General features: G+C 43.0%; 2 protein-coding genes and 1 long non-coding RNA gene across 6 annotated transcripts; 1 reads left to right on the top strand and 2 right to left on the bottom strand.

Annotated features, from left to right (window-relative positions):
* Window positions 1-394: 394 nt before the first annotated feature.
* On the bottom strand, window positions 395-35,987 carry neurl1aa (neuralized E3 ubiquitin protein ligase 1Aa). Of its 2 annotated transcripts, XM_086119905.1 has the most exons (7): window positions 35,729-35,987; window positions 24,686-24,936; window positions 21,288-21,379; window positions 21,058-21,131; window positions 8,435-9,151; window positions 3,624-3,773; window positions 395-3,190 (listed from the first exon to the last, which is right to left on the bottom strand). In XM_086119905.1, the coding sequence occupies exons 1-7, from the start codon at window positions 35,760-35,762 to the stop codon at window positions 2,949-2,951; spliced, it is 1,560 nt and encodes a 519-aa protein (XP_085976031.1). In that variant the 5' UTR covers window positions 35,763-35,987; the 3' UTR covers window positions 395-2,948. The 2 variants fall into 2 exon arrangements, with proteins under 2 accessions (XP_085976031.1, XP_085976030.1); XM_086119904.1 differs by having other exon boundaries at window positions 21,058-21,379; window positions 35,729-35,986.
* A 2,154-nt stretch (window positions 35,988-38,141) lies between these two features.
* On the bottom strand, window positions 38,142-45,694 carry LOC147200754 (galectin-3-binding protein-like). The gene is made up of 5 exons (XM_086120440.1): window positions 45,594-45,694; window positions 45,442-45,519; window positions 44,979-45,305; window positions 44,691-44,899; window positions 38,142-38,402 (listed from the first exon to the last, which is right to left on the bottom strand). The coding sequence occupies exons 2-5, from the start codon at window positions 45,500-45,502 to the stop codon at window positions 38,364-38,366; spliced, it is 636 nt and encodes a 211-aa protein (XP_085976566.1). The 5' UTR covers window positions 45,503-45,519; window positions 45,594-45,694; the 3' UTR covers window positions 38,142-38,363.
* A 7,813-nt stretch (window positions 45,695-53,507) lies between these two features.
* LOC147200753 (uncharacterized) lies at window positions 53,508-60,541 on the top strand. 3 transcript variants are annotated; one of them, XR_015101879.1, is made up of 6 exons: window positions 53,526-53,622; window positions 54,166-54,264; window positions 54,342-54,464; window positions 58,976-59,026; window positions 59,217-59,573; window positions 59,826-60,541. It is a non-coding gene; the product is annotated as an uncharacterized LOC147200753 (long non-coding RNA). The 3 variants fall into 3 exon arrangements; XR_015101881.1 differs by having other exon boundaries at window positions 59,186-59,573; XR_015101880.1 differs by lacking the exon at window positions 54,166-54,264 and having other exon boundaries at window positions 53,508-53,622.
* The last annotated feature ends 61,355 nt before the right edge of the window (window positions 60,542-121,896 follow it).

Below are 121,896 nucleotides of genomic sequence, written 5' to 3'. Positions count from 1 at the left end.
TTCCCACTCATTTTTAAATGGCGCAGCGCACTAAAGGGTCCGACTAGAATGTTAAATCACGCGCTTTGGTTCCACCTTTCACGTCGGCGACTCGGCACGACTGGGTAATCTGCGCTCGGAGGGGGGGCCACAGGGGAGGCCAGAATCGGTGCTACAGGGGCACTGGCCCCCGTTGGCCCCCCCCCAGAACCGCCACTGATATAGAGACCAAAATCTCTTTTAATGTAACGATGGAAGCGCTTTAAAGGAGTGTAACAGACGGGGACTGAGGATGATTATTTTACGAATAAGGATGGAGGGACGATGATGGAAGGGTGCCCAGGTCGCAGGTGGGAGGAGGGACCGGCACAATAGGGTCAAGTGCCCATCTCTTTCTCTCACAAACACAAAAACATTTTGCGCAACCACATGGAAAGTTTATTAAACACAAATCATCTGACGCACCGAATCACTGCTTACAATGTTTGAAATAAAGTGAAAGAAAACCGAGGTTCACCAAATACTTCAGAACGCTGCTGTGCCACAATGGCAAAACTGAGACGGATAAAGAAGCAAACTCATGAGTGCTCGTCTACAGTTGGTCCTGAACTTTACATGAGGTAAACCGATCAGTCATACATGACACAAAATCGATTGTGTAAATCTAATTGCTGTGTCGTAACATAAAGCGAGCGCGACACACGCGCACACACACGCGCGCGGGCACACACACACAAGTCAAACAGTGGCAATGTAAAATATTGCAAACACACAAAACAGAATCAAGAAAAACAAATTCACGATTTAGTTCTCCCATCAGTGATGGATAATAACCACATTACAAGGTCAGTAACATTCAAGGAGCTGTTTGAATATTTTGAATGCAAAAGTAAGAGTTGATAACCATAATGACAGTCGGCTAAAACGGTAGCACAACATATGAGGATGTTTCAACGCATTGATTTTAAAAAAAAATAGAAAATGCAATGCAAATGGGTTAAGTATATATTTGGTCAGAGTGCACAATACAAAACATGCCAGGACTGCAACACGGGCCTGAATATTTCCAAATGTACAATCAATTGCTTAAGAGACATTTATCACCACCAAACGAGTGATACGTACACAGTGATGGTTTTCAAACAATATTATAAGAGCTTTATGTGGGATGGACTCAAATTTTAACAGGTTTTCCACAATATAGCCCCCGCAAAAAACAAAAAAAATCAGGGATTGTAATAAACTTAATACCGTAGTTTATATCCTGCAACTTTGTGTACTGCAATGTAAAACAAATCATTTGCACACTTACAAAACTAGAATACATTTCAATTTTCATGTTGAGCTCAAGAAAGCATAGGCTCAAAACTATTAATACAACCAAGGATAGGAGGGAAAAAAGCAATCCTACGAAAATAACAGACTATAATAACACAACACAATAATAAAAAAAACCCACAATAATTTATTCTAAAAGCATAAATTAACATTCAAATGTGATTCAACACTTCAAGCAGTAGCATAAAAAAAAGTGTGGAGGGATGTGTGGACCATGCTAACCACTGTCAGCATTTACCGGAAAAAGACAGCTGGCAAATGCAATAGCAGCAAAACTTTGAGCCCCATGTAGATGATTTGACGAGGAGAAATTGGAATGAAAGTGTGGGAGAGGCATCATTCAAATATTTGAAATGAGCGTTTTTTTATGACTGTCTTGTAACTTCATTTCTATAAAGGCTCTTTTGCTGCTGGTGAAAACCTGTCAAAGATTAGAAGACATGTTCATATAATATGGGAACTTCTGTCTATTTAGAAAAATAATTAACATTTTGTGTGCTTTTTTTCCCCCTTCTTCCACTGAGTGAAAAATGTGACCGCTTTATGTCACACGGCAGTATTTTTGGTAATTTTCCTTCTTGTAGGTACATCTGCTTGTAACAAATGCTGGTTAAGGCTGTTGTGTCGTAACCGTACTGCCTTCTGATACCACGGCAACAATCACCTGAATTCTTACGGAGTTATTTTTGAGGCAATGTGAATGTCAGGATTACTCCCAGTGCATCAGGCACGGTAGGACTATAGTTTGGGGAAAAAAAGAAAAAAAAGAGTCCTTCCATCTTAAAAATAAAACCATAAAAGTACTGGCCCTGAGAATGTGTCATGTTTTTTCTGAACTGTGAGCTGCTTGAGTCTTCCAATTGTTCAAACCCATGAATGTCCTTGAATGGTTTTGTTATTGGGGCATTTCCACGAGGATTCCGATTTCAGTGCAACATAGCACATTGTAGAGCAAGCAGCTAGCTAGCTAGCTAGCACAACAACATATCTACCACCATTTGAAGTAGAACTAGCATAAAGATACAGTAAATAAAACGAGTACAAGCGTAAACTCAGCACCGTTTCTAAAACATGTCACTACCGATTACCAGCACGATGTCAATGATTCATCTGTTCATTGATGCGTTGCTGGAGCCCGACTCGTTTATTTCCAGGTGGAACTCAGCAACGCATACACAAGGTGTGACATAGTGAGATGACTTACATGATGTGTGTGTATTTGTGCATGTGTGTGTGTGTGTGTGTGTGTGTGTGTGTGTGTGTGAGCATGCGTGTGCTTGTTTTCACCGGTCCAGTCAGACATGCTGTACACATCCGGTTGACTGAATTCCACGCCGTGTTGTGAAAGAAACATTCAGACCATCTGAGCGCAGTCCCTGCTTTGGGGCGGCAAGGCTCAACAAATAAAATCTTTGATCAAGTTGTTTTCGTGGTTCCCATCTAGAATTGTTGAGGTGGGAACACTTGTGGTGTGTATTGTGTTTGTTTCCCTTCAAGTGCTGCCTCTGTGTGAGAGCACATACGAGCAGTACTGTACCCCAATTGAGTTCGGATTCAGATTCGACCTACAAACAGTTCAAGATTAAACAATTCCCTCATCTCTGGGAGTTTGCGGTCCCAATCGTGTGCTCTTATGTACTTCGGTAGGTTTTGATGATGTCTTTAATCTGCCTTCTGCAGATGGGACAGCAGGCGTTGGACATTTTCTTGAGCTTCAGGCCACAGCTATAGCAGAGACACATGTGTCCACACGCATAGATGACCGTGTCCACTGTGTTCTCGTAACAGATGGAGCACTCATCAGAGCGAGGCCCGCGATCCGTTGGAAATGTGGGTGACTTGGGCAGGCTGACTGGAGAATTCAGAGTTGTTCCTGGACAAAGGCAGAAATATGATGTTAAGATGCACACAAAGCTCTATTCCTAGCATGCTCTAGTTGTAGACGTCATGCTCGCAAAATGCTGCCAAAGCAAAAAAACAAACAAAAAAAAAAACGCCAGAGCACCCTAGGCTCAATAATTTGATTTAAAATCACAGGCACCTATGTCCATTTTCAGGGGTTCAAATGTATGTATGATCTCACTGGAGGTTACCCACATGTAAGCTTTACAAGAAAGAAGAACACACACACAACATCCTGTTGCTTCAGGTTGCCGATGAAGCGACATAGTCTGCAAAGAGTGCAGGCCGTTGTTTCGAGACTACTACAGGATGTCACCCGCTGACAATTTCAGAATGGATTCTATCAGGTCTCCTGAGGGCCGACTGAGCCCCTGCTTCTGTTTCGGCCACACGAGTGGACCTACCCCCGGGTGAGCTGCAGTAAGCTGCCAAGCACATGCCTCGGTTGAGAACGGTATCCGAGCTGCTGCTGCCCAGGGCACTTGGAGTTTGTGGTGACGAGGAGGGCGAACTGGGGTTCGACCCTGCCTGTGTGTCGCCAACATGAGTGGAGCCTACAGAAGATAAAAAGAACAGGAAAAGATGGCATCACTGTCAGCAAAGTGTCCACTTCCTGGTAGAATGATTCAAGCAGATGTCATCTCGCTTCCGTTTGGGCCGAGGCTCTGACATATTGCCATTGGCAAAACGCATGATTCAATACAAAGGAGAGCCTGGGTGAGACTCAGGTAGGGGAAGTGATCTCCATCTCTTCTAATGTGTCAAAACTGTCCTTGAGTGCGACACTAAACCTTGAGTCAATCCCCTGACAGATCACTAATGTACTCCCACTGGTCTCAACGGATAAATGACAAGCAATATTGTGTGGTGACAAAGAGACCAGTGAAGGTCACAAAGCATGCCAACATTTTATTTTGCTAAACCCGGTTGAGCAAAAAGTTGGAAGTTGCCAATAGAAATCCACTGCCCAAAAAATAAGAAAAGTATGATTCGCTTAATAATTATGGAGCATTTAGAACAAGAGAGGACTGATATCTAATATTGGATTTTTTTTATAGGTGGTGGTCCCGGAGTGTTCTCTCTTTTCTGGTAGATATGGGAATAGGGAATATACCGTATTTTCTGTACTATAAAACACGTTGGATTATAAGGTACACCTTCAATGAATGGCCTATTTTAAAACAGTTTTCATACATAGGGCGCACCACATTATAAGGTGCATATAATAGAAGCTGCAACAGTGACTGCGGTTTCTCTATGCATCCACTAAGTGGTGGTTTGCTAAAGAGAATACAATACAATATAATACAATGCAGTTTTATATACCGTATTTTCACGACTATAAGGCGCCATTAAAAGGCTAGAATTTTCTCCAAAATGGACAGGACGCCTTATGATGCAATCTCCTGGGCTCACATCCACAAGGGGCTAAATATCCTTGTTTGTCTCCTTCTGTGTTGAGTCAGTAGTTAACTATGCTTTTGGTATCATCTTCGTTTCATAATGGCTGCGCAGAGCTCACAAAGTTGTTGTCTTAAGTTACAATTGTTTCCTTAATAACCACCACTAGATGGCAGAGGAACACTAACAGCGAAACACCTCAATGGGGAATGTAAAGGAAGTTACAGTCTCTTTATATTAGGCACATTCCATTATAGGGCGCACTGTAAGCTTTTGAGAAAATTGAATGCTTTTGGGTGCGCCTTATAGTGTGGAAAATACAGTATTTTCCTAATTTACCCAGTGAGACTTGACCAGGACAAACGTCGGCTGGAGTGATTCAGGAATGAGTGACTGTCTCTCATTCCTTCCCCGCAAGTATTCTTGAACAAGATCATGAAGATTGCTCCTGATGCTGCATGAGCAGTGGAAGGATCATGCAATCTGCAGTACTGGTTGAAAAGGCTCAAGTTGATAAGGTGGGACTAAAATTTGGTGTGGTAAATCACAAACTAGATGATCCAGATGAAAGAATCGGAAGCAACGGTATCAAGAAGGCGTGTTGTCGTGCAGCAGCACGCGGTGCGCTGTGAGGATCTGAGTAACAGCTGTGTAAAACCCTCTTATCTCCGTCACCACCTGAACATGAGGCATGACATATGTCATAAACGCTGACGGATACTGACACGTTGCTTCTTTAAGGGTGAGTTGTTGTTTTTTTTAAAATTCTATTTCTCAGAAGCCCAGCAGGTTACTATTGTCTGAAACCGACATCAAAACAGACAAAGTGGCTCTTTTTCCTTGACAATCAAAACGCGCATTACAGCAGCACGTATGCAAAAACACATTGTCAAACCACTTATTCCTCCAAGCCAGTGAAGTCATGTCAATATCATGAAAGAAAATGATATTATGCTTCAATACAATTGTCATATCTTACACTGTAGATCAAGGGAGCCCAGTAAGTCGATCGCGATCAACTAGTAGCTCATGAACTGGCCCCAAGTTGATGACGAGGTTGTGGAGATGGGAATAAATTAATAAATAAATCAACCCAAAAACATGTGTGTGTCTGTGTGCGTGTTCTTGTGTTAGTGCACACTACAACCTTAGCATTCTCTCAGTCTCACATTCACAAAAAGTTGTTAAAAAATCTAATTAAATTAAAAAAGCAGGTCACCCTTAACCTATGGTGGCGTGTGACCTGCATCATTGGAAGCTGTTAGCGGTCAGCAGTCTGCAATTGCAGCTTGCGATCAGAGCTGTTGAGCTGTATCTATCATAATTATTATTCTCATTCAGAGTTTGTGTCATGTACAATTCACCCAGGGCACTAGGAAAGAAACAAGATGCATCAGTGGAGACAGCATTTATCTGCTATACAGAACATGGTTTGACTTGACACATTTGTCACGAATGCTTAATCTGGCCCCTCCTGTGCAGTAGAATGTCTAGCAACATTCAATTTGGCTTCTATTCACCTTCATTGAAATCCAAATTGCTCTTCTGTCAACACAAGGCAATACATCAGCATCGAACGAGAGAAGTTACATATCGGAATGTCAAGAATGTGGAAAGATTACACTCGCGGATTCCACACTGAAAGCTGCTCAGAAGACACAGTGTTTCTGATTTGGTGTTGTGCCAAGTTTTTTTTTTTTTGTGGTTTGCTCCTTTGGTTAGTTGTCAAGCCAAAATGGAATTTAACGGTGAAGGGAGCATGTTGTCTGTGAGGGATTACTCCATTGACTAATATACATTGTGACATAGTGATTGCTTTGGTGTACAAAAATGAACAAGGAAAAAAAGCGAAGTACAATACAGTAGCTTCATGGATCGTGATTTTCCTAAATTCCATTTTCCGATCCGCTTACCCTCCCGAGGGTCGCGGGCGTGCTGGAGCCTATCCCAGCTGTCTTCGGGCAGCAGGCGGGGGAGACCCTGAACCGGTTGCCAGTCAATCGCAGGGCACATAAAGACGAACAACCATCCGCGCTCACACCTACGGACAATTTAGAGTGTTCCTTTAACCTACCACGCATGTTTTTTAGCTGGAGCTGGAATTGAACCTGGTGCCTTTGCACTGTGAGGTTGATGCGCTAACCACTGTGTGGAAGGAAACCGGAGTACCCGGAGAAAACCCACACAGGCCCGGGGAGAACATGCAAACTCCACACAGGGAGGTCGGAAATGGAATTGAATTGGTACCTCTGCGCTGTGAGGTCGACGCACTTAATCACTGGATCACCGGGCCGCCCAGAAGTCAAGTATGGTTTTTGTACATGCCACGACCAGGATTCGAACCAGGATTGCTGCGGCCACAACGCAGGGAGCTAACCACTAAATGATCACGGCCTTCGGAAATACGTATCGTATCAAAATGAGTTACCAACATTTAAGATAGTGATATGGAAATGAAGATCATGTGCCCCTGCCACGCTTGTGCTGCAAGTAAATCACAGGTCAACCAACCACATTGCTCCTTTGAAGTTTGGCGTTGATCGACAGTTAAAATCAGCCGACACTCACCTTGCTCTCAATCATTTTGTGGATGGCGAGAGGGATGGGGGGGACACGTGCAGGGCGAGCGAGGGAGTTACACGCACTGCTACTTAGACAGCACACACGCAAGAAATCCACTTCCATGTTCGCTGTCAAGCGTATACGGATGGTACACATATTTTGGGTTTTGGAACATTTCATATTAATAATTTCAAGATTACCGCTGGATAAAATAGCAGAGCTTGTTGTAAAAATATGCGAGCACGCGGGCGGCGTCCTATTTCGGTCAGTGCGTGCATTTTCATTGATTGCCACCATCTTTTTGTGGATTCATAAAAAGTGATCAAATGAAACATTGTATCGGGTCCCTCGAAATGCATTCCAGGCGTAGTTGATATCGCTGGGCGTTTACACATCACAACGCAATGCAATGCAGCAATGCAAACAACCGTCGTCACGTGCGGTTGAGTGATGAACTGTCCCCCCCCAAATTCACATTCATTTATCCACATTCTGAATCGTTTATCCTTACTGCAGTCGTTCATGGACAAATTGGTACATAACATCACACGCTGATGCAGTTAACACGCACACAACAAACACTTATGTTGAAGTACACTGTGAATTTAATTATTTAAAATGTGTTGCTGACTTTAATGTTGACGGCGGTCAGCAAGTTAAAAAAAAAACTTTCCACAATCTTTTGGATTGATTCTTTTTTTTCGCTTAAGTTTTCACTGAACCCACAGTAGTATCATTAATCATTAGATATCTGGCGAAAAAATTGCGATATTAAATTTTAGCCATATCACACAATCCTAGTGGCGACCAACACCATTCCAAAATCATATTCAAACGCTAATGTAGGACGCTAAGAGACCGCCAGTTAATTATGCCGAGTCAAAAGTGGGGTGCAAAAAATGCTGCATCTTTGGAGCTAGACGATGCGGCTGCGGATGGTGTCTCGCTCAAGGGCACCGCACCTTGACAGTAGCAAGCAAGCAGAATAGCATCTCTCCAACAATCAAGTTTCCAATGTGGCATTTTCAGTCAGCAGTGGGACTCAAATTGGCTTGAAAGAAAGCCCAAGTCCTCATAGCACTGCCATTATCTTAATGCCATGAACTGCCAGATTAACACAACTCCTGCTGAGTAGCTCTCCAAGGTTCACAGCGTTGTAATAATCCTTCTTATTTTAGCACGCTGAACAAACACTATAATCCCTGTCTACCTGTGTTTGTGTTAAATGTGATTGCATGACGCTCATGCTTACCCAGAATTCTCAACTGAGTGACAGCACCATGTAGGCCAAAGAACATCCAGAGTGGGCGCGAGTTGTCCACACAGACTTGCATGCCAACGTTGGTGCCGTTGTGGCTTAAAATGACCTCCCCTTCTTGGTTGACCAAGAAGCCAAGGATGTCACTGCTCTGTAGAGGGGTGGGCACACGACACACCGCCCAAAACTCCTTTCTATCCACGAGAGCCTCTGGATTATATGGCAGATCACTGGGGCGCAGCACAGCCGGGTCGCATGATGTCACACCATAGGACAAGGAACCTGAGCGGGCTGGACTGGATTTGGTGACTTTGATGTACACACACTCTCCAGTTTGTAGAGGGCGGTTGGTAAAGACGAGCGTGCGCTCCTCCCGTGAATGCTCGGATCTCGCCACAGTCTGTTCATCGAGCGTCTTAATATGGGCGCCGCGCAACTGGTGGAAGTGGAGATCGCTCTCTATGACAGACGGCAACAAAGATGATTGCTGCGAGTTGAGGGAGTTCTGGGGGATTGGACAGCTGGAGGAGGCTGAGGCCAGGTGGAGCGTGTGATGGTGTGCGTGGGAGTTGCCTCCTTCCTCTTGCTGAACGTTGAGGTCACACAGGCTAATAGAGAGACGGGAGTTGTCTGCCCCTCGGCAGAGAGAGGAGGAGCGCACCGTTGTGAAAGAGCGAGGGCGCAAACAGTCGAGAGGAACAATCTCACTGTCTGAAAAGAGAGGTGGAAAAAGCAATTTAGATAAAAAACATTGTCATAGTTATGTTCAGCAATTTAGTTTGTGGTTAGCGAAATCCAAGATAAAAAGAATGTCACAAGTAGTTTTGAACTTCATTTAAATTTGTAACTAAGTGCAATGCATTTGGCAGGCGACCAGTCCTAAGTATTCTCCCCCCCCCAAAGTCTGCTAGAATAGGCTCAAAACTCATGTAGTACATGGAAAAAAAAATCCAGGAGTAGATCGTAGGTGTCACCTTGTGGACACAGCCCGAAAGGTACCTCAAATAATTTCTTTCTGGCAATGAATTAAGCACAGTATTAGTATTAGTAGCATGGGACTTGATTAAACGGTATTGTGTTGGACTGACATACGACCAGTTCGTTGGAAACATCCGTTTTCGAAACTTTTGCATTTTAATGGTATAAAAGTCTCTGAATTACGTGTGTGCTGGCATGTCACGCAAACTACCATATTGGCCCGAATATAAGACGGTCCTGATTAAAAGACGACCCCTTCTTTTTCATGACTCAAGTTTGAAAAAAGACTTTTTGAACACCAAATAAATTTTTATACAAAAAATAATTCCAGGACATCTGAAACAAATGATTATAATAATATATTTGAGAGAAAAAGCATGTTATTTTGCCTCATTCAAATCTTAATATCTGAACATTAAATATGTAAACTACCTCCACATTTGGTCCGGCCCCCCTGAACAATACCAGAGAGTCTTTTGATTTATTTTTCATCTATGTATATTTGTATTTTATCATAAAATTCGGCTTTTGCAATAAAATATTCCTTAGTTATGAACTATTTTCATGATTAACTATTAGCTCGTAACAATTTCATAATCACATATAACGTGACATTTGTTCCATCCTTTTTTTGCGGTCTGTGCCGTTATCTGGCAACCCCAGAAAAAAAAAGCCTAAACCTGTCCCTCTCAAAGAGAACGTAATCATGGCGAAAAGGTGAGGTAAGAGAAAAGAATTATTCAGAATACAGGGAATTTAACCCAAAATGGAGAAACAATTTTTTTTTCAATGCAAAGAAAAGATTGTCTGTCTCATCTGTCGGTGGCGGTATTCAAAGAATACAATCTGCGGAGACACTACGAATCCCGTAACGACAACAAGTACGATTTTTTGCATGGGCAAATGAGAGCAGACAAACTGTCAATGCTAAAAAGAGGAACGTTAGCTCAGCAAAATACATTTGTACGCAAAGCTCAGCTGAACCAGCCATCTGTTCGGGCTAGCTTTCGGTTTGCTCAACTGATAGCAAGCAGCGGTAAGGAGAGTTTGTCAAGAAATGCATGAATGCTGTCGCGGAGGTGGTGTGTCCCGAGAAGACGCCTTTAATACCGCGAGTGTATCAAAAAAAGTTATTTGATTTTGTGTGTGTTTCTGGGAAACAATACATTTTTACGTCTAGGTACTCTTGCAGTCACACTTTTGCTGTTACAAACTGACCCCGGCCCCCCCATCAGAGAAGCGAAAAGTTATGTGGCCCTCACAGGAAAAAGTTTGGGGACCACTGATGTAAACTAAAGTGCAACCACATTCGTAAATGAATGGCTTCTGGTTTTTGAAATGTAAATTGCATCATAACTTCTCCTCAGCTGCCAGTTAACCTGGCCAATCTTCGACTCACTTTTCTCTAGATTGTCGCCACGTTTCTCCATTTTGTGTTATCTCTTCTATCATTTTCTTCTCTTTTCTTTCTTACCGCTATTTTTTATTTTTCTTCTTCATGCTACCGCTATTTTTTATTTTTATTCTTCATGACAGGGGTTCACTTTGGCCTGGGGAGTCAAGTTCAGCATTCGCTTCAATGATATCTGGCGCCACCTAGCGTCGTGAATGGGTATAATGTCTAGACCCCGAATATAAGACGACCCCCACTTTTTCAGTCTTATTTCAATGCAAAAAACACTGTCTTATATTTGGGCCAATACAGTACATTCACAAACGGCAGCACCTCGGTCAACTTGTTTGTTTTATGTTTGTATGACATATGTATGAAATGGACAATATTGTAAGCAGTGGAATCTGGTGATTGACTGTAAAGGGAATGAAAAACTTATATCGAAAATAGGACGAGATCAGTCAAATGACTTTGCCACGCTTGTGTTGCATGTAAAGCTCAGTCCAACCAACCGCATTCCTTATTTCAAGTTTGGTGTTGATCGGCAGCTAAACCGAGCCAATGACAATAATCATGCGGAGGGAGGGAGAGACACAAAGCTGCTGCTAGAGAGCACACACACCTATGCAAGAAATCCACTTCGGGGTTAGCGCCATTTGCAAGACACAACCATGTGCTGTTTAGTATATACGATACACATATTGTGTTTTCGAACAATACATGACCATATTTATAATTTCACGATTACCAGTGGATTAAAGCTTTTAAAAATGTACAAGCAGCCTGCGCCACGCCGGCCCATTCAATTGAATTAGAGTGAGCCTCGCCTTTCAATATACCCACACATTGCTCATGATTATCACCCACATTCTATTTCTGTTGCAAGGCACGTCTTCGTTGACTACCACTATCTTTTTCAGGATTCAAAAAAAGTTGTATGGGAAGCTTCAAAACGCGATTCAGGCTGCTATAGTTCGTATTGCGGAGAGTGCACACAGCACATTACCATCAGTGCAAACATACACTTCGTCCATGTGCTGGGGTGAGAGGTTAACTGACTTTTTTTTCCAAGCCACACAACACATCCATCAATTTTCTGGCCAAGAACACAGGGTCACACACTGGCACTACTCCAGCAGAGATAAAGTGGCTCATCTAAGAACGTGACATGATTGCTCAAAATAACAACTCTGCTTGCGCTCTCTTCAGTGTCCTGCTCAGTGGTGGTTAAAATTAGCCTGGTATACAGAGTAAGGAAACTAGCCAAGACTTCTTGACCCCCCCCCCCTTTGCCCCCCCCCCCCCATACACACACACACACACACACACACACTGCAGAAAGTAGATAGAATCAGGGATCCTTTTTGAGAGCAACTGGGGCAAAAAAAAAAAAGGGCAAGAGGCCTGTCTGTCTCTGAAGAGCCTCTCAGTACTGGTCGAGTCTGGGTGCCTCTATTAGATCCGGACGTAAGAGTCTGACTCCAGATAAAGCTCTTGGCTTCAATGACCAGGATTGTGGGTCAAGCCACTGGCCTGTAAACAGCTGTCAGGAGAGCACACACAAATAATGCCGCAGCCGAACAGGACATTGTTGTTTTAAAGGAGTTAAGCCCAATAATTTTCAAAACGATGCTAAAAAATGTGCTTTTAAAAAAAAATCATTGGGAATACACCAAGGGGAACAAGCCTAAATTGTGAGAATAAAAGAATCTGTATAATTCTCGAGGTTTTTAATTTGTCAAACAGGTCACTGTCAATAAATATCGAACTATTTATGTAATACTTTTCATCTATAAAAATGGAACTGAAAGGGCTGAAAACTGTTGAAATGATTCAGACACTTTTATAAGACAGGCAAAACCCACATTCTAAATGTACAACATGGTTGTTTACGAAAGTAGAAAATACTAAATTTAGTCCGATAAAGGTGGAACAGTGGCCAACTGGTGAGCATATTCACCTTGCGGCTGTTATCTGGGCTCCGGCTTTCCTGTGTGGCATCTGCATGTTCTTCCCACGCCTGTGTGAGTTTTGCAGGCTAATTAGGGCCTTTAAATGAGCATCTTCATGAGGAACAAATTTAAAATTGAATTCTTGTAGAAATAGGTTGAGAAATAATGAAGTTATACTGGTTTACTAATTTGAAGGTGTTTTTTTTTAAACACAAAACTGGTCCGTAAACACAAACAGTGTTGACACTGTATTGATACTTGTGTTGGTCAGTAAATAGGGACCTCTGCTGTACATCTAAAATCTTTGCAGGTAAACAAAATAAAAAATGCATGCTGGCAACGCAAAAATAGCCTGTGAAATAATATTTCAACTTTATTCAATTGCTAGTTTTATTCTTTAACTGAAAATATAATTAAATTTGCTCCGTTTGTTAACTGAGCTAAGTTTCTGAGAAGCGTTCAAAATTTGCTGCAAAATATAGCAAATTTGTCTGTAATATCTTTCATAGTTAAAATGTTTAATTTATGTATGGGATTATGTGTACCAAAGTTGTTTAATCATATGAAAGAAATGCAAATATTGATTTATTCATACATTTATTTTTTATTTAGGAACAAAAAGTTTTTAAGTGTCTTTGCTCCAATGAGATTTCTCCTCTTGGACACCAGTTCCCCTGCCTCAGAAAATATTCGTTCACAGGGAACAGATGAAGATGGTATGCATCGATACATTGATGAAGTGTTCTTATGGACATAAGACGGTTCTGTGGAGCGGAACCGAAACTTCAAAGACACAAAAATAAAAAGTTAATCTTACGAGAAAAAGCGTAGAAATATTTGATTTAAAAACTAACAGTTAACCATGCCCAAAGGAGGAAAAGATTTACCTCATTTGGCGTCAAGATCAAAAAAAAAATGTCAGACAAATTTTCTAGAACGATCCATATAGAAGCAAAGCAAAACTCCAACACCTGCCACAGGTACAGGTATAATCTCCATCCAGCAAACCCACAACATGTTGATCCAGTTTGTTTCCTTAAAAACGCAATTTGACGCGGCACATCTAAACGACACACTTCCTGTATTGGTCACATGATTTTTTGTTAAAGCAATGCGCGCACCAATAAGGGATTTCACACTTGTGCACTCTGCACAGTGCTGATGCACCAGTGTTGTTCATCTCATCACTAGTACAAATAGGTAGAGATGACATGCCCCTCGCGCTGTGTACCTAAAGTGAGATTAAAAAGGTAGCAAGGGCAAAGTGTAAGTGCATTCCACATTTGTGGACGGCATGAAAACCAAAATAACAGAGCGGCCTGAACATAGGGCTGTTTATGGTTGCACGCATGCAGTACAATCACAAGAGGGCAACTGGGAATAACCTTGCATGGGTAAGAATAGTTTTTAGCTCTGTTCTGTATTAATAGAACATCCTTAGCCTCTATAGACCTCATGAAAATCAGTTGAGGAATTAGCAATTTGATTTATTTTCAATGTACACATATTCCCTTTGACGGAAAGGTTGTCCGGACCTACGTTTCTGAGCCAGGCTGCGACAACATGCTGGCATATGTAGGCAGTGCAAGTTTATTTGGATAGCACAATTCAACAAGGTGACGGAAAGCACTTTACATGCATTGATAAAATTGATAAAACCTCTGCTGTCTGCAGCTAGGTCAACATTGCAAGTGAGAATCTGTTCTCATATGCCTTATGTGGATAAATAAAAGGTGAAACAATTTTTTTTTTCAAAACCACACACTATAACAACCCCACTTGCAGTATTTCATTTCGCTATCTCGCTATAGTAATTGCTAAGAGACTAGATAAGAAATTGTATAAATGAATTGTATCAATCATGGATTTGCGATAGCTACATTCATATGAATTCCCTCACCTCGTCCACAGTGGTACTCACAGACTCTGACCATCCGGTTCCAAAGCCAAAGTCTCTACACTTGAGCGATGCAGACTTCAGGCAGTAATTGACTGGAAAAGATATGCCAATGTCTGCGCTGAACGATATTACTGAGCCCCTGAAAAAACTACTCTGCTGGAAATGGTTGTAAATCCTGAATAATGGTGCAAGAAAGATGTAAAACTCATAACTCATGTGCAAGTATTAAAATATCACAAACCACTTGAAAATGTATGCACGTGTGCGTGTGTGTGAGTTTTGTTCTTTTGTGGCTTCACCAGCTGCTGCCCATCAATGATGGTGCACCTGCGTTTTTAGGGTACAATCCCTTTGTCCTATTGGCCCGTGGCCCCTTTTTAATCGCCCAATCTCACAGTGCCTATTGGTATTCATGCCACATTTGTGCAACTTGTCAGTACCAGGACAGTGTGTGCTCAGTTACACGTGAACCAAGGGAGGATGGATTCAGAGTGCAAAAGGTACAACAAGTAAACCCTTTCATTGAAATAAGAATTAAAACTCATTTGGCTTGCGATTCCCGCCCGCCCGCCCCCAGCAGAGCCATTTTGATTGGAAGAATAAACCACCTGGCAGGCTAATCCACTGTAAGCACGACACATAAGACACAGGGCCAGGGTTGATGGGAGGAGAAATACAGCATGTCTATTTTGGCCCTAACAGACTTTGGCTCACACAGTAAATGTTTTTGATTAGGGAATGGCAAGCTAATGCTGTACATGGGGAGATGGGGAGAGGGATGTTGGCTTAGTAGATCTTTTCGCCAGGGCAGATGAAACATGTCAGGAGTGTGAGCCAGTGTTGGAAGTGTGGGTGGGAGAGGGGATTTACTATGTCACGCACACACACATAGATGTGCACATGCGCAACGATGTTATCTTTGTCCGGAGTCTCGGGAGGGTATTGTCTGATGTCAGCAAATGTGAAGACAGAGGTGAAGAAAAAATGAAATGGAAGATATGAGATTTACAATAGGTAAGGTTATACAACAACAGAGAGCAAATACAAAGGAAATGGCCCAGATATCTTCAGCTAAGAAAGACGATGGGCAATATAGATCAAAATAGAAGTTTTTGGCTCTCAGTAGTAATTCATGGGAAGACAACATAAAATATAAGTTAAAAACAGCAACATTTCCTCCATTTCCCAGGCCAGGCAATTAGGTCATACATGTGTGAGGTGAAATAAAATGACAGTGGAGGAGGGGTAGTCATAGAAAGGGGATAAAGTCAGAGGGGAATTTGTTCTAGATGCTTGCGATGTTCTTTATTCTTGGCAAAGGCTAATAAGTTCACATTCCCTCATCAGGCCAGATGGCTTTGAACTGTCGGCTTTTGAGCGTCATTCTTCTGACACATGGCCATATCAAAGATCAAGGCAACATGCTCTGTCCCCTTTGTCGTCAGCAGAATTAAGCATGGTCATTCTTAATGATAATAACCTCCATCACAAGGTACTTAAATTTAAGCCCTTTGTTTTATTTTTGTATGCAGGCACGATAAGCAAACAAACCAGGGCCACAATTAGGGATGTAACAAAACCACTTTTGTAAACTCACTTAATTGTAGCACGGAACGAGACATTTAAGTTAGTGAATAGACTGAGACCCAGCCTATCAGTTTGAAAAAACACCCTTAAATGCTCAGAATAAGTAGAAGAATTGAGAGACAATGAAAAATGTTGGGACTCTGAAATATTCAGGTTTTGCCTAAGAACTTCCCTTTCCTTTCCTATGAAGCAATGGTTGTTGGTGGGTTACTCCTGACCAATCTTTACGAAAGGAAATATGTTCGTATTTCTGACCAGCAGATATCCCTAAGGTAGAGGTTGAACATTTCCTGTTATTCTCATGGGGCCCTCCATGAGCTTTCACCTGACCGTGATGGAGGGGTTTGTGTGTCCCAATGATCCTGTAGGAGATAAGTTGTCTGGGGCTTTATGCCCCAGGCAGAATCAGCCATGGCAAACAGATCCTAGGTTAGGGACCAGACAACGCACCACTCAGAGACCCCTTACGAAGAAGAAAAATATTGGATTCAGTTTTCCCTGTTGTTTGTCACCATGCACCAAACAGAATTCCAGAGTACCCACCCTTTTTGGAGTCCTTGGAGGGTGTGCTGGAGAGCGCTCCCTCTGGGGAGTCTACATTACCTTCAATCTTGGTTGACGGGAGTTGGGAGCGGATTTATCCAGGAGAAAAAAATGCAGCCTATTTTAATGTGGCTGACCCCAAATGAGAGTGGTACATGAGTGGATGTCATTCTCAACAGTAGCTGGATGGAAGTGGGAGTTGTTTTTACCGGGGGAGCTATGGGACGGGGACGGGACGGAATATTTCTGTGAGAGTGGGATGAGACACTCCCGTGTCACCCTCTGATCGAAAGCAACAGGCCACCAATGAAGTTTACCACAATTGGTGATATCAGTGCCTATTGCAGGAGCATCTTTTTTTCACTCCGAGTGGGAGTACAGATTTCCATCAACACAAATACTGACACTGGTATGGGTGCATCGCTGTCACCATCATGCATCGTGAGAAACGCTGTGCAAGGCATTAGCAACTGTTTACTGAGGATGTCAATTTGAAAAGGAAATGAACTTTCTGGAGTATCAAGCCAAATATACAAAATGTGTACTGAAGTGATTGACATGTCGAAACACATCAAATGTTACTTTTGAGTAACCCAATCCAAAACGGTCATACTTTAGCCAAGCGAAACATCAAAGATAGTCAAGTGTTTAAAATATCCATCATTGACTGAATGTTTCTCCCAGATTTCTCTCACGAGCTGAAGAACACAATAAAGACTTGCCAGATAACTGATTGCTACTCTAGCCATCGGATTTCTGCCAGAGCATAGTTCAAACACTCATGCACAGGCAATGACCAAAATTCCAAGACAAGATGTTATTTCAAGTTCAAGCACCATTTCAAGATTAAAAATCACATCATACCCAAAACAAGTTATTTTCTTTCTGTTGAATGCATCCGATTCTAAAATTAAAACGGTTGTGGACTTCCATTGTTTATATATATATATATATATATTAGAGCTGTCAGTTTAGCGTATTTTTATTGGCATTAATTTAAATGAATTTTAACGGGATTACATTTTTTTTTTGCGAGTTTAACGCGGCACACGTCACAGCGGATGTTACGTTGCTCTATAAATAAACCGGAATCAAAACAACAAGTGTGCTGCACACGTCCACGCACGTTTGTTTTGCCAGCCACGGCAGCGCGAGACACCGAAAACGAATACTCAAGTTTATGAATGGAAAGTTTACTTCGAAAAAGTTGCCAGATTGTTCCACTGACAAGACCAAAGTTACCTGTATGTTTTGCAGTCGTAAACTGAGCTATCATCATAGCACGTCGAGTCTGAAATACCACTTGATGGCCAAGCACACAGCTGACGTGAGTACCCCGCCCCCTCGTCTCAGACAGACAGCTATGGATCATTTCAAAGCGATGAAAATGGATGACACGACGAAGAACAAATTTGCTGAAGCCATAGCTAAATGTATGGCTACTGCATGCAAGCCTGCCAACATTGTCCACAGCTCGACTCAAGCTGAAATCATTCGCATTCCATCTAATGACTCCACTACGGATTGCCAGCGAGAGCCTCCATTACAAGCTGTGTACAGAGATTGTACGTAGTTTCGGGAGAGAAATAAGAGACTCGGTTGATGAGCCTCTGGTGAATAAAGAGCAGGTAGCCTGTCGAATACAATGTATGCCACTGACGCGATTGTTACTTTTGGAACTATTTTGTGTGGAAGGTTACAGTGTTCCGTGTCCATATAAATAAAGCGGGTGGCGCTTCTCTGTGTGCGTCTGACAGTGACGGTGAAGTTCAGCGGTGCAGTGGTAGCGACCTAGCGAAAATAAAACGTCTCCAGTGTTGTCATCGAACCAAGTGTAGTCATCCGAAATGATGTCTACACAAAACCGGAGAGAGACTTGCGCGCAAGAAGGACCAACAGAATCAACATAGCCTGACTGCTGTGTTCAAAGCAAACTTGAGAAAAACGAAATATGCAACCATGGCTTAAATCCACGATAGGCTGAGTACTAGCTTACCTTAGATGTGCACTTTGTTATATTGCTGTTTTGATTCCATAAAAAGAGCCGTTAAAGCAGCTGTTGTGTGACAAAATATTTTTTTCCCTGTTGTTGATGGACAGTAACACTGTGTGAGAGATTATGTGTGAATAACTGCTCCAAGTGAAAAATGTTCATGTAAATTTGAAAATTGAAATTGTTATTTCAGTAAATATATGCATTTTGCACATAGAAAACTGATTCATGATTTCATGTTGATGAGAGCATTAAAATGGGGAAAAATAGGACAAAAATATATAAAAGGAAATTCAGAAACGATAAAAAATGTGTGAGTAATCACGATTAATTTTTTGTGAATTTGAGTTCAGTTTTATGACAGTTGCATTTTTAATTTGATTAAATATTTTAATCGTTTGACAGCTCTGAAGACCCTGCCACATTTTGGCTTCAGCCACCAGCAAGTAGGAGAAGATGCGAAGACGCACCAAAGGGTACAGCCAAACTTTGGCAGGGTTTTTAACTTTCTGGACATGGATTTCACACCTCTGGTAGTATCACATTGGTGAAATTTGTGACATATTCTTGATGAATATATATTTTTCTGTTTTTGTGGTGAAATCAGTGCCAATAGCTTCTTGTAATGGTCTAAAATGGTCTTTTTTTTAACTGAACCTCGTAGTGGCTTTGAGATGAGTTTACTAAATTCCTTACAATTGTACGTTGAGGATCATCCTCCTTAAACTTTCTCACGCAGTTGTTCACAAAGAGGTGATGAACCTCTCCCCAACTTTGCATGTGAATGACTGAGCAATTTGGGTTGCTCAATTATGGCACCCACCTGTTCCCAGTTTGTCCGCTCACCTATGGCAGGGGTGTCAAACTCAGATCCTGGAGGGCCGCTGTCCTGCATGTTTTCCAAGTCTCCAAGTTGCAACACACCTGATCAGATCAAATAATCAGATCATCAGCAAGCTCTGCCAAAGCCTGACATTGAATCCGTTCATTTGAATCAGGTGTGTTGCAACAGGGAGACTTGGAAAACATGCAGGACAGTGGCCCTCCAGGACCTGAGTTTGACACCTATGACCTATGACCAGGCATTCCTCTGTCTTTTTTTGCCACCTGTCCCAGCATTTCTAGAATGTGTTATAGCCATAAATTCCTAAATGTATGATTATTTACTAAAAATAAAGTTGATTAGTTTTAACATTAAATATGTTTTCTGTGTCATGTATTTAATTAAATATAAGTTGAACATGACTTGCAAATCATTCTACAGTGACACATGGACTTACAAAATTAATATGTTCTGGAAGAAATTTCTTAACTCGAAAATCTTGTAAGTAGAGACGTGTTTTCCATCTAAATGCCCTTATCCATTCCAAGCCACCCAAAATTCAGACATACATGTTTTATAAAGCATAAAAATGCATCAAAGTATATAACAAATACATGCTAAATTAGATTATTGCACAATAAATTAGTATTTCATATAATGTAAAAAAAAAGAATAAAGAATAAAAATGGTCATTTAACTTTTAACTGCATCCTCTTCTTTTTTTGCCCTCTTTTGTTCATGTTCTCTGACTGAAGTGGTTTTTGTCTGGTGTTTTGTAAAGAACTGATCCAAGGACGGTTGCTTTTGTCTGCTTTTAACAATCCTTCGAAAATGACCAAGGCAAACATCAGCGTAGTGAGCGATCGTCCGACCAGTGAACACTTTTCCTGGGTGATTCACATCAAGGTCACGGTCACATTTACGTAAAACCATCGGAAAACGCCTCCATGGCCCGAGGGACAAATGACGAGGACGCTGCATAGACACATATCTATCCACACACATAGAGGTCCCTCTTAGCCAATGGGATGCCAGGATGATGCTTGGGAATAGCCAATGGCAGAGCAGCTATAAGTATGTTGCGTTCAGAAAACTCGGAGCTGCGAGTAGCAGCCCATACTGTAGTTTACCTTTCGTATATTGAAATTTCTTTCGTAACAGAGGCAATATTATCCTGTTGAGGCGTTTCGTAACTTGAAAATTCTGTATGAAGATATGTTCGTAAATAGAGGTACCGCTGTATTCTGTTGTTATTTATGTTCAACACACCATCCCAGCTTCATTGTAATTGGATTTGTAAGTGAAAATGTGAAATGTTTTTTTTTAGACGTGTCTAAAAAGGATGAGGAAAACATAGTGCACACTTTTGAATGTTTAAAAACAAGTAAAAATATCGCCTCTTGGCAGCGAGATTTTAGTTAGTTGCTAACCCAGATAAACCAGCTTACCTAGCAGCTGCACTCCACGGGTCAGACCATAAACATCAATTAGAGCCCAGAGGGGTTCGCTGGTTCGGACGCCGCTGAAAAATAGCAAGGGGCTGGACTCGTTTATGCGGTAGAACACACGGCCCTTCTTGTCAACCCAAAAGGCGATAACATTCCCCTCATTAGCAAACTCTTCAGGTAGAGCCTTCGCCCAGAAGCCGCTTTGGGACACCAAGTCTGGGCAGGCGTACTTTGGCAAGCTGTCTGGGCTGATCCTGCAGGGATCTTTGGAGGTGAACCCCAGACGCAGAGCTCCACTCCAACAACACTGCTTTTTAGTAATCTGACAGGGAGGAAAAAAAGTGTTTTATGAAGTCGGTGATTTGAGAGTGGACCAAAAAGTTAACCAAGCGATTCAGTCAGTACGAAGATAATCCAAGACAAATTGAACTTTAGCAGTTTGAGATGACTTTGCCCATGAAGAAAACTGATTTGCGACAGCATCATAAGGTGATGTTGGAATAGGGAGCCATCCAAAAAAAAAGAAATAAACACACACAAACATACACACACACACAGACACGTATATACATAAATGAAAGTCTGTTGAATTTTTGTTCTGCCAAAATTGTCTTTACCATTATGTGAAATTTTATGATCTGCAACATGAACATAAATCTGAATGTGCTAATTCCATTTTGGAAATAAGAGTCGACCCCCACGGTTCTATACATATTTCCACATTTGAAAAAAAATATTTTTTTTGGGGGGGGGGGGCGATTTTTTTCAATTTGCAGGCCGGCTATTCTCCACAAATCGTGCGGGGTAGCCTGAAAACTTCCATTATTACAGCTGAGCAAAGACCAAGAGTGTAATGTTAACATCAAATGAAGTTCAGATAAATTGTTTAAATTAGAGGTTGCAATGTAACAAAATGGTTCCAACACCAAGGCACTGTAATTGACTGATAAAGTTGCACTAATTGCACATTTTCTCTGCAGTCATTTTGATACTGGCCTGATCACTTCAGCTTTAATTTTATCTAGCTGAAGTGATCAGGATATCACGAAAGTTCATTTAAAGGCATAATCATCCAGCTCTTAGTGAAGTTTGAATGGTAAACTGATCTAACAACAAGGTCAGAGAAAAGACGCACCATATGTTCTTTTTCTGTAAAACAACAAACTCCGGCACCAGTTTCCCATGATTATCGATTGTAAATGTTTTTCTCTATTGTACCACAGACATTGGAACTGAATCAACAGTAGTGTCATACAAACCCAATTCCAATGAAATTGGAACATTGGGTTCAACAAATACAAAGAGTACAATGATTTGCAAATTATGTTAAACCTATATTTAAATGAATACAGTACAAAGACAAGATATTCCATGTTCAAATACACGTTATTGTTACTTAGAATTTTGTGGCTGCAACTGGTTCCCAAAAAAGCTGGGACAGGTGATTAAAAAAAAAAAAAAGACTCAGAAAGTTGAGGAATGCTCCCCTGTTTGGGACATCCCACGGGTGAACAGGCTAAATGCGAACAGGTATAAAAGAAGCTTCACTGAATTGTTCAGCCATTCACAAGCAAAGATGGGCCGCGACTCAACTCTTTGTGATGAACTAAATGAGAAAATAGTCGAACAACATTCCTCAATTTACAAGGAATTTCGGGATTTCATCATCAAAAGGTTCAGAGAAGTTGGAGAAATCACTGCATGCAATACGGCAAACAATATTGAATGCCCATGATCTTCGATCCCTCAGGCGACACTTCATCAATAACTGACATCGATGAGTAAACGATGTCGCATCGGCTCAGGAACACTTCAGAAAACCACTGTTCATATAAACCAGTGGTGCGCAATTATTTTAATATTTTATCTTTAATATTATATTTAATTTTATAATTACTGTCATGCCCCCCCCCCTAGGAAGAGGAAAACATCTTGTGCTCCCCCCTCCCCCGCATGACTATAAATAGTATCATTTGTCCCCTAAAATTGTAAAAGAACACCTTTGCATAATACTGTATCCTTATTAACGTATAAGAGAATAAAAAAGTAAGAAATACGGACCAACTTACAACAAAGAATAGCTTTAGTAACTGGAACAGAAAAGATTTAAAGTGCATCTGAAATTCAAAAATTACATTAAATCCTTAATTTAACTATAAATATTTTTGGACTGACCATGTCAAACCATACGAATACTGAAAAATAAAATGACATAAAATCAATAACTAATAATGCATTCAAACTTATCACCAACATTATCTCAGGAGCGCAATATTAAAAAAAAAACTTTAACCAGCAAAACAAAAATATTAAATTTTAATTTTTTTTTTTTTTTTTTTTAAAGATGATGTCTGGATTAATGGATACAATGAGCATGTTTTGCAATGCATAGCTTTTCGAAGCAAGGTTTGAAGCAGGACACAACAACTCTCGGCTCTTGCTCAATGTGTAGGGACCTGTATTTTAGTTTACTGAAGTAGCAGTCACAAAGCGGCATGATTGTTGGCAATATTCGGCACGTTTTCGCTGGAAAAAAACTCGAGCAGCTTATCAGTGTGATTGGAGTGTAATGTCTTTCAGTGGCGCTTTATTTTATTTAGCTTCATGCTGTCCGCAACCAACATTTTTAGACACAGTAAACTCACCGATCTTTCCTCGTCTGCCACCGCAGTCACAGCGAAGCCAAGTGCTACATACGCCTCGTCTTATTTCCTCCCTTAGAATGCTCCCTGCGCAAACTCTGCCAATGAGAGCGCCACTGCCCCCTAACGTAGTGGAGGTGCAACTGCACGTTATTTTAGGACTAAAAAAATAAAAAAGCATGTTCCCCGAGGTCAAATGCGCCCCCCTTGACGGAGCCTCGCGCCCCCCTGGGGGGGGGGCGCCCCACTATTTGAGAAACACTGATATAAACAGTTCAGCACTAGATCATAGCATCTGCGATGGTATGGGGCTGTGTGAGTACCAATTGCATGGGCAGTCATCTGTGTCATCTGGGAAGGCATCATTCATGCTGAAAAGTACATACAGGTTTTAGAGAAACATATGCTGCCATCCAAGCAACGTCTTTTTCAAGGAAGCCTTAATTTCAGCAAGACACTGTCAAACGACATTCTGCATGTGTTACAACAGCATGGCTTCGTAATCGAAGAGTGCAGGTACAAGACTGGTCTGCCTGCAGTCCAGACCTGTCTCCCATTGAAAATGTGTGAGGCGTAAAATACGACAACGTTGACGCCAGAATGTTGAACAGCTGAAGCTGTACATCAAGCAAGAATGGGAACGCGTCAAAGCTTCAAAGATTTGTGGAACTGAGGAATTTCACAAATGTTAATTCAATGCTGTTAAAATAAAACGTGATGTAACTCAGTGGTAAACATGATCGTGTCTCAGCTTTTTTGGAACGTGTTGCAGCCACAAAATTCTATGTTTGTGATTATTTGCTTAAAACAGTAAAGTTCATCACTTTTAATATTTAATATCTTGTCTTTGTAGTGAATTCAGTTACATAGCGGTTGAATCATGATTTGAAAGTTCCTGTCTTCTGTGTTTCCTTGTTGCACTTCATTCAAATAGTTTTTTTTTTTTCAAACAGATTTATCATCCAGCCAAATATTAAATTGATTACCTTGAGTCGGACTTGCTCGTACAGGGCTATGGGCCTGTTGCTGAAAGTGATGGCATTGCAGAAACTCCCCTGCCTCTTGACTATCTTCTGGGCAAGGTCCATGACAATTTGGGAACCCTTTGCATTCGGGTGAAAGAGAAGTGGGCTGGCTGGAAGGGGACCACAAACACTTCCACATTGGATAGGCAGACATCTCTTGTGTTTGTGATGACAGCGGTGGGATGTGGATGGGAAAGGGCCACCGAGGGAGTCTGGAGGAAAAGACAAGTCACTCAAATCAATGTGCATAACAAAATTTAATTATATGTAGTGCTGTCAAGCGATTAAAAAAAGAGTGTGATTAATTAATTAGGGTCTGTCATTAATTAATCTACATTTTAAGGTCATCTAAGAATTACAGAGAAAATACCTATTTTCATTTTAAATTTGTTACATTATTGAGGCAAATCAAAAGATCAAAGAAAAAGGTGGCATTATAAAGTATTTTATTGTTTTTCAACAGACTTGGACAGATGCAGTCCTAGCCATTTACTTTCTGCTGTATTTGAGACTAGTCGAAGTCCTACCTGCAACCTTTGGTTTCGACCAAGAGGGGGAATATCACTGTTTTGTTTGTTTTTGTAAATCTCCCAAAAATTACAAAATAAAAATAAAATCAGGCCCTTAAAAAGTGCTTTGGTTAACATATCAAAAACAGTGAGAACAATTTTCTGAGCAATACAAGTATTCAACACAACTTGCTTCAGATAATAAACAATAAATAAAACAGACCCTTAAATCGCAGTGCTGTAAGTTAGCACTTCAGAAATAACACTGTTTATCATGACAAACTAAAAGTGCTGAAATAAACATCAATCACTTCCAGTAGTCTACAGAGGACACATCAACGATACCTCATACGTGGGGTGTCCTCGAGTTTAGTTTGCCAATGAGCTTTGCTATGTATGGCTCGCTCGCTATGTTGCTAATGCTTTCGGTGCTCACGTTAGCGGTGGCTGCCCTCGCAACTGGGTGCTTTGCATTGATGTAGGAGGCTAAATTTGAGATGCTTCAGTGGTACGCAAACTCCTTACAAATTAGGCACAACACTCTACCTTTATCAATTGTGTCGTCAGGGCATTTTTGAAATGTAAATTGTCCATTCATTGTGCCGAGAACTCTCACATGCTGCTCCATTTTCACCTCTCCACTCCTCACCGTTGCTTACTAAGCCCGCCCAACTCCACTGGGAGCCTATCAGCTTTGGCTAAACAAGGCCCAACATAATGGGAGCCAATCAATGTCCGCTTCAGGCTGTGACTGACAGTTGTTTCCCCACCCTCAACAACTCGAACACAGGAAGCCAACAGTAAAAAGGGCTATTAGAAAAAGGCAATCCAGCTACAGAAACAATAAAGGCAGAGATTAAAATTTAGATGAACGCGATCCAAAAAAATTACACATCAAATGTACTGTAATTAATTAATCGCAATTAACGCGGTAATTTGACACCTCTTTATGGTGCATATTAGAAATATGCCACTTTTCTTATGGACACATCATAGTATATCTGAATGTGAGCAACACAGCAAATGCACAATAAAAATAGTATAAATATAAATAAGTGCATGGTGTTTAGTTTGACTGTCATGCTACGTTGTAACTGTACTATTTTAAGACAAGGCTTTGTTTGATAGTCTCCCTGGTATGTGCTGCTTAAGATCCACCCCACTCACTGCATTGGCACTCTTTTGTGTTCCATAAAGAAAAATGGGGCATCCATGCATTGGAGAAATTAGTGCAGTATTTTTGACTTGCATGATTTTTATGGACACTGCTGGCTACAAAAGCCTTATGTGTCACATTGGGCATTTATCAAAATAAAAGCCACAAAACTCAAAACAAATTGTGCAATTTGTTATGGTGATAGAAAAAAAAAGACACTGATGAAGAAAAAGGACACTAAATATTTATTGCTGCCTCCGTTGCTAATTGTTCTGGAACAGAATATGAAAATGAGAAAATTGGGGCATCGGTGTCGGTAAATCTCAAAACGCTTGGAAATTGACTGTTAAAATGAAAGGGTAAACATATTGAACAAAGTTACTGTTGGTGCTTCATAGGCAAAGATCATCATTGAACTTCAACAGATCCTACATAGATTTGTGTTGATTGAAAAACCGTTGAAATGGCAGTGACAGATATCAGAGATAGACCGATGACCGTCAGATTACGTGGCACTCTTTCTCCTTCTTTGATTCAGATTTTCTCCTGCCATTTGTATTTATTCAGGAAAGACCCTTGCACTATTTCATCCTGCACGGGTATCCACTAAAAGCATTGATATGGCCTTTTGTCTTGATACAGCCACAAGAGAGCAAATGAATTTGGGGCACATGGCGCAGGGCAAATTGAGCTGAATGCATTACCGAGTTCTAAAGAGGCACAGCTGCTATGTGTGAATTCATGTTCCTTAGCAACCCCTTGTATCTGTGCCGTTGTCTTGCGCCGCTTTCGACAGCAAATCCAGTCAAAACATGCTTTTGTTTATACAGGACACAAACAGGATCCAATTTCAACCTCTTCAAATGAGAAAAAAAAACATCTTTGTTTTAACGTTGCTATTTTTATTTTTAGCGAGTCAAAATTGATTTGTACATCACATTTCAGATATAAATAAATAATGAATTATAACTGGCATTTTTGAATATACAATAGATGAAAGCCGCATCATCTTAAATGGATTGGTCATGTCAATATTTCAGCAATCTTTCACAGTCTAAAACCACCCATTGACAGACTGCAAGAATGATAACGAAATTGTCCTTATCATCCTGTTTCTTCCCTATCAGGGAACTACCAGAGCTCTCCATTTCTTTCATGACCTGCTTTGTTAGCTCTAGACTGCTCCAAATCGCACTGCTCGTAGGTATATTTATCAGTGACGGGCGGTGAGTTTTGGACCAGGGCCTTCAGTGGGTATTGATCTAATCCACCTTTTAATAACACTATAACATCACAATATGTCCCCACCGCTCCCCCCCCCCAAAAAAAAACTACTTTGTGTAACTATGGTAACTTTCACACTTCACACAGTTTCCAAAATCTCCTTTGTAGATTCACAGATTGTCTGGATAGTCTCCCTTCCAAGCACTCTCACCCACACGCATCGATAAGAGGCCGATGTGTGGCATTTTTATATATATATACATATACATATATATATCCCAGCTGTAGGGATAGGCAGTAGGCGGGGCACACCCTAAACTGGTGGCCAGCCAATCGCACAGCACGCAGACGAACAAGCATTTGCGCTCTCAATCACATGCATATATAGATCTGTACATATGTGTGTGTATATACACATATGCTATCAATTATTTTAAAATAATTAGTTTTAGTTGTGTTTTTCACTGAAAACTGTTACATCCATATTGTTTGATGAAGTATCCAGCCAATTATCCATTATATACCGCTTATCCGAGATCGGGTCCTGGAGACAGCAGGTTCAGCAGGAAAATCCAGACTTCCCATACCTAGCCACTTCTTCCAAGACATTCCCAGCTTCAATTTTTCACTGAAAACTGTTCCATACATATTTTTGTTTAAAAGTATCCGGCCATTTATACATTATCTACCGCTTATCCGAGGTCGGGTAGTGGGGGCAGCAGCTTCAACAGGGAAGTCCCGACTTACCATACCTAGCCACTTCTTCCAAGTCTTCCGGAGGGATCCCAAGACATTCCCAGCCCAACCAAGAGACATAGTGGCTCCAGTGCGTCATGGGTCGTCCTCGGGGCCTTCTGCCAGTGGGACATACCCGGAAAATCTCACCAATGAGGCGTCCAGGAGGCATCCTAATCAGATGCCTGAGCCACCTCATCTGGCTCCTCTCAACATTGGGAGGAGCAGCAGCACGACTCTCGAGTCCCTCCCAGATGACCAAGCTTCGTATTCTATCTCTATCTACCGTAGGGTGTCCAGGCTCTCCTCCCTATGGAGGAAACTCATTTTCGCTCCTTATATCTGGGATCTTGTTCTTTCGGTCTCAACCCACAGCTCACGACCATAGGTGAGGGTAGGAGTGTAGATCAACCAGTAAATTGAGAGATTCACCTTTCGGCTCAGCTGCTTCTTCACCATGAGAGAACACTATTTTTGTCCTACACGTCATTCCAAATCTGTGAAAATTGACTTCACTCTTCGGCGGCCAACAGGCTCAATCGCTGGTACTTCAGGTCCGCTTTCCCGTGTTTAAAAATTATGATGTCTAATTTGCTTTTCGTTACATGTTGCCATTTGAGCCCTACTGTAAAAAATGAGCGGATCAAAGAAAAGGAAAGTGGTGACTTAGTGCCGGGTGTTCAATAGAGAGTGGATAACGAAATACTTTTTCACAAGTCAGATCAACAGCGGTATTCAAAGAATACAGTATGTTATCAGCCGTCAAACTATGATAGCAAGCAGTCAACACAAGAACAGTGTGTTGATGAAGTCTAGTGGGAAAGTAGTGGTATAGCTCTACTGCTGTTTCAGTACTCACATCATTACTTGGATTATACGAGAATAATAAATAATTAATACATTCTGAACTACACAATGGAACACAATGCTTCTTTTGCAGCAGAGAGGAGGTGTCATGATACTGTTTGTTGTGTGTATTGACTGAGTGCTAGTAATGTGGTGGCTGAAGGTAAATTATGTGTATGATGCCGTGAAGAGAAAACAAGTGTCTGTGCTATTTTGAACTGTCCATTGGTACATACTGTGTATCTGTCCTGTGAGGGATCCTCCTTTACACACTGATAAAGTTGACATGCTGCCCAATGAAATGCCGAAAGCCAAAAGTCACATTTGTATGACAGTGATCTCCGCGGTGCCATCTGACCTTCAGACATATGTTTCTGTCACACCCTAGCAACTGTTGCATTCTGTTTAAAGTTTTGCACTTCTTGCTCTTGCTCACATTTACAAGCAACGTAATGGATGACGAAAATACATTTGAGCGCTAACATTAACCCCGGGCACAACACATGACTTTGTTTTTACTGAGGTTATTGATCGAAATGTAATTATGATTTTGATTTTGGATACTCACAATCATAAAAAAAACATAATAGAGGAGAAATGAATCATGTGATGAACGTCACCGAGTTTGTACGCAAGTTACTACGTTGTGAAATGCACAGTGTTGCTTGAAGCAAGCGTGCAATATATCTTATTCTATCTTTCCCGAGCGTGCTTTAAGCTGTGTAAAGACATGCAATGGGAGTTTACTGTAAAACTAAACCCACAACAAAAATAACTACACACATTTTATATTTAATTGCAACACATACAAACATGGGCGGCCCGGTGATCCAGTGGTTAGCGCGTCGACCTCACAGTGCAGAGGTCATGGGTTCGATCCCGCCTCCGGCCTTCCTGTGTGGAGTTTGCATGTTCTCCCCGGGCCTGTGTGGGTTTTCTCCGGGTAGTCCGGTTTTCTCCCACATTCCAAAAACATGCATGGTAGGCGGATTGGAACTCTACATTGTCCCTAGGTGTGAGTGTTAGCGCGGATGGTTGTTCGTCTCTGTGTGTCCTGCGATTGGCTGGCAACCGGTTCAGGGTGTCCCCCGCCTACTGGCCGAAGACAGCTGGGATAGGTCCCAGCACGCCTTGCAACCCTTGTGAAGATAAAGCGGTTCAGAAAATGGATATACAAACATTGTCAGTGCTAATGCTAGCAGTGAATGTGAAATCCTATTAGCAGTCTAATAGAAAAATAACCAACATTCACAAATGGTGGAGTAAGAAATAATGATCGGTAACATAACAATAGTCACAGGCATTTAGTCTTCCTAATTTGTGAAAAAATTACATGGATAAACAATTTTCTTCTTTTATGCTTTGTTTTCTCTTGATGTCAACGTTCGGTGCTTTCTACTGTCTTTGTTACCGATTTGTTGCTTTACTGTTGTATATGTTAGTTGCTCCATGTACAGCACTTTGTATGCAGCGATGGCTGTCTAAAAGTGCTCTATAAATACAGTTGAGTGGCCCGAATATAAAATGGCCCTGATTATAAGACCACCCCCTCTTTTTCAAGACTCAAGTTTGAAAAAAGACTTTTTGAACACCAAATTAATTTTTATACAGAACATAATTCCAGTACATCTGAAACAAATGATTATAACAATATATTTGAGAGAAAAAGCATGTTATTTTGCCTCATTCAAATCATAATATCTGAACATTTAAATATTTAATCTAAAGTGCAATCACATTCGTAAATGAATGGCTTCTGGTTTTTGAAATTTAAATTACATCATAACTTCTCCTCAGCTGCCGGTTAACCTGGCCGATCTTCGACCCACTTTTCTCCAGATTGTCGCTACGTTTCTCCATTTTCTGTTATCTCTTTTATTATTTTCTTCTCACCGCTATTTTTATTTTTCTTCTTCGTGCTACCGCTATTTTTATGTTTATTCTTCGTGACAGGGGTTCACTTTGGCCTGGGGAGTCAAGTTCAGCATTCGCTTCAATGATATCTGGCGCCATCTAGCGTCGTGAATGGGTATAATGTTTAGACCCCGAATATAAGACGACCCCCACTTTTTCAGTCTTATTTCAATGCAAAAAAAATTGTCTTATATTCGGGCCAATCCGGTCTTACAAAATCTCAACGTTATTTATTACACATGACAATTTGACATTTGGGTACAGATTTTAGCAAGTTCACACACATGATTTGCTTTCGCGGGTCACATAAAACGACCTGGCGGGCCGGGATCTGGCCCCCCGGCCTTGAGTTTGACACCTGTGGTGTAAATGGTCATAGATACCAAAATTATCATATCATCAACTGGAGGGTATCCAGTTGGATGCAGTTTTGGATACAGCGCTTGTTTTTAATCTTATAGATCAACACTGAAGTGCAATGCTCAGTCAAGCGTTCATATTTAATATTGAATCGGATTTCATCCCAAAATCCGAATTGAGCATTCAGACCTGCAGTGTGAACCTAGTTAAATACTGGAGTCACATCATGGTCGAAAATAAGACGACCCCCACTTTTTCAGTCTTATTTCAATGCAAAAAACACTTCTTATATTTGGGCCAATACGGTATATCAGACTACTCCTACGAGGACAAGGTGGACACAGCAGGAACAAGAGGTAGGCATATTCATTTTTATTTTTTATTGCTATTATATTACATATTTTAACATAGTAGTATTATACTTTGTAGTCATTTATTTTGTGTTTGTTCTTTTAAGTGAGTTTTGAAGTCAATGAATAATTGTGTTTATTAGTCATCATTTCAATATCAAAATCGTTGATTGATGATTATTCTCCTGCTTCTTAATAGGTGTTTACAGTACATCCTGAATGTAGTTGATTTCAAATAGAATATTGACACTCTCAGTAGCCTCAGACGCTGGCCCACATTCAGGCAAAACGGCAGGAGAGAAGCACAGCTCCCACACACACTGGCAGACACAATTATGTAACCCACCCATCAAAGATTGGGTTCTGCTACCTTAAACCAGATACACCACGTGCAGTGGTGCAACTTTTGCAAATAAAAAAACAGTCCTACACACATCAACATTCGGCTGTATATATACTGTATGTTGCATATTGATACACTTCACACATCTAATTGAAAATACAACCTGTTAACACCAGAGACAAGCTAGAGACCAGCTCGCCTCAAGGCAGATCGGTAAATGTTGCAATGTGAATCTTCACAAAGAGCAGATGGGACGAAAATAATAATAAAATCAGTCACGGAATCTCCAAATCAAAGTAATTTGTGAAGAAATATCTGGTTTATTGTCTCTAATGCTGCGCCCAGACCGAAGGCGAAGTTGAGTGTTTCTCACGGCACAATTCCATATACAGTCAACACAGTGTCCGCAGGGTGTGAATCTGTCCCAGGCAGTGCGGATGGCGCGACATGAGTAAGGGTGAGCAATTGCAAATTCGCTGATTGGCCCATTCACTCCCATTTCAACACAAAGCAGCATCGCGTCAAGAATGTATCAAGTATGACACACACACACACACACACACGCACAGGCACACACACACACACACACACACATACACACAGCATGGTAAAATAAACAATGTAGGATACAATAATCATTGTGGCGCCGAGAGCTAGTCAACATGGCCCTTCCAATATCATCCAGGACCGTGCCAAAAAGACAAAAAGAAGCAGGCTTGGAAAATGGTGAACGAGGAATCCGGCATATCTGATGAGTGGATTAACTTTGACTTGGTGAACTGTATGAACCAAGCAAGACAGCATTTAGCATCAGGCAAATTTTGAGCAAAACCACCTGCCACCTGATTGATTCCAATGTTCAAATTTTACTTTTTTTTTTTAGGAGACAAAGAACCACCTCTTCTTTGAGTGGCGCAACTTTGCTGGATTTCCTCCACGAACAATCACATGCAAGCCACGCGGAAAGAACTCTTCATATTCTTTTTAAAAATATCAGCTCTTCTACATGTTGTCTGGCAGGAAGACACTCCTCTGCGTGCTCTCAATGAGCCTCATTCAGTAAATGCTGAGTTTGACTCGTGATTTTTATTTTTATTTTTTTACTGGATCATAAAAAAATAGCATTTCTTCAGGTACATGTTAAATATCGCAATAAATGTTGATATCGCTGTATTCTACTTCCATATTGCATGGTTTTGCAATATCATACAGTGTAAGATTGAATCACTATTATTAAAATCATTTCATTATTTCAACTACACACACACACACACACACACATTGATATACATATTAGGTGTGTAACAATACGTCCATTTCATCAACGTATCGATGTGCCTACCCCGCAATCCACCTACATCGATCGACACTAGCCACACATCGACACAACCTCATTTTTATGCTACTGATTGCGACACAACCTCATTTTTATGTTACTGATTGATTGATGGATATCATGAACAAAATCAAGCTATACTCAAAATTCCCAATGACCTTTCATGTTTTATTCAGGCTTGAATGTTATTTATAATAAACTTATACAGTCAAACCTCGGTTTTCGAACGCCTCTGTTCTCAACCAAATTGGTTTTCGGCCAGAAAATTCGAGATTTTTACGCCTCGGATTATGAGTAAGTTAGTGTACAAAAAGAGAAAAAGCTTGTTCTGACATCAATGTTGTTATTTTTTTACATTTTGGAATCAGTCAAGCTGATTTGGTTTTAAAAACACATCAAATGTACCTGCACTCAATTGTGTTTCTTTTTCGATTTCAATTTCAATTGTGTTTTGTTTTTACACACACGCACACACACAAACTAGTTTTGAAATGTAAAGGAATATTGAAATGTGTGTTCACTCACATGTAACTCTGACTATATTTAAATAGACAATTTTCAGTTTTGGGACATCTGTGCTGCAGCTGATTACAAGTCCCACGTAAGCAATTAAGAAGAAACTAACTTTCACTCATTTTTGAACAAAGGACTGAAGTTACATTCTGCTCTGAAACAAACTGAAAATTTGTTTACACCATAATCAAGTAATTCAGGACTGACATACTATGCTGACGTAAGGTTTCACTCAGATGCTTGACCTTGATGCATCCCAGTGAGAAGGAGCTAAATCTCCCTCTGTCTTAGTCTGTCCTTCTTTAACTAATTGGATTCATGCTGGGGCTTTAATTAGAATGATCAGGTGGTGTAAATGTATAAAAGCTGCAAGAGGCTTTATCAAGGCTCACTAAAATGGAGCCGTTGATTGTTCCAAGATTATTTCAGAATTTGAAGCATGGTTACCATCGTGTGTTGCCTTTGTGGATTAATATTGTTTCTTTTGATAGGTTTATGGTCAAGTAAAAAGGGGGAGGTGATGGATGGGAGGTTATTTTTTTCGTTTTGAACATATATAACCAAATACAGTAAATAATTTTCATCTAAATAAATACACTTGTGAAGGTCAAAATACACAACAAACATACAACTGAAACACACTGATATCACCACGAGAAAGTTGAGCAGTCAGGGCAGTCTTTAGGTAATGAATTAAGCTAGGGGTGTCAAAATCATTTTGGAAAGCCATATTGTAATTACTGCTTTCCCAAGTCCTGTGAAACCAAATAAATGTATAATCATCTCATTATATTATTACATACAGTCTCCACAACAAAATGATGGGTTTTGAAATCAAGTCAAGATAGTAGTTTGTTCAACTATTCATTTTCTGTAAAAAGCGCAACTAAAAATTATTGCAAAGTCCCAACTTTTATTTTCTTCTACACACAAGAATTTGAAATGTCTGATCATATTTTACAGGGATCATCGAAGTTGCCAAACATTATTTGCTTTTGCGAGCCACATAAAAGGGCTCGAGTTTTGACACCTGTAAATTGAACGCTTCCACATACATGTTCGAAAAAGGAATAGAAAGAAGTAGCAACCTATCAATTCCTCCCCTTTAATCACAACGTCTCCTATGTTTATTGCAATACGAAACAAATGTTCTTGCTTTACCAAACACATTGGTCGATAAGGGGCTAATGACGTTGATGACTTCTACAATGAAAGTGAAGTGTACTTTGGGGAAAGTGGTCCCTAAAAACGATACTGGGCCACACATAAGATTATGACATATTATCAAAAAAATAAATAAATTACGACTTCTGCTATTATGCCCACCAAGTGTTTTGCAATAGGCTCAGTTCATCAGTCATATGGTAAAGACGGATGTTCCCACCTCACTGTTAGCCCTGAATAGTGTACAACAAATTATTGACGTTTGTCTCAAAGCACAGTCGCCCTTTGTTTATTAATGAGGGGAAACCACCCCTCATTACAAGGCAATGGGAAACACCACAACTTGCCTCAGGACCTACTCGACAAACACTTTTACAGTTTAAACCACCTTCAATGTCACCATTAATAGTAGATGTGACTCTTCAGTTGCAGGAGCCCCATCTCTAGCATTATCGCCACTGTATCGGCGCGCTACCTGACAACACCCTTTGTAATACCGATTCATATGGTAACGCGTTTATCACGAAACCTGCATGAAACAGTTGATTCCTTACCGTACAAAGCATTTCGCGTGATCTGACCACCCATTTCTGTATGCCTCGCAGCCGCTTATCGCCGCCGTGTATTTACGCTGATGCTGTCGTCGCAAGGCCGGGGCGCTCGCGACATGATTCCATCCAAAGGGGATCGAACAGATGCAAATACAGTATAGGAGAGCGCGACCCACACCTCCTTCTTCCTCTTCTTGTGAGCGTGGCTACACGTCCATGACGACAACCCCCCGCCACCTACCGCCTCATTCAACGAGACCTCTCCCCGCCTTGAGCCGCATCTGCCACGCGTATTTACATAGAAGGTGGAGACTCCAGCTTTTAACGCTGTCGCTGCCGCAACAGTGACGTTTGACAAAGCGAACTCTCAGTGTACGGTCGTCAGTGCAGGAGGTTCGTTCTGTGCCCAATGCTTTTGTCCTAAGCGCCCCTTTACCTGAAATTGCGCGTCATGTCTTGTATCTTTTTTTTTCATTAATTTTAATGATACAAGGGTCGACTTCTGTACAGTTCTGTTCTACTATTATCAGGGGCGTCCTTTCACAAGTTCACAAGGAGGGAGACGAATTTCATTCTCATTCTCATCCTCCATTCAACTGTTCCTCTATGCCGTCGCAAAATAACCCAACTGCCAACTGACACAATAATAATAATGCATAAAAGCCAAATAATTCAACTGCCAAATGCATCAATGAAAACAAAAATTAAGTCGAACATAAATCATTCTATTTCATCAATTACATATTCGTTTTCTTATTTTTGTTTAAGCCAAGGTGGCCCGGTGGTCCTGTGGTTAGCGCGTTGAATTCTGTAGTCGCTGAAAAATTGTCTTTGCCCTTGCATGATCTTGGGCCTTTTCCAAGCTACGTTTGCATATTCGCGAGTCTTGTTTATTCCACCCAAGTACTTCCGTTTTCTCTCTCTCTCTCTCTCTCTCTCTCTCTCTCTCTCTCTCTCTCTCTCTCTGTCAATTCGATTCTTTTGCAAGTTCGTATCTGTCTCCTTGTTTGTTTGACTGTCAGTTTCCAAATGTGTAGTCATTGTTATTTGTTTTCTATAGTGTCTTTGGGGCGGCCCGGTAGTCCAGTGGTTAGCACGTCGACTTCACAGTGCAGAGGTACCGGGTTCAATTCCAGCTCCGGCCTCCCTGTGTGGAGTTTGCATGTTCTCCCCGGGTCTGCGTGGGTTTTCTCCGGGTGCTCCGGTTTCCTCCCGCATTCCAAAAACATGCATGGCAGGCTGATTGAACACTCTAAATTGTCCCTAGGTGTGAATGTGAGTGTGGATGGTTGTTCGTCTCTGTGTGCCCTGCGATTGGCTGGCAACCGATTCAGGGTGTCCCCCGCCCACTGCCCGAAGACAGCTGGGATGGGCTCCAGCACCCCCCGCGACCCTACTGAGGATCAAGCGGTTCGGAAAATGGATGGATGGATAGTGTCTTTGGTCCCAAGAACCACATGACTAGCATGCGGGCCTGTTCCAAAAAGGACAGTACACAATACAGCCAGGACTGGGAAAATATGGCTTTTTATTTACAGTACATGAGCATTCTGTGCAATGTACTGCATTTTTTGCACCGAAGAGCTTCTCTCTTGAAATACCCAAAGCTACCCTTACCCTTGAGAAAACCTCAGCTCAGTAAGATACATTTTTTTTGACAGCGCCCATACAATTTTGGGGGAAAAAATATCAACGTTTGTTTACTGCATGTCATTTAGCCTTTTGATGCATTATGGAGAAAAGGCCTGAAGTGAATTGTGCTTCCTGCTGTTGTCAGGCTCAATGTGTACACCATTAGTCACTTCAACGTCCTTCCTTTTTACAGTACCTTTTGCTTCCTGTTTTAGAACTGATTTTTTGGCCTTAACCTTTTAAGAGCTCTCTTTGTTTGTCTGAAGCCCCCCCCCCCCCGCCGCCCCGCAATAGAATGAGACTCATCCCTCAGGGAATTGTACATACAGTTGTGTTACATAACACAAAGTGCTTTGCAGCTCACAATTCATTGCACTTTAAATCAATGTATCAGGACTTTCAAACAGATTTGTTTGATTTTCACCATAAGGCATGAGTCAAGGAAGACTACACTATGTGTTGTGTGTGTTCAGGCTGCAGGCATATTTGTTTCCAATCAGATTCCTCCTCAAATTGGATTTTTAGGGCTAACTGTCCACATTGTTTTTTGTCGCAAGATCTGGCCCTGTTCAGACTGCGCCACGTTATTGAGCCATCTGACAGGGTGCTGACCTCATCCGAATGGAGGTGTCATCCAGCAGGTGTAGTGTTTGACGTCACTGCTCTACTTTGACCACCGCTGTACACAGTCCCACCCCTCCTCCAAAAAGCATCTATAAATACTGTTATGACCAGCCTGGTTCAAAAGCTAGCACAACAACAACAATGGGAGATCACGCAGATGGACCAATTCAAAATGCTTTTATTTTACCACTGGTAACTGAGGCCAAAAATATAGTATCAGCTTACATGTAACTTATATTATGTGTTTTGTTGTATGTGCTGTGTGTTGAAAAAAGGCAAGAAGACAACCATGGCAGGAAAAAAAATAGTGGTGGCTGCAGATGCTGGTCCAAAAAGGAAGAGGAAGACTGATCCAGAACTTTTTGAATGTGGTGGACACCCTTTAGCCAAATCTGCCACACGTGGTCTCAAGTACTGTATTCTGTGGGGGAAAATAGGCAGAGGATCAGTAGAGCAGGAGAGGGCCCCTACCCTCGGAAGATAGGAGTTTGTAACAGTACAGATTGAAATACATATTTCACACTTCTCAGGTATCAAGAATTTTTTCAATGCAGAAGACAGAAGCGAAATGAGATGAGTAAAATCAGGAAAAATAACTATGCTAAAGTAAGCTAAAATAAACTTTTGTATTGGTTTTTATTTTATTTTTATGCAACCTTTCGTTATCCAAAATGTTTTGCTTTGCTTCACTACCATGTCTCAATTAAAAGCATTACATTGATTAACAAAATCAAAATGTGGTTTGCCGCGGAAACTAGAATTGAACAAAAAAACCCTGAAAGACTGTAAGGATTTTTGTTGTTGTTGTTTGTTTTTTTATTTGTTTGTTTTTAGCACTGTAACATAATACAGTAATGACACATTTCATGTCCGGTGTAAATGCAACAGTGCTGAAAAGGCTTCCCAGTCCCCCTATTTAGGTTTCTTTACTTGGGCCTGTCCTTGACACATTCACCTAAATCATGTACACATTCAAACGATTAAGCTTTCTGATATCACGGTTTCTCACTGCGCTATTTGAGGTGGAGTGGAAACATTGTAAACAAGGTACGTTGAAAAGAGGTTCGACTGTAAATAATCAAATTAACTCACCATGTCTTCAATACAAACTTGGTCACTGTGGAACTACATTTATGTACATTTGACATAGAGAATCCTATCATCTGGTGATTTTACTTATCTTTTCCTTGAACATTTTTAACATTTTCTAAAAGCATTTTAAGTAATGCAGCACGATGTTAGCCATCCAAGATAGCATGAGATTTCGGCCAGTAACGTGCGGCCTTTTTTTAATCAGTTCCCACAACAACACATTCCATTCGATGCAGGGCCTAAGTAAGCCGTAGCTGGTGCAGTTGTCAGAGATGACAGGTAAACACTTGGAAGTTTCTCTCTCTCTCTCTCTCTCTCTCTCTCTCTCTCTCTCTCTCTATATATATATATATATATATATATATATATAAATTAACAGTATGTAACTAATAACCAGCTAGTTCATTCGTTAGCTTCATTATCACTGGCTGTCTAAGGACTAGTTAACTTGATTGTGACTATTTTGCAATTAACTAGTTATGTTGAGGTACCGGGTTCAATTCCAGCTCTGGCCTCCCTGTGTGGAGTTTGCATGTTCTCCCCGGGCCTGCGTGGGTTTTCTCCGGGTACTGCGGTTTCCTCCCACATTCCAAAAACATGCATGGCAGGCTGCTTGAACACTCAAAATTGTCCCTAGGTGTGAATGTGAGCGTGGATGGTTGTTCGTCTCTGTGTGCCCTGCGATTGGCTGACAACCGATTCAGGGTGTCCCCCGCCTACTGCCCGAAGACAGCTGTGATAGGCTCCAGCGCCATGGATGAAGCGGTTCGGAAGATGAATGAATGAATGAATGTTTGTTACAACTTCCTAGTAAATATTGGTGGGTTTTATTGCAGTTCACCTGCAATATATAAAAAAAAAATCCTCGTCTCACCCCCCCTCGGGTGGTGTCCGTCCCTCATTCAGCTCGGGTCCTCTACCAGAGGCCAGGAAGCTTGAGGGTTCTGCGCAGTATCCTTGCTGTTCCCAGCACTGCACATTTCTGGACTGAGATGTCCGATGTTGTTCCCGGGATCTGTTGCAACCACTCATCTAGTTTGGGGGTCACTGCCCCGAGTGCTCTGACCACCACAGGCACGACTGTCACCTTTACCTTCCAGGCTCTCTCCAGCTCCTCTCTGAGCCCTTGGTATTTCTCGAGTTTCTCGTGTTCCTTCTTTCTAATGTTTCCATCACTTGGGACCGCTACATCCACTACAACGGCTTTCCTCTGCACTTTATCTATGATCACGATATCTGGTTGGTTCGCCATTACCATCTTGTCAGTCTGGATCTGGAAATCCCACAGGATCTTTGCTCTGTCATTCTCCACCACCTTCGGAGGTGTTTCCCATTTTGACCTTGGGGTTTCCAGTCCATACTCCGCACAGATGTTTCGGTAGACTATGCCAGCCACCTGGTTATGGCGTTCCATGTAGGCTTTCCCTGCCAGCATCTTACACCCTGCAGTTATGTTTTGGATCGTCTCAGGTGCCTTTTTGCACAACCTACACCTTGGGTCTTGTCTGGTGTGGTATATCTGGGCCTCAATGGCTCTGGTGCTCAGGGCCTGCTCCTGAGCAGCCAGGATAAGTGCCTCTGTGCTGTCCTTCAGGCCAGCCCTCTCTAGCCAATGATAGGACTTCTTGAGATCGGCCACTTCAGTTATGGTCCGGTGGTACATCCCGTGTAGGGGCTTGTCCTCCCATGATGGTCCCTCTTCCAGCGCCTCATCTTCTGTTCCCCATTGTCTGAGGCATTCTCTGAGTACGTCATCCGTTGGAGCCTTCTCCTTGATGTATTCATGGAGCTTGGATGTTTCATCCTGGACAGTGGCTCTCACACTCACTAGTCCCCGGCCTCCTTCCTTTCGGCTTGCGTACAGTCTCAGGGTGCTGGATTTGGGATGGAACCCTCCTGGCATGGTTAGGAGCTTTCGGGTCTTAACGTCCGTGGTCTGAATCTCTTCCTTTGGCCACCTTATTATTCCTGCAGGGTATCTGATCACTGGCAGGGCATAGCTGTTTATTGCCCGGGTCTTATTCCTGCCATTGAGCTGGCTTCTTAGGACTTGCCTCACTCGCTGGAGGTATTTGGCCGTAGCCGCTTTCCTTGTTGCCAGTTCGAGGTTGCCATTGGCTTGTGGTATACCGAGGTACTTGTAGCTGTCCTCAATGTCTGCTATTGTTCCTTCAGGGAGTGAGACCCCTTCAGTGCGGATTACCTTTCCTCTCTTAGTCACCATCCGACTACATTTCTCAAGCCCGAATGACATCCCGATGTCGCTGCTGTAGATCCTGGTTGTGTGGATCAGGGAGTCTATGTCCCTTTCGCTCTTAGCATACAGCTTTATGTCATCCATGTAGAGGAGGTGACTGATCGTAGCTCCATTTATGAGGCGGTATCCATAGCCTGTCTTGGTGATTACTTGGTTTAGGGGGTTCAGTCCTATGCAGAACAGCAGTGGGGAGAGTATACCTTGGTATATGTCACATTTGATGGACACTTGGGTAAGTGGCTTGCCATTGGCTTTAAGTGTGGTTTTCCACATCCTCATCGAGTTTGAGTCCTGTTCACCTTATACAACTCCAAGCATTCAGTGATCCATGTATGTGGCATCGAGTCATAGGCTTTCTTGTAATCAATCCAGGCTGTGCACAGGTTGGTACGTCGGGACCTGCAGTCTTGTGCGACTGTTCTGTCAACCAGGAGCTGATGTTTGGCTCCTCTGGTATCTCTACCAATGCCCTTCTGTGCTTCGCTCATGTATTGATCCATGTGTCCACTTATCTTAGCCGCAATGATGCCTGACATGAGCTTCCATGTTGTGGAGAGACAGGTTATTGGCCGATAGTTGGATGGGACTGCACCCTTTGAGGGATCCTTCATGATCAGGATCGTTCGCCCTTCGGTTAGCCATCCTGGGTGAGTCCCATCCCTCAGCAGCTGGTTCATTTGTGCTGCTAGGCGCTCATGGAGTGCTGTGAGTTTCTTTAGCCAGTAGGTGTGGACCATGTTCGGGCCTGGTGCTGTCCAGTTCTTCATATCTGAGACTCTTTCCTGTATGTCTGCCACTGTTATGGTAACTAGGTTCTGTTCAGGGAGGTTGCTGTGCTCCTCTCTCAGGGTCACCAGCCATTGTGCACTGCTGTTATGTGCAACCTCCTTCTCCCATATGCCTTTCCAGTACCTTTCAGTTTCCAGTCTTGGTGGGTCAGCTCTGTTGTTAGGACCCTGCCACTGAGCGTACACTTTTGCAGGTTGTGTTGCGAACAGCCTGTTTATTCGTCTGGCCTCATTCTCTTTCGTGTACCGCTTTAGGCGGCTGGACAAGGCTTGGAGCCTTTGTTTGGCAGTTTCGAGTGCTTCAGGTATGGTCATCTGGATGTACCTCTCGGGTATCGGCCTTTTCATCACCCCTCTCTGGGCCTCCGTCAATTGACTCACATCTTTCCGAGCCGCCTTGATCTTAGCTTCCAACCGTCTTTTCCATGGTGGGTAACGTATCTCATGGCTTCCATGGTTGCTCTTATAGCCAAGCATCTCAAGGATCACTGATGCTGCTCAGCTCATTGGTTTCCGTGATCGTTACGGTAGGGATCGCCCTCAGTGCTGCATTCACACTTTCCATGAGACTTTCAGGTGGTACTTCACATAGCCGTTGTAATCGGTTTCTAGGTTGCCCAGCTTTCATTCTCGCCATGATCTTAGCTTTCAGGTCAGTTGCTGTCTCGCTCAGCATTTCATTCATTGGGGCTGGCCTCCCAATCTCATCATCTGCATTCATTGGGGCTTGCCTCCCAATCTCTGGTATGACCTCCTCCTCTAATCTAGCAGCCTGGGGCCCTTCACCATGGAACCTGCGTTGTACCTCATCAATCTTAAGTTGTGACAGCAGTTGCCGTTTGTGGATGTTGGAACACTGAGCTACTAGTTGTTTCGTGGTCAACCGTGACTGTGGGTTTCGAAGTAACCATTTAGCCCACATTCTCTGCATGTAACCCCTCTGACTAGGGTTGCTTGAGTAGTAGCATTCCAACAGAGCCATGTTATCGCATCTCGCCCATCTCCGCTTTGTTCCAGTAGCCCATTTTTCATCAAGGTGCTCTGGTTCCCCAGCACCTGACGCAGACCTTGTTTGGCCGGGTGACGTCTGAGCCGGCATGTCATTCATTTTACTGTCTCTCATCATTGTATGAGGTAGGCATTAGCGTGAAGGATCTTGCCCAAGGACCCACACTGGATGGTGTTATGTGCTCATTTTTTGCCCCAAGCGGGATTCGAACCACCGTCTCCCGTATATATATATGTACACATACACAATTACATTTTTAAAATTTGATCTCTTGTTGAAAAAAAAATCACCGTAGGGCTCTCCCTGTCGCTGCACACCTGTTGGTCGGCATGTAATTATTGCTTTAAAAGGACTCCCGGCACGACCACTCGGTGTCGGGTTATTGTTTGTTTGTCCTGTCATGGTTCTGTTCTAGTTTTTTGCTTCAGTCATGGTTTTGGTTTGATACTTTGGATTCTTTTTGTTTTTATGACTTTGTTTGTTTTAGATTTCGTTCTCTCTGTATTTCTTGAATACAATTTATCAAGTTCACCGTGCTCCTCCCTGCTGCCTGCTTTTTGGGGTCCTCCCACCACCACACAACGTGACACAACCATATTAACAAAAACACCAACAAAAGTGTTTCAAAACTTGCATCCACCACGTGTCCTCTGGCCACCTTTCCAAAGGTATGACGTCTCACACACACCGTCAAAGAAGTAATTCACAATATTGCGGCTGAAAACATTTTTTTTTTAAATGTACCGTACACCAAACCATACACCGTACAGTGTGTGAAAGGTGCAATAAAACGCAATATGCGTTAAAATATCAAACACACACACACACACAAACACATCAGCAACTTTTTATAGATTTGTGACAAAAATAGTGCTTATACGCAATATTAGTGCTTATTGAAAGTGACTGGGACAAGCGGAATACCAGGCAGCCAAGCGGCGACCCAATGACATGGAATTGGAAATGTGGGTCTTCAACCCGCCGGAGCATCAAGTTCTGCTTCGGCCTGGTCAAAGACTTTTCACATGTCTCCATCCTGCCGCTCACGCGGTCGACTCCAAGCTCAACGCAAGGCTCTGATCACGTATGAGACATATGTCGGATGCACTCGGCAATCATCCATCACAACACAAAGTCATAAGTGAAAAGACAGGCCCTCCGTTGCCATCTGATGAGCTTGCGGTGTCTTCCCTTGATCGTTTATGTGCATGATCGGCTGGCAACCGGTTCAGGGTGCCCCCCTGAAAACGGCTGGGATCGGGTCGGCTCCAGCACGCCCCGCGACCCTTGTGAGGAGAAGCGGACCGGAAGATAGATGGATGGGTGGATAACTGTATGTGTTCATTTCTTATGGTGTCATATTTATTGATTTGTTCACTAAATGATCTGCCCGAACCCCCGGCCTAATTGAGCTGGCAACAGGCGAATGATTTTTTTTCCCACTTTTGGCAGTGGCAATATTATCACATGCAAGAAATCATTCAGCATTTCTTTTAAGATTAAGATATCCTTTACTTGTCCCGCAATGGGGAAATTTACAGTTTTGTTTTGTTTTGTTTTTACCGTCAGTGTGTTTCCACAGGCCCTTGCCCGAGTGTCGGCCTCGTACCACACAATGCCACTCTGCTCCCTGACCGGGGAACACTTGGGGTTTTCCAGGTGTCCAGAACGTGGGTCGTAACCAGCGTTTGTTACCCAAAGCGAATTCAGGCCAAATTGGATTTTGTCAAGACCACAAAATGGGCGTGAGTGTCCGAGTGAAGCTTGGTCATCTAAACAACAAAAATAATGCATGAGTTCATTAATTTCGTGGTTTCAACGTAATTATGCCAAAACTCAATCCAAAGTTACCTTCGCAAACAACTCCGGCATCCTTGTCGTGACCACAGTTGTGTGTCCCAATCCCCCAGTGCCGGCACTCTCCCAGCTTTGCCTCACTTCCGGTGCATTGGACATCGTCCATCCAAATGGGATATTCGCCCCGTCCAAAGTGAGCCTCCCGCGGGGCCGCCAGAGCCCTGCCGCAGCCCATCTGTCTGCACACCACTTGTGCATTGTTCAGGTCCCAGTAGTTGTCACACACTGTCCCCCACCGTCCGCGTAGGAAGATTTCCACTCTGCCGGAGCAGGTGGAGCTTCCACCATTCACCAGACAGACGTCTCCCTCATCCGCTGGTTCTGTTGGTAAAGGATAAATTGGACTAGTGCAGTGCTTCTCAATTATTTTCTGTCATGCCCCCCCCCTCGGAATTACTTCCGTTCTTTTGGCGCTGAGTGTGAGAGGACATCAAAGCAAATCAGGTGAAAACTTCACCTGATCCTCTTATCATGAGCTGCAGAATCAGAAACGGCAACAGTGTTCTTGGCATCCCCATCCTGGCCGCGCGTCGACCTCGAGGCGAAAGAAAAACCATGAAATGGAAAAAACAGGCAATCGTGAAATCTTGAGCAAATTGCTTTTCTTACCTCGCGACTGTTTTTCTTCCTCCGCGTGCTTCGCACAGGCTGGAAACGATGAAGAGTTTCTTCGAAGGTTTGATTTGCAGAATATTGCGGGCCCGTGAGCTACTGAGAGTAGATCACAAGTGCCAAGACACGACTCGCCACATATTTATATCATCAGACGGACTTTCGTTTTTGTCGAAACTGTTCCAGTTTGTGCCAACTCACGGCGCGTTCCAATGTCCTGCGCGTCACCGCAAAGTCTCCGGGAAGCAGTGTAGCAAAATGAAGGACACATCTGGCTACAAAACAGACTTTCGCTGCAGACGTGAGAAAGTTATACAGGCGTGACTAAATATGGGCAGAAGACACACTTCATGAACTATCCATCCATCCACCTTCGGATGGATGGATGTTGTGGCTATACCATCCCAAGGTTGATTCTTTGTCATGCCTTTTCAGGCGTTTCTCATTCCCGAGCAAGTATCCAACGACTTGAATTTGTCAGCCATGTTTTGCTTTATCTCGCTGGGAGGATTTTCACCTCAACCCCTCGCTTCCCCTCCTCGAGGGAAATCAACTTGACTGAGCGACAAACTTACCATGAGACAGGTCTTGTCATCCAAGGCATAAAAATGCTCAATGTCAGGTGAGAACAGGAATGACAAAACAAGGGGTCGTTAGTTTTTTTCTTGGTTTTGTTTTTTGTTTTTTTTGTGTTACATAAGGATATGTGGGGAATGCAGAGCATTAGTCGGAGTCGTCTTAAATCCCTCGGCAGGCGGCTTTATGAGTGCTCCATCGAGAGGCTTACTTCACAAAATGTCAGACTTACTTTCCTCCAAAGTGCTGATGATCACGTTGCAGCTCAGCCGCCGAAGAAAAGGGAAAAAAAGAAAACGCGCAAGTGTGCTTTAAAAGCGGCAAATTCTCAACATTCATACAGAAAGTCTCACGACCGCACTCGAGTTGATGAAGCCAAACTACTTTCTCTTGCTCTTACTCCAATTTCTTAGATGAGCTAGCTAGCTAGTTCGCCTCAAGGTTGGCGGGTAGAGAATCGGGAATCCGCTAGGATGGTCATCAGTAAGTCTGTCATTCACAAGTTTAGTTAGTCAACCAGATAGTTTGTCAGTCAGTCAAGTAATTTGTCAGACAGCCACAAAAAATACTACTAATAATAATAAAAGTGAGTCAATCAGTTAGTCTCTCAGTCAAGTCAATTGTCGGTCATCCACAAGTAAGTCAGTCGGTCATTTAGCTAATTACTTGTTCGGTCAGCTCGCTCAAATCTTTGCCGCTTGGTTATTTATAGGGCTGAATAATAAATAGCGAATGTTACTGATCAATATGGGGTGGGGGGTGGGGGGGTGCATCCTTTAGGTCACCAATATTAAGCATAGTTCAGATTTCTGGGGAGATTTGCAGTGCGGCAGGACGTGGAACCGTGAGCGAATCCCGTCATTGTCATCACTCCACCGACGCACTTTTTATAGACGCTGTGTATATGCTAATCGAGGAAGAGTTATGGCGTAGTCCAAAAAATCTGCCGGGTAAACAAGCAACCCGGGTTTAAAAATAAATCAATAAATAAACACGGCGTGAGTCAACCTTAAGGAGAGGCGGCAGCGCAGTGCGGCCGACGGCAATGCCTGTGACATGAATTAACACCGCACCGCCAATCATGTCGCCCATCTGTTTTAATCACTCCTGCCTCCGGGATGAGACTCGCTTGCCACTTTCATGCGCGAGCATGCTGCACTTTCGACGATTTGCACCGGGCCACGTGTCTTTTTATAATCCTGTTTTTTTTTTGTTTTTTTTTTTTAAACAAAGATTTCCAGAATAAAAAGGATAGAGAGATAAAGAGATGTTTGTTAAAAGCAGCCCAAGTGCTCCAACTCTCCCTCAACTCCAAAGCACGTTTCAGATTGAAACCACGTAGCCCTGCAGCGCTTGACTCGATCGCAACTATTCGCCACGTAGGTCAATATTTTAAAGGCAACAGGCCGGTGTGTGCAATGGGCAGGAAAGTGACGGGCGTCGAGAAAAATCCTCCTCACATTGTAATTACCGGCGACCCTGGCGTGGGGGGGCCGAGGTTTGATTAGGCCCTCGGTGGCCCCCGCGTGCGCCCTCGAGGCGAGGTCCCGACAGGCCGCCGCAGACCAAGACGTGTTGGGAATATTCACCAGTGGCACCGGCGGCCTTCCATTGATTTGTCCGGGATAACGCGGGACGAATGGGCGTCTCAAACGACCGTGAGCCTGCCTGCAAAGTCATCGTTATCAATCCGCCCTTCGTTTAACACGCAAACGCCGAGTCCAAGGGGAAACGCATCCGAGTTTTTCAAGGACGAGTCAAAAGAAGGACCTCAAAAAAGAGGTCATAAAAAGCCAATTTAACCCCTCAGGCTGAGGGCAACTTTGCCAAAAATTCCCGGAAAAAAGGTGCACCCAAAGTAAATTTGTAGCTGTTCTTGAACCATTTGCAGTATCAGCATAGCTTTGGTCTCCTTTGAAATATTCAAAACTTTATCATGATAAATATTTCTCCCATACAGTACGAATCTGTGTAAGTGCTCCTGTCACTGAACTATGGATGTTTGAAAACAGAAAGAAAAGGTCAATCTTATGTTTGTCTAATTTCTTTTCACAAAATCTGCCTTGAAAATGAATTTAGAACGTTGATTAGAAACACGACAGGGTCGACGCTTGAGGTCTCCCCAAGTTCCGGTTCAAATTTGACAATTGGAAAATGCCGGGCACCATTCAAATCTCCAGAAACTCAGCTTTTAAAAGATGTATAACATGTTCACAAATGTACTCAGCTGACCACGTGCATCAGCGATTTGTTTTGACAGATCTCGGTGGGACGTCCCAACATCAAAGGGTTCATGCCATCGTGATGAGTCAGTCGCCGCCGTTGACGTTTGTATTCATCAAGCGCAATCCAGCAGCTACCACATTTAGCAACGGGTCAGTTTGGAAGAGGGTCTCGGCAAGTTCATTTTCCAAATGTTCGTGACGACATCACGGTTAAAAATGACAAACTGTCGGCAGTGGATGGTGGCGTTGCATCACGCTGGAGTTGCGATCATCACAGCTTTTGAGTTGAAGACAAAAGATTGGAGGATGAATCTTAGCCTGTCGCGTCCGTTGGAAGTCGGGCAAGTTCAGCCACCCAACACTCGAACGGAGAATGAAATCATTTTATTAGTCAAGGAGTGCACTCCGCGTTGTTCCAAATGCTTCAAGACACGATTAATCGACAAAGGGCAACATTTTGGACGGTCAATTCATTGATTGGTTTGGCCAACTTTTGAGCCTGAGCAGAGGTCTCTGCTCTCTCGCTCGTTTTCTCAATCTCTCCCTTTCCGTCCCAGTTGGGTGTTCTCGTATTGTTTCCCAACCACCTGGACTGGATTTCTGTTTGCCCCAATATGGCAAAACTGATGAGGAACAACAAGGAAAAATAATTGGCTCAGCTTTGGCATTTAATTAGCGTCTAATTATTTTCCCATTGTCCTTTGTGCCGAGTCAATTAGCAGGCGCACTTGGAATCCTCAAAAGCTGACGCCGCCAACCGTGTTGAATGTTAAACGTGGGCGGGGGGCCGGACCGGTTGTTCATTACGGTTCTGCCGAGCGCCACGCCGCTTCCTTTTTGGCATGATCGCGGGCGTTGGTTCGCCAGCGGTGATTCGTGAGCGGGCCAAAAAGTCGATTTTAAGATTTCAACATTACAGTAGGTGCATAGAATCTGGCTTCAAGCCACAGATGAGCATAGCTAGTCGTACGGCAATGAGGAAACATTCAAACACACACAGAGCAGCAAAATATTCCCCGGGTTGTTTTCCGAACCCACTCTGCGGGTAGCTGTGGATCTGCAGCACATTGGGTTACTCTTACCCAAGTTTGGGTTTATTATTTTGACCCAGCAAATTGGGTTGAAGAGCTGTAGCTGTTTGCCATTTTCAACAGTTGTGTCCGAAAGTTGGAGTCAATGACTCACCGTGGCCACCAAAGTCATCGTAATCATCGTTTCTTCTTAGAAATTGTTGATTATAAAACTCGCGCCGGTTGTTCTGAGAACCTGGTAACATATTTCTCCTTCACTGTATTTTCTACGCCTCGTTGGATCTTCACCCAACGCGCTAGCTCAAATCCTTGACCCAAGGTCGAAATAACTCAGCGTTTTATTTATTTGTAACATTGTGGCGGCTCACACGCACGTGCGAACTTAATCTGTGACACGCTGTGGGAGGCATGTCATTGGTTTTTCCACACAAAGGAGTTTTGTTGGCTCGTTCACAAATTTAAATGAGCACATGCGAGGTTTTCGAGATGATTTGGTTTTTGACTGTGAGGAAACCCGCAAAGTTGAATCTGGGTAATTCGTGAGTTATGAGGGTTCCAACTGGCGACGTGGACGACCGCGTCGCTTTCTGTGGAACCTGCGTTCATCTGGCTGATTTTCAGTTTTTGACTGATAGCTCTGAGCGCCAGGCGGTCGTCTGTGTCAATGCAGTGATGTCGGTTTTTATTACCAGATGATGATGATGATGACGATGATGATGAGCAGCAGTGTGTCAGTGTCACTGGGATTCAAGTGTCTGCATTATAAATGTAAAAAGCAGTTTAAAAATACACCAAAGCCTTTTTCAATTATTCACACCATTTCCCCTGGCAACCACCGAGGCTTTTTCGATGCCAGCTCGTCAACAAAATTAGGTTCCACCAAAATTTTAAAATCATTAAAAGCATTGTATTTTCACCGATAAAGGCAGCACTTCCTCACCAAACTGCCCTAATTACATTGGACAATTTGTGCATGTGGCACATGCAGTGGACACACCAAATGCCCTCCGCACTCCAAACTTTCCATGTCCTCGAGTGTGACAAATATTCCATTATCCACCAAGCATGTTGACAGACTGTATGTAGATTCTCTGGTGGACACAGCACTTCATCACCAAGATGCCTGAATAACACCTGTCAATTCGTGGAGCAGCTTTGTACATGTGGTGCATGCAGCAGACATATTAAACCCCCCCCCCCAACACACACACACACACTGTGTTGACATGTATTTTCACGAGTGAACTCATCACTTTATCTCAGAGCTTCCAAATTGCATTTTGTTGCAGATTTGGGTATGTGGTAGATGCAGTGGACACAAAGACAAAGAACCCCCCCCCTCTCCCCCCCACACACACGCACATACAAACACACACACATTTGCGGCTTGAACAAGTTTCAATGAGCAATCCGGTTTGTGCTTATCGTCTTATCAGAAGTGAACTCCAACAGCGCTGACAGCTAATCTGATTAGCCGATATGCGAATCGATGCTAACGCAGCAGCCAAGGCTTACTTTTCGGCTTTGTGCCATAGTGTTCGAGCGGAGTCACTGGAAAGGGTCGAGCCAATCAGTCACGTGACACGAGGGTCATAGGTGAGGTTGGGGCCTATCCCAGCTGGCAATAGGCGGGCTACACTCAAACTGGTCGCCAGCCAAGGCAGGGCACACAGAGACAAACAACCCTTCACAATCACACCGAGGGACAATATTGAGCGTTCTATTAAACCCTTAAGGTTAGGAGGGCCCTCCGTCATCTGTCAAAACAAATCGCTGATGCACGTCGTCAGCTGAGACAAACAAAAGATTGACCTTTTCTTTCTGTTTTCAAACATCCATAGTTCAGTGACAGGAGCACTTACACAGATTTGGACTGTATGGGAGAAATATTCATCATGATAAAGTTTTGAATATTTCAAAAGAGACCAAAATAATGCTGATACTCCAAATGGTTCAAGAACAGCTACAAATTTACTTTGGGTGCACCTTTCCACAGGTGTTTTTGGCAAAGTTGCCCTTGGGGTGGGGGCTCCAGAGACTAAAACGATGTGTACCCAAGGAATTCAAAAATAACTTTTTGTGACCTTTGGACCATGAGTGTGTCTTAATATGGGCAGTCTGTGTATCGAATTTTAAATGAGTTATTGTACTCCACCCAAAAAAACGAAGGAAAAACAAAGTAGTCTTCTTCATGCATTGCTCTGAAAAAGCCACCTTGGCAAATGCAATGGGTCAGCGTGTGTATGCTTGTATACTGCCACCTACTGACGTCATGCGCAACTACAAGCTGTTCAGGCGTCACTTGGATGCGTTCAAGTTAGATCGTGGTTAGCACGTCCGCCTCGCGGTCAAGAGGTTCTCGGTTTGATTCCCCACCCACCAAAAACATGCATCATGGTAGAAGACCGCAAGACTCTAGGTAATTATTTTTGTGAATGTGTGTTGTAAATGTGTGCTTCCTACGTGCACCTTGAGCTGGACGCCAATCAATTCCAGGGCACTGTCTGTATGTGCCCTGGAATTGATTGGCGTCCAGCTCAAGGTGCACGTAGGAAGCTTCTCTGGTCAAAGACAGCCCAAAATATGCTCCAGTTAGCTGCAATGCTATTGAGAAAAAAAATGCAAGAGAAAACGGCCGGTATGGTACCGCATCGGCATATCTTCTAAAAAATTGACTGGCAACCCGTCCATGATGTGCCCCCCTTCGCTCAACAAAAGTCAACTGGGGGAGGCTCCAGTTAGCTGTGGCCCTGTTGAGAAAAGCATTTTAAAAAATGGATGGATTGTATTATCTAGCATTGGTGTAACTGTAGCTACAGTATATACACCAGTCCAGGGTGTGCCTGACTTCTCTTGCTAAAAGTCAGCTGGGGTAAGCTTGAGCTCACCTGCTCATCCGAGATAAGCACGACAGAAAAGGGATGCATTGTATTGCATTGCATCAGGGTAATTTTATGTCCGATGTGTTCCCCACTTCTCTTACCAGAAGTCAGCTGGGCTCCAGTTGCCCGCGACCTTAATGTATGTCCTCTTAAAAAAGTATGTATGGCTTAGATATGGTATTGCACCGACGTACCTTTATATACACAGTTAACTAGTTTAATGTGCACTCCACTTCTCTTGCTAAGCGTTAGCATTGTCTTCTGTTACCTGCCACACCAATCAGAGCGAGCAGTTAAGGCAACAAATGCTTGGAAGGCATTTCACTGTACCGGACTTGCTCCACACTTGATTTATTCATGACCAGCCCGACAGTGTACCCCGCTTCTCTCGCCAAAGATCAAATGCGATAGACTCCAGCTCACCGGCAAGCCAAAAGATGAGCGCTTTCGAAAGCATGGATGGCATTGCAAGAAAGTAGCTTTATAGAACATGATTGACTGGTGCGGGATGTTTCCCGCTTCTCTCACCAAAATTCACCATGGAATAGGATCCAGCTCTGAAGAAAGACATTCATTAGCCCTCCTTATTAGTTGCTAACATTATTACACATTATTCATATCGTTATTAACCGGTCTCACCTCTGCTTCTACGTGAGAGCTTATTCCTTTAATGAGCGATGTAGGAATTTAATTCGTAAACACCCCCTGCGGGGACTAAAGCCGTTTTCATTGCTCTCTGCCACATCAAAAACTTTCTTGGTTTCACTTTTTCCCCCTCTTTTAAGTAAAGATGAGCTCTTTAATTCTAACATGATGAGAGTGGAGGTGCGTCTGAACGGGTTTCACGTCGGACCGGAGCGCCCCATTGCTCTGCTTCACGGAGCTTTGACTCTGCAGATGGATGTCACTGTGGAGGGCAGGTTGTTTGGAGAAAGAGGCTCAGAGGAGAGGATTTTACACTTGTGCCGCGTGGCTGCTGCATGCTCAAATCCTAAATTGACATTTGACGTACTTAAAAAAAAAAAGAAAACGAGAGTTGAATATACAGCATCCTTCAGCTAATAATAGCTAAATTAGGAAGCCACACGTAGGATAATACAGCAATGTTCAGATTGGGGCGTTAAACCAAGACTTCGACTCAAACCGCAAGATTTGTTTTTGCGAAAAAGTCGAAGTCGCAATGGAGCGTGCCTCTGCGGCCGCCGTAGTTGTTCTTCCAACTTCCGCTTCCCTGTCGTCGCCGTGCAAACATAATGGCGGAATATTCCAGCGTTAAATCGACCAAATTGGTTCTGAAGGGACAGAATAAAGGGTAAGGTGGGACATGTCTTGCGGAGGTGTACATTGTGGGGTGTTTTAAAGCTACGGTGTCATTTCAGTTGGAGCTTTAGCGATTCAAGATAAATGCTGACAGGCGAAAGTTGACGTGATTGAGATAATGAACGACAAGGCAGCCCACCGTTAAACTGAAATTTTCTATTTTTATATAATGTGTCTTATTTTGCGTTGGTGTCAATTGACGTCTCCTAAATATTAGTAAGCGCAACAAGAAGCGTGTTGCTGGCGATATCGTGCAACCGCGCGACGCTGATGGGGAGTTGAATTCGGTCAAGTGATCAACGAAATAAGGCATCAATTATTGATATCCGGGACAGCACAATTAACAGAATTCAAATCGACTTAGTCTTAATTCTGTTCTTTTTTTTTTCTTCACGACTCAACGTCTTTGAGTGGTAAATTTGGTTTCACACATTTGTATCCGTGAATAAACAAACAAAATAGTAATGGGTAAAAAGAAGAAGAAAATGTGAGAGTTGCCATTTCCAATTTTTCCACTCCATTCTCTTATTGACAGGAAAAAGAAGAAAGACAAAAACAAGAAGAGAAAGGCAGCAGATAACCAATCCAAATTGGATGTTGTGGCATGTGCCCCTCCTCCTTTTTAATAGTACCGGTAATCATCTCCCTGTCTTCATGTTTTGCAAAAAGTAGTGATTTAGTAAATGGAATTTCTTCTTCTTTCGTCTCCAGGCGGTTGGTGGGCCGTCCGACATTTTGGCGAGATCATGGGCACGGTCGCTATTGAGATGCACAACAATTCCTACATCCACGCCCTGGACACGGGGCTTTTCACAGTTGGTGCACCGCACCAAGGTGAGGCCGTGGGCATGTTTGATTTCCCAATTGGATAACTCACCACTCGACACACCATGAGAGGGACGTCCTCCATTTGAGGAAATAGGTGCTTATAAGTCAACAACACCTGTACAAATCTCACTTAAAATGTGCTGTTTTTCTGTGTTCTAACTTCTAAGAAGTTGTCCACAAAATTCAGCTTTGCGATGTCGAAACACAGACGTGAGATGGAGCGGCCGAAGAGGGGGTCGAGTCCAGGGCAAGGATGAGAGCGGGACGGGCGTCGTGAGGAGGAGTTTGCCGCAGGCCACACTGCGTGTTTTTTTTTTTTTTCCTCTCTCGCAGCTCCGCAGATTAATTCAGCACGCGTTTAATCACAGGCGCTGGAAAAGTGCAGAGAAACTGCTAACTCCCTCAATTCCCCAAGTGTCTCCTTCCTCACATCCTCCCCATTGCCAGGAGATCAAAAAGGACGCCAGCTGGAATTCACAAGGAGAAAAGAGGACGTTTCCAAAAACGATTACATAACTCCTGCACATAGACGGCACCCCGCGAACCAGGAAGGTGTTGACGTGACCGCCTGCTTTGTTCCACTGCTCCCCAACTGCCAGTGGAATTTTGGATTTCCAATGCGGTTCATTCCGAAATTTTTAAATGGACCGCATGTCTTTTGAGCGCAACTTAACATTTTGGAATGTCTTGAGTCAGCTGTGGAAAAGACTTTCAAGTTCTGCTTCTGAATCACTGAATCGTTAAGGTCCTTAGCGACGTGAAAGAAATGAACATATGTACCTAAAAGGTCTCGGAGGTCAGCAGACCCCGCCGGGGTCAGTTCGTGGAGCCCCAGTTCAAAGCAAACATGGTGACGTAGCATTTAGCCGTTATGCTGCGCACAAATGAAATAAGATGCTAACAGAAGTGTAAAAAAAATTGAAGGCAGCTTTTTGTAGGTGTCTTTGAGTATTGGGGTTTTTTCACTCAACTGTATTTTTAGGGCACTTTAAATCAACCATTGCTGTTTACTTACATGTAGCTTAGAGTCTTTGAGGTTTAAGACACTTGGCGTCTGAGTGTGTGAGTATTTCGGCATTAATTTTAGATTTTTTTGTTTCAAGACGCTCTCAGTGTGAGTGTTAAGTTTTAAGGAGGCCGTGAGCCTTTGGCTGAATTTGAGTTTTTAAGGCGACCGTGCCTTTGAGTGCCTTTAGCGTTGAGGCAAACTGCGATCGTTCTGGAAAAAAAGATTTACCGTAGTTTTTTTTTTTTTTTTGGACTACGAAATTTCCTTGCGTCCCAAAAACGCACATTATTTGGCACCGTGCGTCTGGCGGGAAAATTCTGCGTCTAGGGCGCGGGACGCAGAGGTAGCGAGATGGCTGTGACTCCATCTTTGATTTTTTTTTTTTTGTTGACATTTTTAGGTGAATAAGTATCTGAGTGTCTCGGGAATGTTTGTGGCTTAACGCGGCTAAGCATGTTTGAGTGTCTTCAGATGTTGAGTTGTCAAGGCAAAAAGGTGTGTTTGAGTGTGCGGCTAAACGTCTTGAGTATCCTTGACTTTTTCAATTGACTCGGCGTCTTTGGTCGTCGTTTTGCGTCTTTAAGGCGACCGAGCATCTTTGGGTGCTTGAGAGTTACGTTTTTAGGATTGAGTGTTTTCAAGACGACCAACGTATTTTTCAGAGTCTTTGAGATTAGAGCAGTTGAGTGTTTAAGGCGACGAAGCGTCTTTGAGTGTCATGTAAGCTTACGAGAGCTGACCTCGAGCACTGCAGTGATGGAGTGAAGTATGGCGCAGTCATGAATGGGGAGGACTTCTTCAGGACCTTAGGGTAGACTACCCGGTCCCAGGTCGATATTCACCGGGGTTATTCTGCCCGTATACCGTGAAACCAACCACTGTTGAATGGTGTCACCAATCGGGGGCAGCTGGTGGATATGCGTGCAATACTTAATCCAATAAAGACTGCATGATCATCTATCTATTAAAAACGTTCTTCTCTGCAGCATAATCAATTAATGATTGCAGGCATAAGTATTCTCATTGGAAGCAAAATCATGCATACGATATGCAAGTGTATGATAACGAAAAATAACCAACCTAACGCTTCCCTTGTTTATACCACATTTGCTCATGTTATCACATGTTATCACATAGATACACACATAAACGTCACAAAGGTCTTACCCACTACTTCTGACGACAAGGGCGTGGTCACGCCGGAATAGTCCGGGTCAGTGTGCGGGGCCTCGGCGTGGTTGAACAGCACTGTTCACCACAAATCGCACACGCTCCATTGGCCTCAGCCAAGAGCACATCCACCGCTGTGCGGTCCCAGAACGTCATCAGAGAGGTGACTGTCAATTGTTTCACTTCCAATAGCCAAAAAGGCTTCCTCAATATAATTTGCAAGCTTCTGGACACTGTAGTGGAGGTAGCTGATTCCGTCAGTAACCTGGTTAACCAATTTATACCTATCTGGTACGCCACAAGGAATTCCAATTGCACCAACGTAGGTGGAATCTCAAATATCCTCTGCTGTGGACGGAAACATAGTCATTGGTAAAAGCAGCTTAACTCTAACTCTTAACTATTACTATACCTCTATAACCATAACTCTCCCTCTTTATCTTTTTTATATTTAATAAAAACAAAAGGAAAACTCTGCCGCGATAATTGTCATATGCCTACAAAATTGTTAGAACTATACTTCTGTATTAAATTGAAACGTGATTACCATCGACTAACAAAAGAAAGAAACATAGCAACACTCACAGCGAAGAATGATTATATCAACATAGGTTTTTAGACCGTAACAGAAGAGAACCTAAACACAACAATACAACATCAAACGAAAATTAAGTAAACAATAAATATTCACGTATCATTAATTTTTTTAAAATCAAAACAATGCACCATTTCTCCATTCTGAAAACATGAAAACAGATTTAAACAACTCAACAAACGATAATTTATTCGCATTCAGTTCAGCAACATTAATTCAGGAACACAATACATAAAAATACTTTCACCGTCGTACCGGCCCAACGAAGGAGATGCAACCCCAAAGCGGCCCTTGACAAAAATGAGTTTGACACCCCTGGTCCAAATCAGTGAGCAAAGTGTAGATAATTATTCAAAAATACAACCCCTTTCACATGTGCCAACGGAGACACATATACCAGAAAAAGATCAGTGACAGGAAATGGGGTCACGCAATCATCGATATTCATGTCGACAGAAACGCACAGAAGACCTTTTTACAATGTACGGCAATCAGTGTGGTCAGCAACACCTCAGAGAGTTACAATGTTTCCTTTTCATGCTCTCCGGCAAATTAAAATTTTTCATAGTTTTTTTTTTGAGTCTCTAGCATATACAGTAATCAGCCAAATCAGTTCATTACACACATTTTATGAATCATACATGGAATTTCACAAATTATTAACCAACTTAGCTTAGTATCGTTTGACATAGTTTCCAGGGCCTGCGTGTTTCATCCATGCATTTCTTCAATTGACTTTTAACTGTGGAACTATACTCCTCACCAATCCTGCAGATTGTGTGTGGCAGGAGCTATGGGGTCTCAAATCAAAATGAAGCATGCATTCAATCTCATCAATCAGTCTGTTCACACAATATGTTCTCGATGTAGGTTAAACCGTAGGTTGTATCATGTTCCCGAACCAGAGACACCATTCCCCCCGCCAACGCGTGAGATAATTCATGACGCCATCTTTGAAGTCAAGATGGCGCCCGAGGAGGCAGCCGTCAGCAAGTGCTCTCATGAGCCTTGCTTGTTTTGTTGTTTTTGTGTTTGTTTTGTCACTTTGTGTTTTTTGTTACGTCGTGTGGACCTGATGTGGACTTTTTTCAGCATTTTCTGGCCACGACATTCATCAAGGAGGAGACTCTGTGCATGGTGGTTGCGCCTTCTCGGCAGCATGGGCATACCAGCACTGTTTTTGACTGGGAGGAATGTCGGCGCCATTTGACTGTCGTTGCTGGACAGTCCCGGGGCGCTTGTGTCTTGCGCCTGTAATTGGCAGCATTTTTCACAGCCCCGCTTTGTTCAGCGGAGAGATCAGTGCTGTTGAACGGTCTGCGGCTGGATGGATGTAAGTCTTGAGGAGCCGACGATGAGAAGAAAGGAGCGAAGAGAGGAATAATACAAGAGTATTCCAATTCTAGGAGATGATGGTTACAAGGACGCCAAGCTACGCTGTGGGCATGGGAGGTTATACAGCATGACTAAATATGAGCAGAATACAGACTTCAGCGTGCGCGTGCCGGTAAGGGTAGATCCCGGGAGGTTAGTTGATCGAAAAGTAGATCTTTGGTCCAAAAAGTTTGGGCACCCCTGCTTTACAAGCTAATCATCAATTTCTTCATTAGATGTGCAAGCTAAATGCGATCACAAACGACTTCTAGTATTTCCTTAACTGACAAAATAAGTTTATTGCATATGTGACGCATGCTGTCGTTATTTGATCCAGCATTTTTTGATCGGATGATTTGTCGCCTTCAGGTATATCCACAGAAAGAAAGATGGCTGCGAAACATCTCAGCGTCCTGTAAGGTGAGGCGCAACCCATGTAATATATTTAGCGATTACTCGACCTATGATTACTGTATATTTAAAAATGTACTTTGAAATGAGAGAACATATTTGTTTGCCAAAATTTGAAATCGATAGTGGGTTTTTAAAATGAATGAACATTGAAAAAAACCCACGCAGGCATGGAGTGAACATGCAAAACTCCACACAGGACGGCCGGAGCCGGAATCCAACGCTGCACCTCTGCACTGTGAGGCCGACACACTAACTCAGGGTGGGCAAACTACGGCCCGCGGGCCGAATCCGGCCCGTTGGTCTTTTTAATCCGGCCCGCCAAAGGTTGGTACACAATTATGGTTCGATGTGAATGACTGCATTCATTTCATTTGGACTTGTAAAGACAGGCATTTCAACGCCAGGTGGCGCATTGACATGAAGTTGCTGAGCACAGGGGTGCGGGGGGAGACGGAGGGAAAGAGATCTTATTTACCACCTTTGGACCTCTGTATCGCTCTACTTCTACTGGTCTGATCACAACCCATCTGCAGCAATGCACTGGCTAAAATAGGTGATCAACAACACTGTTCTCATTTAAAAAAGTATATTAATACAGTACTTTCATGCTTTTGTTCTGTTGATGTTTGATATGGACTGTCAACAAATGCATTTTTTAATGTACCATATCTCGTGCTGACCTGGCCCTTCTGTCAAATTTTAAAAGTCAATGCGGCCCCTGAGCCAAAAAGTTTGCCCACCCAACTAGTCGACTACCGGGCCGCCCATCACAGATACAAGCGTCCTAAATTAGTTTCCTTCGCAGGGTGAGAAGCTTACACATCCAGGAGGGGCTCAGAGTATAGCCGCTCTTCAACATCGTGACAAGCCATCTAGTTAGGGTGCCTCTTGGGGAGGCTTCCAGACACGTTCCACTGAAATGGAACACTGGAGAGACGAATCTGTATGTCTCCCAGTTTGCCTGGGAATGACTTGCGAAGCCCCGGGAAAAGCTGGAAGAATTGGCTGGGGAAAGGGACGTCTGCACTTGCGACCACACTCCAGATAAGCAGAAGAAGATGGATGGATATATGTTGTTGTTGTCTGCGGACCAGACATTATTAGAAGTACCAAGAACTAAACTGAGGCTCGGAGGGGATCGAGCCTTTTCTGTTGCTGGTCCCTCTCTCAGGAATGACCTCCCACTGAACATTCGGCAAGCCTCCTCGCTGCCCATCTTCAAAACCCTCCTCAAAACTCACTTGTATTCTTTGGCATTCGACTCAGCATGACTTACATTTGTTCTTGGTTTTACTGTTTGGTGCTTTCTACCGTATTTATTACCGATTTGTTTTACTGTTTAATAAACTAGTGTTTATTGTATATGTTAAATTGCTCCATGTACAGCACTTTGTATGCAGCGATGGCTGTTTGAAAGTGCTCTATAAATACAGTTGAGTTGAGTTGTAAATAGACTTCTCTGTTTTTGGCATGCATTTTTTAAATAAACAATTGCATATTTTACACCAATTGTCATGGAAAGGGGAATGTTGTTGTATTTTTTTTTAAAATAGAAAATGTTATTAGATTTTTTTTTTTTTTACCCTAAATATGTCTGTACTGTCTCGGCCAGATTTGGACAGTCAGCTAAACTCATCTTCTACACCACGACTCTGAAGACGTTATTCTTAGTCCACAGGTTTAATGACGGAGAAAAAGGTGAAACTGTAACATACAAGGTGAGGCGAAATTACCTTCAATTCACACCATGCACTGATGTTACAATCAAAAACAAACTGAATTCGCAGTGTATATAAAAACACTTTTCGTTCACAACCAATTAGCTAACATTGCCTCAACCGCAAAACTAGCAAGATGTCATCGTGCTAATGTAATTAGCGAGCGCTAGCTCAAATCCTAACATGTCTTTTTATGCATGTTGCAGAACAGGATTTTCTAACAGAAAGCATGACAGAACTGCTCATCGGTAAAGACACGAACTTGCACATACTAGTGATGTGCCCGACTGTGCCGAGGCTCTGATGCGTGTGCCGAGTAAACCGGAAGAAAATCTGTGAAGCGCGCATCGAGGCGTGTGTCAATTACGCTTGTGGCCACGCCCGATGCCTCGGAACGCGCGTTGCTCCGCCCGAAGCCTCGCGGGACGGGAATCCTACGTCACCGCCAACAAATTGTTTCGCGGGTGAATCGAAATAAATTCGGCGCACCGGGACGATAATGAGCTGACAGGTGACACTGACTAGAGGTAAGATCGGGCCGCCCGAGCCCGCGGGTCGGTCAGACTTCTCTCTCGCTGACTTTTTTTTTGTTTTTGTTCGTTATGAGGCCATGAATAGTTTTGGCCACGAGAGACCGTGGTTCGCAAAAAAACCCAGAAAACCCCCCAGAAGTGGCCTCATCACAACACGTACTATACTAAACTCTCGCAATGACAATTCAAAGAACTCCTTCATGTCTCTATGATCCAGCCGTCATTGTTCTTCTTTGTCTCGCTGCTTCTCTCTCATCAAGTGCCACGCTCGATTCTTAAGGATGTACTGCTGCTGTGGTGAATGGCCCAATTTTCAACCCGTCAAAATGACGAAATGCCTTAATTTTTTCCTACAACTCTTAAAAAAAATCCGTCAATGATGGAAAATTGTCGGTTAATGTACCCTCTGCTGAAACAGAAATACATGTTTAAAGGATGTAAATAATTATACAGACTTGTTTAACTTAGATTTTGTGGAAAAGACAGGCTTTAATTTGTTATTAGAAATCACCCCTCCTCCTCCCGAGTCATCACAAATGAAATAGGAAATGTCGGGTTTGCTTCGGGCTCGGGCCTGCAAATCAAGTTAATTGGTCGGGCTCGGGCCGGGTCGGGCTTAAATACCAGCGGGCCGGGTCGGGCTGGATTTTTTTGGTCCGATTTTACCTCTACATCAAATCCATGGTATCATTTTAATCACTGTCGTAACATTTATTTTCCACATGATGGCGCAGTAGTACAAATAAAGCCTCATGATGCTTCGTCCCAGGAACGAACCAGTTGGATGGAAAGCCTCATTGCTTCATGAGGCTTCATTTTCCCATCACTAGTACATACCCACGATGCTACCAAAGGTGTGAGATGTCTGTGGATTGTGCTGGATTAAACTTGACTACCATACGTTTCTCTCTTGGTGACGATCTTTATTTATTTTATTTTTATTTAACTTATAATTTTTTTTGGTGACGATCTATCGCTCTACTTTCTGCTTCTGCGTACGCGTCTTCCGCTTTCATGACGTCACGTCCGGTTGTGAACTCCGCTGCTTGCAATGAAATCACTAAAGTTACGTTGCATAAAGAAAATACTCTTAACTATGCATAGAAATATTCACGTTACTTCAGTGTAACTTAAATGAAACATTCAAACTTAGATTAACTGTAAATTGGGGACAGAACAATGTCCACTTTGACACCAAATGTTTCAATATCACTCTCACATTGGGTCTCTGAAGTGCAGTCGTGGAGAATTTTTTAAAATGTGCATATTTTAGATATAAAATATGATCTCACTTGTGTCTTAGGATATATTTATTTCGATGACTCCAAGGAACTTCCATGCCAAAGAGACCCTTTGCATCATGAACTGAAGTCAAAAGATGCTAAAAGTCTCTCATAGGCATAAACCACCTACTGTATGCACAGATACTTTTTTTAAAATCCGCTTGATTATTCATTCCAGAACCTTTAAAACCATATATGAATACAATTTTTTATGTGCGGCCCTCTAGTCCAGTGGTTACCACGTCGGCTTCACAGAGCAGAGGTACCGGGTTCGATTCCAGCTCCGGCCTCCCTGTGTGGAGTTTGCATGTTCTCCCCGGGCCTGCGTGGGTTTTCTCCGGGTACTCCGGTTTCCTCCCACATTCCAAAAACATGCATGGCAGGCTGATTGGACGCTCTAGAAATGTCCCTGGGTGGGAGTGTGGGCGTGGATGGTTGTTCGTCTCTGTGTCCCCCGCCTATTGCCCGAAGACGACTGGGATAGGCTCCAGCACCCCCCGCAACCCTAATGAGGATCAAGCGGTTTGGAAAATGGATGCATGGATGGATTTTTATATGTAACGTTATTACTAAATCTTATATCTTATCTTTCTTAGTTACATCAATCAAACTAAATTGCTAACAGCCCACAGACATGAATAATTCATTAAATTACATAAACTCCATCAAATGTTCAAAAGTTCCATAGCTGCCATTTCCACAAACAAAGCAGCTATCATATGGCTGCAGAACTGGTCAAGTTCAACTTCCAGGATGGTTCTGTCTTTTCTGACATCCAGGAACCAGACCTGAGCAAGCTCTCTTCCTCCCCTCATCCCGGAAACCCCACTGAAAAGTGTCCATTAATTCAATGAGACGAAATGGCTTGAAAAAGTGGCATGCAGTTAGAAAATTAAATAGGACAGACAGCAATTAAATGATAAAATAGCAAATTAAAATTTAAACTGTGTCCAAGTAAGCAAATCCACAAGGGCAACATGACATCCTTAATCGGGTCTGGTCATTTTTCTGATATAATTTTTGTTGAAGTGAAAGAAAGGGAATTTGGCAGCAGGTGCTGGATGGAAGCTACGAATACGATACGAAAACCTTTATTAGTCTCGCAATGGAGAAATTCCCAATTCACAGCAGCAAAGTTATGAAAGGAAGAAGTAGAACAACAAAATATAGGAGCTGCTGGAAAGGCAGCCACTCTCGCGGCGCCATTTTGAAGTCAAAATAACAAAAATAACACAACACAACACACAGGACACAGACAGTCGTGCAATCTTCACCACTTTTCTGCATACACTTTGTTGTCTGAAGCAGTTATAGGTTAGGAGTCGAGGTTTCCTGGGGTTGGTATTGTCCGACAAGTGCAGCCTGCCACGTGTGTGGAAAGAAAATCTATTCAATGCAGTCCCAAAAGCCCAATCACACATGGTAATCACACATGGTAAAGATTTTGCAAAATTGAAAAATGCAATAGTTTGCTCCCTGGCCGATGCCATTAAAGTTCATGGAACTAAATTGAGTACTTTTTCCCTATTCTGCCGATGTAAAAATCCAGGAAAAATCACCACCTGCCTCCTACGTTGAACTTGGCCAAGCAGGTGGGGGAACAAAGGAAAGGAGAATAAAAGAAAGATCATCACAAGTAGGGGGCATTTGCACAGCAAGCGTTGGAATAATTATGGTCTCTTCCTTTCATGAGTTGAAATCCCCTTCTGCCTATTCTCAGACATGCACTCAGCAGGTCTCCTAGATAATTACATATTCAGGTATTAGCAAAGGTGAAAGTTATTTTGAGGGCATAAGGTCCTCAGTGTAATGCATTACTTTTCAGAAGAGTTAGAGGAGGAAAAGTGGAAAGCTCCTAATTATGTCTTTCACCATGCGTTTATCCTTTGACCCGTTCAGCCGTGGGCTTGGTGTTTCAAAGAAATGCCTTATTGTCTCTGCGGGAACTTAAAATAGTATTTTCATGTCTGGTATACAGCTGAAAAAAAAAGCTTTTAGGGAGGAATAATTGCTGGGGTTTGGGTTCGGGGGTGAATTTGGGGGTCAGCTGAAAGTCATGTAAGCGGATCGGCATTGATATAATGTTGTTAAAGTACATTTTGTCATCACTATCAGTGAAAAAGAAATATTGTAAATTTCACTAACCATACTTGTGTAATAATTGAAATATTACTGAAAACATTGCCTTTACTTAAAGGTTAAGTGTGAAGTAAACTTGCCCAATCATCTTTTGAGTAATACTATCTTTTAGCATACTTTTGTTAGTTTTTGAAACGTAACCCACCCATGTTCATAGTCAAGCCCATAGAAATGTGCTTAAAAATAAAAATGCTTTTGTTCGGCAATCTCCCCCAACTCTTCAAACACCTGGATTCCCCTCGGATAAGTCTGAAAACTTGCTTTCTGAATCGATTTCTGACTGGCTTTGTACACTTTCCATATTGAGCTCTGCCATTGTTGAATGACATCACACTTACGGGGCTGTCGCTCGCCAGCTTTTTTTATGTAACACATTTCATACACGAGGGTAGTGATGGGTCCAGCGACACCGATGCGTTGACGCATGCGCCGGGCTCACAGAGCAAACCACGTGTCGGTGCATGTGCTGCTTCATTACGTCACGTGATTGACACGTGAACTGCACCGGCGCAGTTTAGACTGCATCGGCTGCGTCGACACAGTCCAGGCTGCTTGGCACAGTCCAGGCTGCGCCACTTAGTCCAGGGGGCGTCGACTCAGTGCAGGGGTCGTTGACGCAGCAAAAGCCCACACAGTGTATCTAACGAAGTGCGTCTGGCGACACGATGCCGACTGCCGAAACAAGCCAGACCTCACCCTCGCTCGAATAAAAATATATGTTTGGGCAATACGGAAAACACACTGATTATCAGAAAAAATGTGTCCGTCTGACTTCGAGCGTCACGTCGGCTGTCATATAATAGGCTATTATTATATGAGAAGTGCTTTATGAACGTTTGTACTGTACGTCATACTCCAGTTGATTGAGAGGTCCCGCCTTTAAGGGGGAGTTCCAGGAAGTGACTGCGAGTGAGCACACCGCATGTTTGATGACTCTGCTACGTTGTTATTAAAAGTCACATAAAACGTAAACCATGTCTGCTGACCATCATTACATCGGCTAGGCTAGCTTAGCTGTTGTCGTAGTTCAAAGCTTAATATGTGGCGTGGGTTGGGTCGGCGCCGCGAGTACGTGCTCGCGCTCACGCGCACACAGCTGAGAGCAGCAGACTATTGACTGCTGAGACGAGCTTCACTCGAGTGACGTTGCTACAGTATGTGCATATTATGGAGCAGCTTCCGGACAAACACAAATTGTCCGCCGTGTAGAGCCATTTTGATCTCCTTTTGGAGAATAAGGTATTTATTAAAATCTCCTTGTCTCACCAAGTGCTTCTCGGATTTTTGACATGTCTTATTCCATTGTGTGTGTGTGTTCTCCACAACAGGGGAAATAGCATGCATTAAACGCAACAGACTGAAATTTAAAACACTGGAGCATCTTATTTTTCTAAATCAAAATTTGTGAAGACAAAGCCCACAAGCATCCTCATTCACATGATTTTCACATTATTGAAACACATTGAATGATGCAATATGAATGTATGGATGTGAATGATATTGTCAAGGGTCAATGTCATCTTTATTGTCAAATATGCTTTATGTATGACATGCAGCATAGATGAAATTTCTTCCTCTCAATCCTCAGTGCATATATGCATGCAAACATGCTGTGCATTAAACACACAGAGCTAAGAAAGGATAGCAGCTATACTGTATAAAAAAGACATGTAATCTGAACAGTATAGACAATATAAACAGCATAAACTACAACATAAACAATGGCGCTTGTGGCTATTGTGGGTAGAGTGAAGTAGTGCATTGTATACACTTCATCATCAAATCAGTCTGTTAAGTGGGTTGGCTGCAGGGATTTTGAAGGTCCAGCAGTTGGCAGTGGTCAGCGACACAGTATTAGCACAGTGTCAACACAGTGTGTCATTGTGTCGACACGCCTCATGAGGCCTCATGGACCCATCACTACACGAGGGAACTCAATCCCTTACATGATTGAAGGGGAAGTAAAGCCCCAAAATGTTCTTTACAAAAATATGTTCTATGCAGCCCCACGATGAATGGCATTGTGATTAATATCATCTTTGTGGCATATGAGTTAAGCAGTAAAACCTACTCCTTTTTGTCCATCTCAGGAGGCGGCCATTTTTGCCACTTGCTGTCAAATGAAAATGACATCACAGTTGTTCAGGGCTCCAATCTTGACCCGGCTTTTAAAACAGGTGCACCGTGATTGGTCGTTAACTGGCCTTACCTTGGTTTCTGTTGCTTTGCGATTACAGCTGGCACCACATCTTTGGGGTGGGATTAGGGCGAGATCAAGTGAACTGTGCAAGCCTCCACTGCACACTCCCAATGTATGTATCACGGTTCTGTTTTTTGGTCTGGCCAGCAGGTGGCATGAGCGGACTTCTGGTGCACACCTGCTGCCAATCCATTCATTATGGGACTCTGTATTTAAGGACTCTTCTGCGGTTCACCTGTTGTCGGAGTATTGTTTATGCCTTGCTGTTTCCATGCTCATAGACCCTTTTGCTATAAACCTCGTCGTTTTTCGCTTTTGATACTCTTGGTACTAGTGATGGGTCCATGAGGCCTCATGAGGCGTGTCGACACAATGACACACTGTGTTGATACTGTACTGATACTGTGTCGCTGACCACTGCCACCTGCTGGACCTTCAAAATCTCTGCAGCCAACCCACTTGACAGACTGAACAAACTGATTTGATGATGACATGTATACAATGCACTACCTCACTCTACCCACAATAGCCACAAGCGCCTTTGTTTATGTTGTTGTTTATGCTTTTTATATTGTTTATATTGTCTACTACTACTGTTCAGATTACATGTCTTGTTTATACAGTGTAGCTGCTATTCTTTCTTAGCTGTGTGTGTTTAATGCACAGCATGTTTGCATGCATGTATGCACTGAGGATTGAGAGGAAGAAATTTCATCTATGCTGCATGTCATACATAAAGCATATTTGACAATAAAGATGACATTGACCCTTGACAATATCATTCACATCCATGCATTCATATTGTATCATTCAATGTGTTTCAATAATGTGAAAATCATGTGAATGAGGATGCTTGTGGGCTTTGTCTTCACAAATTTTGATTTAGAAAAATAAGATGCTCCAGTGTTTTAAATTTCAGTCTGTTGCGTTTAATGCATGCTATTTCCCCTGTTGTGGAGAACACACACACACAATGGGATAAGATATGTCAAAAATCCGAGAGGCACTTGGAGAGACAAGGAGATTTTAATAAATACCTTATTCTCCAAAAGGAGATCAAAATGGCTCTACACGGCTGACAATTTGTATTTGTCCGGAAGCTGCTCCATAATATGCACGTACTGTAGCAACGTCACTCGAGTGAAGCGCGTCTCAGCAGTCGATAGTCTGCTGCTCTCTGTTGTGAGCGCGAGAACGTACTCGCGGCGCCGACCCAACCCACGCCACATATTAAGCTTTGAACTACGACAACAGCTAAACTCGCCTAGCCGATGTAATGATGGTCAGCAGACAAGGTTTACGTTTTATGTGACTTTTAATAGCAACGTGGCAGAGTCATCAAACATGCGGTGTGCTCACTCGCAGTCACTTTCTGGAACTCCTCCTTATAGGCGGGACCTCTCAATCAACTGGAGTATGACGTACAGTACAAACGTTCATAAAGCACTTCTCATATAATAATAGCCTATTATATGACAGCCGACATGACGCTCGAAGTCAGACGGACACATTTTTTCTGATAATCAGTGTGTTTTCCATATTGCCCAAACATATATTTTTATTCGAGCGAGGGTGAGGTCTGGCTTGTTTCGGCAATCGGCATCGTGTCGCCAGACGCACTTCCTTAGGATACACTGTGCGGGCTTTTGCTGCGTCAACGCCCCCTGCACTGAGTCGACGCCCCCTGGACTAAGCGGCGCAGCTTGGACTGTGCCAAGCAGCCGATGCAGTCTAAACTGCACCGGTGCAGTTGACGTGTCAATTAGCAGCCTGGACTGTGTCAACGCAGCCGATGCAGTCTAAACTGCGCCGGTGCAGTTCACGTGTCAATCACGTGACGTAATGAAGCAGCACCTGCACCGACACGTGGTTTGCTCTGTGAGCCCGGCGCATGCGTCAAGGCATCGGTGTCACTGGACCCATCACTACTTGGTACTATTGATCTTGTAAGTATGGTTTTCATTTTGTGATTTGGCTTTTGCTTGCGTGTGCTTGGTCACATTGTTTTTCGTTTGCATTCTTGCCTTTTGGCAAGCGCTTTTTGTTAATCATTATTGTACGCCCTGGTCTGTTTGGACCAGCGTTTTTTGTTACTCTTTGTCGGTGCGATTTTTGTATTAAAACATTTTTGCTACGGAGACCTTGTTGACGTCTACACTTTTGGGATCCAAACTTAATTCGGCTTGTCCGAAACGCGACAGTATGGGGTTCTGCCACAGATTTCATGAGTGGCCATGTCTCGGCTACTGGTTTTGCTGTGACTCAAAATATGAATTGCAGTTGCTTGGTTGTGGTGATGTCATGTTGTGTTTTACAGCAATACCCGATAAGGCCTGAAATGTATACATTTTCTCTTTGCTAGTCAATTACTTAATTTGTGGAACAAATATCTGATTCTGAACAGCAATTCTTTTGGGGAAATTAATCAGATTAAACTGAGGTAAGGGTTTTATCAAACAATAAAAACAACGTCACAAAGATCTTGGTTTTCTTTTTTATATAATCAATTATTTTGTTATTAAATTCACATTGTTCAGAGCAGCAAACGATATTGTCATATCGAGAAAAAATTTTAGTGGGGCAATTTCAGGCACAAATATACCTTTCATCTTCAGCAAAGCTACATTGATTAAAAAATAAAAGGGAAGATCCCATGTCATTTTGAGAACATTTATTGTGCAGGCCTCTCCAGTCAAAATTAAAATACAGGACTCTTGTAAAAACAAAAAATAAGATTACTGATATAATAAATATTTTATGCAATCCTGATATACTTTTAATCTTGTAGGCCACTCCTCCAGGTTGACAAAGGCCATAATGGAGCTGGATTAATTTCCTGTTTGATTTTATCTCACCTTGCGTTTGGCTGGCAAACGGTTCAGGGTGTCCCCCTCTGACTGCCCGAAGACAGCTGGGATAGGTTCCAGCACCCCCTGTGCCTCAAGTGAGGATAAAGCGGTTTGGAAAATGAATTAATTTATGAATGATTTTATCTCCAGATTTATTAATTTGCCTGCTGTTTTGCTGTTCAAAGTCATATGCACTGCTGTAACGCACTTCCAGCCAGACTGTGAAAATTATACACAATCACCAAGCACAGAATTACAGTCATAAATGATTATTTGTCAGTTTTAGGTGAACTTATCAATGAGCATGACTTCTCTATCTTTCCTTGTAGTCCCATCATGAGAACGATTTTTGTGTTTCTTATTTTCCTCCATGGAGATGATGATTGACGACTTGATAGCAAGTCCGCAACGTGTTTAGCCACACTCGGTCGCCAACCCAAAGGTCATTGCGAGCTACTTGGTACGGCGTAAATAGCATTGCACTTGCCTCAACCTGCAAATTTCGACTAGTGAACTGAGATGCTTATTTCGAGCCTTGCTTAAGCAGATTTACAATGTCATATGTACATAAGTGAAGCTTATGTCAAATATTTTCAACGACAAGCACACAGTTTGTGGAAAAAAAACATTCTACAAATTTCACTTATTTCATCTACAAATGAAATTGTAAATATGGTTGTGTATTGCTATTAAACTGAATAAATGTGGACTGTGTATTCTGTTTTTATGACTTACTGGTTTCTCTTGCTTGCTTAAAATCAGGAAATAGGCATGTGAAGTCGAGTTCCTTGCTGCATTGCTTTAAAAAACTCCCACTTCATCCTGCATTCTAGAACGTAGGTGGAATAGATTCTGAGAAACTGTGCCATTGTAACCGCACGTCCTCAAAGTGTATTGGGAAAGTGACACTAAAAGGCAGAATCAAGCTGTTTAAGGGAAGAACGAGTTTGATGGCAAAGGGGCAGATGTCTCCCGGAGTGTCTGTGATCACCTCGGGAAGAGTTGGACAAAGTCGCTGCGTATTCTGGCCTTCCATGCTTTAGTTGCTGCCCCTACAACCCACCAAAAATAAGAAGAATGGATTGTTGGATCACATACACTGTATTTTTAATCAGCCTTTAGCCACTATTTACATCTGTTCCACAATTTATGATTGTCAATGCAAAACAAAATTGGAAGAGCTCGAATCTGCAGACTCTGCTATCCAGTTCTCTTTGTCAGACTATGACTGGCAGTTTGACAGACAAATGAAAAGCATTGTTTTCCTTCTCTCTCAAATGTGGTTTTAATTTCTCCCAGGCCACTGCAACTGTTATACTGCAATGATTATAATCATGATGGGATGTTTATTTTTCAATTTGCTTGATTTATATGAGGCATCTGCTGCATGGGTAGAGCCAATGACTTAAGATTTTTGAATCTCTGTTGTATCTGTCTTGACAGCATGTGTCAAGCAAGGCACTCGGACACATTAATAGAGCTCACTTTATTCAGTCATACGGGTTTCAATCCATTTTTCTCTAATGTATCACATTACAACACCAGAAGTCTTCTCCCTCGGTTCCACTGCATTTAGATCAAATGAAGAGTTATTGAAAGTGTTATCCCATGGAGCTGGCAGAAAGAAAAAAATGTCCTCCTTTTTAAGTAAAAATCTCTTTGATTAGACACAGGAGCTGCCACCAAAGATATTGCCCAAGGCTGATCTGCTTCTCTTCCCATGTGGGATCTTAACACAAATGAACAGAATGATTTAATGCAGGGATGGCCAACCCGCGGCTCACGAGTCACATTTGGCTGGTTTAATGTCGCTCTGGGCTTTCACATGACAAGCGTCAAAAACGCCTTGGCGGTGGCGCTGCAATTCAAACAACGGTGCTAGTACATCAGAACTTACGATGTCAGTCTATCATCAATCCTGCTACTTGATTGACATAAAGGGGAACCAGTCAGATGACAACTGAATTTTGACCTTTAGGTCACCGCTTACGCGCAAACAACGGCACTAAGCGCTAAGCTAGTCAGCGAGTTACTTCTGATTTTAAGGCAGGGGTGCACAATACGTCAATCGCGATCGACCACGATCCAACGAACTGGTCCCAAGTCGACCGCAAGTGGTGGGAGGAGGAAATGGGGGGGGGGGGGGGTAGAGGGGTAATTTCAGAGTCGTTATATATGAGTGGACAAGTTAGACAGGTAGGAGCTTCTACATTAGCATCTCTGGTGAGTACATCCATCCATCCATTTTCTGATCCGCTTTATCCTCACAAGGGTCGTGGGCTGTGCTGAAGCTTTTCCCAGTTGTCTTTGGGCAGTAGGCGGGGGAGCCACCCCGTTGAGTACAATAATAATGCATTTTATTTAAAAGTGCCTTTCATGCCACCCAAGGACACTGTACAGACAATAAGAAAATACAATGTAAAAATTAGTAAACGAGATATTATATAAAAACAGGACATAAAATCATAAAAACATAAGAAATGGAAGAGCTATGTGTTGTAGGCAATCCTGAACAGGTGTGTTTTTAGACGGGACTTGAAAGTGGAAAGAGGTGTGCAGTTTTGGAGGTCTGGAGGTAGGTTGTTCCAGAGCTTTGGAGCAGCGTGACTGAAGGCTCTGGCTCCCATGGTGCTCAGTCGGGCAGGGGGCACTGACAGGCGGAGGGAGGACGAGGATCTGAGGGAGCGAGAGGGGATATGCACCTGGAGAAGGTCGGATAGGTAAGGAGGGGCCAGGTTGTGAATGGCCATATATGTATATAGAAGCAGTTTGTAATTGATGCGATGTTGAACAGGGAGCCAGTGGAGCTGTTGGAGAACGGGGGTGATGTGCTGCTGGGAAGATGTTTTTGTGATGATGCGAGCAGAGGCGTTTTGAACCAGCTGGACTTTATGAAGGGACTTTTGAGGTAGGCCGAAGAGAGCGTTGCAGTAATCAAGGCGGGATGTGACAAGACTGTGGACAAGAATAGCAGTGGTGCGGGGGGTGAGGGAAGGGCGAAGTCTGGTAATATTGCGGAGGTGGAAATAAGCAGTGCGGGTGACGGTGTCGATATGTGAGTGGAAGGTGAGCATGCTATCCAGGATGACACCCAGACTCTTAACCTGGGGGGAGGGGGGACACTAGGGAGCTGTCAATGTTGAAGGAAAAACTGTTTACTTTGGATAAAGTGGATTTGGTGCCAAGAAGGAGGACTTCAGTTTTATTAGTATTTAATTTAAGAAAGTTTGTTGTGAACCATGTTTTGAGTTCGGAGAGGCAAGAGGTGAGGGAGGGGGCTGGGAGTATGGAGTTTGGCTTGCAGGAGAGGTAGAGCTGGGTGTCATCAGCAAAGCAGTGAAAGTGGATATTAAATTTGCGGAGGATATGGCCAAGAGGCAGGAGGTAGATGATGAAGAGAAGGGGACCTAGGACAGATCCCTGTGGTACACCTGTGGTGACTGGGGAGGGCTTTGAGGTGAAGGATTTGAGCTGGACAAACTGAGTGCGGCCAGTGAGGTAGGAGTGGAACCAACTGAGGGGAGTGTGGGAGAGACCAATGGAGGAGAGTCTATTGAGGAGGATAGGGTGAGAGATTGTGTCAAAGGCAGCGCTCAAGTCTAAGAGGATGAGGATGGAGACTAAACCGGAATCAGATGCTATGAGGAGATCATTTACAATACGGATTAGGGCAGTCTCTGTGCTGTGGCGGGGGCGGAAACCGGACTGAAAGGGTTCATAGAGAGAGTGAAGGGACAGGTGGGAGTGGAGTTGAGCAGCAACAGTTTTTTCAAGGATTTTCGAGATAAATGGAAGGTTGGAGATGGGGCGGAGGTTATCAAAGTTGTTGGGGTCAGAGCCATGTTTTTTCAGTGTGGGGGTGATAGCAGCAGTTTTGAGGAGTGATGGGACAATACCAGAAGAGAGTGAGGAGTGGATAATAGCAGATATGAGAGGAAGCACAGAAGGAAGGCAGGATTTAACAAGGGATGAAGGGAGGGGATCAAGCTGGTAAGTGGTGGGCTTGGATTTGAGTATGAGGTTGGATAATTCAGCAGTTGTTGGTGGAACAAAACTGGAGAAGAAATGACAAGGAGAAGAAGGTTCAGATGGGGGGTGAGCAGGCAGGTTTTGATGGAGTTGGTGATGGATCTTAAGGATTTTGTGATTGAAGTGTTCCATTATGGAGTTGCAGGTTGCTGTGGAGTACAGGTGGAGGGGGAGAGAGTTTGGTGGCCGGAGGATTTTGTTCATGACGGAGAAGAGAGTTCTTGAATTTCCTTCGTTGGAGAGGATGAGGCCGGAGTAGTAGCTGGATTTGGTTTGTGCAATTTGGTCCTTGTATTTAGTGATATGGGTAGTGTACATGTCCTTATGGATGGTGAGACTGGTTTTCTTATAGAGTCGCTCAAGTTGGCAGTTTTTTGATTTCAATGATCTAAGAGCGGGTGTAAACCAGGGGGCAGATGTAGAGAATGAAGCAGTCCTGGTCTTCAGGGGGGCGAGAGAATTTAGAATATTTGTGAGGCAGGCATTGTAGTGAGCGGTGAGGTCATCCGGGTTTGAAAGGGCGTCTGGGGGCGGGGAACGGTCGATAATGGAGCAGAAGGTGTCAATGTTGATATTTTTGGTATTACGAAAAGAAATGAGGCGGGAGGTTTTGATTGTAGAGAGACGGAGTACGATGTTAAAAGTGAGGAGGAAATGATCGGTTTCAGGAAAAACATCAGCAGTGGGCTTGGAGGGGGAGAAGCCAGAGCAGCAAACCAAGTCCAATGTGTGGCCTTTGATGTGGGTGGGGAAGTCAGTAAGACAGTGTATCGCGAGGCTCTCCAGGTAGGATGTGAAGTCTCTTGTGAGTGGCAGGTCGGGGTTGTCCATGTGAATATTAAAATCTCCCAGCAAAATTAAATTTGGCGAGAGAGTGGATAAGTGTGTGATTAAACTGGAAAATTCATTGATGAAATCGCTATGTGGCTTCGGGGGGGCGATAAACTGTGGCAATGATGGTTGGCGTGGGGAGTTTAAACACCATGCATTCAAAAGAGCTTGATGCAGGAACGGAGACTGGTAAGACTTTCCACTTCTCGCGGTGGATCACCGCGAGGCCTCCTCCACGGCCGTTGCCACGGGGACGGCAGATGTAAACAAAGCCGGGAGGAGTGGAGTCATTCAGAGCAGCGAAGTCGTTTGTTTGTTGCCAGGTTTCTGTTAAAACGAGGAAGTCAAGTTTGCGTTCGGCGAGGACGTCTTGAATGAGGTGTCCCTTGTTCGTAAGTGAGCGGATGTTCAGCAGTCCAAAGTTGACAGCGGAGGTGTCATGTTTGATGGCGGCAGTGCTGTTAGCCGACCTAGCCAGGCGGGCTACTGCATAGTAGTTGGTGTTGCGGCCGCGGTTTCTGGGAGGACGTCGAGAAGTGGACCAGGTCGAGTTGATTGAGCCAGGATTTTTGTAGTCAACATGTCTACGCGACCCGCGGTGAATGTAGCGACGTCGAGGCAGGCGAGCGATGTCAGGATGATGGTGCAGTTCCGGCGGTGGAGGCTCCGGTGCAATCCTCCGGATCCGGAGAAGATCCGCGACAGAATAGTGGAGTAGTCCTGTCACTGGATGATGGCAGAACGTCAGAAGTATCAGAAATAACCCAAAGGCGGCGAAGTTGTGCCGCCCCATGACGAGGGAGAAAGGCCGGTGCGGTGACAGCCGGTAAGTTTAAGCTACCGGCGTTAGCCCGTGGACTAAGTTACGATTTGGGGTTTGATTGATCGGGTGAAGCTATGATTTGTTACATCAATCACAGTCCAAACAGTCCAAAAACAGAAGGGCAAAAGAAAAATCAGAAGAAATATCTGAAAAGTTTTGGAAAAGTTTGGAGTGAGAAGCAGCGACATACACGCCAGCGTCCTCTCACCCCGGAAGTCCAACTTCCAATGTTATTTATTAATTTAAAGTTTTTATATTGATAAAGGTACCAAGTTTTATTTCTTTTTGCAATATCCTCAAATACATGAAATGCTTTTTAAAGTCACACATTGGCCTCTTCCCTATCGGTGCATGCGGGTGAGAGATCTTGGAAAGGAGACTATCCAGAAAATTGTCTGTGAATCTGAAAAGGTGTTTTTCAGAACAGTTGAGTAACACATGTAGGAGAAGGTTTATGTTATTCACTTGATTTTCTGTTTTGTTGCATTATTTTCGCTTTTCTGAGTGTCAGTGAAGTAATCATTTAATTTACGGGTTTTCAGAGGCGGCCCTTAAACGTCTCTTGAGTTGGACGGCAGTTGAGAAGGCGCGTAGTCCAACAGATACATCTGTATTTGCTTCATTGTAAAACAAATTAAGAAAGTGCATATTTTAAAAACCAACACGACAGCTTTGTTTGCTTCGGAGCTGCAACACACACTCTGCACTTTTAATGTAGCCAGATGTATATAGTGTTTTGTTTTTGTTTGGGAGGAGCTGGGGGGTACATATTGTGATGTTATGGTGTTATTAAGAGATGAATAAGGCCACTAAATACCCACTGAAGGCCCAGGTCCAAAACTCACAGCCCGCCACTGGCATATACACTTGGCAGCAGACGAACATGCATGCCTGCGTGCACGAGAATGTTGTTCTGAGCATGCGCGAAATAAAACGGTCAGTGGGTTCACCAAACAAAATGGTAGATAAATGTCTGTTACTTGCTTCCCGTAAATTATAGCAACTTAGACATATTAGCGAACCACTTTGGCGACTGTGACGAGAGCCTGCTGCAGAAATGTGTCGCGCTACAACCAACAAAACCTAAAAGCGGAGATGCATTATGAAACAAATCATAGTTAGCTACCTCAAGCATACTACTGACTAAACAAAGGAGTGAAACAAGAATTGTTAGGATAGGATATTTAGCCCCTTGTAGTTGTGAGCCTTTTTTGTTGAATCAATTGTCTTCATAACTTTTGTCTTTCATTTATTGTTTTGTCATGCCATTTGTATCATGCCATTTGTATTTATATGTTTCATGTCCGTGTTCGTGTCCAGTTCTCATTGTTACAGTTGCAGCGGTTGTGAAGGCTCCATATCAGGGCCCTCAAACTCGCGGCCAAATGCGGCCAAAGTAGCAAAATCACCGAAAATAAAAATTACACTAAGCATCACATCATTACTATTTCACACAGGGCAATGCCAGTTTGGAACTTTTAATGAAAAAAATGCATTTTGTGTTTATTTTTCTGTTCTTTGACTTCTATTTAAATGTGTTTAATGATGCGGAAACATTTAAGTGTGACAAACTTAAAAAAAAATCATGAAGCCTTTAAAGTGATGAATCTGTTATTTTTTAAAATCAAAACGATTTTATTTCATTTAAAATGGATTTGCTTTAGACTTTCTTTCATTTCAATTTCAATTTTTGTTCGACTTTCATTGATGTGTACTCACTGTCCCTTGTGTTTAACCAGTCAGCTCCCTCAACCCTTCGTGTCTTGTCCAGGTGTTTCTTGTTGTCTTGTCACTTTGCCTGAATTTAGTTCCCTGAGTTCTGTCAGTCTTGGTTGGGTCATTGTGAGTTGTGAGCATACGTGTGCTCCTGTCATGGTTTGTAGTGATGGCCAAATGAAGCCCCATGAAGCAATGAAGCTTTGCAGCCAATTGGTTTGCACATGTAGCAAAGCTTCATGGTGCATTATACTCTATGGCGCCATCAAGTGGTCCAGAAGCCCAACAGGTCAACAGTGTTAAAAATTCAATGGCTATTTGCCGTAGACAAGTCAAGTACAACTTTATTGTCAAATGTGCTGTATCCAGCACAGATGACAAAGATATGAATGTGCTTGTGTTCGTAATTTAGTATGTGAACAAAATACATCAAGTGCAAAGGATCATTTGTTATTCATTTTTATATCGAAATCATAGCTTTCCCACAGTGGCTGGCTTTAAACGGTTTCTTTTTTTGGACAATATTTCACCAGCTTGAGAAAATATTGTTTCACAAGGCACAGATGAAGCTGGGGTGCAGAGAAATGCAAGTGCCAGTTTATATAAATTTGGGAAGGCATGGCCCAGTTTCTTTGGCTCTCTTTGCGCTCATGCAAGGCTCTATAATGCCTCAACATAGAGGAGGTGTTATTATTGTACATAAGTTCCCTTGCACACGACAGACACTTCATCTGTGAAATAACAATAGTTAGACAAAAGAACAAGCGAAAAGCTGCATTGACACATTTACATTAATGTAGTTACCTTATTGGAAGCAATCAAATCAAAATGTTCCCATAGAGGGGAGTATCACCTTTTTCACGCAGGTTCCATCGCAAGCAACAGACACGGCTCGAAAAAAGATTGCACTGTTGCGCACAGGTGTAACAAGTGCAGGAGCCCGAAATCCACAAAATGTGAGATAACCGGCGATCACCATTGCGTTTTGCAACCTATTTATACCATAGCCTGTACTGTGTTTGCAATGCGTCGGACTACTCACAAAGCGTTCACGCGAATCAGCCAGTCGGCGGGGCTTCACACATCATCATTTCCGGGTTTTGCCGAAATGAAGCGTGCCTCGATACAAGCTTCGTGGAAACGCCCCTTCCATTACTCGACACAAGCTTCGGAGCCTCGACCCATTTCGTCCCATCACGAATGGTTTGTTTACTGTCACAGTTTTGTTTGTTACCTTGGTTCCTTGCGATTTCCAAGGAATGTGTTTAAGTACTTGGAGTTAGTGGTTTTCCACTTTTCCAGTGTACTACTCCTGTGTGTATTTTTGTTAAATACATTTTGGTCAATCCACCCTGCTCCTCCTTGCCTCTGTGATTTTTGGGGTCCTCCAACTACCACCACGCAAAACTTGACAGAATGACCCCACAAGACTGGACCCCGCAGGACCAGAGCCCTGGTCCCACTGCCATTTGTTCCTGTTCACGGTGAGGCAAGTGTTGCCGTCGCCCTCCGTTCCTATCTCTGGTGAGGCACATGTTGCCATTGCCCTCCGTTCCATTCCCCCTCGATGAGGCACGTGTTGCCGTCACCCCTTGTTGTGTTGCATCCCACCCTCCCGCCCTGTTTCCAACGGGCCAAGCCATTGGGTGACTTTGGGACGTCTGGGATCCGTCCCTTGAGGGAAGGGTACTGTTACGTTTGGTTTTGTGCCCTTTTTGTCGCCACCTGTTCTTGTCATCACTGTCCCTTGTGTTTAACCAGTCAGCTCCCTCAACCCTGCGTGTCTTGTCCAGGTGTTTCTCGTTGTCTCGTCACTTTGCTTGAACAGTATTTAGTTCCCTGAGTTCTGTCAGTCTCGGTTGGGTCACTGTGAGGTGTGAGTATGTGAGTCTACGTGTGCTCCTGTCATGTGTTGTTTCCTGTCATAGTTTTGTTTGTTACTTTGGTTCCTTGTGATTTCCAGGAATTTGTTTGAGTACTTCGAGTTAGTGGTTTTCCAGTGTACTCCTGTGTATTTTTGTTAAATACATTTTGGTCAATCCACCCTGCGTCTCCCCGCTTTCTGGGGTTCAACTACCCAACCACCATTACGCAAAGCCTGAGAAATACTTTGGTTCATTTCAGTATGGGTTTTGTGCATAAAAAAGCTTTATTCTGCTTCTTTATTTTACTTGTAAGCAAAATGTGTATCTTGTAGTGGACTGAATAATATACAGTACAATACACCTGGCCCTTCACTGAGGCTAATGGTTGCGATAGCCCGATCAGAAATCATTCTTACCCCCCCGTGCCCAATTTATGTAATTATTTCAATTTAAAAGCATTCAAAAGTTCACAAGTAACCTTCCTGTTCCAGTACAAATCCTGTTCCTGTGTTTGTGCTCCCTTGTGTATTTTTGAGGGCAGGGTGACTCTTTCAGTTACTTGTGTGTTCGGTTCAAGTTAGTACACGTTCAAAAATGTATTTGCAAACATGTTCAAATGTATTTGCATAGTATGTTCAGACGTGTTGATAAAGACCAAGGACTCAAGGCTGTCTGGAATTGTTGGCGGCCGTCTCTCCAAAACAAACAACGCTATCTGGCCTTTCCCCTGGATGGAAATACGCACGGAGTCTAGGGCCCCCACCACCACCCCCCTCCTTCTCGGCCATGGACTAATAAGCCGGGACTGTCTTCATGATGAGCAGACCTCGACGATGCAGCTATGACCTGTATACGCATACACATACACAACTGGACAACCACACGCGCATACACATCCTTGTTATCACTGTCTTCATCGCTCCGATTCTTTTTCCCCCGTGACGTGGTTCGATAATGCGGAGCGCAACGGTTGACCGTGCGGCTTGTCATTACGGCTGCGTCGCGGTTACCCCCCCTCCCCCCCCCCCCCCCTCCCTCCCCCTTCCCATTCATCCTCCCCCTTATTACATGTTATGTCTTGTGACTTGTTGTAACTGTCATATGCTTATTTTATGTGCTAGGGTCTTTTTTTATCCTGGACTTCAATTATCCTCGGAAGAGGATTGTGCGAGCGTGTTTTTTTTCCCCTCTCCCTACCCAGCGTTTTTCCTTTCTGAATTCTGATTGTAATTTCCCCATTGCGGGACAAATAAAGGATATCTTAATCTTAATCTTAAAATAAACTAAATGCTGAAATCATAGTATTTTTCCCCCCCATAATGCCATGGTGTCGTCACCCATTGCATTACAGGAGAAAAGGGTGAACGGAAATATTGACATAACTGTAAAAATAACTAATTTTTACATACTCAATTTTCGAATGTATTGCTTTCATGTAGGCCAAATGCTGAGAACATTTCTTAATACTTTAGTCAATACCTATCAGGCACTTATTGTTTTGCTGGTGTTACCTTTTTGAATTGCTCAACTGTCATGTGTCCAGCAAGTGTTACATCAGGACTGAGTACACAGGAGAAACTTGATCATTCTGCTTGCAATGCAAAGTCTATTGTCAATCTGAAAAACTGTAGTCCAGGCATTTTGCATTGCGCAGAGTGCACCGAATGATACTCAGCTTTACAGAGTACCGTACCTTCGCATCCCCAGTATGTATTGTTTGCAAATAAAATTTGCAAACAATACAAATAAAATTTGCAAACAATGACCCACATTTGGCGGCCCGGTAGTCCAGTGGTTAGCACGTCGGCTTCACAGTGCAGAGGTTCCGGGTTCGATTCCAGCTCCGGCCTCCCTGTGTGGAGTTTGCATGTTCTCCCCGGGCCTGCGTGGGTTTTCTCCGGGTGCTCCGGTTTCCTCCCACATTCCAAAAACATGCATGTCAGGCTGATTGGACGCTCTAAATTGTCCCTAGGTGTGAGTGTGGGCGTGGATGGTTGTTCGTCTCTGTGTGCCCTGCGATTGGCTGGCAACTGATTCAGGGTGTCCCCCGCCTACTGCCCGGAGATGGCTGGGATAGGCTCCAGCACCCCCCGCGACCCTAGTGAGGATCAAGCGGTTCGGAAAATGGATGGATGGATGGATGACCCACATTTGTGGGTGTATTTTGTATTACAGTATGTCATATAAAACAATGATTCTGTCGAATAATTTGTCATTGATCGGGCCACAGAGTTTTAACAGAGGCCGTGGACAGAATAGTAACCCTTTCATGCACCCAGTAACCCGATAACATAAGCTGTCCACTGCAGTAACCGCTGCCCCTGAAAGGGTTAATTTCATGATACTTGACAATATGACATTGTAATTTTAAACTGGAGACTGTATTGTTGGAAAATATATCCCAGATAGTGCTTTGTATGGTTTTAAGATATCGCGCTAGTTTGATGATGGAAACAGTTCCAGAAAAGAAAATGGGACAAAGGGAACATCCCCTTTTCTCTGTTATGGACTCACACTAGTTCCACAGTTCGCTCTCAACAGGCACTTAAGTAAAGCTCTTGTAAATGTCCTATGACCACACTACAGGCGGCAGATGGTTAAGGCAGGATGAAAATGCCCCCAAATAAATATGTAACCCCCCTCCCTCCTCACATGGCCTGCACATTCATCAGCAACATTATTGCAGCTGTGCACAGTAGTGTGAAAGAGAGACCAGTCTTTTTCTTTATGCCTGTAAAATTATTGGAATGTATTCCAAGGGAGTGTTTATGTATGAGCACCACAGGACAAAAAAGGCAGATGATGTCAGTTTTCCCATTTGATGACGTCGCGATTTGCCATGAATAGAATGCTTGACCCCATGCCAAAATACCCAAGTCTTCGCACCAGACTTTCGCATCAAGAGTGTAAGTGCTAAGCAATTCTCTTCGCTTAATTCAATTTGGAGAATAAGTTTCAAGATCTATTTGAACACAGGGGGTAATATTAAGATTTATACTACCTTACTGTTATGAACGGCAAGCCGTGAATGTCAGTTAGATTTACAACACTGGTTTATTTTCGACAAATGGCGCGACAATTGTGCATCATAAAAAAACAAAAAACGCTTGCAAAACACAATGACAGAGAAGGTCAACAGAAACAAACATAAGGCGACATGACAACGCGGTCGGTAATTCTAATTATAGGGGTAAACAATAAACTAAGGGAGGTGGGCTAAGCCACTCAAAAATACGCCAAAGATCAGTGTAAAAATGTAACCACAAAAAACAATGACTCAATGGGGAAACAGATTGACTTCGAGGAAAAGGAGATTGCTCAACTTGACTCAGAAACACAAAATACATCCTGAGAGCAGAGACAAGACAGATACCATATTTTCACGACCATTCGGCGCACCATATTATTGGGCGCAGCCAGGCATGGTAAAACATACGGCAGCTTAAACATACGGCATGCATGCACGCACGCTAAAAACACGTTTTTAAAAAGGCAACGGAAGCAAAACTGAGTTCGGTTGTACTTTATTTCGCCATTTTACAATGTACTCACGCAACTGGTACCTGCTAGGGGCGTGCCTTTAGCGTCCTCTTACACGCCCACCCTTCACTCATTGGCGACTGGTACCTGCTAGGGGCGTGCCTTTAGCGTCCTCTTACACGCCCACCCTTCACTCATTGGCGACTGGTACCTGCTAGGGGCGTGCCTTTAGCGTCCTCTTACACGCCCACCCTTCACTCATTGGCGGACTTCCGCATGCCTGTCGTCACTCACGCCCGCCTTTTCTCTGTATAAACAGCGTGTCGGCCAGAGGTGCTCTCAGTCAGGCTTTGGAACTCTGCGCATACACTAGACGCTCCGCATTATAAGGCGTCCTGTCCATTTCGGAGAAAATTCTAGCCTTTTAATGGCGCCTTATAGTCGTGAAAATACGGTACATTCTATCCATGTTTTATATTATCGTATTTTCCGCACTAAAAGACGCACTGGATTATGAGGCGCACCTTCAATGAATGGCTATTTTGGAATTTTTTTTATACATTAGACGCTTTGCATTAAAAGGCGCAATCTACAATGCCTCCCCACTAGATGGTGCTACGCTTCTTCCATTCAACTCGAGAGGCGTCCGTTCAACTTGAGAGGCGTGCATGACCGCCTCTGAAAAATGAAAATTAACTATTACTGTACTTAAATGAAACTACGAAAATTTTAAATAATGCGTCAAGACAGAAAATCAAGCGAGGAAATCACAAAACAAATTCGATATTCCTCCTACAGAATTTATTTTGTGATTTCCTCGCTTGATTTTCTTCGTGGTTTCATTGAAGTAAGAATTAATTTACGTTTTTCGGAGGCGGCCATGAACGCCTCTCGAGTGGAATGGAAGACGGCACGGAGACGGACATAGACATACAGTACCTGTATTTCCTGAGACTGTGAAAACCATTAATAAAATCACAACCACAGCTCTCCTTTTTTCAACAAATACAGGTGCGTCTTTGTCCGTCTCCTTCCCTTCTATTCCTCCGGTCAACTCGAGAGGCATACATGACCGCCTCCGAAAAACGCATTGGCATTTCCTTTATTGTAGCTCCAACAGTACGATCAGATAAGATAAGAAAACCTTTAAGAGTCTGACAATGGAGAAATTCCCACTTCACAGCAGCAAAGTTATGAGAGGAAGAAGTAGAAGAACAAAATAAATAGGAGCTTCTGGAAAGGCAGCCACTCTCCCGGCGCCATCTTGAAGTCAAAATAACAACAAAATGTCAGTCATAGTTATTTATTCCTTTGTTATGTATTCACAAATGATGAAATCACAATATAAATTCTGTAGGGGGGGTATAGAATTTATTTTGTGATATCCACGCTTGCTTTTCAGTTTTGATGTATTATTTTCAATTTTTGTAGTTTCATTGAAGTCATCATTAGTTTACGTTTTTGGAGGCGGTCTTGAACGCCTCTCGAGTCGAACGGAAGAAGGCACGGAGACAAAGACGTACCTGTATTTGTTGAGACTGTTTTAAAAAATTAACACCACAGCTCTCCTTTTTTCTGAGCTGCAACACAAACCTATTGAATAAAGCAGCGACAGAGTTCACTGAACCAACAGCAAGTTATAACATTGGAAGCATGTCTCCAGGAAGGAGCCATCTTGGAGTCGATTTATTACCATAATGACCATACAAACGACGCACCGGATTTTAAGGCGCTCGGTGAGCTTTTATATATATACAGTAATCTCTCGTTTATTGCGGTTAATAGGGACCAAAACCACCCGCGATAAACGAAAATCCGCAAAGTAGCGACCAATTAACATATACATAAAAAATAAAATTGCCCCGCGTGAGCCTTTGCGCTTGAGCAGAGCACACTAACACACACACACACACACACACACACACACACACACAGGCCAGCGATCTCACGGTTTTGCAGTTTGTTTATCATTAGTCAATTAAGGATGATTAGTCAATTACGGATGGAAGAGACCTGCTTTTGTTCTTATAAGCCTCCTCTCTCTCTGTCTCTCTCTCTCTCTCAGCCACACACACACACACACACGCACGCACGCACGCACACACTAGCAGCATCGTAAACAACATTTAGAAACTGATTAAAGATCAAAGAGTAACCCACGCGATATATATATTTTTATGAATGTTTGAAAAATCCACGATGCACCGAAGCCGCGATAAACGAACCGCGAAATAGCGAGGAATCACTGTATATATATATATATATATATATATATATATACACAGTATATAAATCAGTCATACCTCGGTTTTCGACCATAATCCGTTCCAGAAGGCTGTTCGAAAACCGATTTGTTCGAAAACCGAAACCACGCTCTTTTAAAAAAATATCTTGATTGAACACATCTGCTCACAATGGAACGCTACACGAGGAAGCGTCACTTCTTCGTCTACCCGAGGAAGCATCACTTCTTCGTGTAAGCAAGGCGAGAGGAGTCATGTGGCGCATTCAAATGCACTCAGTTTGGTAGAGAACCGATTTTCAGTCGTAATCCGAGGCATAAATTTTTTTTGAAATTTTTGGTCGAAAACCGATTTGGTCGAGAACAGAGACATTCGAAAACCAAGGTTTGCCTGTATATATACAGTATATATATATATATATATATATATGCATTTTGACGAAAATATCCTCCCCCGTCGTAATCCCTTTGAGACTTTGGAGAGCTGCCACTTACTCGCACATCTCAAAGTTTGAGTCCACAAATAAAAAGTAACAGCTATGCTGTGTCCTGCACGTGTTCGCAAAAGATCTGCGATCCCTAGGCTCAAAGGTGCGGATCAAACCGTCGCCAATTCCTAGTGGATCGCAGTGAAGTCCGTAAGGGAGCCTCCACGCCGAATTGACGGGACTTTCCATCACTGGAGAGTTGGTGCGAAGTGGTAATGACCTTCGGGTCAGCAAAATCCCGCGGGACCGCGTCCGGTGGTATACAAATCCACCGCAGTCCTGGCGTTAAGCGCCTAGCAAGGTGTCGGACCGGATCCCCAAGCCGACCATCCCCATGGGTTATGAAGGAAGCCCACCCTTCAAAATAAAACACCGGGCCCGGCGCACCCACGGTCCAACCTCGGGTGCTGCAGACCCCCTGGACCACCACCGTCAGCCACCGCGCTGCCGTGGACCCTGGCCACGGGGTCGAAGTGCGGGGGCGGGGTTGCGACCCGTCCCCCTCCCTCACGCTACATAGCCCCCAGGATGGCGATTCTCCCCCCCCCCCCCTCCTGCCCCCTCAACCCGTTTCCCCCCTCTCCTGATCCCCTCAACCTCAAGAAGTCCGGCGGCGATGGCGCGGGGCGTCGGGGACAGGCTCAGATGAGGGCCCACGTCCCTAGCTCCACAACCACATGGTTGCTCCCCTTGCGAACTGGTGATGGTGCAGGGGAGAGGCAGCGACCACGGTGGCGGAGCAGGACTCTCTCGTCGCAGCGCTGCTCCCCTCAATCCGAGGAAGGGCCAATAAAAGGCGGCCTAAACACGCCCATCACCGCCACCGATCGGCTGGAGACCCGCCTCCAGCAGATTCATCCTTTATGCGGGCGAAACAAATACAAATACAATAACCGGACTGCTTTCCTGGAAATCGGCGTCCTGCACGTCCATGCTCTCATCCAGTGCTAATGAAAAAAATTCTAATTCTTTCATCTTCAGCAGCTGGGCATATACATTATACATGATTTCTTCAATACATCTGGTGATTGTACTTGCTGGTCGACTTGCAGTGTTCAAGACATCTTTCTTCTCAAGACACACTTCCTCCGCAACAGCATTCACGCATTTCTTGACAAACTCTCCATCAGTAAAAGGTTTACCACTGCTTGCTAGCTAGTTGAGCAACCCGAAAGCTAGCTTAGCATACAAATGTATTTTGCCGAGCTAACATCCCACTTTTTAGCTTTGACAGTTTGTCTGCTCGCATTTGGTCTTGCAAGCGATCGTACTTGTCTTTGTGATTGGGATTCATAGTGTCTCCGCAGATTGTATTCTTAGAATGCCGACCGCCACCTCCCCTTGACAGATGAGACAGACAGCTTCTTTGCATTGGAAAAAAAAAAAATCGTTTGTCCACTTTAGGTTAAATACCCTGTCTCCTGAATCAAATTTTCTCTTTTCGCCATGATTCCGTCCTCTGTGAGAGGGGCGGGTTTAGGATTTTTTTTTTCTGGGGTTGCCAGATAAGTGCTCAGACCGCAGAAGGATGGAACAAATGTCACGTTATATGTGTTTATGAAATAGTTACTAATAATTTATAATGAAAATAGTTCAGAACTAAGGAACATTTTATTTTAAAACCCCAACTTTGTGGTTAAATATAAGTACACATAGATGAAAAATAAAATACTCTGGTATTGTTCAGGGGGGCCGGACCAAATGTGGAGGCGGGCCGGATGCGGCCCACGGGCCGTAGTTTGGGGACCTCTGGTCGAGTATGTTGTGGAAGACAGGCGCACATTCTCACTCGTTGATAAAATAGCAGGATTCAAAAGTAAATTCTGATACAATAACATATATTCACTTATTTGCCTGAAATTGTCTGAATATTCTTTGTCCACTTGCACAGTGATACATCTCTCTTAGATCTTCATGGTGCAGATGAGTTGCATTGTACTGTGCCAACTCCCCTGAGTAAGCATTAGTGGATATGTCTCTGTTTTTAAACATTAGATGCCCAGTTATGCTTTAATTATGTTTGGTCCTTTGAAGTCAGAGATAATTAGATGTGAGGTTGAAGCTAAATAGCTATTTCCATTGTTTGCTAGCATAATCATTTCATCAGCATTTTTCACACAACTGGGGCAGCATTTTACAAAAAGGGGATTGTGTATACATACTGTATATGTATAACACAACACATATGTAAACAACAAATATGGGAGCTGTTTAATTAGGGCATGAGAAAAAAACTGTAGCAAGTATATGGATTGTTTTCATGGACAGGTGATTCAGCAGTGTAAGGGAAGTCAGCGCAGAGAATAAATGTGCTCTGATGATGTGGGTGCTGCAGACGTGATCAGATTTGATCTGTAAAGAGGTCACTGGAGATATTCGGAATCTATTACCATGGGAACTGTTGGACTGTGCAGGGTGGTCGTCAGGGAAACCTGGCAGAATTCTGGCCCTTTTCTCTTTTCGTCTGAGTCACTTGTTCTGCACCGTTCTCCTTCAATTTGAAAATAGCCGAGCTTTTTCAGTGTAGCTACAGAAGGAGGAAAGAGCAAACTATACATTCAAATGGGCAGAAAAGTGAAATTAGAGCAGAAGCTTTAATTTTAACTGGCATTGTGAATATTATTTGCCCTCCATTTTCGATATCATGTCCTCATTTAGGTCCCAGGTGAGTTGGAGACTATCTGAACCAGTCGCGTGTGAAGCAGTGGATGCCTGGACCAAATACTGTACATGGTTATGACCCGTTAAACATTTGTTTTACTACGGGTAGGAGGTAGATATTTGTGGTTTACATGCATTTGGAGTATAGCCCGGCCGAGGACATTTTGCTGCCCCATCGGGCCCTGACTCTTTGGACACCACTGATCCCAGCTGAGTTCCCGCAAGAGGTAGTGGACACCCTTAACTGGTCGGCAGTCAATTACAACACAACAATAAAATAAAAACAACCTTTATACTTACACCGGGGATAATTTAGTCCTAAACTAAAGCAATTTATTAAACATGCATGTTTTTGAAATCTGTTGGGAAAATCCATCCATTTTCCGAACCGCTTGATCCTCACTAGGGTCGCGGGGGGTGCTGGAGCCTATCCCAGCTGTCTTCGGGCAGTGGGCGGGGGACACCCTGAATCAGTTGCCAGCCAATCGCAGGGCATACAGAGACGAACAACCATCCACGCCCACACTCACACCTAGGGACAATTTAGAGCGTCCAATCAGCCTGCCATGCATGTTTTTGGAATGTGGGAGGAAACCGGAGCACCCGGAGAAAACCCACGCAGGCCCGGGGAGAACATGCAAACTCCACACAGGGAGGCCGGAGCTGGAATCGAACCCGGTACCTCTGCACTGTGAAGCCGACGCGCTAACCACTGGACTACCGGGCCGCCCTGTTGGGAAAATGAATGTACAAATTCCACTCACAAGGGCTAAACCCGAAGTTAAAGCCCAGGACATCTTGACAGTGTTGCAAATGTGCAAACCACGCATGCACAGTGTTGCACCATGATCATTTGTATAATGTCATTTTGGTGACTATTCTCTTTCAGCAGTGATGATTTCTTGGGGGTGCAATGAGTAACAAATGCCCCCTTTTTTCGCATTTTATTGCTTGTGTTGTTACACATACTTGTATTTTGTTAACATACTTGCATAAACGACATGTACCATAGTCGTTTCCCACATAAGGAAATTCTGTTATATGATTGGACGACGCAAATTCCTTACTATAGAATACTTACTTGAATATGTGTGCGTGTATGTGTTTGTGTGTGTTTTCCATGAAATACATTCACACTTTAACAAGCTGTTAAAGGACTTGTTCTTCAGCACCGCCGGACTTGTCTGTAGAACAGGGATAGGCAAGTCTAGTCCTGGAGGGCCTCCTGGATGTTTTATATGTCTTCCTGCTCCAACACATCATATTCAAATGATCAGCTCAGCAGCAAGCTCTGCAGAAGCTGTATAATGATCCTGATCATTTGAATCAGGTGTGTTGGAACAGAGAGACATACTGTATAAAACATCTGGGATACCGGCCCTCAAGGACCGGAGTTGTCCTCCTCTGCTGTAGAGTAACAGAATCAGCAGAAAGACAGCACATGGCTGTATAGCCCAAACAAATTTAGATAATTTGCCTATCTAAATTCTCTCTAATAGTATCCCAGCTCAGTAATCTACTGGGACTGCCCGTAGCAAACAAATTTGTAATTATGTATTGTAAGGACTGTTATTTGTTTCACTATTGATATTCCAGATACATTGCTGCCTCTGACAAGATGCTTGTAGAGAAAATACAAGATGATTGCATGAATGATTTGTTGTTCAACACTCTTGCCTATGCCCCAATGAGGTTGTATCCTCAGAAACAAACACTCTGAAATTAGATAACAGACACTTAACCCCTTTGTTGTGTGAACAAAACATGGGCACGATGCAGAAAAGAGAACAGACTTCTCACACTCAGGAAAGAACTTAAATAATACTGTGTCAGGATCAGTTCCTGAACTTCACCTGAAGCTTTTCAACAAGACAATTGCTGCATCTTCATGTGTAAAAATGTTGTATGTACTGGACATTAAAAAAAAAAAAAAAAAAAAAAATCCTTGTCTCACCCCTTGGGTGGTGTCCGTCCCTCATTCAGCTCGGGTCCTCTACCAGAGGCCAGGAAGATTGAGGGTTCTGCGCAGTATCCTTGCTGTTCCCAGCACTGCACATTTCTGGACTGAGATGTCCGATGTTGATCCCGGGATCTGTTGCAACCACTCATCTAGTTTGGGGGTCACTGCCCCGAGTGCTCCGACCACCTCAGGCACGACTGTCACCTTTACCTTCCAGGCTCTCTCCAGCTCCTCTCTGAGCCCTTGGTATTTCTCGAGTTTCTCGTGTTCCTTCTTTCTGGTGTTTCCATCACTTGGGACCGCTACATCCACTACATCTACATATACTGTATATATATACTGTACGTAGTTAATGGGGACCGAAACCACCTGCGATAGACGAAAATCCGCGAAGTAGCGAACCCCCCCCCCCCCCCTATACATATAGGTATATGTACATGTGTACGAGTAAATATATAAATAATATTTATAAGGCCAAAATGGTATACATGCATGTTTGTAGTAATTAACATTACTTAATGCTATATACTAATATATTTAAACATGTATAAGTTAGGTTAGTGTATGAAAAACAAAATACAGTAAACACATGTATGTAGTACTGTATATGTTGCTCTTTGTGACTTGCTGTTGCTTTGCTGACTTTCACTGCCTCTCGCGGACCTTTTGCGGCATTTTCGCTTTTTCAAAGTTTTTTATGAATATGTTTTAAAAAAATCCACGATGCACCGAGGCTGCGATAAACGAAACGTGAAATAGCGAAGGATCACTGTATATACTGTTAGGGGAAGAGTGGCCTCCTCTTCCCCGCGTGTTCGTTGAATTTCGGACGAGGAGAATGTTGGTAAACCAAATAAAGGCTGGAGGCGATGAACAGTTCCTTCGAAGGGTTTACTTTATTTTTCTGCAGTTTACGAATCGATTCGGGCTCCTGAGGGGTCCAGATTTGAATCAGGAAGCGTAAAAGAAACACATTCATGAGATTATATAGAGACAATATGATAATGAGAGACGCCTCTCATGCAAATCCCAGAAACAAAGAAAGTAACATGTCATCTGACCCGGTGTGGCTGGAAGAAGTTGGGAGCGGTGAGGTGAGACCAGACCACCACTACCCACCATTTGGTGTGATGGCAGGAACACAGATACTTGAGATAACAGTTCCTCTTTTGATGTTAAACATGTCCTGTGGAGGGGGGCCCTAAAGTGGTGGGGGTCAAGGGGCACTAAAGGTGATTGTAAAAACAGTGAGCAGGAAATACCTTCAACAGCATTCTACATTGTTTCTTTCAAGTGTCTGAACGAACACAACTAACAGAGAGGAATAACACCTTAACCATCAAACCTAACTAAGAAGAGAGGAATAATACAAGAGTATTCCAATTCTAGGAGATGATTGTTACAAGGACGCCAAGCTACGCTGTGGGCATGGGAAGGTTATACAGCATGACTAAATATGAGCAGAATACAGACTTCAATACATACACTCACACACACAGTTGAACCTCGTTTCAACGTACCCCATTTACAACACGTTGACTGCTATAACGGTCACATTTCAAAGTCCCGATTTCACGTCATTCATTTTCAATTTGACAATTTTACTCACACCTTTGTGAACACATTTTCAATGTAAACTTCATTATAACTGTTTCACTCTGTTCCGTTCTCACTGACCATACAGAGTGGACAGTTGAAGCATCTGGCTTACTTAACCTTTATTGGCATAACTCGAGCAGTACAAGTACGTTACTCATCACAGTTTTGTAACATCGAATACACGTCACTTCCTGTTTCCTCACCCTCTGAATCTGAATCTGAATCAAAGCTGTCCTCCTAGCAACATCAACTCAATCTAACAATACTATTACAATAACGGCCAGAATTTTTCCCACAAAATAGTAGAAAAGGTTTTTCGTTTCAAGAAACCGTGGGAAGCTAACTGCCGCCGCGACGTTGCTTATGAAAAAAAATGTACAGCGCGGGATTCCCCTCCGTTGCTGAGCACGCTTCTGAGCACATGCTCTGAAAACATATTTGGTAAACATGTGAAGACATACTTTAAAGGACCAAAACAAAAACAAACAAAACTGTCACTCACTCTCCCTCTTAGCTACGCTTCACATAACCGTGTCCATTGGCATAGTCCAACAAGAATTATGCAAATGACGGGATTCCCAACACAATGCAGTATGATTTCTTATTTTTTGAAGGACAACGTTTTTGTTAGCACACAATTGTTGTCTGCATGTCACGAAACATAATAATTTGCTCATGAGGCCTAATTTTGTGCGGCTCCCCTTGATTTCTGCCACTAATATAAATGTTTTGAAACTGGTTGCGATCGGGATGAGCCTGAAGTCATTTCAAGCTCACTTTGGACTCGTCTGCTAGCTTCCACAGCGACGCACTTACGTCACCGGAGCCACCGGCAGGAGTTGCATGTTGTCAAAATAGATCCGCATTTTTACACGTTTTCAACCTGTATTGACAATGTGGCGCACATTTGTTTTTATAGCCACACTTTTCGACGGTAATGATGTGTATGTACATCCACCGTTTAAGATTATATATGCTGTAATAATAGATTTTATTTAGAAGAGCCTTTCAAAACACCCAAGGACACTCTACAACCAAGAACAATACAATAAAACCACAGATAAAACTAAACAGTAAAAAAGCAAAGATACCATTTAAACAGAGTATGCAATCTGAAATACCGTATTGGCTCGAATATAAGACAGTGTTTTTTGCATTGAAATAAGACTGAAAAAGTGGGGGTCGTCTTATCGTCGGGGTCTATACATTATACCCTTTCACGACGCTAGATGGCGCCGGATATCAATGAAGCGAATGCTGAACTTGACTCCCCAGGCCAAAGCGAACCCCTGTCATGAAGAATAAAAATAAAAATAAGAAAATAGCAGTAAGAAAGAAAAGAGAAGAAAATAATAGAAGAGATAACAGAAAATGGAGAAACGTTGTGGCAATCTGGAGAAAAGTGGGTCGAAGATCGGCCAGGTTAACCGGCAGCTGAGGAGAAGTTAAGATGTAATTTACAATTCAAAAACCAGAAGCCATTCATTTACGAATTTCATTGCACTTTGGTTTACATATTTAAATGTTCAGATATTAAGAATTGAATGAGGCAAAATAATATACCTTTTTCTCTCAAATATATTGTTATAATCATTTGTTTCTGATGTACTGTAATTATTTAATGTATAAAAAATAATTTAGTGTTCAAAAAGTGTTTTTTCAAACTTGAGTTTTGAAAAAGAGGGGGTTGTCTTATAATCAGGGCCGTCTTATATTCGGGCCAATACGGTAGGTGGGTTTTAAGACGGGATTTAAATATAGAAAGATAGTCAATATTACGGATGTCGGGTGGAAGTGAGTTCCACCCAGAGTGTCAATGAACATATATCCAAAGGTTGATGCATAAGACCTTTGACATCTTTTCTTGTAACTTTAATGTGTTGTGTGAAGGTGAAAATTTTGTGCCGAATCGCTCAAGCTTCTGGCAGTTGGGTAAGGGTGAGAGGGTGAACAAGTTACTGGACAAGTGACAGAGTCAGTGGAAGTGGGTTACATCAGCAATGGGCTGTTCTGATGGAATGACCTAAAGCATCGGTGTCAAGCTCAGGTCCTGGAGGGCCGCTGTCCTGCATGTTTTCCAAGTCTCCCTGTTGCAACACACCTGATTCAAATGAACAGGTTCAATGTCAGGCTTCCGCAGAGCATGGTGATGATCTGATCATTTGAATCAGGTGTGTTACAACAGGGAGACTTGGAAAACATGCAGGACAGCGGCCCTCCAGGACCTGAGTTTGACACCTATGACCTAAAGGTAAACTCTCCATCACCCGCACAGCTAGAGAAAAAGAACACCTTAGGCCAGTCATGACCAGCTCTGGGCCTGGAGGGCCACTGTCCTGCCTGTTTTCCAGCTCCCCCTCCTGCAACACACCTGATTCAGATGATCAGCTCATCAGCCAGCTTAGAAGCAGCATTAGAACGATCCTGATGATTTAAATCAGGTGTGTTGCTCCTTGGAGAGCTGGAAAACAGGCAGGACAGCGGCCCTTGAGGACCGACTTTGGACACCCCTGCCTTACCATAGGTGTCAAACTCAGGTCCTGGAGGGCCGCTGTCATGCATGTTTTCCAAGTCTCCCTGTTGCAACACACCTGATTCAAATGATCAGATCATCAGCAAGCTCTGCGGAAGCCTGACATTGAATCTGTTCATTTGAATCAGGTGTGTTGCAACAGGGAGACTTGGAAAACATGCAGGACAGCGGCCCTCCAGGAAATGAGTTTGACACCTATGCCTTTGGCCCACCCTGGCATCTGATATTCCCCGTGTGCAAGTGCATCCATGTACTGACTGTACTGTTTTCTATGCAGTACCGCATGCCTACAATGTGTGCACATACTTGCACCAGGGAGAGGCAGATGAGTAGGAATAACAGATCTGACACTTGGTTCACATCATAGATAAAAAAAATGTACTTTTCTGTCATCTCACAAGTGTGTGTAGCTGAGAAAGGAACCCCCCGCCCCCCTGTAAAAAAAAAAAAAATCTCAGTGAGCCCATTGCAGATTTAGGTGCTGCCGCTTCTTCAGCCCCCAGCTAGACAGGAAATGAATGATATTTGACCTTTCCAGAAAAGTGAAGAGCCTTCTACTGTTATTCTTCTTCGGAAAAAACACACTTCGATCAAAAGACTGCCTTTGGCTGATGGCAACACTGCATGCAAAGTATCAAGAGTACATGTGAGATGATTCTGATGCTTTTTCTTTTCCCACATCTGTTATTGCAGCTGTAAATCATGTATGGTCATAAAATAGCTCCGTATTTATGAAATGATTGATGATTTGTTGGATTTGGACTGTCCTCTACAATGCCTGGATGTCTTTCTTATTGCACCATAATATCCTGCTTCATCTGTCCTTTGTTGCGTCTGTCTCCATTTGATCACACTCACTTTGGATTAATAGACTCCCGAGTCCCATTTTAACACAAGACGTAATACATTCAATTGAAATAACACTATTTTCTCCCTTTTGTTGAAAGGCTAAAATAAATCATTTGTCACACGCAGGCAAAGTACAACCACAGGAGGGCACTCTTTGGACACAGTTCAAGACATTTTTTGAGCCACACCAGCTGAGACCATTTACAATACCACCAAGAGATTAGCCAGTTGGGATTGGGTATGCCTTTATGCATGAGAATTATCTTAGTTTCATTTATCATATCAAAAAGATGCATCCGTGATTGGAAGGTTTAATGAGCAAATAACAATTAGAGCCCCTTATGAAACCCAGCTCATTAGATTTGGTGGTGTAAAGACAGATGTTTTGATTTTCTTGAATGCAGACTGACATCATGCTGTTATGGAATTGTTCCCATTTCCTGAGATGTGAATGTGAATAATTTCTTTCAAGGGAAATGGGAGGGGGCAGCGGGGGGAGTGGGACAAAGATACACACATACAATATCAATGACCACCGTTAAATTACCAACATGACCAAAAGCTAAAAAGAACTGTTGATGTGATATTGCCAATAAGAGTTCATCTTTATCATCTCCATCTTTACAACAATTTGACAGAGACAGAAAAAGACTGCAACAATTGGAAATAGTTTTTCTTCTCCACATGTTCTCAAACTTAAACCATACCACGAAAACTAGTTTCATCAATGTTCATCTCACAATTTTGAATGTACTGGAAAACTGTACATCATCATCAAACTCATGTCGAAGCTCATAATTGGATTCTTAAAGGTCGAAAGCAGTGGTAAGATGTTGGATCTCTTTTCATTCGGGGGCTGAGAGGTGTGTGTGTTTGGCTGTTTTTCCATACAGAGAATAAAATGACTGCAATGGTCAGCAGTGTTCACAGATAACGTGCAAAAATAATTTCATTAAAATGAGTGAAATCAGTGTTTAGTCACTGAAAATGGAAGACCAGATTTATCAAAATGTACAGTTGGCTGAAAATGTATCCTTTGGAATATCTTCGATAAAAATCGGTCATATAACATGGTTTGAAGTCTGCTTACACTAATACCACAAAGAATTATTTTTTCCTATTTTTATTGAAATTAATACAAACATTCACATGACATTTAACTAATCACTGAAAAAATGTAATAACCTTCCTTTGGCCATAATAACTTAAACCAAATGTTTCTCGTAGTTGCAAAACAGACTTGCAAAGTCATCAGCATGAATTTTGGACCATCCTCTCTGCAATTCAGCAAAACTTCCTGGGATGTCTGGTCTGAAGAACTCTCTTGCGGCCATTCCACAGCATCTCCATCGGGCGGAGGTCTTTGGATGTAAACTTTTATACAAATGGGAAGGTTTACATGACAATTTCAAAAAGTCTTGATGTTCATCATGTCATGTTTTGCGAGGTGATAGTTGGAGGACCCCAAAAGGCAGGGAGGAGCAGGGTGGCTGACCAAAATTTATTTAACAAAAATACAAACAGGAATACACATGAGGAACTAACTCAAAAACTCACTCAAATTAAGTCCAGCAAAATCACAAGAAATCAAAGTAGGAAAAAAACTAATACAGAAAACAAAACATGACACGTACACAGCGACAATGACCCGACACCGAGTGGTTGTGCCGGGAGTCCATTTAAATAAACAAACTAATGAAACAATTACCAACAGGTGTGCAGCTGCAGGCGGAGCCCTACAGTGCCACCTGTTGGTCACAAACAGAACCATGAGAGTACCTCTCCCTCAAGGGATGGATCCCAGACGTCCCAAAGTCACCCACAATCTTGCTTGGCCAGGGAACGGGAACATAAGCGATGGCAACCCTTGCCTCACCGGGGAACGGGAACAAAAGCGACGGCAACCCTTGCCTCGCCGGAGACAGGTGTCAAGTTTCGGTTTGTGACACTGTTGGCACAGGTGGCACTGTGGGGCTTTTCGCTGCAGCTGCACACCTGTTGATCGTTACATGATTAGTACCAGTTGTATAAAAGGACTCCCGCCTGAACACTCATTGTCGGGTCATTGTTGCTGTTCGCTCTTGGCTACTGTCATGTTTGTTTGCTGCAATCAGGTTTGTTTCAGTCATGTTTTGGTTGCTGTTATGTTTTATCTTCAGTCATGATTTTTGTTTGATACTTTGGACTTCGTTGGTTTTGGATTTAGTTTTCTCTATATTTAATACAATTCGTCAAGTACACCCTGCTCCTCCCTCCTGCCTGCTCTTTGCGGTCCACCACCACCATGCAACGTGACAACAGGAAGGGGTGGCAGTGGGACCAGGCCTCTGGTCCTGCGGGATCCAGTTAGGTCGGGTCATTCTGTCATGTTTTGCTAGGTGGTAGTTAGAGGACCCCAAAGACAGGGAGGAGCAGGGTTAAACTTATTTAACAAAAATACAAACAGGAATACACAGGAGGAACGAACTCTAAAACTCACTCATAAAGTCCAGCAAAATCACAAGAAATCAAAATAGTAGTGATGGGACGAAATGGGTCGAGGCTCCGAAGCTTGTGTCGAGTAATGGGAGGGGCGTTTCCACGAAGCTTGTATCGAGGCGTGCTTCATTTCGGCAAAACCCGGAAATGATGACGTGTGATGCCTTGCCGGCCGGCTGGACCCCGTGAACGCTTTGTGAGTGGTCCGATGCATTGCAAACACATACAGACTACGGTATAAATAGGTTGCAAAACGCAATGGCAATCTCCTGTTATCTCACATTTTGTGGATTTCGGGCTGCTGTACTTGTTACACCTGTGCGCAACAGTGCAACTAGTGCTATCTTTTTTCGAGCCTTGTCCATTGCTTGCGATGGAACCCGTGTGAAAAAGGCGATTCCCCTCCCGTATGGGAACATTTTGATTTGATTGCTTCCAATAATGTAAGGGAGAAAACTACATGAATATAAATGTGACAATGCAGCTTTTCAATTGTTCTTTTGTCTAACTATTGTTATTTCACAGGTGAAGTGTCTGTTGTGTGCAAGGGAACTTGTATACAACAATAACACCTTATCTATCTGTATGTTGAGGCATTATAGAGCCTTGCATGAGAGCAAGGAGAGCCATGAAACTGGGCCATACCTACCCAAATTTATATAAACTGGCACTCGCATTTCTCTGCACCCCAGCTTCATCTGTGCCTTGTGAAACAATATTTTCTAAAGCTGGTGAAATATTGTCCAAAAAAAGAAACCGTTTAAAGCAAGCCACTGTGGGAAAGCTATTATTTCGAAATAAATATGAATAACAAATTATCCTTAGCACTTTTTGTATTTTGTTCACATACTAAATTACCAACACAAGCACATTTGTATCTTTGTCTTCGGCAAATAGCCATTGAATTCTTAACACTGTTGACCTGTTGGGCTTCTGGACCACTTGATGCGCCATAGAGTATAATGCACAATGAAGCTTTGCTACATGTGCAAACCAATTGGCTGCAAAGCTTCATTGCTTCATTTGGCCATCACTACAAAGTAGCAAAAACCTAAGACAGAAAACAAAACATGACATGTGCACACAGCAACAATGACTCAACACCGAGTGGTTGTGCCGGGAGTCCATTTAAACAAACAAACGAATGACACAATAACCAAAAGGTGTGCAGCTGCAGGTGGAGCCCTACAGTGCCACCTGTTGGTCACAAACAGAACCATGACACTTCATTCCACAGTTGGACACAGTAGAGCGAGAAAGTTCAGCATTGTTGCTTCTCTTCCAAGCAATGGTGCAGAATGCTGTTGCTGTCTAAAAATCTAAATATATTGCTTCACGTTCCACGGGTCTCGTGGCAACATATTCTGTGGAAAAAAACCAAATTTGAAATGTTTGGGCGCAACACACACCACCACGTGTGGAGGAAAAATGGCACAGCATAAGTCCTATCCGAACTGTGAAGCATGGTGGAAGGATCATCATGGTATGTACATGCTTTGCCTCCTCAGAGCCTGGATAGCTTTCTATCATCAATAAATTAATTCACACATTTACCAAGAATGGTCGCTGATGATGTAGTGGTACACACGTCGGACTTGTGTGCAGGCAGCGTGGGATTGGTTCCCACTGTAGGTGTGAATGGTCATTTGGCTCTATATTTGCCCTGCAACTGACTGGCGACCAGTTCAGGGTGTAATCTGCCTTCCGCTCAAAGTCAGCTGGGATAGGCTACACTGCAGCCCTACAGCAACTCCCGGCAACGCTGTTCAGGATAAGCGGTGTTGAAAATGAATGGATGGACATTTAACAAGATGGTTTGCATAGGAATTCGAAACCATGTGTCCAAAGGTTGAATCTCAAAAGAGGACGGCTGTTGCAATATGACAATAATCCAAATAATAGAGGCAAACAACAATAGGATGGCTTCAGAAGACCCAAAGTCTTGACTTCAGCCCAGTTGAGTTGCTTACTTGTTATGTTCAGTTCCTTAATGTACACATTCACAGGATGCATGTTTCTGGAGTAAACCATCCCCCAATAATGAGTAAAAAAATGTGTACATCTTCTCGAGAAAAGCAGTCTCTCCCTGTTCTTGTCCTCCTCAAGAAGTGAAATGAAGTAAATAGCAAATCATATCGTTAATAGTATGAAAATGTCCTGTCGAAATGAAGTGATGAAGTATAGATGATTACTTGCTAAAAACAATAAACTGTCAGTTTGAACATTAAATATCTTGTCTTTGTAGTGTATTCCATTGAATATAGGTTTAACATTATTTGCCAATCATTATATTCTCTTTTTATTTATGTTTCACACAATGTCTCAACATCATAGGAGTTGGGTTCTTAAAATTCACACATATCCAGAACATCCATATTTATAATACAAAGACAGTAAAAGCCAAGGTTTTCATGAGCTTAATTTACTCAACAATGCGAAGGCTTAGCTTCTATCTCATGCAGTGATTTGCATTTGTTAGTCAAGAGCCAATCACAGTCATTGTCACCAAAACCATTTTGTATACTGTGATTGGTGGCCCATTCATTCAGATCATATAAAAAAAGCACGATGACACCAAACTCTCTTAATCCTTCACAATTCCAAAGACTGCTTTTTACTTCAGGTTGGTTTGTGCTTGTATTATGATTGTGTCGTGCAAGGTTCTGGATTTGTATGCATTTTATTTCATGAAACCATGACTGTGGTATGAAAAATGATCACTAATCGATATATCTGATTCCTTATTAGGCTGCGAAGGCAGTTTGATTTACATAGACTTCAAAAATCAAATATTTTTTTCTCCAAAGACATTTTATTTTGTAAAATGCTTCATGGTCTGCTCCCACCAATTTGTGGGCAAGGCTCTTGAGGAAAAAAAGCATTGGAAAACCTATTGTTAAATTAAAGAATTACAAAAATATATATTAAAAATGGGCGGCCCGGTAGTCGAGTGGTTAGCACGTAGACTTCACAGTGCAGAGGTACTGGGTTCGATTCCAGCTCCGGCCTCCCTGTGTGGAGTTTGCATGTTCTCCCCGTGCTTGCGTGGGTTTTCTCCGGGTCCTCCGGTTTCCTCCCACATTCCAAAAACATGCATGGCAGGCTGATTGAACACTCCAAATTGTCCCTAGGTGTGGGTCTGAGTGTGAGTGGTTGTTCGTTTCTGTGTGCCCTGCAATTGGCTGGCAACCGGTTCAGGGTGTCCCCCGCCTACTGCCCGAAGACGGCTGGGATAGGCTCCAGCACGCCCCGCGACCCTAGTGAGGATAAAAGCGGTTCGGAAAATGTATGTATGTATGTATGTATATATTAAAAATGAATTGCATCACACCACCAGCAGTAAGGGATGCCGTCAAGCTGAAGAAGGAGTCCAATCGGGCCTTTATGGCCTGTGGGACCCCAGAGGCAGCTGACGGGTATCGACTGGCTAAGCGGAACGCAGCTTCGGTGGTCACCGAGGCAAAAACCCGGGCATGGGAAGAGTTGGGTGAGGCCATGGAAGCCGACTTCCAGAGGGCTTCGAGGAAATTCTGGTCCACCATCCCATGTCTCAGGAGGGGGAAGCAGTGCACCACTAACCCTGTGTACAGTGGGGATGGGGCGCTGCTGACTTCGACTCGGGACGTTGTGAACCGGCGGGCAGAGTACTTTGAAGACCTCCTCAACTCCACCAACACGCCTTCCTTGGAGGAAGCAGAGTCTGGGGACCCTGAGGTGGGCTCTCCTATCTCTGTGGCCGAAGTCACCGATTTGGTTAAAAAGCTCCTCGGTGGCAGGGCCCCAGGGGTGGATGAGATCCGCCCGGAGTTCCTCAAGGCTCTGGATGCTGTGGGGCTGTCCTGGTTGACACGCCTCTGCAGCATCGCGTGGTCATCGGAGAGAGTGCCTCTGGATTGGCAGACCGGGGTGGTAGTCCCTCTTTTTAAAAAGGGGGACCGGAGGGTGTGTTCCAACTACAGAGGGATCACATTCCTCAGCCTCCCTGGTAAGGTCTATTCAGGGGTGCTGGAGAGGAGGGTCCGTCAGGAAGTCGAGCCTCAGATTGAGGAGGAGCAGTGTGGTTTTCATCCCGGCCGTGGAACTGTGGACCAACTCTACACCCTCAGCAGGGTCCTCGAGGGTACGTGGGAACTCGCCCAACCAGTCTACATGTGTTTTGTGGACTTGGAGAAGGCGTTTGACCGTGTCACTAGGGGAGATCTGTGGGGGGTGCTTCGGGAGTATGGGGTACCGAGCCCCCTGATATTCGGTCCCTATACTGCCGATGTCAGAGTTTGGTTCGCATTGCCGGCAATAAGTCGGAATCGTTTCCAGTGAGGGTTGGACTCCGCCAAGGCTGCCCTTTGTCGCAGATTCTGTTCATCACCTTTATGGACAGAATTTCTAGGCGCAGCCGAAGCGTTGAGGGGGTCCGTTTTGGTGGCCTCAGTATTACATCACTGCTTTTTGCAGATGATGTGGTACTGTTGGCTCCTTCAAGCAGGGCTCTCCAACTCTCACTGGAGCGTTTCGCAGCTGAGTGTGAAGCGGTTGGGATGAAGATCAGAACCTCCAAATCTGAAACCATGGTCCTCAGTCGGAAAAGGGTAGAGTGCCCTCTCTGGGTTGGGGAGGAGATCTTGCCCCAAGTGGAGGAGTTTAAGTATCTTGGGGTCTTGTTCACGAATGAGGGCAGGAGGGAGCGAGAGATCGACAGGCGGATCGGTGCAGCGTCTGCTGTGATTCAGACGTTGTATCGTGGTGAAGAAGGAGCTGAGCCAAAGGGCGAAGCTCTCAATTTACCGGTCGATCTACGTCCCAACCCTCATCTATGGTCATGAGCTATGGGCCGTGACCGAAAGAACGAGATCCCGGATACAAGCGGCCAAAATGAGTTTTCTCCGCAGGGTGTCCGGGCTCTCCCTTAGAGATAAGGTGAGAAGCTCGGTCATCTGGGAAGGGCTCAGAGTAGAGCCGCTTTTCCTCCACAACAAGAGGAGCCAGATGAGGTGGCTCAGGCATCTAACTAGGATGCCTCCTGGACGCCTCCTTGGTGAGGTGTTCCGGGCATGTCCCACTGGCAGGAGACCCCAGGGACGACCCAGGACACGCTGGAGAGACTATGTCACCCAGCTGGCCTGGGAACGCCTCGGAATCCGCCAGGAAGAGCTCGAAGAAGTGGCTGGGGAGAGGGAAGTCTGGGCTTCCCTCCTAAAGCTGCTGCCCCCGCGACCCGACCCCGGATAAGCCGTGGAAAATGGATGGATGGATGGATGGGTGCCCTTGAAATTGCCAGCCCACCAGGCATTTACCCACGACACTTAACGGCCTGTCCAGCTCCTTTTACGACCAAAAATCGTCATGTGAGTGGGGAAAGCCAACGACTCTAAAGTCATTTGACTCTGTGGACTGTAACATGAACGGAATGTAACCAATCAAAGTGGTGTGCTGACTGATGAACATGGAAGCATAAGCAAATAAAATAAATATAACCAACCCAATGTCTTGTTTTTTTTCCTAATGGATTCCCCAGAGGGCAGTTCGTATTGTGTAATGCAAGTCTTTTTTTTCTGACAACACTCTCGCCTTTGTTCCACATTGGAAACACTCGGGTCACATTGGAGCCTAATTGTCTGTTCTTAAGCGCTATTCTTATTTGGAGCGATCACGTCTGATCACACAAGTTCCCTGCCTCAGAGGACTTTGTTTCAAGCTCAACAGTGGGACAGATTCTCAAAGTGTGTTGAGATTATCAGAGTAAACCACACACAATAAACCAAAACTGTTCAACGCCTGCTCTTTGTGACTGCCGTCTGTCACAGATAATTATCATAAAAAAAAAAAGAAATGGTAGATTTGAAAAAGCCTTACTTTTAAACCACGCAAAGGGGACACCCCATCAGGGTGCGAAACACAGGATGCGCCCCTTTTCTCATGCATCGTCCATTTATATTTTATTGGTCACTTTTTTTGAAAATCCTGTAGGGTTTGCTTTTCTCCAAATGCCTCTGATAAGCTAAAATGGCCTCATAGTTTTTGAGTGGTTCCCCAAACATATAAAAAGATTTTTTCAAATCTTTAAAGATTTTTTTTAAATCTGTGACAGACCCCATACATAAACAAAACAAAAATCAGGCATTTAACTGTTTGTTTTGGTCAGATTGTGTGGTCTGCTCTGATAATCTAAAAATTCTGTAAAACCACTGAAAAAGAGATCTTTGGGATATGAATTGGGAATTTCTCCATTGCGAGACTAATAAAGGATTTCTTATCTTATCTCATGTGATCACAAATGATCCCACATGAACAAAAACAAGCAGCCACTTCCGAGTATGCACTGATGGTTGACAATCAGATTGTCAGGCGTTTGACATCCTTGGTTGGGAAGGGGCAAAAGCAGGATAAAGATAGCCCGATGGTCTTGATGTGTGTACCTGTCCAAAGCGGACTGATGCAGCTCGCGCAGGCTTGCCCCTCGGTCACTACCCTCACAACCACCCTGTGATTGACTGATGATTGTGCTTTTTATGAGCTGGGAAATCTTTGTCAAATTTGCATAAAATTACCACTCAATACTCTTTTAATCTCCTTATTACAAATCACCCTGACACGTACCGTTTTATTAGATGGCGGTCTGACTATATTTTCTGCTGTGTGGGGTAGCTCATGTGATGGATGAGCTCACAATACCTTGTCATGTTAGTATGTCTCCATGGGCTGATGGATGGGAGGCTTGGATTCAACTGGGCGGTCAGTGGCCACAATCTCCTGCAGAGTGAGGAAAGGGACACGAAATAGCCATTTCTATATGTCAACTTGGATGCTCATGCTTTTTGATGCTCTGAGTCATTTCTAATATCTTAGGTGTCGTTGTTGTTGTTGTTTTTTTGTCTTTAGTTTTCTTTCTTCTGTCTGCCCTTTCTTTTGGAGTTTTAAATGTTATCTATGCTCGTACACTTAGACTTTTCCCCAAGTTTTATTTATTTATTTTTTTTAATATGGATTGCAATTTTTATCTGTAATGTGTGGGTCTCTTCTGTACTAAGAACACTAAGAATTAGCTTCCTGTCACAGGTGTCATGCACAACAACATTAAATAGTAAAAGCTGTCCAAGAAAGAAAAGGTCAACCGTAAAGGCCAACTGTTAAGTAATTTCAGAAAATCAAAATAATTATTTGTAGTAGAGTAATTAAACAAAATTAATTCAATAAAGCATGAAAAAAAATCCAAAAAAAAAGTAATCGTTTTCCCAAATCCTGATGAGCGTCAAACCTGGAAGTGTGATGTGTATGGACAGTATACAAAGCAACCCAGAAATTGATTCAGAAAGCAATGTTTTAAACCCTTAAAGTTAGGAGGGCCCACCGAAGGGCCCTCCGTCATCCATCAAAACAAATCGCTGATGCACATCGTCAGCTGAATACATGTGTGAACATGTTATACATCTTTTAAAAGCTGAGTTTCGGGAGATTTGAATGGAACCCTACATGTTACAATTGTCGAATTTGAACCGGAACTTGGGGAGACCTCAAGCTTTGATCCTGTCGTGTTTTCAAGTCCTAATCAACGTTCTAAATCCATTTTCAAGGCAGATTTTGTGAAAAGAAATGAGACGAACATAAGATTCACCTTTTTTTTCTGTTTTCGAACATCCATAGTTCAGTGACAGGAGCACGTACACAGATTCTTACTGTATGGGAGAAATATTCAAAATGATAACATTTTGAATCTTTCAAAAAGAGACCAAAACTATGCTGACACTCCAATGGTTCAAGAACAGCTACAAATTTACTTTGGGTGCACCTTTCCATAGGCCTTTTTTGCAAAGTTGCCCTCAGTTTAAACTTATGTGAGGTGATCCAGGTGTTTGAAGAGTTGGAGGAAGAGGAGGTTGTTGGCAAGATTTATATTGGACCATACCACTTTTTACCTTGTGTCCAATTTTGTCCTGAGTGAACTTACAAAATAAGGCAACCCAGAGGAATTGTACCGAGACAATTGTGCATTAAATTGCCATAGCCAGTTATATTTGCATCAAATATGTCATCAATATATATATCTGACCAGGGCGGCCCAATGGTCGAGTGGTTTGCGTGTCAACCTCACAGTGCAGAGGTACCGGGTTCAATTGCAGCTCCGGCCTTCCTGTGTGGAGTTTGCATGTTCTCCTACGTGCCTGTGTGGGTTTTCACCGAGTACTCCAGTTTACTCCCGCTTTCCAAAAACATGCGCGGCAGGCTGATTGAACGCTCCAAATTGTCCCGAGGTGTGAGTGTGAGCGTGAATGGTTGTTCGTCTGTGTGTGCGCTGGGATTGGCTGGTGTTGGATTGATTATTTTTAGTCATCATACATTCGCTTATGCCTGACATGATAAATTGATTATGCTTGCAAAGAAGAACGCTTATGCTTGCAATCATTAATTGACTATGCCTGCAATGAAGAACGCTTCTGCTTTTAATAAAGATACATTCTTTATTATGTACTCACATTTTATCCATTATATACTCACTTTTATAATCAAGAATGCTTAGTGCACTGTGTGGAAGTTTAGGGACGCAGCCACCTTTCCGAGGACGTGGTTGGGAAGAGATAAGTGTTAAGACTAAACAGTGAGCAAGGGTGAACAGTGAATGGAGCCATCAACACCAGCTGCGGCGTGATGTTTTTGTGACAATTGCACAAATGTACGTAATTTGCACTCACATACACACACATAGTCAAACAAGTTCAGTGTGTGTTCAACAGCCCCCACTCTTTAGGTTGGACACACCTATGTAGTAGCTTTCCCAATAAATGAGGAGGTGAAGGGGGAGATCGTTGGGGTTACGTGCCGAGAACTGAAACCGAGCGCTTCTCCTCGTTCCCTCCTGGTACCAGAATCGAGTCTCCTGTCTCCTCCTTTTGTTTATTCCTGAGTGTCAAATTGGACAAACCTGACAGCTGGCAACCGGTCCAAGGTGTCCCCCGCCTACTGCCCGAAGACAGCTGGGATAAGCTCCATCATGCCCCGCGACCCTTGTGAGGACATAGCGGTTCAGAAAATGGATGGATGGATGGATGGACATATCTGACCAATTTTAGAAGGCAGCAGATGGATGGAGAAGAGAAATGTTGTTACCATTTTAATTGTAAATAGCTTCTTTACATCTTTGTGTATCAGAGCTCAATACAATACCATCTAACTTGTCACTGTTTGTTTTTTTTTTTTAAACATTGCGGCCCCTGTCAAGTGTTATTTTCAGTCTCAATGTGGGCTGCATATGGTCCCTGGGCTATAGTTTGAACACCCCTGATTTAAAACCTACACGAGGCTCCTGTATTCTTCCTCAACTCAACTCAACTGTATTTATAGAGCACTTTCAAACAGCCATCGCTGCATACAAAGTGCTGTACATGGAGCAATTTAACATATACAATAAACAGTAAAACAAATTGGTAATAAAGACGGTAGAAAGCACCAAACAGTAAAACCAAGAACAAATCTAAGTCATGCTGAGTCGAATGCCAAAGAATACAAGTGAGTTTTGAGGAGGGTTTTGAAGATGGGCAGCGAGGAGGCTTGGCGAATGTTCAGTGGGAGGTCATTCCTGAGAGAGGGACCAGCAACAGAAAAGGCTCGATCCCCTCTGAGCTTCAGTTTAGTTCTTGGTACTTCCAATAATGTCTGGTCCGCAGACCTGAGGCGCCGGGCAGGTGAGTAGGGGCGGATGAGCTCAGAGAGGTAAGGTGGCGCGAGATCATTTTGAGATTTGAAAACAAATAAGAGGATCTTGAAAATAACTCTAAAATGTATGGGGAGCCAGTGAAGGGATGCCAGAGTCGGAGTTATGTGCTCCCTCTTACGAGTACCAGTCAAGAGGCGAGCAGCGGCATTCTGGACCAGCTGAAGGCGCTTAATGGAGGACTGGCTGACTCCAAAGTAAAGGGCATTGCAGTAATCGAGCCGGGATGTGACAAAGGCATGGATTACTGTCTCAAAGTGTTCATGAGAGAGGAGAGGTTTTATTTTGGCCAGCTGTCTAAGGTGAAAGAAGCTGGATTTAACAACGGCACCAATTTGCCGATCAAGTTTGAAATCACTGTCCAGTTTAAGGCCCAAGTTTGAGACTCTCGACTTAAGATAAGGAGACAGGGGGCCCAAGTCTACAGAATGGGATGTACAAGGGCCACTGGGACCAAACAGTATCACCTCTGTCTTCTTTTCATTGAATTTCAAGAAATTTTGTGCCATCCAGGTTTTGATTTCTTCCAGGCAGGGGAGAAGTGGCCTGAATGAGAAGGCGTCTTTTTTGCTCAGTGGGACATAGATCTGGCAGTCATCTGCATAGAAGTGGAAGGGAATACCATGTTTCCTTAAGATGGAACCCAATGGGAGCAGATACAGCGAGAACAGCAGAGGCCTCAGAATTTCCTCCTCTTTACTCTCTGTGCATCCAAAATAAATATCATTATAATCGATACAATTCTGTAATTTATTAAGGTTTTCTGAATTTAAAAACATTATAAATAAATACTAGAGCTGTCAGTTTAGCGCGTTTTTATTGGCATTAATTAAAATGAATTTTAACGGGATTAAATTTTTTATCACGAGATTAAAGCGGCACACGTCACAAGCGGATGTTACGTTGCTCTACAAATACACCAGAAACAAAACAACAAGCCCGCTGCAGAAGTCCACGCCCATGTCTGTTTTGCCAGCCACGGCAGCGCGAGACACCGAAAACGGATACTTAAAGAGTTTATGAATGGAAAATTTACTTTTAAAAAGTTGCCAGATTGCTCCACTGACAAGACCAAAGTTACCTGTATCATACAGGTATACGATGTATGCCACTGACGCAATTGTTACTTGTTTGGAACTATTTTATGTGGAAGGTTACAGTGTTCCGTGGCCATATAAATAGAGCGGGTGGAGCTTCTCTGTGTTCGTCTGACAGTGACGGTGAAGTTCAGCGGTGCAGTGGTAGCGACCTAGCGAAAATAAAACGTCTTAAGTGTTGTCATCGAACCAAGTGTAGTCATCCGAAATGATGTCGACACAGTGGCGTTCCGTCAGGGCCAGCAAGGCCTTCTCTGCTGGCCTAAACATTCTCAGAAAAGTTAATTTAATAAATTTACTTTTCAGAGAATAACATAAATTTAATTTATTTTATTTTCATAAATATGTAAACAAAATTATTCTCTGTATTCTTTATGTCGTATTATTTCCACTTAGTCGAGTGGCTTTCAATGTTATTTTAAATAACATTGAAAGCCACTCGATAAATAACTTATTTATTATGGTAGAGTTTTTAACCAATCATATTTCAGCTAGCTTGTGTTGCCAGGTAAATTAAACTTGCTCGTGGCCTTCAGATTAAACAGAGCAGGCCCCTGTGCGCTGTAAGTGAACGGGCACAGTCAGGTTGCAATAGCCAATCAGATCACGAGTCTGCGCACCAGGGCCAGCGAGAAGGCCTTACGTCGAGACTGGCCGTGCGCGTTCGGTGATTGGATTTGCGCCTTTTCTGTTTCCTGTGAATTGTATCCTGACTTGTTCAATAAAGATTCTTTAAAAAAAAAAAAAAGATTGGATGAGCACCTGCACGAGCTATCACTCCATTTGAACCCAAAATGGCCGAAGGAGAAGACGTTGATCTGGTTGCAGAACTACTTTCCACACAATTTTCAAGACGGGTCTTCCACAAAAAGATGGATATTGTGCGAAGAGATCACCCAACTCCTGCAATAGCTAGCCTGTCCCAGCAAGGAAAAGGGTTTGTCCGTCATTTTCAGACGAGCAATTATGAACGGCACCTGTGGCTCACAGCCTCTGAGAAACGCTGCAAATTGTACTGCTGGGAATGCCTATTGCTTGAAACGGACCGATTTGGTGTTTGGAGCCACACTGGATTTAATTGTTTTTACCAAGGCAGCAAGGAAACATCAGAGCACGGCTGGGCACTTAACAAGCTTCGGTGCGTTTAAAAACGTTTGGGGACACTCGCGTAGATCTGCAGCTCAGTGAACAGGCACTACATTGGTGAGTAAATGAATTTTATTTTACATTTCTTTTTGTCATTTTATTTCGTTAGTATTAAATTAATGGTAACGAAATAATATGACAAAGATACAAAAATGTATCAAATAAATCTGCTCACCTGCAATTTATAATGGTGCATTGTAGTCACCTTCGTGCACGAAAGTTCGTTCAATCTCAGCTGCTCAACATTTTCAGTTATTTGCTGTTGTATCGCCGATTTTCAAAATGCAAATGATCTGTTTACTTTATTTTCAAAGAATAGTTTGTTTTGTTATTGTTTGGTGTCTGATATGAAACTGCGACATTGCACAATTTATTGGACAGACTTGTTTAAGATCACACAGCGTAATTTGGGTGACATTTTATTTAGTATTTTTAAATCATCTTTTTATTTTTGACAATATCTGTAAATTTAGTTTCTGGCTCTTAATTGTGAATGCATACTTGATGGTTTTAAATGTCCTGAAATGAAGTGCTGCTTGACGAGCCGATACAGTGTTGTGTATGTATGTGACGTCACTGAAGGCCTAAGGTTGAAATGCACGGCTCGCCACTGTGTCGACACAAAACCGTAGAGAGACTTCTACGCAAGAAGGACCAACAGAATCAACATAGCCTGACTGCTGTGTTCAAAGCAAACTTGAGAAAAACGAAGTATGCAACCATGGCTTAAATCCACTACAGGCTGAGTCCTAGTTTACCTTAGATGTGCACTTTATAATTTCATATTGCTCCGTTTTGATTCCATAAAAATAGCTGTTAAAGCAGCTGTTGTGTGACAAAATCTTTTTTTCACTGTTGTTGATGGACAGTAATATTGTGTGAGAGATTATGTGTGAATAACTGCTCCAAGTGAAAAATGTTCATGTAAAATTGAAAATCGAAATTGTTATTTCAGTAAATATTTGCATTTTGCACATAGAAAACTGATTCATGATTCCATGTTGATGAGAGCATTAAAATGGGGAAAAATAGGACAAAAAAATATAAAAGGAAATTCAGAAACGATAAAAAATGCGTGAGTAATCACGACTAATTTTTAGTGAATTTGAGTTCATTATGACAGTTGCATTTTTAATTAGATTAAATATTTTGATTGTTTGACAGCTCTAATAAATACCCATTAACTCTATTGCTGAAGTGCCATAAAATGTGATGCGATGATGAGTTCTGTGATGAAAGTAAGCACTCTGAATGATAAAAAAAAAAGGACATAACGTACTGTATGCAATAATCAAGTCTGTAGTAGAAAATTACATCATGTGATTGTTTGTAACCGAACCCAATTTGCATAAACCTTTGACAGATAAAATGCATGTAATTCATTATGGTGTTTCTTTTTTGTAGTACTTTGAGCACATGATCGAAGTTGCCACTTGCATATTTGGCAGGGATTATTGTCTCTCAATGGCTTCTCAAGGCGATCCAGGCTTTGATGTGGAGAGGTGTGCCACGTGCACTGTTTAAGTACCAATCACGTCTCCTCTTGAGAAAGAGGGCCAGGATTGCGCATCACCACTCTGAAATGAGATGCAACATAAAAGATTGCGCTCACAGATGATCATGTGCTTGAATGGCTGCCTACAAGTAGCACATGAGTGCCTTTTTCATTCTCAGGTGGCTTGGATAGCAGTGTAGCACACTATTTCAGGGAAAGGGAATCACAAATTTGAAGTCAAATGACTAACACACTAATCGGATAAATTCCATTTAAAGTACGAATTTAATACCAGTAATGCAGTGCAACCTACGGTGATCAGAAATTTAGGTAACAATACCATATTTTGCTTCTCCAAATGATACGATTTGGTGCTCAAAAAACAATTCCATCCATCCATTTGATAGATGAATACAATTGTAACCTATACAACTTGCAAAGGATAGTGGAGCATTACATCTTGACAGAAGCGTTCTCCCAACCTATGTTTTTAATGTAGATCAGCAAGCTCATGAACAACTTTTTATTTTTTTCTGAAGAAATCAGATGCTACGAGCACATTCATGAGAAGAGAAAAAAACATGAGGCAATGTACATTATAAACATTCAGTTTGCCATGACAATGTCAGGCCAAAACACACAAGCATATTAGGTGAAAGACTTTTTAGAAGTTTTTTTTTTAAATAAAAAAACAAGTAGCCTTTTTACGGAAGAGGCCTCTTCCGTACCTTTTTACGTTCAGTGAAATCCCCGAAAATGCAAAAAGTGATCCATATGTTTTAGGTTTGTTTGTCCATCTATTCATCCATTTTCTGATCCGCTTTATCCTCACAAGGGTTGCACGGAGTGCTGGAGCCAATCCCAGCTGCCCTTGGGCAGTAGGCGAGGCACACCCTGAACCGGTTGCCAGCCAATCGCAGGGCACACACAGACGAACAACCATCCGCGCTCACACTCAGACCTCGGGACAATTTAGAGTGTTCCATTAACCTGTCATACATGTTTTTGAAATGTGGGAGGAAACCGGAGTACCCGGAGAAAACCCACGCCGCCATGGGGAGAACATGCAAACTCCACACAGCAAGGCCGGAGCCGGAATCAAACCCTGCACCTCTGCAGTGTGAGGCCGACCAGATGACCACTGGCCCGCGTGTTTGTTTGTTTATTTATTTCGTGTATTTTATTATTTATTTATTATATACATGTATATATTTTATATATATATACTGTATATATATATATATGTAAATAATACATATATTTTATATAATCATATATTTTATTATTAATTTATTGTCTGTTGACTGTCAACATTAAAAAATGTGCGATGTACCTTCAAATTTGTGTTATCTGACACAAACTCAAAATCGTGACTATATTTCCAGCTTGAAAAGTTAACGCAAATCTCACATCTTCCTCTATTGTTGCTTTTCATGTGGTTGAAACATCACTCCCCGCAGATGGAAGTGCAAATTGTGAAAACTCTGAGGGCTTCTTTTCAAGCTGATAACACTGCAGTTCCCCATTCTTATGTGTTCGAGAATGTGCAGTTGTTTACTCTGTGTCTTTATTTCGGAAATGGTGTCACCACCTGTATTTTCTTATTTGTTCATTTTCAGTTTTGCTCCACGCACACACATGAGAGAAAACTGATTGAAAAAATGTGATTCCTATTCAAGTGCTGTTGAAAGTCAAGTCAAGTCAAGTCAACAGTATTTATAGAGCACTTTCAAACAGCCATCGCCGCATACAAAGTGCTGTACATGGAGCAATTTAACATGCACAATAAACAGTAAGACAAATCGTCACTCACTCACTGCTGTGGTAAGTTTCAGCACGACCACTTGGAAATGAATTGTAAGTGGCAGTTCGCATTCTGTGTGTTGATTGTTATCATTGTTGACTACAATACAGCCATGAAAAGTGACTTTGCAAAATAACTGCAGTCAGATAACGAAAGTGAAATGCAACGATTCTGTCATGACTGAAAATAAACGGATATATTAGGGTCACACATTCATTTCTAATGCATTACCAGCATTACTGTCCAGTAGTTCTCCTTTGTCCACCACTTCAACCTCACAATTGTAACATACAGTACTTGCACTGTGGGTATATTACATGCGCATACACCCACTGAAGTTACTGAGTCAAGCTCCATCTACAAAATCAAATTAGTAATAACTAGAGCTGTCAGTTAAGTGCATTATTATCAGCATTAATTTAAATCAATTTCAACGTGATTAAATTTTTTATCACGAGATTAACGCAGCAACACGTCACAGCGGATGTTACGTTGCTCTTTAAATAAACCGGAAACAAAACAACAAGCGCGCTGCACAGGTCCACGCCCATGTCTGTTTTGCCAGCCACGGCAGCGCGAGACACAGAAAACGGACACTTAAAGAATTTATGAATGGAAAGTTCACTTTTAAAAAGTTGCCAGATGGTTCCACTGACAAGACCAAAGTTACCTGTATGTTTTGCAGTAGTAAACTGAGCTATCATCATAGCACGTCGAGTCTGAAATACCACTTAATGGCCAAGCACACAGTTGATGTGCGTACTCCGTGTTGATCCTACTTGCGCGGAACATGGTATCCTTCCACATAAAGTAGTTCCACAACAAGAAACAATAGTGTCAGTGGCATACATCGCACTCAACACTCCGCCCCCTCGTCTAAGACAGACAGCTATGGATCATTTCAAAGCAAAGAAAATAGATAACAGGACGAAGAACACATTTGCTGAAGCCAGAGCTAAATGTATGGCTACTGCATGCAAGCCTGTCAACATTGTCCACAGCTCGACTCAAGCTGAAATCATTTGCATTGCATCTAATGACTCCACTACGGATTGCCAGTGAGAGCCTCCATTACTAGCTATGTACAGAAATTGTACATAGCGGAGAAGGCTAAGGTACACCAAGCGGGAGAAGACACTGTTTCGGGAGAGAAATAAGAGACTGTTGATGAGCCTCTGGTGAATAAAGAGCAGGTAGCCTGTCGAATACGATGTATGCCACTGACACGATTGTTACTTGTTTGGAACTATTTTGTGTGGAAGGTTACCGTGTTCTGTGTCCATATAAATAAAAGGCTCTGACAGTGACAGTGTGCTGAGGCACGTCGAGATTTCAGCGGTGCAGTGGTAGCTGTCGTAATGTGGGTAAATAAGATGCAGTCGGTTTCAAGCAAGCAATAATTTATTATCGACCTAGCTCGGGCAGGATTTGCACACACGTCTGCCTAGGCCTCATAAGCTAACGACATTTGGGCCAGCATACATACTGTTAGGTGCTTTCTAAGTAAAAGCACAACAGCTATGACCACATCTCCCCTTCTAGAACACTGAACAGACATATCTGTGGAGGCAAATATTGTTAACAACAGAGTTCTGGATATTCAACAATCCTTCTTTTTCACAACTTTGGATATTCTACAATCCTTCTTTTTCACAACTTACCTTTTTTTTCACAATCATTTTTTTTCTCTCCCCACCCCACAGTTCACAAGTCCAGTCTGTGAGGTTTTCTCACCACTCTGCCACCCCTAGTGGTATGATCCTGTGTGTGTGCATGGACGGGTGTGTGACAGATGGTTGTGTGTCCCTCGGGAGCCGGCGTTGGACGTGATATGGGGCGTTCTGGAGAACCCACTGTAGGCTCACTTGGTTGTGGTGCAGTGCTGGGTGTCGGTGTGTGAAGTGTGTGTCGGACAGTCTCTGGAAAAGGGACAAGGTGGTGTCTATTCCTCCTGAGGGTGCCTGAAGGGCTCTCCGCGACGTATGAACGTGGGGCTGAGTGGGAGGAAACCACTGTGCCTTGAGACTTTGCATCAGTGATCCACACGAGTTGTCTTGGAGTGAGTTAACTCAGATCTCTCACACGGTGTCTGTTGTTGAAACTTGCAGTGTCTTTACCTCTCTTCTCCCTTTCTTTTGCTGCAACGACAGTGCCGTCTGGAAGCTCTGGGTCGAGAAGAGAAGGATGCTGGGGCATTGGGGTGCAAAGTCATCTGCGCATGAGGAGTTGTGCAGGACTTTAGCCGTTTGCGATCGGTGTAGCTCTATACGCCAACAGAGCCAGATACTGATCCTTAGCCTTCTTTAGCAGCTTTTTCACAGTCTGCACATGACGCTCCGCTTCACCGTTACCAGTGATGTGTTCCTCGAGCCGGTCCTTGGCCTTGAGGACCGGCTCAAGGACCGAAGGTCGGTCCTTGGTCCTTGGCCTTGGCCTCGGAGTCAAGTCCTTGGCCTTGGCCTCGGGTTGCCGGTCCTCGGACACAACGAAGGATTTGAGCCTCTAATCCTTCGTCCACAGATATAAAGTGGGCCAGAGGACTGCAAAAATCATGAAGAAATCAAACAAAATCCATCCAGGGAAACCCATGTTGATGACTTTATCTGGCGCTTAAAGAGGGGCGGGGCTGCCACTGACAGGGGACAGTCAGTGCAACGTGTAAAGAGTGGCATCACAGTTGGTTTCAATCACGGTTCGTTCCGTTCGCGATCGGCAGGTTAAATAGCGTGTAAAGCCTTTCTGTTACAGTGGTGTCTTTTATTTAGTTATTTTTGCACAGTCGTCACGTTTGTGCGGTCGCACTAGAATGTTTGTTTGAACCAAGTAATTTGCGTTACAGCTGGAGTCAATAATGCCGTCACTTCACTTCCGGGTTTGGCCGTTGGGATTTGGAGTCCTTTTGCTCGATTCCAGTTATGTTTGCTGAATGCTTTCTCATGTTTGGAATAATGAATATTGATAATATTAATTTAAAATCATGGTTGATTTAATTATTTATTATTATTGTGACGTTGAAGGTATTAAATGAATTAATGTAGTATTAGTGGTAGTGGTAATAATAGTAGTACTCAGAGAATGTTTAGAGATCAGCCATCTCGTTACCTCTGCGTCCCGCGGCCCAGACGCATAATTAATCCACGGGACGCACAGTTCCAAATAATGTGCGTTTTTGGGACGCAAGGAAATTTCTCTCCCATCGTTACCGGTACCATGTCGTTTCCGTGGCGTCATTTTCATGGTACCGAAAAATAGTTTAACTATAAAAGTCACCACACACGAGTTGACTGTGTGATCAACGCGATTTCACTGCGCCTCTATGTGTGTTTGTGATGTGGTGTGGTGTGTGAGTGTGTTTCTTCTAATTTACTTTCGTTTTGTTTTCAGTGTTGGGGGGTACGCAACAGATGACGTTATGTGCGCATGCGGGTTGCTATTTTAGTCCGCAAACTGAGTAATCACGCGGATGAAAGTTTGAGTTGGCGGCGAAAAAAACTCACCAAGGTCTACTAATTACGATATTTAAGAAATGGGAATGCTTGTCTGATTTTTCGTATGAATCGTCCAAAGGGCAAGTATCACTAAACTCACCTGTGACGTATGCACAGAACGCAAGAGCGAAATACGACGCGAGGCACGATTACGAGGCAAATTGGTCATTAGATTTGTAGGATAATCGCTGTGAAAAATATTATGAAACAGTATTGGTTATTCTATAATTTACTGGTTGTAGCATGTCAACTTTATGAGTAAAACATTCGTCACAAGGTGTAGTAATGCTAATGTTAACTGTTGGTAGAACTCATGATGACGTGTGTTAAATTCTTTCGTCAAATTGATCGTAGATTACACATGCATCGTCTTGGGAAGAGGATGTCAAGCCACATCTATACTTACCTGTATTAATGATTACCAGTCAATTAATCTTTGCAGTGTGAGATTGGAAAAAATACTCTGATGATGCCACATGAGTACACCAGTTTTTGATCCATTTATTTTTTGGAATAAACCTGGAGTACACAGCTGCTGATGTAATGTTCATTGTTAATGCATAGTTTTCAAACATTGACCCTTGAAACATTATACTTTTGAGTTTCGGACTTCTTGATTATCAGTCAAAATAGAAAAATGGGTTCCCATGATGAACGTTTACGGAACCCAACATTTGTTATCGTGGTTTCCCATTGGGTAATTCGACGGAACCGAAAAACGGTTACCATGAATTTCCGAAATCCTCAGGCCTGCTCCTGAATTATTTAAATTTTTGCAGCATTTGTTTATCATTGTATGTATGTGTTGTTGTTTGTGTTATTATCATATGCAATTGAATAAGTAGACCATTTCAGAATTCGAAATTTGGGACTCTCTCAATGCATAATGGGACTCATACTTTTCTGATCAGCGAGTCCCTGGGACTCGCTGCCGGTAAACTGTAAAATTATCACTGAGAGATTACCGCTTCTTCTGCAGTCAGTGATTGACTTCTATGCAAAGTCATTTCTCAACTTGTGTTCCGTGCCATGTCATGCCTGTTGAGTGTTGATTTACTTCATATTAAGAAAGTACTGCACTAAAACATTAATTCATAAATGTATATCATAGGATTTTATTTTTTTTCCCTCAGTATAAATAACACGTACCCTGACTGTTCTACTCTTTGAATAAAAACACTTCAAGCGTTAGGGAGTGCAAAGGGTTATGATGGAGGGGTGTTGCAAATCATGAGGACCTGCCAAGTGGTATGATAGCATTGTTTTATACATGTCCTTGGCTAGGCCTCAGTTTCAAAATCAGTCCTTGGTCCTTGGCCTTGGCCTCGGAGGCAAGTCCTTGGCCTTGGCCTTGCCTCGGAAAATTTTCCAAGTCCTTGGCCTTGGCCTTGGCCTCGGGTTGCCGGTCCTTGGACACAACACTGCCCGTTACTCTGAGCAAACCCAGGGCTGCTAGTAGTGTGAGTGAACCCGTAGGCTGCAGCAAAGTCCTTGAACTCTCGACTGGAGTATTGAGGGGCATTGTCGGAAACAAAAATTTCAGGCACTCTGTGCCTAGCAAACATCGATTTGAGATGCACAACAGTATCCTGAGATCGAGTGGGAGTTAGTTTGGCAATCTCTACAAACTTAGAATAATAGCCCACTACTAGTAGGTAGGTCTCGTGGTTGAGTGAGAATAGATCAGAACCTACTTTTTGCCAAGGTCTCTGTGGGAGTTCACCAGCTATCAATGGCTCCACAGGGTTGGCACGCTCTTTGATGCATGTTTTGCAATTTCTCACCAGCTCGTTTAGTTGGCTGCTCAATCCTGGCCAGGATACAGCCTCTCTGGCCCACTCCCGGCACTTGGTCACCCCCTGATGTCCCTCATGTATTGCATCGAGGACAGAGTTGCGCATTGCTGTGGGAATAACTAGTCTGGAGCCTCTGAGCAGTAGTCCATCGTGTACTGTAAGCAAGGCTCGATCAGGCCAGTAAGCCTTAATTAACTGAAGCTGTTAGCTTGCCGCTGTCAGGCCATTTATTTTGACAGTATGACATGACCTCTGAGCAAACGCTGTCTTCCTGCAGATGTTCTCTCAGTTGTGCCACGTACGTTGAGCTGGCTGGCATGCTACAGATGATTTCATCCGCGTAGATGTTTGTCTCTTCCATTAAGTCTTTGTCTGCCGGTTTCAGGCTTGAGTTTTTGCAGACAGGTGAGCGTGAGAGTGTGTCGGCTGTAAACAGTTCTTTGCCAGGGGTGTGTGAGATAGTGTAACTGTACCTCATGAGTCTTAGTCGGAATTGCTGGATTCTGGGAGGAAGCTCGGGAAGTGCCTGGTGACCTAGCAGGCTGACAAGTGGCTTGTGGTCAGTCTCTTTGGCAAAATGTCTCCCAATAAGGAAATCCCGGAAACGCTCGCACCCCCAAGTCACTCCTAGCACTTCTTTCTCCACCTGGGCGTACCTCTGTTCTGTCTGTCATTGCACGTGATGCGTACACGACTGGTTTCCACTGCTCTTCCTCCTTCTGTAGGAGGACTGTTCCTAGTCCGTATGACGAGGCATCCATCGACAGTTTCAGCTCTTTGTTGGGGTCGTAAAGTGTCAGTACTGGAGGTGATGTGAGATAATTTTTCAGCTGATCAAACGCTCTCTGTTGTGCACATTCCCAGACCCACTGATTCTTCTTTGAGAGAAGGTCTCTCAACGACTTGTCTTTTTCCACCAGGCCTGGAATGTACTTTCCCAGCTGATTTAGCATTCCCAGGAAGCTACGAACCTCTCCTGTGTTGGACGGCTCTCTCATGGACATGACAGCCTTTACCTTGTCTGGGTCTGGCTGCACTCCGTCTGCGGACAGAATATGACCCAGAAACTTCACTTTTTCCCAGCTCACACTTCTCCATGTTAAGTGTGACACCGGCTTCCTGGAGCTTGTTGAGAACTGTGTGTAGTCTGATGTCATGGTCTTGTTGATCTCTTCCCCATATGAGGATATCATCCATGTGGCATACGACTCCCTGCAGCCCGTCGATGATCATTGACATGCGCCGCTGAAAATGTTCTGGGGCTGACACAATGCCAAAGGGCAATCTGTTAAGGCGGAAGCGGCCAAAGGGAGTTATGAATGTGGTGTATAGTGACGACTCAGGGGACAATGGGATTTGCCAGAATCCTCTATTGGCATCCCACTTCCGACACCATGTCGTAATGTGGGTAAATAAGATGCAGTCGGTTTCAAGCAAGCAAGAGTTTATTATCGACCTAGCTCTAGCAGTAGTCAAACACACGTCTGCCTAGGCCTCATAAGCTAACGACATTTGGGCCAGCATACATACTGTTAGGTGCTTTCAAAGTAAAAGCATAACAGCTATTACCACAGTAGCGACCACACTGAAAATAAAACGTCTCCAGTGTTGTGCCTCGAACCAAGTGTAGTCATCCGAAATGATGCCTATACAAACCATAGAGAGACTTCCACGCAAGAAGGACCAACAGAATCAACATAGCCTGACTGCTGTGTTCATAGCAAACTTGAGAAACACAAAGTATGCAACCATGGCTTAAATCCACTCTTGGCTGAGTACTAGTTTACCTTAGATGTGCACGTTATAATGTTATATTGCAGTGTTTTGATTCCATAAAAAAAGCAAAATATTTTTTTCACTGTTGTTGATGGACAGTAATATTGTGTGAGAGATTATGTGTGAATAACTGCTCCAAGTGAAAAATATTCATGTAAAATTGAAAATCGAAATTGTTGTTTCAGTAAATATTTGAGTTTGCACAAAACTGATCCATGATTCCATGTTGATGAGAGCATTAAAACGGGAAAAAATAGGACAAAAAAATATATAAAAGGAAATTCAGAAACGATGAGTAAAAAATGTGTGAGTAATCCTGATTAATTATGAGTTAATTTGAGTTAATTATGACAGTTGCGTTTTTAATCCATTAAAATATTTTAATCGTTTGACAGCTCTCGTCATAACAGTACGGTAACTAATCACATTTATAGCAAATTTCCTGGTCACCTCCACATTAAGAATACATTTCTGCGTGAAAAGGGAGCAGCGCAACACTGGCAAGTCTCTAATCAAAGAAACTGGCTTTGAACCTCACACAAGGAGAAACCCCCTCATTTCATCTCTGATGTCCCAATATGAAACTGTTTTTGAAGTCTACATTAAAAAAAAACAAAAAAAAAACGTTTTCTTACTGACTTATTTTTTTCCCCAGTATTTATTTTGACGGCAACGTAACACTACAGCGGAAGTATTTTCCCCAAAGTAGATCCACCATTTGGAGTGAGGAGTTATTGTTACCTTTTAGCCTACAGCAATGAAGGGCTATCAAGAAACTAATGCAACTTTCATGAGAGGTATTTTCTCGAGAGGAGCGATAATGCTACATGTTTTGTCAGTAACTGATACTAAAACCTTGGCAACTTGTGTACATTTGAATATAGTCATTAACATCCACATTGCTGGAGGGATTTATTGAAATGATTCAAATCCTGAATGCCTAATGTATTTGACTTTAACTTCAGGAGAGGGAGAAAATATTTGATAATTGTAGAAATATTGTTAAACCAATACATTCCTGCCACTATCAATGAAAATTCAGCATTATGATCTTTACAAGATCGATATCTTGATACAACTCACGATCCATCTGATTCTGGTGGTACACTTAACCAAATGTCCACTAAGTACACACAGTACGACCATCCATCCATCCATTTTCTGATCCACTTTATCCTCACAAGGGTCGCGGGGCATGCTGGAGCCTATCCCAGCTGTCTTCGGGCAGTAGGCGGGGGACACCCTCAACCGGTTGCCAGCCAATCACAGGGCACACAGAGTCGAACAACCATCCGCGCTCACACTCACACCTCAGGGCAATTTAGAGCAGGGGTGTCACTCATTTTTGTCGCGGGCCACGTTGTAGTTATGGTTTCCCTTGGAGGGCCGTTATGAATTTTGGGAAACCATATACTGTAAATGGTTGATCCCCATGGAACTTGACGTGCATGATTTGCTTCCACGGGCCACATAAAATGATGTGGCTGGCCAGATCTGGCCCCAGGGCCTTGACTTTGACACCTGTGATTTACAGTGTTCAATCAGACTGCCATGCATGTTTTTAGAATGTGGGAGGAAACCGGAGTACCCGGAGAAAACCCACGAAGGCACTGGGAGAACATCCAAACTCCACACAGGAAGGCGGAGCTGGAATCGAACCCACAAGCTCTACACTGTGAAGTCAACGCGCTAACCAGTCGCCCACCAGGCCACCTACACACAGTACTAATTGATAAAAATATAATTTCATAAGATTAGAGGAAGTCTATTGCCAAATATTCTATTGAAAATAATTGAATTGAACTTCTTTAAGTGTCAACTACTGCAATTTGTGTCAGTGAGTCCTGTCTTTCCGCCTTGCGTGAGTCACATTTTGCCTTGTAACTTCAAAACAACAAAATCTACTGATACAAGAGAAAAAATAGATTGAGCATGATAGATGATATCCATGATAAAAAAATCATAGTAAAAATAACCATGATTAAAAACAAAAGTCTGTATTTAAACATGTTGGCATATAGTGACTCCAGAGACGCATGGGGTTCTTTGATCCTTCTCCAAGTCGTGACCCAGAGGTGATCCAATATCAACAGGAAGTGCTCTAAATTCAACAGAAAGTGACCTGCAAGTGGCCCAAAATTAATAGGAAGTTACCCTAAATGGACAGGAAGTGGCCTGAAAATACCACAAACTCAACAGAAGGGCTGTGTCCAAATTCACAGACTTGGCCCTCCGAAGGTCGCATTTTTGGCCGCATGGCATCGCTTCCGGCGTGACTCGACTGCACACTGTCCA

Source organism: Hippocampus guttulatus, chromosome 9 (genome assembly GCF_054856545.1).
Source record: "Hippocampus guttulatus isolate MCC_2025c chromosome 9, RoL_Hgut_1.0, whole genome shotgun sequence".
Lineage (NCBI taxonomy): Eukaryota > Metazoa > Chordata > Actinopteri > Syngnathiformes > Syngnathidae > Hippocampus > Hippocampus guttulatus.
Note: the sequence above shows the minus strand (reverse complement) of the source record. Positions and strands in the feature narration are given on the sequence as shown.

Bases quoted from the DNA above. Each gene is read 5' to 3' on its own strand.
- neurl1aa (XM_086119904.1), bottom strand. From the start codon at position 35,762: ATGGGTGGTCAGATCACGCGAAATGCTTTGTACG. The intron at 24,937-35,728 runs GTAAGGAATCAA...CTTTTCCTCCAG, and splicing joins CACGCGAAATGCTTTGTACG to ACTCCCTCGGTGGCCCTTTC. The intron at 3,191-3,623 runs GTAGGTCCACTC...GCCTTTGTCCAG, and splicing joins TTACTGCAGCTCACCCGGGG to GAACAACTCTGAATTCTCCA.
- LOC147200754 (XM_086120440.1), bottom strand. From the start codon at position 45,502: ATGGGGATGCCAAGAACACTGTTGCCGTTTCTGATTCTGCAGCTCATG. The intron at 44,900-44,978 runs GTAACTTTGGAT...TTTGTTGTTTAG, and splicing joins TGCCGGAGTTGTTTGCGAAG to ATGACCAAGCTTCACTCGGA. The intron at 38,403-44,690 runs GTAAAAACAAAA...TTTCCCCCACAG, and splicing joins CCTGTGGAAACACACTGACG to AATACAGTACTTGAGACCAC.